The sequence below is a fragment of the Vulpes vulpes genome, chromosome 14 (genome assembly GCF_048418805.1).
Source record: "Vulpes vulpes isolate BD-2025 chromosome 14, VulVul3, whole genome shotgun sequence".
NCBI lineage: Eukaryota > Metazoa > Chordata > Mammalia > Carnivora > Canidae > Vulpes > Vulpes vulpes.
The window spans coordinates 3,720,904-3,865,082 of NC_132793.1; the positions used below are offsets into that span (position 1 = coordinate 3,720,904).

At 46.0% G+C, this 144,179-nt stretch overlaps 1 protein-coding gene across 13 annotated transcripts; it reads right to left on the reverse strand.

Annotated features, from left to right (window-relative positions):
* Nucleotides 1-1,729: 1,729 nt before the first annotated feature.
* On the reverse strand, nucleotides 1,730-110,327 carry ZNF831 (zinc finger protein 831). Of its 13 annotated transcripts, XM_072735499.1 has the most exons (12): nucleotides 109,985-110,327; nucleotides 109,276-109,418; nucleotides 104,866-104,981; nucleotides 94,324-94,378; nucleotides 93,735-93,796; nucleotides 72,019-72,222; nucleotides 68,065-71,775; nucleotides 66,855-66,991; nucleotides 49,994-50,145; nucleotides 48,161-48,280; nucleotides 7,565-7,722; nucleotides 1,730-6,847 (listed from the first exon to the last, which is right to left on the reverse strand). In XM_072735499.1, the coding sequence occupies exons 7-12, from the start codon at nucleotides 71,737-71,739 to the stop codon at nucleotides 6,008-6,010; spliced, it is 5,082 nt and encodes a 1,693-aa protein (XP_072591600.1). In that variant the 5' UTR covers nucleotides 71,740-71,775; nucleotides 72,019-72,222; nucleotides 93,735-93,796; nucleotides 94,324-94,378; nucleotides 104,866-104,981; nucleotides 109,276-109,418; nucleotides 109,985-110,327; the 3' UTR covers nucleotides 1,730-6,007. The 13 variants fall into 13 exon arrangements, with proteins under 13 accessions (XP_072591600.1, XP_072591601.1, XP_072591602.1 ...); XM_072735500.1 differs by lacking the exon at nucleotides 104,866-104,981 and having other exon boundaries at nucleotides 7,577-7,722; nucleotides 109,985-110,283; XM_072735501.1 differs by lacking the exons at nucleotides 72,019-72,222; nucleotides 104,866-104,981 and having other exon boundaries at nucleotides 7,577-7,722; nucleotides 109,985-110,285.
* Nucleotides 110,328-144,179: the final 33,852 nt, after the last annotated feature.

Sequence of the window (144,179 nt, forward strand, 5' to 3'; positions counted from 1 at the left end):
GGTACTCACCAACCAACCAACCAACCAACCAACCACCAGAACAAAAAATGTGTTTGTATCACAAGACATTTACGTGACTATTCCTTTGCAACTGAAAGATGTGATAAACCTTTGAACTTGGAATGTTAATTATTCACCTATGAAGTCTGACTGATGAAAATTATCTGATAAACCTACAATTCTACTTCTGGTCACCAGTTCTTTAGGCTTGAAGAAAAAATGGCGAGACAGTTGTGCTTACTAGAAACCAGAATAACTAAAGAAAATAACAATGCACATACCTTTCAAATTCACTCAATGCTTCTGCAAGTGTGAGGGATATACCACTGGCAGTGTGAAGATGGTATTTAACTGGTCCATGGATGAATAATCCTTAATAGTTTAATTTACTTAATGCAGATCTGAGAATAAACAAAACTATCAAATTCAGGCTGAGATTTCACAGATATTATTTAAGGCAATAATCACTTCTTTAAGACAAGGATGATAAAGAAAATATAGTACATATACACAATGGAATATTAGTCAGCCATAAAAAAAGAATGAAATCTTGCTATCCATGACAACGTGGATGTACCTAGAGTATCTACTGCAAAGTGAAATAAGCCAGACACAGAAAAACAAATACCATATGATTTCACTTACATACACAATCTAAAAAACAAAAACAGACAGATATTCTTAAATATAGAGAACAAATTGGTGGTTGCTAGAGGGGAAGTAGGTAGGGATATGGGAGAAATAAGGGGATTACGAGGTACAAACTTCCAATTATTAAAGAGTAAGTCACAGAGATGAAAGATACAGCATAGGGAATACAGTCAATAATATTGTAATAATGTTGAATGGTGACAGATGGTGACTACACTTAACATTAGGAATTATCTAAAACTGTTGCATCACCATGTTGTACACCTAAAACTAATATAACATCGCATGTCAACTGTATTTCAATAATAAAAATTTTCTTAAACAGTGTGTGGAAAACAAGAGGAGTTAAACAAAAGTATTAAGCAAATAATATACCCATATGTAGACACATATGGCAAAAAACATCAAGATGATTCTCAAATGACTGAAGTTTGGAAATACTGGTTAACTTATTAGTTTGATGAGTTAGCAAAAATGCATCTCAGATCCATCAGTAAGTATAGCTGTGCCTTCTGTATTTCCTTTCGTACTTTTTCTCCCCATGTATTGTGTCTCCATTAATTTCAAGTGCCTTCACAAGGTGTAGAGATGTAGAAGACTAATAGACTAATATTGCATTGGTATATAAAATAAGTCTACTTATTCTTATGAAGAATACATCAACTATCTTTGTGAGGAGGCATTGTTTTGAATTACAAATGTTTCCTCTGTTAATGAATAATATTAAATATCTAAGAGACATCAATTCTAAGGGGAAAAGTTTTGGATATTGCACTGTGGATAGTGCCCTCATGTGGCTTCAAAACTTAGCTACATTTAGGAATTTAAAAACACATTTTTAAGTTAAGAAGTCTAAAATATGGCAGACAAAGACACATGAGACACATGGGTCATGGAAACAGCACAAGAAAATATGGTAATTTGCCATTACCTAACTAATCCTTTTGTTGAGTGGAATGGGATACCAATATGGCAGACAGGATGTCTGATTAACTACTCTGACTAACCAGATATTGAATTCATACAGGATACTTCCTGTGATAGTTTTGGTTAAAATGTTAATAAATCACACAAGGCATTTTTCTTTTCAATTTTATTTTTATCAAAACAAAAATAATTTAATCATATAAAGAAGGAGAAAAATTTCAACAAACAATCAAGAAGCCAACAGCTTTCCTGATTATGAACAATCAAGAAAATAGTAAGTTCTGAACAGCTGACCGCATATAGATGTTGAGTCATCCTCTAGGGCTCCAAGTGACAAAGACGGACTATTTTTCCTGGCTCTTTTTTTCTTCCAGTGGTGAAGCAATATGTTCAAATGTTCCTAGACTTCTTCACATTGAATTATACATGTGCTTGCTAAGTACAAAGCATCTCTGAAGAGAACTGCACAGGTACAAATCTAGCACACAAGATTTTCTGGGTCCTGACAGACACCTATATTTAATGAGTTCTGAAAGATAAAGACGCAAAATTGTGCTTAAATGTCAAGAAATGTAGTGTTTCAAATGCCAAAGAGAACTATGGGAATCACAACTGAAGTGAGGAAAAATACACAAGTTCTGTTTGCTGCAGTTGTAGAAATCTGATCGCCATGGAGCCAGGCAGACCATTTTCTCCTCACCATATTAAATTATGTCTGGGGAGCTGAGCAGCAGCACATTCCAATAATGATGACAGTTTCCATAACTATAAAAATCTGCTGCACCAGGCAAATTTTGTGCAAAATGCAAATTTCTATGCTGGGGAAAAAATGAATAATGTGATCATTCTAAGTAATGAATGTAAATGCAAAGAAATACTTTTTGGCATAAGGCTGCAACTCGTTCATCTTTCATGCCAAGAACTGTGGTCACAATGCATTCTTGCAAGGCTACTCTTCTCATCTGAGCCTTAGAAGAGCGATTTTAGGAAGAGAAAGTGTAACTTGCCCTCAGTTACCCATCATGCTATTGGCAGGGTTTGATTAGAATCCAGAGGCACCCCTCACCCATCTTTTTTTAATCTCCTGGCAAATGAACCACAGGTTCTCTAGGGTTGTGAATCAAAGGGATACTAGCTTCATCCAGAATCTCAAAGGTTATATACATAAGGGTGAGCTGTCCTCCATCATGCCTTACAGCAAAGAGGATCCAGGTTGTTAAACACCATGTGACTTCAAAAGTCACTTAACAGTACAGGTTGCCAAGAGAGGAGGTGAAACCTCTTTCCTCCATGCATCTTTAATGAGGGATGTCTGGCCAGGTGCAGGTGCAGCTGGAGAGATAAACCAGTTGGTGAGCCTTGAGCATTACAGGTCATGGCATTTGTATACCTTGCCCTGAGAGAACAGCAAAGAATTCAAAGTGCACTTGACTTTAGTCTATGCCAGCAGCCCTGGTGGGCAAGAAACTGAGCACCAATTGGTTAAGATCTTTACCCGAAGGTACAAGAAAATTAACGGCCCAAGGGAGAGAGAGGAATCCCTGATCTGTAAACTCCAGTTTGCCTTGTTCTGAAATAAATGTTTCCCTTAACCACTACACAGTGTGCACTTGAAGAGTAAAAACTGCAGCAATTATCAATGGATAATATTGAAATTTTATTTTTAATAGCCCAAACTGGGTTATAGATTCCTGATAAATGTAGCCCTAGAACTGCATTTCTCTTTAAGAAGCCCCATATGAAAATTAGGATTTATAAAATCAGAGAGTATTTGTTGCTTTATAAAAGGATTCTCCATTTAAAAAGAATTATACTTTAGGATGATTTCCAATAGCCTACTCCCCTAGAGTCACTCAAAATACTTTTTTTTAACTTTTTTTAATCCACTGTAATATAGCTTTTCACAAATTCATGCAGATATAAAGTAAGGTGCACTTGTGAACATTGCCACCGCTAGCTAAATGGCCAGCTGATAGGATGGTTTGGCAACCTGCTCGCCTTGGGAAGAGACACAGGAAGTCAAAGAGACAGAATTAGTGTTCCACCATATTGGATCCAGGTTGCAATGTGGCAGCCAGCAACAGTGGCTCTTAGAAAGACAGAGCTTCCACCCACCATCTGGAGGTCAGTGCTATTTGGAGCTATGACTTATTGATTTAGATCAGCAATCCTGCTGACAGCTTAGCAACCAGCAAGAAAGAAGTACCTGGAAGATAGTTTTCTTCCCCTAACCAGTGCATCCCCAGACCAAGCAATCAATTCAGCCTACAGACATGTTGCTTTCCTCTCACAAGGTAGTGTTCTGCTTTTGCTTTTAATTTTTCTATTAAGAGCCAAATTTATAAACTGGATGACTATACCCCCCAAAATCTCGAACTGTGGGGGAAAAAATCATATGGAGTTTATCTGAGCTCATATTCTTCATGGCGATACTTGATGGAAGGTGTTCATGCTTTGGTTCTCTGCAGGTCCCGGCGAAATGTCTTGTGTGGGGGACGCCTCCCCATGGGGGCCACCTCCAAGCCCCTACACCTCCACAGGTAAAGAAGAGGGAGCTCATCTGACAAGGATTAGAGCCTGGACATGCATCCAGCTCTTCTGGCCCAACTCTGATTCTCAGCTAAAGAAACTGAGGTGCAGAGGGCATGTGTCTTACCCCAAAATTTCCCAGCTCAGTAAGGATAAAGTCAAGCCTTCACTCTCCCTCCAAGACTTGGCCACTTTCCTAGACCTCCTCTCTCATTACAGGGCCACTGGTCATTAAAGGGTAGATAATCACCACATCACTTTTGTTTGGTTCAGAAAATACACAACAGAGAAAAAGAAAAGTACACAAAGTAAACACCTAGCATCCTTTTACCTCCCTTCTTATGTTTTAAATGGCTGGGCCTCAAATTACTTGAATATTTATAAGCACATCTGAAATGGTCACAGACATATATGCTAAGTCACCAGAGGAAGCTGATCTTGCATTGAAGTTTCCTATGACTAACTCTAAAATTGGAAAACTCACATGACAATACTTGAAACTTGACCATCCTTGGTCCTGGGCAAGGACGTGTTAAAGTGTGTTCACGTGTGTGACATGCTGTGCACTGCTGCTGCTTCTGAAGTACAAGATGTCACATGAGCATCATCACATCAAACACTAAGCCAAAAGAGCTCAGCTATAAATTTCAAATTGTACAAAATCATACCAAAGGCAAGGATAAAGTTTTATTGAAACACAGGAGTGTAAATCTAAGTTTTTCCTCTCCCATTTAAGGAGGAGAGGAACACAGTAACTGTGAGGCTTCGCTCACCCAGTTGGCTGACGTGGCTCAGCTATTTTCTTCTGCACAGGGGCGCATTGGCGTGGAATACGGGGGAATTTGATCTGTGCTGTTCTGACTTGCACAATACAGAGGCTGATTTAATTTGACAGCAAAGTAACACCAAGCCCCCAAAATAAAATTACTGAGATGTAAAACAGCGTCAAAACTCCAATTAGGTTTGTATCCTTGAAGCTTCTGGAGGAAATCTAAAAGGCTCCCGTCACGATGAGCAGGCATCAATTTAAGCTGTAGAGATTACTAAAATGTAACCCTCTAATTGAAATTGCTCAGAGCACAATATGACAGAAAGAATCAGAGAAAAATAAGTGAATTTTTCCCCCTCAAAAAAATGACTCATTACAGAGACTGTTCTATTCACTTTTAACACAGCGTTCCTTTGCAAGAACTAAAAAACCAAGGGTTTTAGAGGCCTCAACAGAAAAGGCACGAGGCCCAAGAGCAGTACATGCTTATGTTGTTGGATCATACGTAAGCACTGACCATTTGTGTCACATTTAAAGATAATCAGCATTTTACTAGATCATAGGCATTTTGAAGTATATTTACAACTTCCACTGAAGACACAAGTTATTCTAACCAAACTGCAGTTTTTAATGAACCTGGATTTTGTTTCCAGAATGAGCAGATGCATCTTGTTGCCCCACATTCATACCCCATCTCCTCTGCAAGCTACCCCAATTACCCAAGTGTGCTTACCACCTTTGAAGCAAACCCTCAAAGGGGGTTTTGATGGAGGAAGTCGGTCCACTTGACTCTACAGGTTCACTTGCTCATAAATATGTCGATTGTGGCTGTCCTGGTTAGTGCCATCTTACGGGGTGAGGTAATGGGGACCGATGCAGAGGACGCGGCTGAGAGGCGAGCACAGTCACTGCGTGCCAAGCATCCTTAGACCAGGCTCCAAGGCTACCTTTGCCCTGCCTGGCACCTGGTATACCGTGAGGGGATCTGGGACATGGGGGTTGGAGTTGGCTGGGGATGTCTTGGAAAGATCCCCAAATGGCTTTCCTCATATGTAGGTACTTGGTGAAATCGAGTTCAGCTGTCCTGCCAGCCTGACAGTATCTGGTCTCCGACCACCAGCATCGGAAGTGTCACATCTCTATCACTAACCGGTCTTCATCATCACTGCTGGTGTCGCTGACTTCCACTCGAGTCTGTTTTCTCAGTCCTTCCAGACCCCGCCTCTTGACCGTTTTTGAAGAGGCTTCAGGGGATTCTCTGGGCTGCCCTGGGTTAGAAGGAACCACATGGTCCTTTACAGCAGTTAATCCAGAGCCTTGACATTTCCCACTGTCATTTCCTAAAGGAGGGCAGGGGATTATCATCTCCCCATACCCGTACCGTCCCCCAGGAGGAAAAAATGTCTTGAGTTCCCCTTCCTCTTGATATGAACTAGCTGAGCCTGGTCCTGATGCTGGTATTTCAAGACGAGTTTTTCCAGTTGACCCCAACAAAACCAAACCTGAAATTCTCTGCCCAGATGAAGGTCTCCCTGGAAGGACTGATGGTGACACGCCCTCTGCTCTAGCTTTTCTATCTGGGGAGCTTTGTGTCAGAGCCTCCCCTGTAGCTCTGTGGTCTTGTGGTTCTACAATGTGAATTCCCAGGGTTGCGCGACCTGCTCTCTCCCCCGGAACACAAATGGCAGCCACACAGGGAACAACATCCTGGCAGGGAGAGGTTCCTTTGGACCCAAAGGAAGAAGGCTCTTGAGCATCTGAGAAAATGTACGGTTTCAGATCTACTGAGACTTGCTCATGGGAGGGCAGTGGCTGGGTCTCCAGCAATCCCATGCTGAGACCTCTGCCTTGACACAGAAGGCTGTCATTAGCTACTGCCACGCAAGAGTCGGAGTGCTCAGACAGTTCTGACCCAGCAGCAATGCTCTGAGGGCAGCGGTCACCATGCCCACCGGCAGCTGGAAAAATCTCCTGCAAAAAAGTGCAAAGGAAAACAAACAGGGGAGAAAAGGTTAATTGGTACAAAAAAACTTGCAGTCAGAAATGTGGTCCTCAATGAAACAAGGTCTTGAGTTCTTAATGATTCTTTACCAAGCGTGAACTTCAACAGGATGCCCTCAATCAGTTCCCATTAATAACTAATTGGTGCATTAACTTGAGTAAAACTCCTTGTTGACACAAAATAGGTTGCGGATATTGTTCTGTGTTTTTATCTGGCTTTGTGAAAAACCAAATCACTCAATTATCCCCCCATTTCTGAGCATCCAATGTGAAGTTACCACTGCTCATGAGGTATATGTGCTATTTTATAGTACCTTGAACTTCACTTTTTCCAGATGAGCATTTTTCGAAGTGAGGTCTGGATTAGCATTCTTGTGCTTTTCAACCCACACCCCCCATGCCCCACACCCCCGCACCTACACCACCCGCAGTCCTGCCTGGTGGTAAAATCATGTCACAGTGATGTCTTCAGCACAGCAGCATCTCTATCCTACCCAGGTACAAATTAAAATTGGTTTCAGGATTTTTAGTGATCATCCTATCCTTTCAGAGCATGATGTCTGGAGGTGTTTGTGTACCTATTGGGCTTTGTGTGTTGGGTGGTGAAGCAAGTTCTGCAACAAGCAAAGAAGAGCCATTAATATAGACAACCAATGGACAGAGACAGCTCAGAACCACAGTTCCCACCTTCATGGTTACCTCGTCTATCCCACTGCCAGCCCTTGAACTTGTGCTGGGAGAGAAGCTTCCCGAGGTTTGTCTGGGGCCAGCCTCCTCCTCTCTCTGCCCACAACCCATAGGCAATTCTGAAGCAGCACGAGATGGCTTGTCTTGCAAATTCAGACCTAAAACAGGGAGGCACATTTATACACACTGGAAGTGGTAACATCAGCAAATGGTGGTTCCCTAGGACTTTGTTTTCATGCACATTTCTGAGCTCATTAACTCACGTCTCCCACAATGTGCATAGGAACTCCACTTACCTTGAACCACTTCACACAGTCCAATAAAACATCTCCACTATGCTAAGAAATGGTAAAACCAGTTCCCAAGGCAGAAAAAAACCTAAGTTACACACATTTAAAAAAAAAAATTCACATGGCTGTTTTTCACCAGAGCCATCTTCCTGGCCATATTTAGGCCAGGTTAGGTTCATTTTAGTTTGGCTTGAGTTTTCTGGCCAGGCAACCAGGGTCAAGGGTAGATATTTCTGTCTCTATGGCAAATGAAGTTTTGTCTCCATTGGAGCTTGGGCACCAAGAAGCAAGGTTGTTTTGGTGTTGCTGTTGTTTGGTGGTGGTTATTGTTGTGATCTGGGCAGGGAGAGGGCAACAAAGATGGAACCTTGATACCATCTACCAAACAGCAGGCCCTCTCAAGGGAGCAGTTGCTTCCCCTCAGGCCTCATCCACACTCACTTCTCCTTCTGTCCTAGTGGCCTGGGATACAGGTCAGAAGGACCACAGAATTGCACAGAGGATGGATTACATCATAGGATGAGATCAGAAAAAATTCTAGAAGGGCTGTGCCATCAGAGAAAAGCATGAGATCCACTTTCAAATTTGCTTTCATTTTGATTAAAGTTACATATGCACAGAGTCTCAAAAAGTCGAATCTTTCTACTTATTAAGAAAAATAGCATGCTTGCCCACCCACTCACCTTTTCCTGCTTTGGATTCTTTTGATATTTATCTCCTTCACTTTTAATAACCTGCTTAAAGCACTACTTCTTGATTTTTTTTTCCAGTTTGGAGGAGAGCCTATGACTTCTCATGAGGGGGGAGGAGCGTTCACCTCTTTCTCCAGCACCCCTGGATCCAGGACCTTCATCCCTCCCACCCACCACGTATGCACACTTCCCACTCCGTCTCCTCTCAACAGTTATGTGACTATGATGTCATAATTTTGTTTAGGAGCCTATTCAATGTTTACATGTTCAGGACCATGTCTCACTGCTGAGCTGCATAATGGATCGTGACTACACTGTCTTTCTGGCCAACACTATTTTCCTTGGAGTTAGTAATTACCTTGTTTTTTAATTTTGCTTGGTTGTCCGTAGACCTAGTCCTAAAACCATCCTCCCACCTCCTTCTCAATTGTCTAAGGTATCGTTTCCTTTCCTTAGAAAGATCTCTCCTGAAATTCTCTGACCTGCCCCAAGTGGCCCACTGTTCCCTGGATCCCCTTCACACCACTGTGGCACTTCTCCTCACTTCCTGGGTTCCTGGAGCCCCCCAATTCTGTTTCCTTGTTTTCCTAATGCAGTTTCCTGCAGCTTCATGAGAAAGGGTACATGAAATAAAACTGTTTAGACTTCAGTCTGCCACTTGTTGGGGTGTAACATTCTGAATCAGAATTCATTTGCTTTCAGAACCAAAGGCACAGCTCTGTTGAGTTCTAGTTGTTAAGAAGTCTGGAGCCAACATGATTTATGATTCATGATCCTTTGGGCAAAACCTTTCTGTTTTTTGTCTCTCTGGAAACACCCAGGCCCTCCTTTGTTCAGTATCTCCATGGTCCTGGGTCTCTTTTCATTCATTGTCTGGGCATTCAATGTGTCCTTTCAATCTGAATCATGTCCTTCAGTTTGGGGAAAACATAGTGCCGTTTCTTTGATATTTATTCTCCTGTTTTATCTTTTCGCTTTTCTAGAGCTGCTCTTGCTAAGTTACTGGGCTTTCTCGTCTAATCCTCTCTTTCTTATCTTTTCTCTCCTATCTCCTACTGGTCTTTTTATTTTACTTTTGGGATTTTCCTATTCTAACTCATAATTTCCTATTTCTGCTATCATGTTTTAAATTTCTAAGTGCCTATTATTATTTCCCTCTTTAGAGTATCCTGTTGTTTACTTCATGGCTCCAGTATCTTCCATTGTGTCTCTGGCAATATTAATAATGATCTGTAGCCACGTTGTTCTTGCTAAAATCTGCCTCTCCCTATGTGGTCTCTCCTTCTTCCAAGTTCCTTTCATTCTCATTTGTTTTCATCTTTCCCATTCATATTAAAGACTGTCCTGAGGTATCCTGCAGTCCTAAATATCCGCCCACATCTAGGAAACCGGCACCATACAACTGACCGGGAGCTCTTTACATGCACACTTTATCAACCAGGGCCAGCCTGCAGGGTTATCTGTTTGCCATGTTTAAGTGGGAAACCCTGAAATAATTTTCTGGGTCTTCACAATGACCGGTCAGCTTCTGTGCGAGGAGTCTTCCAATCTCCTGACTAGAAAGTACAGACCTGCTTCTTATATCTCGAGGGGTAGGTTACTAGATTAGAAAGTGCATCAATCCTGAGCAAATCAACTCTGAAAATCTATAGGAAAGTGCAACGGTTTGGGAAAGGAAGTAGTCATTTTTCCTTTAATACAATTTTCACTTGAGCATATTGACACAGAAGCAGGCTTCTGGTATTCCATTCATTTGCTCAACAAACATGTCTTGGGCCCATTCAGGGAAACAAGGCACCATGCTGCTCACTCCCAAATCACTGAGGAACAAGACAGAGGTGCCCTGGCCCTCAAGAGCTTCTTCTTCAATGGGGAAGAGAAATGAAGACCAGTCACCTGATAATTCCCAGTTGTGCCAGGGGTCAGGAAGGAAATGAACATCGGGTGAGGCTGTCACAGAGAGTAAATACCAACAGGAGGCTATGACAGAGACTCACAGTAAACAGGAAGGGAGCATGTTCCAGTCACTGTGAGCAGGGGCTCAAAAAGAGAGTCGCAGAAAATGAGGCGCACAGGACAGGGAGTGGCAGGCAGGTGACTGTTGCCCACAACTGAGTAAGACCTCTCTGAAAAAGCAACACCTGAAATGAAATTTTCAGAGCAAGAAAGAACCAGCCCCTGAATGCCATTCTGGGTGAAGGAGGAACAGATACACAGACCCTGAGGTGGGGGACTGAGGAACCAGTAGAAATCCATTGTGGAGGAAGGACGGTGAGCAGGGAGGCAGGAGACACAGCGAAGGGGAGGAAGCCAGAGCGGCTCAGATTTTGTAGTGTGCAGGCACCTGCGGAAAGGGGCTTAGATTTTATTCTGCATTCACTGGAAAGAAACCATTGTTTCAGGCAGGGGGTCCCCATCTTCTCAAGATGTATAGGGCTGCTGTCTGGACACTGGGGCTTACCAGGGTAATCTAGTGGCCAGATGAGAAGGTTAGCAAAGTCAGTGGACATCAAAACAGAGAAAATGGATGGAATCCAGCTATATTTTCATTCCCCCCACAACCACTGCCCACGAAAAAAATCACCAAAAGATAATAATGATGATAAACATTTCTATAGCCCCCTGGTTTACCAAGCACAAGCACCTCACTCTAAGTGGATTAAGCTGTGTCCTCACAGTGACAAAACAACCAGGCAATTCATTCAATTCAATGAAGAAGGAAAACCAATTAGTATAGAGAAAATAATCAGATTGGCCAAATGTCTTCTCAGCAGGTTGTTTGGATTTTGAAGCTTAACGGAAAGGCCATGTGCGCATTTGACCAATACTTTCTGACTCATCTGAGAGCATGAAGGGAGAAAATCCATTGATTTAATTTCCTTTTGACCTACAGTCTACAGAGAAAAGTGAGTTATCTTTAATAATTGTGAAAAATGCCCAAATAATGTCACTGAAGTGTGTTAAACTAATTTGGATTATTGAAGAAGGATGCTAACTCGCTTTTAAGTGAACAGCCCTTTTCAAAAAGTAAGTAGTGCCCTGGCCAAATGTTACAGCACAGAATGTGATCCTGTTTAGGGCACAGCATCACTCTGTGAATCACTTCCTGCATCTTCAGAAATTATGGACTCTGCCATCTTCACACAATCTTCAGAAATTCGACCACTCTTTCACAGTTACGTGAATCTTCTTAAGAAACTACTTCTCATCTGAGCTCCAAGTGCCATTATGTTCTCCCCGGATGAAAGTCTGTGCTTTTAATAATTTCCCTCAGAAATAATTGCCAAGCCAAGCTGAGAGGAAGAGACTGCTTAAAACATTGTAGCAAATTTAGCCATCTTGAGAAGGCTACCAGAAACTATAAAATAATTAGAAAGAAAATGGAGTGAAGCAGGCTGATGAAACTCACAGAACCGTTGACCTCTTCAGTGCTAAGCCTCCTCCCACTGTTTCAGTGCCTGGGCTTTATTGCAATGCTAATAGACATATTCCTCAAATATCATTATCAAAAAAATGTAAATGGATACATTTCCTTTGGTTGCCCCAAAACACCAAAAACTCCATGAATTTGGAAACCAAAGACTCTGAATTATATGTAAGGAAGGGGTAAAAATGAGTCTACCATGTTGGCCTTCTAAGTAAGCTACAAGCATAAACAAAAACACAAGAGTGATCTCCTAGACTATGAACTGATCGGAGATTAAATGGTTTAGAAGCATCCGTGCCATTGAAGGATGCACAATGTGTTAGTAAGAAAAACTTGTAGTTTCTTAAAACAAGCTGGGTAGAATTTATATATATATAGTTATATATAGTAGTGACTATATCGGCAGATGTTTGCTCATTTATTCAAATGTTTGTTGAACCCATTTTTCTGAGTCCCTATTTGTTGAGCCCTTTTATGAGCCCATATTTTTAAGACTGACTATTCACCGAGCCCATATTTACTGAGTACTGAGTACAGCCAATACCCTATGCCAAGAACCATGCTGAACACAGGCAATTCATTCAGTGGCAAACGAAGCAGACACCCTCATAGAAATTACAGTCTAACGGAGGAGAGATGCAGAAAATTTATCAACAAATGTGGTAAACACTAGGAGAGGAAAAGTATAAGGAGCCATGAGATAGTGAAAACAAGGCCCTGACACCACCGAGACCTGTGGCAGACAGCAGAAGCATTCACACTGCAAGAACATGTGGACATTCCACCTGTGGGGGCTGGTTCTCTCTCTACCAAGTCTCAACCATTCACTCATGTGATTATTCAGCCAAAATTTTTAAGGCTCTGCTTCATGCCAGACAGTGTGCTAAAATATTTTTGCAAGTAAATTCATCTGCTTCCTCAATCCTGCTACAAGCCTCATTAGTAAGGTCTCTGGAAGGGAGAAGACATGGCTGAGGGTGATGAAAGGCACGACTTCTCCTCTTAGGCAGAGCCTGGGGGCAGCAATCCTAATCAGAAGGTGATCACAAGCCAGCAGGCGGCAGCCCGAGACCTGAGTTCCACGGATGAGGGGATGGGAGGGAGGACCACAAGGACACCGTCATCAGGGAGAAAAGTCTCAGTACCTCTGTGCCACCCTAAGGCAGTCTGGTGAGAGTCTGCCTCTAAGGAATCACTAACAAATCTTTTATTTTTTTTTATTTTTATTTTTTTACTAACAAATCTTTTATTTCAAAAACTGCTTCTCCTTGTAGTTTTCATCTTTTTTTTTTTTTTGAAAGGGGGATGGGGCACAGGAAGGAAGCAAATCTTAAGCAGACTCCATGCCCAGCATGGAGCCCGACGTGGGGCTGGATCTCACGACCCTGAGACCATGACCTGAGCCAAAACCAAGAGTCAGCTGCTTAACCGACTGAGCCACCGAGGTGCCCCTCTTGTCTATAAATCTGATGAAAGGCAATCAGGACAAGAACCCTCCCCACATGGAAATTCTTCACCTAAACTGTTTAGTGAAAGCATGGTTTAAAAACTTGCTTTTAGTTAAAAGTTTTATCATGTCCAGGCAAGAATGTGACTTTACAACACACAGCAAAAATAGGATTATGAAATCACATAAGGAAAAAAAGATTATAAAAGAAATGCCATGTGGAACATTATTAATGCCAAAGCTGCAGCTAGCCAATCTACTTCGTGTACCATCATTCTGGAATTTTCTTGTTGCTAAATGAGAATTGTCTAATGCAAGTCTCTTCCCTAGGACATAACTGATACACCCGTAACGTCCTCTCATCTTTTCTCAAGATTTACACCACAGAATGAAGGAGAAATTATTCTGTTTCAGCAATTTTGGAGCACTAAGACTTAACTAATAGCTTTTGGGAAAGAATTAATACTTCTCTATTAATTCTAATGAGAAATGATGTAGAGAAGTCATTAGCTCCTGTCAGAGAGGAGAGGGAAGGAACCGGGGGAGAAGAGCCCTGAAGAGACCCCTCTCCAGCTCTCCTGTCTTCCTGACACACAGATGGCCTTCCGAGGGGCCCCCAGGTGAGGACAGGGAGGGGAGGGGAACCTGCAAAGGCACCACCATGAACTCACAGAAGGAAATTAGTGCCAGGCACCCAGTAAATAAAGGCTGCATCTACCTTTCTTCCAGGGACTTACTCAGCCTCTTCATACACTAGTTAGAAATTGTACCTTTTATGTGTGTGTAATTAGGTAAAGCTTTTACTTCAGAAACCACCTGTAATCATAGCATCTCTACATTTCTGTTCCTGAGATGAAAGGAATGTGTTTTGATCACTTTCTCCTCTCAGATATTTTCTCCAAACTCAGTGCATGGGGCTGGTTTGAAACATTTCAGGGACTTTAAAGCTTGGTCGTATAGAGAATTTAACAATGTACCTTCATAAAGTGAAACACAGGCCTATGGAATAAAGAAACATAATGAAAATGGCTCTGACCATGCTTTGAAAAGTTGACCTCAAAACTGGCCAAGGAAAATGGATTTTGTGATCTGTCCGAAGCAGAGGTTCTTAACTGGGGGTGATGTGCCAAGACTTTTGTGGTCTTCCTGACTTGAGTGGGGCATGCCCCTGGCATCTCATACAAGGAGAAAGAGGCCAGGGAGCCAGTGACCAGGATGGCCCCTCAGGGAGGGACCTGGCCTGCAGGTCAGCAGAGTCACAGTGCTAATGCCCTGCTTTAAATGAAGCATCACAAACTCAAATGCTGCAGGGGCCAGGCAAACAACACCAAGAGAGGAGGCTGCCTGGGGCTGGGGCCTGTGGAGAGTGGAGAGCATGCCCAGGCTTAAGGGCACAGCTGACTGACCCTAAGCTCCGCCAACTAAGACTATGAAGGATCAGTTTGCCACATCTGTCCATTTGCATTGAGAAACCCAAAATCTAGATTCCATTTGTTTATAAACACTGATAATGAAAAAATTTTCAAACAACAACTAATGTGCCCACGGCCCAAATTTGGCCAAGGAGGGGTCACTTTGTGACCCCTGCCTTGTTAGTTACAAAGTTCAAGTGCACCAACAGTGATGGTAAGACTTTAGGCCTCACCCAGGCCTCACTCTTACAGGAGCAAAGTTTCTTCTAAAAAATGAAGCTGAAAACTGTGGTAGAATAAACATGTTTTTTGAAAAGCACTTTGGTAGTATCTTATACAGTGAAATATATAATTATAAAAAATATGCTGACCCATGTTTTGGAAAATTGAGCCTGAATGTTTCCTGCAGCAATGGCTGTGGTAGAAAACCGACAGTAATCAACGGGTACATCCATGGATATGGGGGTGGGGGTTGAATAAAAAATATTATGGTACAGTTATACGGTAGGATTTTATGCCATTATTAAAATGATCAATGAATCTATAACATATAGGCCTAGAATTTTATGTAAGATAGATGAAAAAGAAAAGAATTGCAGTTCTCTACAAATGGGATGACTATTTGTGTAAAAACAAGAGACTGAAGTATCTGTTCAGATTTGTATGTACACAGAGGAAGCTGTGCAAGGAACATGAGCTGAACTCTGGCAGCCACAGGGGGCCAAGAGGCTGGGGACTGTCAAGCTCTACTCGGATATGTCGAGGTTGTTTTCTTTGTTGCAACAAGCATGGTATTGCTTTACTCATTTGAAAGAAAAATAAGAGACAAATAATGGCCCTGGCCCCAAAATTCACACTGCACATAATAAGGAAAGCCCCCAGGTGTGCCTGGCGTGTTCGGGCAAAGCTAAGGGCCAGGTCAGTTCGGTCAGAACACAAGTGCTGAGAGAGGGATCTAAAGCCTCACACTGCAGTGCGTAATCAAAGTTCTGCTTCTCAGGCAGAGAACAGGGGAGACTTACCAAAGAAGAGAAAAATACATTTTTCCATCTCTAACCAGATCTGGAGCATTTCTGCACTACCCTAATTTTTTTTTTTTAATTTCGCCTCTTCTGAGTAATCATTTTTCAATCTCTGTTTTTCAAAAATCACTTTTCTCTATGGTTCAAATTTCTCTTCTCTTTCTCTGATGAAAGGCAATCAGTTTGAGAACACTTCACTTACCATTTTCTCCAAAAAAACGTATTTAGTGGGAAAGTATGCTTAAAATCTTTTGGTAGGTTGAAACTTTAATCACACTCAGACAATAAGAGAAAGCTCTAAAATGAAGAGAGGACAGATTGTGGGGAAGAAGGAAACTAAATGGAGAACAAAAAATTGCTAATATTATTTGAATTATTTAGTGCCAAAATTGAGTCAAGAGAATCCACTTTATGGACCATTACTATCAAAGTTTCTTAACTCTAAATGAAAGTGTAGAGAAAAAAGTTCAGGCTTTGGAATATAATTGATGTGTTTAAGCAATTGTCTCATCATTTCTTAAGATTTACACCCTGGAGAAGGAGGTGTTATCCTGTTTCAGCAATTCTGTAAGCAATATTACTTAACTAATGGCTTTAGGAAAAGAATATCTCCCCATTAATTCTGACAGGAAAAATAATGGTACAGAGCCATTAGCTCTAGTCAGAGAGGCAGGGAGGGAGTTGGTGGATGAGGGAACCCTGGAGTTCAGGCTGCCATTTTGTTTCTCTTAGGAAAACACTTTGAGGTGATCTGTGACACAGAGAGCAGGGCACAACCAACACCAAGGGAGCCCCACCTCTCCCATTCCACTCATGGGAGACTAACAAAAGTTTAAAGGCTAAAAAGGAATAAAAAGGAAAAAAAAATCAAAATCTACTGAATTTCAGAGAATTACATCACCATGCTCACATAATATTTAGCTATTCTACTTCTTCAACACGATTAGGTAAACCTTTTATCTCAGAAAGTACCTGTCAGAGAAGTTCTCTTTACCTTTTCTTTTCTTTCAATCAAAGACAGCTGCTTTGATAACGTTAGCCTTGGAGGCATGTTCCCTAAACTATGTTCGTGGAAAAAAAAAATCTAGTTAAGATATTTCAGTCACTTAAAAGCTTAGTTATGTGCAGAATTCAAAGGAAGAGATTCCAGTGAGAAAGAAAGTAAATGAGACAAAGAGAAAGAATAGAGCGCTCCCTCACCCTGGAATTAAATACGAGTTTATTGTCAATGATTGAAGAAGCTCAATTCTACCTAGTTGATGCAGCATACGCGGAGCTGAAGAGAAGAAAATTAGGACATGATTACACAATGATTGGTATTGTGGTAAATGCCACAAAGGAGATGAGATATGAATCATACCACAAGGACATCTAGTTTGGCTTGAGTCTCAGGAGCAACCAGTCTAAGGACCCACTGAAATGTCACCTCACAAAACCACTGAAGGAGCCAACATGACAAAGAAGGCCCAACCTGGTTCTTCAGAGAGAACGTGGCTGTAAGGATCCATCCAAGGGACAGGCAAATACATTTACTGAAAACCTCATGATATGCCCGAGTATTTCCCTCCCCTAATGCAGTTTTTTCTGAAAGTTTGTCTCTTCCAAGTAATCATATATTTCAGAAACTAACTGTTCTTAGTGGTAACTCATGTCTTTTCTGTTTCTTTGATGAAAGGCAATCAATTTAAGATTTTCTTCTCAGAGAATTTTTCTTTCCCTGAAAGATGTTTAGTGGAAAGTCATGTTTAAAATCAATCCTTAAAAGTTTATGCCCAGACCATAATCAAGTACCTAAAATTTACAGAGCAAATGTGGACAATGAGGTGAAGGCGGGGGGATACAATTATTGGAAATACCATTTGAAATCTATAGTACCAAGATGGAAATCAAGAGTATCTACTCTTTGAATTATTATTTTCAATGCTACTCATTACTGAATAAGTCTATAAAAGACAGTCCATTTCTCGAAATATAATTGAGGTATTTGAGAGAGCTCATTTTTCCTCAAGATTTGCATCCTTAAAAAGAAGAAATTGATCCATTTCAATGATAATAGCTGGAAAGAAAGATCTTCCCTTTTCTACTTCATCAATCCTGATAAAGGGGAAAAATGGACCAATTTCAAACTAGAAACAAAGACAAGAAAGAAAATATTGGAGTTGGCCTCATCAATTTTGGTTTTCCAATCACCTTAGGAAAGAAAACATTCTCAGCCCAGTCTCTGTGAAAAGATAAATATTCAGGGAGAATCTAGCTCTTCCCTCAATCCTAAATTGTAGATGAATAAAACTTAATTTGATGAGAAAACCAGGGAAAGAGGGGGAGGGAACGCTCTTCTATTTCCATGGCATGTTTAGATATGCTACCTTGTGTGGCACTGAGGTCATTTCTTACTTCAGAACACCTGCCAGTGTGGTGCTCCTTGCTTTCTTGAGGAAAGGCAAGTGTTTGGAGAGCTGGAAACCCTCTTCCACTCAGATACTTTTTCTAAACAACACTAGTGGGAGAGCCTGTTTAAAATATTCCAATAATGTAAAGTCCTGCACACGGACAAAATTCAATAGCATTTCTTACATACTATTTGAGAGCAGGGGGACTGGGATAAAGGGAAAGGAGAGAAGTGACCCCCAAATACTGTTTAAAACTTTCATACCAAAGTTTACTCAAAAATGTGTGCTTTTCTTAATAATGTCAGAACCCCAACTGTGTGGACTATGCTAATCATTGAAATATTTGCAACCTGGCTTCATCTCTTCTCAAGATCCCCACCTCAAAAGAAGCAGAATTCCTGTAACTGCAATCCTGCAGCGATGCGGCTCTAGTAGTGTTTTTTGAGCAAAAGCCTCTGCGTGGTTTCTATGGATTCTGATACAAAAATACAGGGGGATGGTCATGAGTTCTTTCAGCCCCAAGCAGGGAAAGAAATGTCAAGAGTCACCTGTGCCCTGGCTTGAAAGACTATGGAAACTGGCACTCACAGGCTCCCTGTGCCTGGGAAGCTGAGACGGGGGCAACAAAGAGGGAAGGAGGAACAATAGGAAGACGTGGGCCAAATTCTCACAGAATTCTATGAAGCCACTCTTTTATCCTCATACCAGCTTTAGAAATCCTCTTTTGTGAGACGGAACTTGAGGTATAGGACTTTTTTTTTTTTTTTTTTTTTTTTTAACTTCAGAAACACTCTCCCAGATTCAGAGTAGCACCTTTAGCCTCCTCTGAACTTAATCAGTCTGGAAATTCAAAAGCTCAGGTACACTTGCAACCAAAAGCCTACCTGGAAATATGGGTAAGACCACCAATACAACAGGAGGAAAGAAAAAGAATACAAAAGAGAGAATACTGCCCCAGAAATTGTTTTTAACCCCAACTAATCAAGAAATGGTATTTTCAGAATTTTTTAATAGCAGTAGACAGTGGAACCATCTAGGAAGTCCAAGCTTTGAGGCATTTCAAAAATCTCTTTATAACCTTCGTGAAGACTTCTACCTTACCACCACCACCACCACCACCACCACCACCCCAACCTAAAGGCATCTGTAAAGCAATATAGGAAAGGAAATCCATGGTCTGAGAGAAAACGGGAGGTGCCCTTCGACTCTTGTCTGGCAAAGACTGTAAACAACATCGTGCACACAGAAATTCCACCAGGAGAAGGGGTAGAGAGGGGAGTGGGAGATCAATCTTGAGGTAGATTCACAGTTCTGCACAAATGACCTATAGGAGCTGAGGGGGTGCAGCAAGAACAGAATTTAATACACGTGAACCCCCCATGAGGAGAGGGTACAATCTGTGGGAACTCCTGCCTTGGAGCAACTCCCAAAATACTCCCCAGTGGCGGCCCTAGACAGGCACTGGGTGGGGGCATTGGCACCCCTCACCACACAGCTGTCCACTTGCTCATTTTCTTGAAGGAAAGACAGCTAGGTTGGTAAGATCAGCTCTCCAAAATTTCCTCCCCATAGAAGGCACAGGGTCTATTTAGAATACATGCAGAATGAGATGAAAATTCAATTAAGTACAGAAATCAATGGTCCAATGAAAGGATATTTGGGGGGGGGGGGTGGCAAATTGCAACTGTAGTCGCTGTCCCTGAAAAATCCTTCAGGAAATCCTCTTGTCTTTAAAAATATGTTATTACTAAATTCAAATCAGAGAAAGAATACATAACTTAAATTATCATGGAGTAAACTAACATAATGGTTTTGAAATAAAGTAGTTTACACTGTTTCTGTGAATGCTGACAGGAAAATAATGAGAAAATTGCATGAACATCCATCAACGAATGCGGGCTGGAAGCACCAAGAGCGGGTTCTGGTAGACTTGCTCACTCAGGCCCCTCATGAAAATTAAAAAAAAGTCAGTGAGGAGAAAACAGAAGAAAAATGGCAAGTGGGCTCCAGCCCCAAAGGACACTGGTAACACAGAGACAGAGAGCCCCCGGCTGCCTGCCAGGGAAAGAGACACACAGGATTATGATGTCCCACACACTCTCTATCACTTCAAGGAGTTTCCAACTTCTCTATGCAAGAGCAACCTTCAAAACTTCCATCTTGAGAAATTATTAGTCTATTTCACTTCAAATATTTCTCTCATGCGGAGGAAAACAAAGCTATCCATTTTCCTTGCAGAATACCCTCCAATCCTGTATTCACTGTGAGGTGCTGCCAAGTACACTTCATTATTATGAAAGTTCTCTCAGGAAGAGAAATCCATACCCAGCCTCTAATAAATACAAGGGGGAGAGGACAAAAAGAGGTGAAATAGCATGAGGTAGGTAATAAAATTTAAAATAGATTCTGGTGTAGAAATGTTACCCTGTACACAAGATTGTAGCTCGCCACCGATTACGGCTTCCCTGTACATCTTCTAAGCCAGAATAGTACAGCTTTGATGCTTTCTCCCTCACAAATTTCAACAAGAAGAGAAAATTAACCCCTTTCCTTCCATGCTTTAGCTTTTGTAAAGAAATGGAGTGAAGGTGGTGAAGAAATGGGGAAAGGCTGGGGAAGACCCCTCCACCTATCTGTCCTCTGGTCGGGATGTGTGGCTAGGAGGCCAAGGACCCAGGAGAAGACCAGCAGAGACACTCCAAGAACGAAGAAGTGGAGAGGGATCAAAATATATTGATTATGGGGGCTTCCAGAGGGTCTGGATGCCCAGGATTGGAACCAGCCTCCCACCCCTCAGAGGAGGTAATCAAGTAAGAGTTCTACTACCCCAAAATCAGCATAGCTATAAGAAAGGCTCCACGCAGAGGGGTTGGGAATGAGCAGGAACCCCCATGTGATCACAATTCAGAAGTGGAATCAAACTTGAAAGAAAGTTGAGGGTAAATTTTGAAACACATGGAGTCCCCCAAGGAGGCCTAAGCCAGAAAGAGTGTTCTGAGCATCTTAGGGAAAGGTTGCCAGAGAAAATGTGGATGCCCAGTTAAATCTGAATCTCAGTTCAGCAATGGATAATTTTTAGCCTAAGTATGTCTTATTGCCCTGTTTGGGACATACTTCTGCTGAAAAAATATACTCATTGTCTGAAATTCAAATTTATTTTTAATATTTAAATTCAACTTGCCAACATAAAGTGTAACACCCAACGCTTACCTCACCACCTGCCCTGCTTTATGCCCATCACCCAGTAATCCCATCCCACCACCCACCACCCCTCCAGAGACCCTTCATTCATTTCCCAGAGTTAGGAGTCTCTCATTGAAATTCAACTTTAGCTGGGTGCTCTGTGTTTCCATTTGCTAATTCTGGCCCCCCTACCGTAATGTGTAGGGAAAGGGGGAGCTAGTTGGGGGCTGGCTGTGCCCAGAAACTTCATCTCACTGAAGGTGCTGGGTTGGGGAGCCACCTCTTCCCCTGACCAGCTCCAGATACCGCACACTGTTAATCCAGGGGTGACTGGATTAACAGGGTCTGGACTGAGCAATTATTATCAAGCAAAACATCTCATGACAGGGCACCTCACGGATGCCCTTACAATCAGATGGCCCCAACTGCTCTTTAAAAAAAAGATTTTTATTTATTTAAAAGAGAGGGAGAGAGAGAGAGAGAGCGCGCGAGAGCATGAGCGGGGGAGGGGGAGTAGGAGGAAAGGGAGCAGGAGAAGGAGAAGCAGGCTCCCCACACTGAGCAGGAGCCCAATGTGGGGCTGGATCCCAGGATCTGGACCTGAGCCGAAGGCAGACTCTTAACTGACTGAACCCGCCCCCCCCCCTCCCCGCCCCAGGCAGCCCAGCCCCAACTACTCTTGATGGGGAAACTACTTACAGGTCTAGAACATTCAACAGCCCGGCCCAAAGGCAAAGCAAGGAGAGAGAGCCAAGCATCCTGCAGCCCTACCCCTGTTTTTAAGAATATTTTAACACCACCACAGGAAAAACACCTTCAGTCTATTTTGGAAAATTATTAGTCCATCTGATCTCATTATTTCTCCCATTCCTGTATTTCCAAGGTTCCCAAGCTATTCATCTTCCTCCCCAGAAGGTCCCCTAACCCACAGCCACTAGAAAAGCCGTCGAGTACAATGGTTATTGGGAAGATTTTTTCTGGGTGAAAAACCATGGCTGGGCTCTAACAGTCGCACGAGAAAAGGATGAGCAGAGCAGAAATGGCATGATGCAGATAACAGCATTCTGTAGAAAGGTATTCTAGAGTTCCCAGCCAGGTGGCGGCACTCCAGGACGGGCAGGTGCAGGGACACTTTCTAAATGAGAGTGAGGTCATGCTCCTAACTTCTCCCACAAGAGCTTTAACTCGAGGCGGGGCGGGGGGGGGGGGGGGGGGGGGGGAGTAACCTCCCTCCTTTATTCTCCTTTTTAAGCCAGAAGGGAAAATAGTACAAACCGGCTCTTATTGGGAAATTCACCAATGGCATCTACTTTCAGTAAAGAACAAGAGTTGGCTTTTCTCTGCCAGGAACATCTCTTTTCCCCTGAGGGCAAAGGGCTCATAAGAAAACAAGCCGCATCTAGAGGAGGGGACTCTGCCCCCAAGGAGGGCTCACTGAAGGGGCAAACCAAGCACCCCAGGAAAACGCCTGGGTATTCATTTCCCCTCCTGTGCCTGCTTGAGGAGAGAAATGGAAGCAAAAGGACATGATGAAATGTCTGATCCAAGTGTTCACTTTGGATTTGTCCCATGGTTAGGTACAGCAGAGAAAGACATGAAGCCACTGCTCGAAAACATCATGACACTTCAGGGACCCGAAGGGCAGGCCTGGAAGGAGGGATGAATTCACGAGGACTTCAAATGGACCCAGAAGGCCACAGTACACAGACAGAAAGTAAGGGGCTGATGGACAGCTAAGCTGAAAAATCTGTATCACATAGCCTTCCGGTCTGTTCCAGACATTTTAACCTCACAATGCAAAAACAGCCTTCAAAAATTCTATTTTAAAAAATTAGTCTATTTACCTCAGAAATATTTCTTCCCCAAACATGAGGACCCAAGGCGCTCCATTTTTTTCACTGAACATCGCCCTATGTGGCTGCCTAGTACTCCCTGGAACAGAATCAGGTGCATGTGCTCCGTGATCATGAAGGTCACTGAGGCTGAGAAGGCTCTGCCCACCTGCTAATAAATTCAAGGCACAGAAATGGAAGCCTATGAAATAGCACAGGGTAAATAAAATTTAAAGTAGGTTTCAGTGTAGAAATGTACTCTATGGTGATTTATTTTGTAGTTAATATCTCTCCTCTGATTATAAGTCTTGAGTATGTTTTCTCAGTGAGGATTTTAATGCAGTTCCCATTCAATATTTTCAAGGAAAATAAAAGTAATTTACTTTTCCAATACGTTTGGGTTCAGGTAAAGACTACGTGAACTTGGGTCTTTCAAGCCAGCTCTGGGTTATTTTTGTTCCAGGAATCCTAATTACATCATGCATCACAGGAGACAGAATCTGGTGAATGGGGAGACTCTTGAGGGCAGAGGGCAGAGTCGTGCCACCAAAGGAAACCCATGGAAAAATGGTGGAATGAGAGAGAGATGCCAAGTTCCTGCAAGCACACAAAGGTTGGGCATAGAGGCCAGGTGACCTTGCAGCGGAGAGCTTGACAGACCTCAGACAGATAGTCAAGGTCAACATCAGCTGCAGTGAGTCATGCCAAGAGCATGCACCCTCATAGGATGTGTCGTTCTCGACAGGCACTTTCCCCCTGGAGTCTCCCTCTCCAAACCATCCCCTCAATCTAATCATGGGAAAAACAGACACCCCAATAGAGGGACATCCTACAATATACCCAGCCAGTCCTCCTCCAAACTGCTAAGGTCATCAAATACAAAGAGGGTCTGGGAGACTCTCTTACAGCCAAAGGGAGCCTAAGGAGACATGATGATAAATGCCATGTGGTGCCTGGGTGGGATCCGGGTTCAGAAAAAGAACATGAGGAAAAAAAATAGGAAAACCTGAATAAACTATACACTTTAGTTAGTAATTCTTTACCCATAGTTATCAGATCACTAATTATCACAAATATGCCATACGTTAAAACAGGGGAAAAAAAAAAAAAAACCAGGGGAAACTGGGTGTGGGCTCTAAGGAACTCTCTGAATGATCTTTACAACTTTTCTTAAATCTGAAACTATTCTAAAATAAATGGTTTACTGGGGAAAAGAGAAAAGGTTAGTGTGCCAGATGTTATCTGAAGAACTGTGCACACATGTCTCCTGGAGGCAGAGCTTTATGGCAGAAGGGTGGTCTTTCCCTTCCATTGCTCTAGATGTCTCAAGACCTAGACAAAAGCTGAGAACCTTCTGGAAGCCCACACCTTCTCCCTCACTCTCCAGGGTTTGTACAAGTCACAAGCTCCTCTGAGATGTGACCATGAGAGCCTCCTTCCTCCAAGATGGACCCTGAAGCTCACATATGCCTTGCCCCACTCTCCTGTACAGCCACTTTCCTCAGCAGAATTCGGGCCACCGTGCTGTCCAAACTACCATATTTGCAGGCCTCGTGAAAATGAAAATGCAGGCTCTTGTTCCATAGGATTGAGCCTTTGAGCCTCACTGCAGAGCCTGGGTCCCAGCGTAGGGCCCTCTGAGTGTCCACATGGGTCACACACTGTGAGGGCTATGGGAAAACTTCTTCCTGGCTTGTTATGAAGCCGTTCTTAGCATCAGCACTGACAAAAACCCACAGAAAAGTGCCTGAAGGGCAGAAGAGCTGAAAAATCGAGTCTCATGAAGCCTGATGTGAAAGGAAGTGAGGTGCAGAAGCTGGAGGAGCCATATACCTCTGTACCCTCTAATTCCCGAGGGCCCCCGAGGCCCCTGGCTGACCTTAGGAAGGAACTGGAGAGCCCGCAGCATGGAGAGCTGCTCATGATAAGGTGACAGTGAGGGTGGGATGGTGATCTGGGTTGTCTTCTCTCTTATTCCTTTCCAGAAGGTGGGAGTGGAGTGGGGGGTTTAAGACTCATGCGTGTGTGTGTGTGTGCGCGCGCACACACACACACACACACACACACTTCCAGAGAGAGGGATTATCCCCTTAACAGCCAGCACACAAGGACAGCAGTGGTCAGTTTTGATCCTCAGGAGCATCAGAGAGGGGCTTCGGAGAATCCCTGAAGGTGTCTCCTCGACTCCTGCCACATCTTTGGGGCAGAGGAGTGACTTAGATGTGATAAATAAATCTTTCATCCAACCCCTGTCCCCACAGGGGCACATGGCACTTCAACAGTTACTGAACCAGAGGGATCAGGATCGGGAAGAGACATGGGTAGCCACTCTTCTTCCTCTGAAAGGATGGTTTTCAAGGCCTCTGCTTTAGTAGAACTGAAATTCTTGGCTATTTCCTGATTAGATTAGGTTTTTATTTGGTGTGGTTTGGTTTGGGTTTGGTTTTTGCTGTGTGGCTCTCCTGTTGTCCAGTGTATGGACAGATGCCACCTCAGGCCCCCTTAATTCTGGTGCTGGCGCCTGTGTCCTCGTTCTGCACGCGCTCCCCACCACACCAGAGGGGCTCGAAACTCAAACCATATGCTGCTTTTCCACCTCATTCCTCCAGATCACAAATATAATCCTGCACAGAGACTTTCTCCTTTGATGGGACTGCAGATCCTGGGGGAAGCTCATCAAGCATTAACGAAGTATCCGACGTCCTGGGGGGGCAGAGGGAAGGTCCTACGGCGGAGGTGGACCCCAGGGAGGACTCACAGTTGGAGAGGCTTTCCAGAAAATCTCGTCTGATTAATTCACAGCAGTTCTTCCCTCCCACCCTCACGAGTGAGATCAATAATGATCTGACTCTGCTCTACTATTCTCACTGATTATAATCATATTTAAAAACCCTGATCATTTTCTTAAACTCCATTTAGTGTCAATTTGCATTCATCAAGGGTTTTTCTTTAAAGGGGTACTGCTCTTTAACAGTTAAATCTGAATTTTGAAGGTGACAGGCCCTATGTCTGAAGGGAATCTGAAGAAGATGATGAAAGGTATCTGTGTTTTCAGCCATGTTGCCACAAGGAGCTTCACCATGAGGGGAAGCACAGCATCCTCGGTTATGAGCCAGCTCCACAGCATTTCTCTGCTCTCAGTTACACGTGATATTAATTTTCTCTTAGAGGGTATACAAGTATACCCGTGAGCTCTCCCTGGGTAATTGGTGGGGGCACCAGGAAGGAACGGTAGAATGTGTACAGATAATGGGACACTCTCATGCAGTTATGACAGGCTCACGCCTTGTTCTGTATAAATAACAGCAAGGTGTTTCCACTACTGGGAGCTACTGCTGAAGCTCACCATATAATTTGAGATTTCTTCAGTGGGCGACGGTGGGAAGCGGCAAGGACTGAATGGAACTGACAAGGATAAAACCAGCCACCATCAGGTTCGGTGCCTGGAATCTTGGGGACCAAGGAAGAAAACATGTTCCTTGTTTTACAATCAGAGGGCAAGGGGGGTGCCGGCAAAAGGGTTCAAAACAGAGGTATCCGAATGTGTATACTCAGGAAAGGAAGGCACGTCCCCAAGCTTGTAAACATGCACGTGGCTGTTTAGTAACAAGACTCTTGAAGTGGGATCCCTCACCTTCTGCAGATAAACAGATAAAAACATGCTCTCCTCTAATGAGCATTTCCAAGTTCTATCTGTAGTTCTTTTTTTGACTCATTATTGTGATAGAGAAGACTACTCACGAACAAGATTTTACTACTGCCTAAAGAGGCACATGGTCAGAGCACAGACGGAAATCCGACCATGTCAATAGAATGTGGAAAGTGACATCACTACATGAATGTTAACTGAAATTTCTCTTTAAAAGGAAAATATCTTTGGACTTTCAGCCTGTGTATCTAGCTCATGTAGCAGAGCATGTGACTTGCCTCCTTATTTCTGGTCCTTTTTCTTAGTAACAAGAACACACTTTCTAGCTGAGGCACACTGCTGCTCTCTTAAAAACTGTATTTCTATTTTTCTTGCAAACATGTATGACCAGGTAATTAAGTTCTGGCCAAAGAGATGTGAGAGGATGTGACCTATGAAATTTGCAAGGCATGCCCTTTAAAGGAGGGTAGATACCTTCTCCTTCCTCTTTTCCTTTTTCTGTTGGCTGGATGCAGACCTAATGGCAAGAGCTGCAGCAGCCATCCTACACCACAACACAAAGAAAACCTATGGTGAGGAGAACAGAGCAAGAAGACAGCAGGAATCTGGGTCTCTACCACACCACAGAGCCACCATACTAGATCAGACTACCTACACAGATGGTTGTCTGGGAGAGAAATAAGCTATGTATCTTTTAAAATAATTTTTACTTTCAATATTCATGAGAGAAGCCAAAGCTTTATTGTGTTTAATACCATGGTAATGGAAGACACTATAGTGCAAAAGTCTAAACTATTTTTTTAAAGATTTTATTTATTTATTCATGAGAGACACACACACACAGAGACAGAGACACAAGCAGAAGGAGAAGCAGGCTCCTCACAGGGAGCCCAATGCAGGACTCGAAACCAGAACTGGGATCATGCTCTGAGCCAAAGGCAGATGCTCAATCGCTGAGCCATCCAGGCGTCTCTTTTTTTTTAAGATTTTATGTACTTATTCATGAGACACAGAGAGAGAGAGAGAGAGAGAGAGAGAGAGAGAGAGAGAGATGGGCAGAGATACAGGCAGAGGGAGAGCAAAAGTCTAAACTGTGATTGCCACATAAAACCTTGGTGAATCTGCGACGTCTGCTGACTGCAGAAAGTATTAAAACTTCATTGTTTTTGCCGTATCTGCAAATTATCTGGACCAGGGGGCAGCTAAATACAGCCTGCAGTTTGGCCCTCCACTTATTTTTATAAATAAAGTTGGATCAGAACACAGCCACATCCAGGTATTGGTCTAAGGTCTAAGGCTGTTTCTGCCCTACAATGGCAAAGCTAGATAGTTGCAACAGGGCTTGTATGGCTAGCAAAATTTTTTTTTAATTACAAAAAATAATTTATTCAGCCTCTTATAGAGAAAAGTTTACAGACTCCCAATCTACACTGTTGATTACATAAAAATGTTTAGTCAACTCCCTCTTTCACTTAAACTAGATATTTTTAAAAATAAACTCTATATTACCGCCTCAGATGGAACGCTGGTATCACTTGTGGGGCAGGCACTGCCAGTTGTCTATCCACTATTATTCTCCGTTCTCTCTTACCAATGGAACCAAAAAAATGTTTAGTGCACCTCTAAAATACTTTTTCTGGACCCCCTGTAGCCAGGGATGGCCCAGTGACCCACCCAGCCGTAGACAATGAGACGGAAGTAGGGACTGTCAACAGCCCTCAAGAAAGCTTGGCAAAAGCATTTCCCCTTGGGCTTTAAAACCCTTTCCCTGCCTGTAATGCAATCCTGAGGGCTGCAGGAGTGCAGAGATCCTGCTACCAACCGAATAAAAGCACAGGGTAGGGACAGCAGGGCAGAAAAACAGAAGGATCCTGAGTCACTGGTGAATTCCCTGGCCAGCTGTACGAGCCCAGACCACCTATCCTTAGCCTATGTGTTATATGAAAAGATGAACCATTTTTTTAAAGAGCTCCTGACAAATGTGTTCTAAATTGCTACATGTGTCCTAAATATAAAGCTGATAACAAAACCAAAAAAAAAAAAAAAAAACAGCCTAATTCTTCACCATTTCCTGTATCCACACCCTTTGCAATATGATTTTAAGGTCTCTCATGGGAGCCCAAGTGGTCAATTTCCTCACCCTTGAATCTAGGTTGGTCTTGTGATTCTCCTTGGCTGGTAGGATACAAAAAAGTAATGTGCCTGTTGCAAACCTAGGCCCCCAGAGGTTGGTGTGAATCTGCTCTCTTTCTGAAATCAATGCATGTTGGAAGACATACTCTTCCCTTCACTCTCATTCCCCATGCTGACACCCAGCCAACTTCCATGCATGTGAGTGAAACCCTCCTACACAAGCCATCTCCCCAGCTAATGCCACAGATGTGTGAGCAAACTCAGCAAGGTTGGCCCAGCTGGCTCAAGTCAGCAGAATGCCCAGCTAACCCAAGGACTCACAGACAACAATAACTACTTATTGCTATGAGCCACTGAGTTTAGGGTGCTTTGTTACATAGCAATAGCTAATTTAAATCATAGGTAAACATATATTTGACCATAAGTTAGCTACTGCTGTATAGTAGATATATGCATGGTTACCTCTGATATAGGATAAAAATAGATGGGCAGTCCCAGTGGCGCAGTGGTTTGGCACCACCTGCAGCCCAGGGCGTGATCCTGGAGACCCTGGATCGAGTCCCACATCAGGCTCTCTGTATGATGCCTGCTTCTTCCTCTGCTTGTGTCTCTGCCTCTCCCTCTCTGTCTCTATGAATAAATAAAATCTTTAAAAAAAAAGGATAAAAATAGATAAAAATACCCTACAATCCAGCAATTGCACTATTAGGTATCTACCCAAAGGATACAAAAAACAGATATCGAAGGGACACATGCACCCTAATGTTTATAGCTGCATTATCTACAATAGCCAAATTATGGAGAGAGCCAAAATGTCCATTAAGTGATGAATGGATAAAGAAGTTGTAGTATATATACACAGTGGAATATTACTCAGCCATCAAAAAGAATGAGATCTTGCCATTTGCAACAACAGACGGAGCTAGAATATATTATGCTAAGTAAAATAAGTTAGTCAGAGAAAGACAAATACATATAATTTCATTTGTATGTGGAACTTAAGAAACAAAACAGACAAACATGGAGGGGGAAGAGAGATGGAAACAAATCAGAAGAGACTTTTAATGATAGAGAACAAACTGCGGGTTGATAGAGGGAAGTGGGGCAGAAGGTGGGCTAAATGGGGAATGGAGATTAAGGAGAGTACTTGTAATGAGCACTGGGTGTTGTATGTAAAGCAATGAATCATGAATTCTATTCCAAAAACCAATATTGCACCGTATGTTAACTACCTAAAAACCGAAAATTTTTTAAAAGATGCATAACTAAGTGAAAAAAATAAGATATGTGTATATATTTACAACTGATACGCATATTTTTTGATAACTAAAATTCTTTCAGAAAATTTGTTTATAAATCGGAGGTAAACATGCTATACTTTGGGGCTTTCAATGATAACTAGTGAGGTCTGGAATTAGCGGCATAGGAGTTCATGACCTGGGACAGGGGTCAGACCACCTACATTCCTGCTCCTTGTTTGATGTATGACCACCAGCCAGTCAGTCAGTTAGTTACTGACTCTGTGCCTATTTCATCCTCATCTGTGAAATGAGGATAACTATAGCACCTGTGTTTCTGTCCAGAAGTTTCCAAGAGATGATAAAATGGTTCAGAATAATACTAGTCCATGGTTAGTGCCCCAATGATACAAGCTATGATTATTCCTATGATGGTTACTAGATACCATAAGACTTTTTAAGCAAATCACCATGTGACCAAGCACTGAGCAGACCCAGAGTTTTGGAGTAGAGATGTTCACACTAGAGAAGGCTAAAGCGAGGGGCTCTTCCTAATAGTGCATGGGAAGCTAGCATTGCTGCAAACATCCCCATCCGCCTGACTCATCACTCAGATGTTGGGTCTTCTTCTGTATCTGTTTGTAGTGAGATACTGTGCTTTCAGAATGTCACATCCGAGTTAAGCAACACTCGCTGGTCCCACTTTAGCCCCTTTCCAAAGATGCAGAGGGCATGTTACGCTGAGGACTGCACAGGCCTGACTAGGAGAGGCTGCCCCCCCAGTTCATCTTTCAGAAAAGATGGAGCCGCCTAATAATCAAATCCTTATGAATTCTCCCACTGTAGGAGGAACTTGCCCAGTTACTTCATTTTGAATTACAAAATACAGTTGAGGAAGGCACACTAGCCTGACACCATGCCAGTCCATGGTGGTTTGGGTTACTGACAGAAGCACCTGATAAAATTGGTGTTGAAAAAGGCCATGGAAGTAGGGAATTTAACAAAAATCTAGTCATTATTCCTGGGCCCTTAGGACACAGTTATAAGCACTGGAAATTGTTGTAAATAAGTCTCTTGAGGACTGCCTTGAAAAGCAAAGCAGGGCCATGTTGATTTGGTGGAAACTGCAAACAGGCATCTGCCAGAGGAAATGAAAGGGGCCCTGGGTAGACTGCTGTGATGGCATCGCACCCGGATTCCAGAAGTGCCAAGTCTCAAGGTGCCCAGGTGAAAGTGCAGGTGCTGTGCTCTGGAAACTCTTGCCTGACTCAGGCAGGTGGCTCTCGTGGTGACAAAGGCCATGCAAAGACGAACACCAAAAGTCTGGCTAGAATGGCTTTGTGAAATGGGAGAAGACACAAGGTTGCTAAATAATTCACATCATGGGTGACTTAAAGGGGCATATGCCAGTTGATTTCAATTGAGTATCATAAGGGGAAATTACCTGTTTCATCTATATCTTTTCTTACTGTATCTCAGGTTGGCCCCCAAACTCCTTTTGATCTTTGTGTTGAGAAAACAGGGTAGCCTTACCTCGGGGCATTAAAGCAGTGGGGAGCTGCTATCCTGGGTTCTTGTGTTAGTCATGTATTCAGAGGGTGCTCCAAGGAGAAACCTGATAGAAGCTGGAGAGGCAGGAAGATGTTGGACAGAAATGTGATTTCTGGAGAAGCCTAGCCTCTGCCTGAACCCATAGTGTGAACTGCATCACAGAGAGTGTCCCAGCCAGGGACCAAGGGCTGGGTGGTCTGGCCCCCTCAGTCAGTGCCACGGGCTTGTTGATGGCAAGGCAGTCCCATCAGCCAAGGGCAATCCTTTGGAGAAGGGCACAGACAAGAGCGGGCAGCAGCATGTGGGGATAGGTTGGAGGGGGGCAACAGCCTGGCCTGAAAGGGGACCCGGGCAGGCCACCGACAGCCCCCGCCACAGCCTCCACAACCATTAACTTGCAGCATCCTGCATGCAAAACGAACCTGACCTCCCAGTTCTGACCTCCCACACTGAGGAAGCAAGAGAAGCTATGATGAACACCTGTCATCCTGACTTCAGCAGCCAGCCAGCCACCTTAATTCTCCTTTGGGAACATCCCATCTCAATAAATTGGCTGGCCGATGATCACCTCTCCCATCTCCAAGTACAGGCCTGTTCTACCCATCAGGCCAAACAGAAGGTTTAAGGCCAGGCATGTAACCCAAACCTCACTAAATTAGAGTCATGCCAGGACTTCAGTCTGCTCTTTTTCTAACACAAGCGCTAAGTGGGTAGGATGTCAGCTAGGGCCCCGGAGGGCCAGCAAATGGGATGAAATGGGATGAAAGCAACCCAGAGGAAAGCCAACTCAGATAGGAAGATGGAGAATCAGAGCCCTGGTGACATCACCTCAGTCCCAGCCAAGGCTACCAAGGGCTTTGCATTACATGAGCAAGCAAATTCTTCTTGATGCTTAAACCTTTCTGAGTTAGGATTTCAGTCCTTTATCACCAAGAGCTGTGACCCATACCAAAACGTCCTCCTGCCTTGTACAGACTCACCCACCATCCTTGTGCCCCTAAGAATGAGAGGGACGGGTGCCGTGAATACCTGCTGACCCTGAACACCCTCTTAACCATATTAGAAGTGGGATTACAGATTTACTTAACATTACCTAATGACAGATTTAAAATTCAAACCTTGATTGTCTGCTCTCAGCCCCTGGAAAAACATCTAATGTGTTTGCATAAGAGCCGCAATCATGACTTTGATGAAAGAAGCCAGTCTCTTTTATAAAGAGACATTTCCAACAGACATTGATTAATCTAGTTTCCCATTCTTCTAAGCAAAATAATAGAGAAATCATCATTTTCTTCCTTATCTAACTACACAGATGACTGCTTCGTGACTCCTCAAATTTATTGAGTGGCAAGACTGGAAGCAAAGAAGAAATATGTCCTGTGTCCTCAGAAGCATCAAGAGCCTCAAGGTGTCAGGACCAAAGCAAGTGGTGCTACGCCAGCTGAGGCACATCCAAGAAGAGGTGAGGACAGGCAAACACAAAATCAGAAAGAGCCTCTTCCTCCTCAAGGAGACTCTGGCACAAACCAGGCTAAGCAGGTTTTCTTAGCATTAATGTAGAATTACTTAGAACTCACTAATAATGTTCCCTGTTTCTTAAACAAACAAAAAAATATGCATTGATCTAGAATAAAATGTTACTTAAATGACTCCAAATTAGTTGAAAATAAAGACAACACAGACTTTAAAAGGCAAAGATGATTAAAATTAATAAGTGGAAATAAATCCCCCCCTCCCCTGAACAAGTGTACAGCGGTCTACAGGGTGGAAAGGGTGGGGAGCCCAGCAGATGCAGGAAGCAGTTTTAAAAGGAAAATAATTGTTTTCATATTAAAACATACAAAACCAATTTCTTTTGAACCACTAATGTGTGGATTTTTAAAAATCAATAACATATTACATTTAATCCAATTGAACGAAGATAAATGGGAATGTGTGTCCTTGGTTCTCAGTAGTGCTCACTAGAATGCTTTTTGGAAATCACTGTAGCATGCAATTTCTGTTGTTTTCTCTATTCAACTTGGGAAAGTTTGAAAGTCTCAACACTTTAGGAGACAGCGGGAATGCAGTGAAGTGTGCTCGATCTGCCCTTCAGGAAACAGTATTGGATGCACAGTAGATGCTCAGTAAACAGCCATGAGCTAATGGACGGCCGAGTGAAGGGAGCTGCCTCTGCCAGGGCCAGGCCAGGCATAGAGAGCAGCCAGACTCATCACGATGACAGGGTAACAAGAGTACATGGGTGATAGGCCCCATTACTGGGGCAGGAAGGGACAAAGGAAAGCCAGAGGTGACCACAGGCAGAAGGGGCGGCCCCCATATTCTCCTCTTATGGTGCAGGAGAGTGTTGCCCCCTGGAACTTAGGTGAAGCCAGCCTGGGAACAGATGCCACTGACGGAGGCCAAGACAAGCCTTGAAGCACCAAGATGTCTGGGGGCAAAAAACACACATCAGAAGGAAAGAGTCTCTAGGGACAAGGATAGGAGGTCATGCCATCACATGGCCATAGGCTCCTGAAGATTTCCTTGTGCTCTTGTACTTACAGTGTGTGCCCTCCATATTTTCCCCAGGGAGAGCGGAGTGGGCCCACTTCCCCAAAATCCATTCACCGCAATAGAAGCATGACCACACTAGGTTCAGCATTTGACTCAAGTGCCCTGGATGTCCAGGGTGGTAGACGGCAGCCAGCACCCTCCCTTCCTCCCTCCTCTCCCTGTTCCTCTTGGCAGCCTGTAAGGTAAAGGTCTCAAATGACCCATTGCATCTGGGGTCGAGACCACTGTGCACGTATGTGTGTCTGAATGTGAATTCATTACTATCAGATAAAAATTGGGAGATTTTCTTTAATGGAAAATTCTGTGTCTCTGGCTTCTCTATAAAGATAGACTAATAACAACGAGCTGGCATGCTCACCATACAGCTCCATTTTAAATTAGATCTGATTAAGTTATAAATTACAATTATTATATGTTAAGTTATATATATGATACAAATGGGAACTCAATGGCAAACAAACTCAAAATAGTTACTGCTATTATCAGCTTCAGGTTACAGATAGGTAAACTGAGGTGCGGAGGAGCTAAGACCCACCCCCTAGACCAGATGCCGTGTTGGGCAGGCAGTGCCACAGACATGAGCCAGGGTGTGTCAGCAGCCCCCCTCCCCGCCAGCGCAGGCTGGCCTCCTGATTCCTATGGCTCTGTGGCCCCTGCTGGCAGCCCGCCACAGCCTCTCTCCTTTCCTGCATGTCTGTTTTAGAAGGTTTGCTTTTAACATTTTTGCATGTGCTTTTAAAAACGTGGACAACAACATGAAAGAGAGCTGGTATGTTTTCTAGTTGGATAGAAACATCTCCTACTTGGCACAGAGAGCTTCGGAGGTTCTGCTCCATATACAAAGACAGGGAGCCTGAGCCCCCAACAGAATCCTGGATTCCGTATCACATGCCTCAGGATGGTCCTTGAGCCCCGACAAGGTCCTTGAGCACCCGGCGTGGTCCTTCCCATCTCTTGCTCCCATCTTCTCATGTTCCCCCTTTCCTCCCCTCTCCGACTCTCCTGCTCTCAGCTGGGGCGTCTTTCTGCCTCTTCTCGTTTGTCATCGTTCTTGTTCTTGCACACACCGACTGCATTTAAGCGCAAGCAATGGAACTGCATAGAGGAGCCCGGGTCTTCCTGCTCTGACAATAGCAGGAGTCTTTCTCCAGCAGGGATCCAGCCTGTTTCCAGAAGCACCAAGGCTCCCTGTCTCTAAACTCTCCTCTCCCTTTTGCCTTGCATGTTAGTTCAGCCACCTAAACTCCTAAGAGCATGAGACAAATTTGTGCTGAGGGTCCCCCCCTCGATTCAGAGCAGCCCCCTGTGTGCCCCCCACCCTCGTGAAGCAAGGTCCAGTCTGTGTCCAGACCCGCACCTGAGTGTGATCAGGAGCCAGGGCAGAAGCAGAACTGCAAATGTTTGCTATGTCTCCTGTTCCTCGCAGACCAGCGCTAGGGGGCTCCCTTGAAGTTTGGAAGACAGTTTAACATCAAATAAAAAAGTCGTGCTTCGCTTTTTCCGGGTAATAAATTCGCAGAGCTTGTTTTTTAACCCCCACCAGAGGTTAAAATAGTTTCATAAAAAGTTTTGGTAAATTCATGGGTAACTTTTGAGGTTATGTGAGGTTGTTGTCAAAAGAAAAAAAAGAAAGAAAAAGAAAAAGAAAAAAACAGAGCCTTTCTCTCTGCTCATGTAAGAACCCGAATCACGTAGCAGAGAGGGCGGAGAGGAGGGGGGCTTTGGGCTTTCTTGTTCCTTCTAGAAGGGTCCGCATAGGGACACAAGTGCCCTCTGCCCTCTAATGCCAATCAGTGGGGGGTCGGCCTGGGGGGGCGGCTGGGGGAGCGCAGAAGCAGGAGATTAGCTGAGCTCATCCTGCACCAGGGCTCAGACCGCGGGGAGCCCCTGCAGCCTAGAATGCCCATCCAAGGCTGCCAGTGCCGCCTCCCTGATTTTTCACTGGTCTCACCCATAGTTGGGGGCAGGGGCTGCTCGGGGGCGCTTCTGCACCCATTTCTCCCTGGCAGGTCGTCAAGAGTAAAAGCAAAAGTTCTAGTCCCTGAGTAGGGGTTAAAAAGAATAAGAACTTTATCGGATTCATAAGAAATCAAAGGAGACAAGAGGAGGCAGAAGGAAAACAGCGCAGTTAAGGGAGGGGGCGTCGCACATTAACTATGATTCAGAGACTCAAATGCTCTGAGTTCATTTTTCAATCTGCCTTTAGCTAGGGGAAAAAAAATAAGGAAATTATAGAAAATTGAGAAACAAACATCTCCGAGAGCGCTTTGCACCCGGGGGTGCTTAATGAACACTTAATAATTTCAAATGCGAGTACTTAGAGAAATGGCTTTTGTCCATTCCCGGCACGCCAGGTGCCTCGTAACAGGAAAGGGAGAGGTGATGGTGACTGAGAATGATCACTAACATCTACATGGAGGGACAATTACTTCTTCACATTTCTAGAAGTTAAGGAAATAAGCCAAAACATTAAGAGTTCTAGCAAAGGAAAAACCTTGGAGCTTAACATGCATTTCTTGTTCTCAATGTAGAACTTGGGCAGGCCTCCTAACTGGGATGGAGGACAGCCACAACGCCCCCCCACCCGACCCCACGGGGCCGTACTGAAAATGAGATGAGGAAAAACACTTGGAGGAAACTCTCCAAATGCTCAAGCAGAAAGCAATGCTTGTTGCTGGAGCAGATTTCCTGTGCTCCCTGCCAGCATCCAATGTTGGGGTGAAGGCCAGTGTGGATGCACTTCTTCAGAGGAAAGCAGCACCCCTAAGCAGAGCTGGGGGGTGGCTGTCAGGGAGATGGTGTATGGCCAGGGCACAGAGGGTTATTCTGATCCTTCTCTCTTTTCTATCTTCAAGGGTCTCACCTGGGAGTTGGGGGGAACACCTATGCAACCATGTAGCATAAAGTGCCCCCACATATCTCCCCAATACCAATGAAATTCACCATTCATTGACTCATGTGACTTGCAGAGTCTTCTCCAGACCTGGGGTAGAAATTTGGGACACAGTCCCGTCAATCGTAAGAGCCACCACACCTACAAAGTCCTTTATGGTTGATAAAGCACCTTTCTACTCACCATCTCACATAGCTTGAGCCTCTCAACAGCCCTGTGGGCAGATTCCTAGACCAGCTTTGTGGGGCTTTCAAGGGTCAGGTTAAATGAATCAGTACAGGTAAACACCTCTGATATCTATCTACACCCCCATTTTATAGATGAGGATCTGAAGCAAAGAGAAGGGATAAGTCCTTGCCTAAGAAGGACTCAAATTCTTCTGAATTCAAAACCCAAATTTCTTCCCCTGTATTACTTTTGGCCTAAAAAAGGCTAAGAGGAGGGTATTGCAATTATTGGCCTTCTAAGGTATTTTGTACAAGGCAGTTGGGTAAGATGAGATGTCTGGCATAAAAGGGTACCAGTATATATAAATATAATAAAAACAAAACCGTGTTCTCAAATTCTAGCTAGATTTGAAGCCCAACCTCTCTCTATTTAAAAGGGAGATTAGTAAAGAGTTGGTTTAGGCAGGCATTGAAGACGTATTAGCATCAAAACAAGACTTTCTCAAGAGACTTAAAGGGGAATTAAGAAAAGAATTACCTTCTCGTTTATGACTGATAACATTTTAACATTACTCTACATATCACTTAGGATTATTTCTCCTCTAGGCTCACCATTGGTGTCACCGTTCTGCCTCAACTTGCCACAAAAGCCTTAGTTAGAATTACTCCTAAGGGTCGTGTGTCTCCAAAACCAAAACCTTCTCCAAAAACCTGCCCCGCCTGAAGACCAGGTACAATGTGGAGGTGGGAAGGGAAAGATGCAACAGGGTGAGAGCTCTGAATCCTTGATAATTCGCCCCCTATCTGGGTCTGCTGAACACCATGCCATGCCAGAGACCATCACTTCTCATTCTGCCTCCATCTGGCTACTGGCTTCAGCATTTCACATGAAAAATTCTAAAACAAGACTCAGACTCCTTTTTGTGGGATCTGCTAAGAAGAGGCTCTTCCAACTCAAGGTTGAAAATGGTTTTCGGAAGATCCTTCAAAAGCAGGACAGTTTCCATTTCAAGTTTGGGACTGAAGATATCGCTTTCTCTCTCTCTCTCAATATAAACACATATTTATCTTTCAAATACCCATATTTCAACTTCTCCCTCAAGGACGCTATCATCCTGCCCTCCCAGCTCCTGGACTCAATCAGCCATGAGTGCATGAGCCACTTTTGCCTTCCCACCTTCTGTTGGCGCAGAAATCAGAATTCAGAATGTGTCGCTCCATTTCTACAGGAATCTATTAGTGACTGCCAAGGGAAACACTTAGCATTTTAGATAAATAAGTAAATAGTAGTTAAGTGCTGTGCACTTCCATTTCCAGCAGTTTAGTGTATATGGCAAAATTTCTTTATGATCCAAGGAGGAAAAAAGGGATGACAGAGAGTGCCAGCCTTTGGATCTGCTGCATGCTGCCATCACTCCCTTCTGCAGTGGGGGCCTTCAGGATGGGCGTCGGAAGTGTGGCGGCCCCTCCTCATTATGTTCCTGTTTATGCTAGCCTACTCTCCCTTCTCGCTCCAGCCGGCCTTGTCAGAGTCCCTCATTTGGAAGCTTAATCATATCAGCGAGCTTACCGCATTGCATTTGTAATGACTTGTTTACCAGTCTGTGTCGGCTCCCTCTGCCAGACTAGGCTCTCCCTAAGGACAAGGGCCGCGTCATGTTCTTATTTGCCTCTCTTCCTGCTCCCACACACTGCCTGGCACAGAGCAGGCCCCAGTAATTGCATGTGAACCTCAGGCTGTGTGACTCTAATCTATGCCACAAAGGTACCTCCGTCCACCAAATAGTCCCTAAGCTCCTTGAGAAGAAGGCACACGTCATCTTCCTCCTCTCCCCTCTCAAGGGGCATAAGGCAACTCAACTGCTCACAAGCATATGCTGAACTGCATCAAATCACGAGGAAGACATAATCTGGTTATCTGTACAGTTTACCTGCCTTGCCCCCTCTTCTTTGGGGAAACCAGCTCTCCTTGACCCTTAACTGCTGTGGCAAAGAAGGCCTCTGTCCATCCCTCTCCACAAGGTCGGGTACGTGGCTCAGACCTGGTCACTTGAATCCCCAGTGATTAGCTCAGGAGAGACACATGGCCCCAAGCAGGCCAGCAAAAATCCAGTCTGGGACTTTGGCTATGAGTCAGGCAGAGTGTGGATAGACTGGGCAAGTCCCAGAGGAGCTGCAGCTGATAACCCAAAGGAAAGAGGGGCCAGGGGGTGGAGGGAAACAACATCCGGATGGCATCACCCATACCTCAGGACTCGGCCAAGCCGGCAGCCATTGTATTACATGAGATAACAAAGGTTTTGGTTCAGGCCAGTTTCAACGGTGTCCCTTTTCCCCACACCCAGAGTCCGTCCTTCTTACCACCACATGCAGAGTGTAGAGCTCCACCTCCAGTGGCAACATTTCAGAATAAGACAACCAGGGTATCTGTTTGGGGTAATAAAAGCTTGCAAAGAGAAACATTGCTATCATATTGGCAGACATAGCTCTGTGAGCCTTCTCATTTTATCCTGGGAGTCTGGACTGTGGCCCCAAATCCCACACTAAACCAGAAAGGATGAAGAAATCCATCTCTCTGTCTTCTGTTTATAATGCAGAGCGAAGATACTGCTCGGCCTCTCACTAAAGCCTTTACATATTACTGTTTGCTCTCTTGAGCTCCCGGGTGGCCTGAGCTTTCTAGGAGGTAGCTGAATAATACGTGGGGCTCAGGAGCCTGTAAATCAATTAATCTCTTCCGCAAATTGCTAACCGGGTCTAATGAATTGGCTAGCACAGAGGAAGTCCTGCATGGCTTTGTGTCCTCTGCAGTGATGGACTCTCTCAGAGCAGACTGAGACGTCGTGCCTTGACTGAGGAAAAAATCTATTAATATGGGAAGAGAACATCAAATTGTACCCAGTGGACTTAAAGTATGGTCAAGAGAAACTCACTTCTCTGTGATTTAAAACAAAACAAAAACAAAAACAGTCTTGTCATCCCTCCATGTTTTTCCACACTGGATAAGGCCAGCCTTCCACGTGGTCTGTCTGGGCAATGGCCCCCTAGTGGGCTGTGGGGTTGGGCTGGAAGGCCATGCTGTCCACAGACGCAGGAAGTGGCATCTTCAACCCATCTGAAGGACTTTTTTTTTTTTAAGTGGGAGAAGATCAGGGAAAAGAAGACGTACTCTAAAATGCTAGAGCTGGGAATATAAACTGGGACACAATTCAGAGAGATCTATCAAAAATGTGCAACATGGCACCCAGAGACCCAATGAGCCCTCTTCTCAGGTCTCCCTGGAGAAACCCTCTGCTCAGACCAAGGAGTCTGAACAGTGGATCCCAGGAGCAGGACGCAACAGTGAAATGCTGGCAATGCCAGACTCCCCAATTAGAACAGCTCTGTAACTCAAGAGTACTCCCACCCAGAGAGGCTCTGTTTCTATCTGCAAGGTTGAGATAGGTCTCTGTATTTATGAACAGTGTGGAAAACTATGAAACATGGTTGAGTAAGGCAAGCAGCAAGTTGCACAATGAGATGCGCATGTGCCAGTCACATTAAACATGCACGCACGCACGCGTACAGATAAGCATCTGGCAGATGAATTCCCAAAGGCAGTTTTATCTGAGGGGGTACTGGGAATAGGGGTGGTGGTCAAAGAAAACATCAGCCTTATCTACTGTACTTTGATGCATTAAAGGAAGTATCATTCATGGTTACATACATAATTAAAAACTAATAATTCACTATTTTATACCTCTAGGTGGAGCATCAATTTTCCCAAGATTTTTTAAACACAAACGTACCCAGCCTGTCTCCAGGGCCTTCCAATCAGTCTCCTGATGTCTGCCCCATCTGCCACAATCTACGCGCCTGGAGTGATCTTTTTAATGCCTCCACAGAACGGTCTCCCCGCTGCCCTCCTCCTGGCACCTAAATTGTTCGGCGGGTCCCCATCTTCCTCAGAAGCAAGGTCAATCTCCTCTCGAATGTCTGCAAAGCCCTGAAGGGCACCCAGCCTCTCCCATGTCCTCTCCTGGCACCTGGCCTCCCAGGCCTTTCTTGCCACCCTCTCCCTCAGCAGACAGCGCCACAGCAGCAGGGCCACCGTGTGGAAATGTCAGAAATGCAGAGTTTGAAGCTACCTGGGAGGTCCCTGGCAGCCCCCGCCCCACACCCCCAATGAGGCAGAGAAGGGAGGGGCTTCAAGGGGGTCTGTGCAGAAGGTCATCCCATGGTCTCTGCAGCTGACTGGTGAATGCAGAGTTTAAATCTTATATAGGTCAAGGCCTTATAAAAGTTAAAGAAACACTAGATTAGGACAACACAAACAGATGGGGGTCCTTCCTTTTGTCAAGAAAAGGGTGTGGCAGCCAGCAAAGTCTCAGGGAAAGGCAATTCAAAATTTAGAGTGAAATAAATAAAACTACATCACACAGTGAAAGAGCAGTGTCCTTGTAATCCCTCTCATCAAGGAAAGAAGAAAATCTCAACTGGGTGCTAATGGACCTCTAATGCACCTCAAGACTTCCCACTCTTTCCAACAGAGGGTCTTCCTAGGGCTCCTGGCCTTCTGCCCACAGCAGACTGGAGCTAGAATTTGTTTACCATAGAACATTAGAGTGTTTTTATCCTGTGGCACTCTCTTAATGGCACGTGATGTTGGCTTTCCATTTTCCGCAGGGAGAAATAGTTTCTCTTTAAAATAAATGTATTTGCGTTTTTGGTGAGTGAGTTTAAAGGATAACATGAGCAAATATTCACACAGGTGACATGCAGACGCAACATTTCTAGAGGTGGCACATGAATTATGTGAATTTAGGGAACACTGCTGACCATCAGCTTTATTACACAGGCAGCCCTGGGCAAGTCGCTGACGCCTCTCTGGGTCTTCGTTTCTCCAGATGCAAAGGACATGAAGAGTCCCTTTATCACTAGTTTGCTGGGAGAGTTTCGAAAATCTCACTGTGAAACATGGCCCCGAACTTCACCGTGTTTACTGTTTCAAGCCATGCCAGCTGCAGGAAATTGCAAAACCATAAACACGGTATAGTTCCTATCGTTCAATAAAACATCCCCCTCAATCAATATGACTTCGGATGCGTCATCCGGGCACAGGGCCACACTCGGCTCCTCTTCAGTGTCCCAATTTTAGCCTGTGTACCGGCAGAAGTGGCACGACTGCCAATGTGCCCAGCCAAACCTGAATAATTAACCTTAACCACATCAATGTTCTCTATTCAGCTCTGCAAAAACGCATTTCTAAGGAAATATATAAGAACACTCTTTATACCATGGAATGTTTTAATGTATCCTGGTATCAGAGTAAATAGAACAGGTCTCAGTTAATGGAGCAGGTCTTTTTAATACAAAGAATTCCAGGAATAAAAAAATAAAACCTGATATGTCATCGGCCAGAGAGAAAGGGATGTGCATATAAACACAAAATTAGGGCAAACCTAATTATGAGATTCTTTTTTGCACCCCAGGGTCAGTAACTGTGATATTGGGAAAACGGTAACAGGGCTGCATTGCTCATGGGTTTTAAGCTCCCAGGGACTAGAAAGTCCCACTTGAAATGCAAACAGAATTCAATGATGTTGTGTTCATCTCCACTGTGCCCCCCATTCTGAAAAGAAAAGTATTCATTTCAGAGCAGTGACCTCATCAGGAGAAACGCATCAGGAACTGGGTAACCACAACAAGAGAATCAGTGGCTGCTTCCACTCAGGTGGTGTCATCTACTTTATATGGATGTGTGGGTTTTTCAATGGCTTTTTCTAATGGAAAAACAGCCTTCAAGTGCAAGCACATGCACACGTGTGCGCATGCATGCACACACACACCCTGCAAAATTTCTCTTCTTATATGAGACCCCAGCTTGGGAAATAAACAACAGAGAAACTGAGGTCATGACAAGGGTTAGTGGCCAGCTTCCCCTCCACTAGAAGAGATGGTCTTTTGTTGACCTACACCAGCTGGTTCAAGTTGGCATGGAGTAATTGCCAAACAGAGAAGTGCCCCCCAAGTCCTAAGCTGCCACCAGATGAGAAACACTTCCCTTGCCCCCCATTGCAGCAGGGTCCATCACACATTTCATCTACCCTCTGACCTTTGAGATGCTGCTTCCCACCCTACCCAGAAGACCCAACTGCAGTAGCTTAATCCCCACCACAACAAACCACTCCATTAAGATGTCCTAACAGTTGCATTTCAGAGGCTTAATGCTAAAACCAAATGGAGTACACTGCACGGCAAAGCATGGCCACTACAGAGTGGTTTCCCATTCCCCCTCCTTAGAGGGAGGGTTTCTTGTAGATCTTTGAACAGCCAGGATAGACAAACTGTCTCTTTTCTTTCCTTCCTTTACCTCAGTGGTCCTCAAACATCTTGTGCATGAGAATTTCTGCTCAGAACTATAGACACCAAGCACACTCTTATAATTGAGTTATAGAATTTTCAGAGACAATATTGCCCAGAGGCAAATCTCCCACTCAAGATTTGGTCCCACCATTGTGTAAGAGAGGACCCCAAGTTAAAAGATATCAAGGTGACCATCCTCAGGTTCAAAGTCTCCATGTGTAACTCTCCGGAGCTTCCATCTGTATAACCAAGGTGGCATTAGAGAGAGACCTTCCTTAAGGTCAAAGATGGTGGTGCCACCAAACTGAGTCCAGCAAAGGTAAGGGAAGATGGGTATTTCTTTTTAGATGAAAAAGTTTCTTTCATAAGGAAAATAAAGATAAAGTTTCTTTTAGGCTGCTTAGCTCACTGCCATCCAAACTAGACACCCACTGGACTCTTTATCATTGATGCCTCTCCAAAATACAATCAGAAATGAAACCTACAGGTTGCCTGCCCTTCTCCTTCATTCTCAAAGAAGCTTTAGCTCAACTAGGCTGAGCTTTAAGGTGACTTCCTTCTGTTCAGTTCTTCATTCAACAAATGCTTACTAAGAACCTGACACCATGCTATGCACAGGTCCAAAGGCAGAGATGACCCATCAGCTTGACAAATAGGGCCCTTATTAACTGTGATCACTGCCACTGGGGAAAGACACCTAAAATGAATCCATTCACCATAGGAACCAAAATTTCATAGCAAATAGTGGGGAATTAAGGACTTTGATAATTTATCTTGGAAATGAAAGCTGTGGAAGTAAGCTGATAAACCAACAAAGATAAAACAGAAATAAGCCTTCAGTGTGAGCCGTTATAATGGCAAACTATAAGCTAATTGTTGAAATCAACAAAGGTTAATCCAGTGCTGATGGGGGCAGAGTACATTTTTACACAAAACTGCAGAGCACACCAATGAGCTATTCTTCAGTTTACATTTACTTTCATAAGAAGAGGGAGAGGGATTTTCCCCCTCAAATTATTATAGGGCCTTGTCAATTTTTCCCAAGGGCTTTTCTCAACTCTCCAGCATGCACCTCGTTCTCTTGGAATTATCCTCCTCAGATCTCTCTTGTCCATTTGTCATCTAGTCAGATTCTGTCAATGAGTTTCAATCAATCCAGTCGTCACTTCCATCAACTTCATGAAATTCTATGGCCTGAGCATGATTTGTGGTTTCACTTGGCAATCAATTTACATTATATTGTGAAAATTCATCTGAATGGCAGGGGTGAAAACTAATGGTGAGGAGAGAGAGACAGAGAGAAAGTAGTATTTAAAAGGGGTCTAAATTTATAAGGAGTCAGTTTATTGGAGAATATTCTTATTCTGTGACAATCATCACACCTCCTCAGGCAACCTCTGACTGGGGTGTCCCATAAAAAAAGTTTAGATTACAAGGTCCTCCCTTAGGTAGGTGTGTGCTCTACTTGGGACATTCAATGACTTGATATCTTAGAAAGTATCTTTTGATGAATCCCTTTGATGAGGAACCTTGAGCTTCTGAGATTAAAGCCACCTAACAACCATACCTACACCGTGATCCTGAAGTCCACAGGAATGAGGAAGCAAGTTCTCCAAAACGGCAGTACTCCTGCCAACTGACAGTCACCACTGCTACTGATAATTCATTGCTACTTGATATTTTAAAAAGAGACTTCCAGCTTCCCCCACCCCCTTGCTGGAAACTTGGACGGGATAGACTACTGGATTCAGGTTTAAAAACAGACTCAGTTCTCAGGAGAGTCTCAAAGACTCCAATCACTCTACAATTTTATAAATTAGGTCTTTATCCTTCCTAACTCCTCTGGCCTTCTGCTTGCAGATGACTTCACTGCCAAGCCATCTGTTAATTGCAATGATTAGTATCAAGCTATCAGAATAGTTTAAAGAAGAGGGAAATTAAGCATCCTTTTAAAAAATATTTTTCAGAAAGATCCTCTTCCTCTCATCTTTATAAATTGTTGACAGGAAAAGTCACTAAAGCTGAAGAGGACAATGAATCGGTTATGACATCTTCTTTCACCCCCAGACACAAGTATTCTTGCCTACTTATTTGAAGAGGCTCTACTGATTCGAATTAGGGCCAAAGGTTTTCTCTACCTTTTAATTGGGAAGTTCTCCTCAATGACAATTCTCAACTTCCCTGTTGCATTTTGTCAAGTTCCTCCCCGAAGTTACAGCCCCTAGGTCACCTAAAATTCTATCATTGTCCTGCCATGGAAAACAGGTCCTCCTTCTCCTCCACGCCCTCTGAAAGAAAAACATACACAGCTGCATGCATTCACAGGCACTTGTGCGTGCGCACACGCACACACACACACACACACACACACACACACACAGACATGGCAAGGTCAGCTTCCTCACTCAGAAGCCAGCCCTGATCTCTCCATGAGGGACCTGCCAGGTCAAAGGATACAAGAAAATTGTTTGTAGATGGTGGGTGACCAACGCCCATCATTAGGTTCCTTTGAAGTAACGGCACTTTGTCTTCAAACACCCAACACTCAGAGTGCCTGTCACTCCACTGTGAAATATTGGTATGGGCAAGCAGTGGCAATAAAAATCCTCAAGCCCCTTTGATTTCCAGGAGGTATTTATTTTAATGCATTCTGCCACCCTCTGACTCGATGGTGTCCATCATGACCTGTCCACCCTGGGCTGGCTGGTTTACCCAACCAGCCATTCCTATTCCCACTCTGACACTTCAATAAGGGACAGGGGGTGATTAATACTCCCTGGGCCAATGCTTAGCCCACATCCCGCAGGCTCACACCTGCTTTTAATGGACATCCTCCACGCTTCTCCTAATTGCGGAGGGAGCCCTTTGAAAATGGGCACCAGTGACCCGGGCCTCTAGCTCAATCCACTTCTCAAATAATAAACACGAAAGCATAGACATTTGTCACCACTCCGGGCTGTTGCTGGGGCATTATAATACTTATGTGTGGGGCTACATCCCAGGGGACATTTGAACTATGGATGGCCTCTCCTTTCTTAGCTCCACAGATTGTGTTTCTGATTTTTTTGTTTCTTTGGGTCTGTTTTTATCTACCATTCATTGTGGCCCAGTTTGCTCTGAGGCTTTGCTATGAAAAGCTGATGCTGAGATAAGTAGATACAAGTGGGATTTTTCCCAACATGGAGGGAGTCTCCAGATGTCCTCCATGAGTCCATGTGGTTGGGAGCAGGACCACCCCCTGAGGCTTTGGGAAGCTCTTAAAGGGAAGAAGGGGGTGAAAAGGAAAGTGACAAGTCAGAGGCTTCTGCCTGGTGTCTCTGCTCATGCTGGGGGTTGACCCCCCAGGGTCACTGTGAGCACACGGGGCAATGTGCACAGTAGGAAGAGGCACCCACTTCACTGCTGGGCTGTAGCAGGGGAAGAGAGGAGCTGACAGCCTCAGAGTCAGAGTGCAAGACTGGGCAAACTGGGTGGTAACTGGACCACAGGCCCTGTAGGCACAATTCACACAGCCATTTGTGGAGGGCCTGCCCATGCCCTACCCAGCCTAGGGCTAGGGCTTCTCCCTAAAGAGAAACTAATGGGTCCCCTAGCCCAACACACTCATCCTGGTACTGAAGCTACTTCTAGCCACTTGGACAACTCTTTCCCCAAATGTGAACATGTCCTGCTGGTGGTGGGCTGGGTGACTCCCTTTAATGATTATGTATTGGTTTGGTTTATAATAGAACTTTCCTACCCAAACTGCACATGATAAGAGCACAAACAACGTGCACCGTTGAACACTAAATGTCCATGTGTGCCACCACTTTTCTGACTTAGAAACACATTTTTAGGTCAACTGTGGCCCCCAACATGGTATGTCCCAGTCTTAACCTGAAAAACCTGTGGCATTTGGACAAACAATCTTTGCAGACGTAATTAAGACTCTTAAAATGAGATCATCCTGGATTTAGGATCAGCTCTAAATCCAATGACAAGTATACTTATAAGGGAAACAGAGGGGGAAATCTGATTCACAGAAACACAGGGAGAAGTCTATGTACAGATGGAAGCAGAAGCCGGAGAGACGCACCCACAAGCCAGGGGCCACCCGGAGCCACGAAAAGCTAAAAGAGGCAGGAAGACTCCTTCCCTATAGCCTCTGGAGACAGTGTGAGACAACTGGCCTCCGTAACCATAAGAAAATTAATTTTTGTTGTTTTAAGCGACCAAGTTTGTGGCAAGTTCTTCAACAGCCATAGGAACTAGTACAGGTGGTGCCAGAGGAGCACTGGCTTCAGTGGCTGGCCTCTGCCTCCCACAGGGCCCAGTGCACACTGGCCCATCAGGGCTCCATTGGCATTCTTGCCCATGAGCCTCTACTTACCACTCCTCAGTCCAGAAAGCCTCTGCTGTATTCTCCCTACATGTGCATTTCCAGATGAAGCCCTACATCTCTGGAGAAAACTTCCCCTTTGGGTTTCTCCCCCAGTACTGACCTTGTCCTCTGCAAACAAGAAAAATTTATTACCACATGCCCCACACTCATTTGGCACTCAGCACCTGCCAGTTTTTACGCAGGTATGCTTATCGTGCTCAGCAGATAGTAACAATCGACATTTATCATCTGCCGTAGAGTCTGCACGGTGCCTGCTGCATATAGCAGCTCACCTGACACTCACACTGAGCCACTGGGTAGGTAAAACCTTTATCAACAGCTTAGCTGTGCAGACACAGACCCCAAGGGGGCAGCTAACTGACCTGCTGTGTCATCCCCAGTATGATTTGAGCAAAGGGTTGAACACCTAGTAAGTCCACTGGCCTGTCTTAACCCTAGACCACAGCAGGGATTGTTCCTCTCCTCTTCAATGCACAGCACAATGCTTAGGAATATAAACATGGCAGCTGACGTGAGCTTCCAGCAGTGGCCTGACTTAGCTCTCTTTAAGGCACTGGCAAGAGAGCTGGTGGGAAGGTTCTGCCATTTGGAACAATAGGCAGAGTTCCAGTTGGTTCTGTGGAGGGGGCAGGTATCACCCAAGCAACCCCCTTGGGCAGTTCCCTTGGCTGCATCTATTTGAGAAGAAGGAAAGTAACAGAGCTGAGGATGTGGCCCACAGAAGTGAACAAAGGATCAGCAGGGCTCTCTGGGGCCTTCGGCCTCCCATCCCAACCTCATCCCAGCCTCACCCACATCATCATAACCCCCCACATTCCATAGCAAAGATGATGCTTTTCCTGGCCAACCTGGGGAGCAAATACTTACCTTGATTTAAATTCTAAGAAACAGCACACAAATCCTTGTCCTAGCCTCTAGGAGAAGCTTTTGGGGATGGCAGGGATGGGAGCAAGGTAGAGCCATCTGCCTGCAGGGGGCACTGAAGCTACACAAAGGGGGAGGGGAAGTACCCCACCCCCCCCAACTGTCCCCAAGGACCAAAACCTCAGCCATCAGACACAGCCCAAGGTCAGCCCCTGAGCCAAACAGACAATAATCAGCCACAAAAGGATGGTAATTTGGTCACTGCTGGCCAGATGGGACCCTGCAGCCTTTCCACAGATGCTCTTCATTTTTCCCAGTCAACACCTTGCATAGGGGCTAAGGCTGGGCCTGCTGCTGCTGGGGAAAGGGGGAAGGTAGAGAGAGAATGGAGGTCCCGAGAATCGCAGCCATTTGCCCTGGTTGCCCAGCAATTACAGCTGAAAATAGGCCTTTTTCCTGGAAGCACTCTGCATTAGTTCATCCTTGATTTATTTCTGAGCATGACAAAGCGTGCGCCTCTGCTGGCCTCCATGTAAGCAATGTTCCCTGCAGCTCCCACGCGTACTAACTGCTCATCTTTCTCTTCCACACTGACTCTCAAGCCCCCCACTGACCCCCTGCAGCCTGAAATGGCCCTATAGAAAGAATCAAGTAAACTTCCTTTTAAAAGATAGGAGAAAGCGGAGGCACCAAGAGTTCTGACTCATGTTCCCGAGGTCCTGGAGCAAATCTGTCCCCGGCAAGGGACCCAGCACACATGGCCAGGACTGAAGAAAGTGTGCTGACTTCTCTATATTCTCACCCAGGATTCTCCCCACTAGTTTGAGGCCAAACCTGTGTCATCATTCCTTCAGGGCAAGGATGGCTGGCTTCCGCCCATCCTGCATCCCCAACCTCCATAAGGCGCCTGATGCCTCTGTGTGCCCAGTGTAGATTTGCCTCCAAGAAGAACATTACCTGTCATTTCTGAAGAAGGCTGCTTGGGAGTCCCATGTGGACCCAGCCCCCCGAGTTGGGGGAGGTGGCGGTCTTTTCTCAGCACCCTGAGTTGCCTGCGGGGTCCGCTCCCCCTCCGTTGAGTGCGGCTCTGTAAGAAACTCCCTTTGTACCTGTGGGATAGAGAAGCACGTGTGCAGTCGCCTGCCCTGGCAATATGGGCCCAGAAGCCCCCACACACAAACATTTACAAAGGCCATGCTCAATAAACCCCAAATCCCTGTGGGACGCAGCTTGTCAACTTAGAAATTCCTTATCCTTCCTTTCCTCCTTTTCCCCTCTAGGATGTGGAGACAATACTGGGACCTAACTCTATGAGGTCATTGGAGGGACTACACAAGATCATGTGGATGAAGTGCTTTCCATGCTATTCAGTACATAGCAAATGCTTACTAAAGGCCAGTGGATGTAATTAAATACTGAATCATATAGTCCTGACTACTTAAAAAACATGCTGCTCAATACAACTTCCAGCAATGACAGCAATGTTCTATAATCTGCACTGACCATGTGCAGCTATTGAGCATTTGAAATGTAGTTAGTATTTCTGAGGAACTGAATTTTACTTTATTTGATTTTAATCAATTTAAATAGCCACGTGGGGCCAATGGCTTACTGTATTGGACACTATAGGCTTGGAGGATCTACTTTGAAAAAACGGGCACCACAGACTTTCCATTGAGAGAAGCCCTTCCAGATCATCTCATCTCATCTCCAAAACAGTATTCACATCGCAGTAGGAGGGGATGGCAAGGGTTGAGAAAGAATATACTAGAGCTTTTATTTATTTTCTTCCAGACTTTCTTGTATCTATTGCTATATGCCCTTTATAATATACATAATACATTAGTAGAGTACAATGTGTGTATAATTTCTAAGTAAATAGTTATGCATCTATTGGCATATTCAACCGAAAGTACAACCAAAAACAGACAGCAAGCTGGTCTCATGCCACCATTTTGCGGCCCAAGAACCAAGACGCAGCACAGCTGCTAGGAGCCCTAAGACACACAATACTGTGTGGCCAGGTGGAGCTAGACCCTTGATCCAGCACTCCATACCACTTTGCCATAGGCCACCATCAGTAGTCAGCTCTCTGAAAAGACCTTTTCACTGCTTCTCTCTACCCAGTCAAGCCACAAGGATGCCCTTTCTTTTACAAGCCTCAGTTTACAAGAATTCTACTCCCAGATGCTCTTCAGCCTGGAGGGAAGGTGAGGCGACCTGCCTGGCCATTCTCCTTTGTCATTTGAGCTACTGCCAGCCTCCAGCTGCAGCCCCCTAATCACCACGGCTGCTCACAGAATTTTAAATAAGATCTGCAGAATGCTGTATTCTCTTAGGCACTGATTTTTATGGCATCAAAACAATGAGAAAGTGCCTTTTTTGTTCATCTTTTCTGGAGTCCATGTTTGGGAGAGGCACCACTCACATGGCACTGCTGCCTCCCTGGCCTTGGGCAGGAGCTGTCATTCCCCAGGGGTGCCTGCCTTGTTCTTTGAAGCAGTCGTCCCTGCTTGTCAAGTCCACAGGTTCCTGAAAGAGCTATCTGAGCCAGGGTAGGGAGCTAATCACAAGCCCCTGAACCAGCCAGGGCTCCTGCTGGGCCTGGGCGGAGAGTGATTTCAAAGTATAGAGACAAAGGGAGGTAGGAGGGTGGGGGGGCTGCAGGGAGAAGTCTTCTCTATGTGCTGCCGTGTCACCTTTACCCCAAGTCAGTGGGTGACTGCCACAAGCTTGCAGGTGTTAAGAATGGCACAGTTTGAACTGCAGGGAGGTTTTGCATTTTGGAAAGTGGCCTAGTGAGGGACTGCTCAATGAAAATCACTAGGAGACTGTGAAAGAGTCCCAGCCCCTGAATTCAGGTCTCAGGAAAGTGGAATCTTGGCCCTTTTGCCCTTGGGAGAGCCCAAGTGGATCTTGGTGTTGCCTTCAAAGCAGTATTTTGTTTAGTCATGGGCAGGGTCTGTTGCTCCCTCTCCTGGGTTCTCTAGAACATTCTGTATGCACCCCTCCTGGAGCATCATCCTCTGGGCATGAAGACACAGGGTGTGGCAGGGGAGGCAAGCCTGTCACCATCACCAGCCAAACAAGGCCTCCTGCAGTTTAGCAAATGCCATGAGGACCTGTCTCAACTGCCTTCACTCAGCTGCATATTGTATTCCAGATGCCAGGATGTTGGCTGCTAATGACTCATATTTACCCCCTTCTCAAGAGGGCTGCTCTTTGGCTGATGGGAGCCATCTTGCCTGAAGAGGCCTGGGGGAGCTTGCACATTCCCTAGGAAGGACCCTTAGCCACTGACTGACGGTTGCAGGGATGACAGCTCTGCCCCTTCCTCTCTGAGCAGGACCATCTCTGGTGCATCTCATACTCCAGAGCTTCCCATGGGATCAGGCAGGACTAGAGACTCAACACCAAACCTTGTTTCATCCTTCCCTTGCCCTGGTCTGCTTCCCTCACTCCTGAGAGCCCTCCCCCTGCAAATCCCCTATCCAGGAATGCTCATCTCAGGCTCTGCTTCTGGGGAGCCCAACCTCAGACACAGGAGTGGAGCATTTCCCTTCTCCTCTGACTCCCAGTGGCCTATGTCCCCCAGAGATGCTCCAAACATCCTGAGCTATGCTAGGATCCTTATAAATATGTAGTGTTGCTTTTGTGTGTGACATTGTTCCATGGAGCCATTCTTTTTCTCACCGCGGTTTTACTCAAGGTTATCTTCACAATCAACCTAGGTTTCTGTATTTATGTCTAATTCGCTGTGAGCCAACCTGCAGAGTGGTTCACAGGGTTTTGAATAAATCTGGCCATTTAGGGCCCAGATTTTAAATTTAGCTTCTACACTTGATGTGTAACCCCTGCGCTCCTGGTCTCTCTCCAGAGGTCTTCCTTTAGGAGTCTATGTTACTACTAGTTATGTAAGATCAGCACAATGTTTTTGTTGATAGGCCTCATGGAAAACTGATCAGAAAAAAGCCTTTTTACCCCACATTAGCCCCAGCAGAGATACTGGTGGCTGGCTGGCCAAGGTCAAGGACTCAGGAGACACCAGTTTTACTAGAGTTCAGTGAGTGGCTCTCAAGAGGAGGCAGGGTAAAGTTTGTGTCATGGATCTTGAGGCTGGCAGAAAGCCACTGGCCAGCCTGCCTACTCTAGCCACGCCCTCCCTCCCCACATACATTCACTGCCCCTTTGATCAGCCAAGTCTGAGGGAAGGAAGGTAGATTCAAGGAGAGGGTCAGGCCCCTTCACACAGGCTTATGGGGGGGGGGGGGGAGCGGGGAAGGGAAACGTGTGTTGTCATACTGTTCCTCTCATTTGATCCTACAGGGAATAAGGAAGCAAAAGGAAGCAGAGTGGAGCATGCAAACCTCCAGTGTCCCACTAAACAGGAGAGCCCTGGTGAATGTGACAGATGTCTCAGCCAGGGGTGATGGCAGCCACCACAGCTCTTGTGTGCATCTCCACCTCACCTCAGAGATTGTGCTGTCTCCCCTGAGAGTGCTACCTCACTGCACAAGTAAACTGTGTCACGACTGGAGTAAACAGACACGTACCTCAGACAGACAAACATCTGCTTCAGAAGGAAAGATCTAATATTCTCAGCACCTAGCTTTCTCTCCTTCTCCCATCCTCAATGATTAACACATATTTTAGGGTTCACACCGCATGCTTCTCCCATGTGACCCCCAATCTCTTCCTCACTCATTCTGATCCACTTGGGATTTCACAATTCATTGTTCCATTTGTCAGAAGCTTCCTAGAACAAGCGTTTCATGCTTCATACAGCACTGTACACAGTTACAAATTAATCAATAAAATCCAATTCCATGGTCCAGCGCTTGCTCTGGGCACAGCAGAGGCGTAGTCTGTGGGCACTCTGAATCTCTATGCCTCTAGTTAATGTCAGGGCAATTAGGCATCCAAGGATGAATTTTCTACATTTTACCAATTCCACTCTGAAAATTGATCCTGCATTTCCTAATCCCTCTCCTTTAGCTCATGTACTTTCATTAACGAAAACAGCCATTTTCATTACACTGTGGTATTTGGAGTTGGCAATAAACTAAGAGACAAATGAAATCAAATGGAGGGCTCAGAAGTAAACTCCAGGTATAAATGGGAAGTTAAAATATAGCAAATAAATGAGGAACAAAAAGTAAATTAATCCAAGGGTCTGCAAGCTTTTTGTATAAACATCCAGATAATAAATATCTTAGATTTTGCAGGCTACATACCACCTCTACCACATATTCTATATATATATATATGACCTTTTAAAATGTAAAAACCATGTCTAGCTCACAAGGGCATTTAAAAACAGGTCAAAAGTCAAATCTGACCCATTTTCATATGGACAAAAGTAAAAATAAATCCTTCCTAACATCAATATAGACAGACAGAACATAAGAGAATATGTATTTTTGTGTTTGTGACACTGGGAGACTGAAAGTAAGGAAAGATCTCTTAGGAAGACCAAAAAGTAATAATCATAAAGGAAAAGGCAGCTCCACCTGACTACATCAAAGTATTCACCTTCTTGATGATAAAAAGAAGTCCATTTCCAACAGTACAGACGACTAGATACTCTGGGCTGACCACCGCCATACTTACTCCTATATTGAAAAGAACTAAAAATGCAAATTAAAATATAAAAATGTTTAAAATTTCTATATAAATGTATTGGTGTTCTGATTAGGAAGTAAGATGTACTTAAGAATCAAATACCAAATGAAAACTGAAACCTGAAAAGGTAAGAGAGTTTTCATTTTGAGGGTATCTGCCAAACTAGGTGAGCCAAATCTTCCATTTTTATGATCTGGGGGCTAGGGAGAGCAGAATTCCAACCCAGAATCTACCCTACATGCAAATCAAGTGGAAGACCCAATCTCTACTCCTGCAAAAGCTGAGTCCTCAGAGGGTCATACCTTCAAATACAGGTGAATTAAATACACCCTTCCCAGGAAATGCTGGAAAAACTCCAATCTTATCCCTAAGTGAAGGGGGTGAAAGTCTCTTCTGTTAATTTTGTAACAATAAGACAGTCTTCAGGATCCCTGGGTGGCTCAGCGGTTTGGTGCCTGCCTTCAGCCCAGGGCATGATCCTGGGGTCCCGGGATCGAGTCTCACATCCGGCTCCCTGCGTGGAGCCTGCTTCTCCCTCTGCCTGTGTCTCTGCCTGTCTCTCTCTCTGTCTCTCTCATGAATGAATAAATAAATAAAATCTTAAAAAAAAAAAAAAAACTCTTCTCATGAGTTTACAATCTGAATTCATGTAACATATGACACAAAAAAGCCTAAAACTAAGAATTTTATTTAAAGTAGTGCCCAAAAAGACATGAAGAGAAATCTCACAGAGGAAGACATGGACATGGCCAACAAGCACATGAGAAAATGCTCTGCATCACTTGCCATCAGGGAAATACAAATCAAAACCACAATGAGATACCACCTCACACCAGTGAGAATGGGGAAAATTAACAAGGCAGGAAACCACAAATGTTGGAGAGGATGCGGAGAAAAGGGAACCCTCTTACACTGTTGGTGGGAATGTGAACTGGTGCAGCCACTCTGGAAAACTGGGTGGAGGTTCCTCAAAGAGTTAAAAATAGACCTGCCCTACGACCCAGCAATTGCACTGTTGGGGATTTACCCCAAAGATTCAGATGCAATGAAACGTCGGGACACCTGCACCCCGATGTTTCTATCAGCAATGGCCACAATAGCCAAACTGTGGAAGGAACCTCGGTGTCCATCGAAAGATGAATGGATAAAGAAGCTGTGGTCTATGTATACAATGGAATATTACTCAGCAATTAGAAACGACAAATACCCACCATTTGCTTCAACGTGGATGGAACTGGAGGGTATTATGCTGAGTGAAATAAGTCAATCGGAGAAGGACAAACAGTGTATGTTCTCATTTATTTGGGGAATATGAATAATAGTGAAAGGGAATATAAAGGAAGGGAAAAGAAATGTTGGGAAATATCAGGAAGGGAGACAGAACATAAAGACTCCTAACTCGGGGAAACGAACTAGGGGTGGTGGAAGGGGAGGAGGGCGGGTGTTGGAGGGGAATGGGTGACGGGCACTGAGGTGGACACTTGACGGGATGAGCACTGGGTGTTTTTCTGTATGTTGGTAAATTGAACACCAATAAAAGTTAATTAAAAAAAAAATAAATAAAGTAGTGCCCAAGGACACCCAGGTGGCTCAGCGGTTGAGCACCTACCTGCCTTTGGCTCAGGGCATGCTCCCGGGGTCCTGGGATTGAGTCCCACATTGGGCTCCCAGCATGGAGCCTGCTCCTCCCTTTCTGCCTCTGTATCTGCCTCTCTGTGTTTCTCATGAATAAGTAAATAAAATCTTTAAAAATTTTTAAAAAATATATAGTGCCCAGTGCATGCCCTCAGGTACCTAGCAGAAGCAAAGCATATCATTACTGGAGAAACACACCTCCAACCCAAGTCTCTTCTTCCTCTATGTCTCTGCCTCTCTATCGCTGTCTCTCATGATTAAATAAATAAAATCTTTTTTTTTTAAGAAAAAAGTCCAAAAACAAACAAGGAAAAAAGTTACAAGTGAGAGCTAATGCCTAAAACAGTCAGATGTGCCATGACTTCCTATGTTGGCATTATCAGATGTAAAATGTTAAATGTGTTTTTAGAAAAGGTTGCAAATAAAAGTAAAGATTACAGAAATTTTAAAAAACAATTCTAAAATTCATATGGAACCACAAGAGACTCCAAATAACCAAAGCAATCTTGAGCAAGAGCAACAGAGCAGGCACATCACACTTATTGATTTTAAAATATATTACAAAACCATAGTAATAAAAGTATTGTGGCACTGGCATAAAAACAGACATATCGACTAATGGGACAGAATAGAGAAATAAACCCACACATTTATCATAAACTGATTTTCAACAACGGGGGCAAGAATACACAATGAGAAAATGACAGTCTCTTCAAAAAATGACGTTGGGAAAACTGCAGAACAATGAACTTGGACCCTTATTTTATACATGCAAAACATGTATAAATAGTGCACATGCAAAACAGTGAACTTGGACCCTTATTTTATACCATATACAAAGATCAATCAAAATGGTTTAAAGACTTAAACATAAGATCTGAAATTATAAAACTTTTAAAAGAAAACACAGAGGAAAAGCTTCTAGGTATTGGCCTTGGCAATGATTTCTTGAATATGACACCAAAGGCAAGAAAAACAAAAACAGCCAGGACCACATCAAACTAAAAAGCTTCTGCACAGCAAAGGAAACCATCAACAAAATGAAAAGGCAACCTAAAAAAATGGGAGAAAATATCTGCAAATCATTTATCTGATAAGAAGATAATACCCAAAATATATAAAGAACTCACATAACTGAATAGCAAAAACAAAAAAAAACAAAAAAAACAAAAAAAAACAAAACAAAATACCCAACTTTAAAAAAAAATGGATAAGAAGACCTGAGTAGACCTTTCCCCACAGAAGTCATAGAAATGGCCAACAGACACATGAAAAGATGCTCAACACCACTGATCATCAGGAAAATGCACACCAAAACCACAATGAAATATCACCTCACACTTGTTAGGATGGCTATTATCAAAAAAAATAAAAATAAAAGATAGTAAGTTTTGACAAGGATGTGGAGAAAAAGGAATCCTTGTATTGTGTTGGTGGGAATGTACACTGGTATGTCCACTATGGAAAACAGTATGGAGATTCCTCGAAAAATTAAAAACAGAACTACCCCTATGATCCAGCAATCATGCTCTTCGGAGTACACCCAAACAAATTGAAATTAGGATCTCAAAGAGGTAACTGCACACTCACGTTCAATCCAGCATTATTTAGAACAGCCAAGATATGGAATCAAACCAAATGTCTGTCAACAGATGAATGGATAAAAAAGATGTGGTACATATACAACAGAATATTACCCAGCCTTAAAAATGTAGGAAATCTTGCTATTTGCTACAACATAAATGAACCTGGAAGTAAAATAAGCCAGATACAGAGGAACAAAGACTACATACATGATACCAATTATAGCAGAAATCCAACATAGTCAAACTCATAAAGGAGAAAGTGGTTGCCAGGGACCCCAGGAAGAGGGAATCAGGAGGTGTTAATCAAAGAGTACAAAGTTTTACTTATGCAAAGTGAATGAGTCCTAAAGAACTGCTGTATACCACAGTGCATATAGTTACCAATGCTGTACTGCATACATAAAAACTTAAGAGGGGAAATCCTATGCAAATATTCTGTCCAAAAAAAGGAGGTGGAAAGAAGCCTCTAGAAATTATAGGTAAGTTTAGAACATCATATGTGAAGATGGTCTCATGGGTGTATCCTTATCTTCAAACTCATCAAGATGTATACATTAAATATGTACAGCTTTTATGTATGTCAATCATAGTTCAATAAAGAAAAGACTGAAGATCAAGACTATAAAAATGGTCAAGCAGATCTGAAAAATAATTAAGTGTAACTTTTTGGAAATAAAGCATAATATACACTAATAGTCAAATTTAACACTCGACAGATGAGTAAAAGTTGGGGGAGGGAGACAATTAAGAGGCCATTGCAATAGTCCAGGGGCTTTTTCTCCTGACCAACGTAGTTTAACAGTAACTAGATTTATTCTCCCAAAGAAAAAACGAGGCAAATATATGAAAGAATGGTTTTCAGGACCAGAGATATCAAGTAATTAAAGCAGTGATCCCTTGAGAGTAGAGAAATAAATGAGGTAAACCTTGTAATTGCTCAGTTTACTGGTAACAAAATTTATCAGGTCCAGCACCATCTGTTGGAAAGACTATATACTTTCTTTTGAAGCTCTGGTGAAAATCAATTGACCAAATACAAGTGGCCTATTTCTGTACTGTCTCTTCTGTTCCACTGACCTATTTGTCTACTTTGATGCGAATACCATCCTGTCTTGGATATTTTAGCTTTTATAGTAAGTCTTAAGGTGAGGAGGTGTAATCAAAACGGTGTGATGCTTGCATCAAAACAAATAGATGAACAAACAGTACCAAAACAATCATATGTCCACATGTAAAAATAGGAACTTTCATCTATACATCACTTGATACAGAACAATTAAGTAAAAATAGATCATAGGCTGGAATGTTAAATCTAAAAGTATAAAACTTTAGAAGAAAACCTGGGAGAAAAACCTTTGTGGCTATGAGTTAGGCAAAAACATTGTGGTTATGACACCAAAAGCACAATCCAAAGAAAAGAATGATAATCGGACTTCACCAAAATTAGAAATATATGCTCTTTAAAAGACCCTGTTAAAGAGTGCCTGGGTGACTCAGTCGGTTAAGCATCCACCTTCAGCTCAGGTCATGATCTCAGAGTCCTGGGAAGGAATTCCATATGGAGTTCCCCGCTCAGAGGGGAGCCTACTCCTTCTTCCCACTTGTGCTCTCTCTTGTGCGCTCTCTCTCTCTCTCTAAATGAAGTCTTTAAAAATATATAAATAAAATAACCTGTTAAGAGAGTTTAAAAAAAACAAAAAACAAAACAAGGTACAGACAAGTTACAACCAGAATGTAGAAGAAATTCTCAAAATTCCGTAAGAAAACAATCCATTTTTATAATGGCCAAAAGATTCGAAAAGATACTTCACCAAAGAAGACACATGAAAGGCATATAAGCACACGAAGAGATACTCCATATCATTAGTTATGAGGGAAATGCAAATTCTAGCTTTTGGGATACCACTACACACCTATTAGAATGTCAAAAGTAAAAAGAGTGGCCACACTAGCTTGCCTTGCTGGCAAGGCTGTGGAGAAGCTGGGGCTCTCACACAGCGCTAGAGAACTGTGAAATAATACAGCCGCTTTGGGAAACAGTCTGGCATCCACCACACGATCCAGACATTGGACTCTTATTAACTCAAGAGAATTTGAAGTATATATCCATACATTTCAGAGTCTGTTCCTTTGTCTCTTCTCTGTTCATTGCAGGTGGGAGATAGGTGAAATAGGTGAAGGGAGGGAAGAGCACACTTATAGTGACCAACATTCAGAAATGTACAGAATTGTTGAATCACTGTATCATACACCTGAAACTAACATAACATTGTACATACATCATACCTGAACAACAAAAATAACCAACTCAAAACTGTAGAAAATAAAGTATATGTCTGCAAAGACTTGTGTATGGGTATTTATAGTAGTTTTTATTTGTAATAGCCCCAAACTGGAACAAACCATTAATGTCTACCAGGTGCCTAGATGGCTCAGTTAGTTAAGCATCTGACTCATGATTTTGGCTCAAGATCATGATCTCTGGGTGATAAGATCGAGCCTGGTATTGGGCTCTGTGCTCAGTGGGAAGCCTGTTTCTCTCTCTCCCTGTGACCCTCCCCTTGCTCACATGCACTCTCTCTAAAATAAATCTCTTTTTTAAAAAAAGGAATTAAAAAAAAGGAATGAATTATTGACACATGCAACATGGATGAACCTCAAAATAATCAGGCTGAGCGAAAAAGACATAGACCTCGTATCCTGAAAAAGAGCATATATTGTGATTCCATTTCTATAAAATTCTTGAAAAAAGGACTGCTGTATAGTTACAGAAAGCACACCAGTGACTACCTGGGGATGGCAGGAGAGAGGACATATGGAAATTTGAGGGATTTTTGATAATTATTGTGATCATGCTTTTGGTTTCAAAGGTGTGTACATATCATATGTCAAAACTTAAATTGCACACTTTAAATATATAAAACATTACAATTCAATACACCTTAATAGAACTTTAAAAATAGTAACTCAGGGGGTTGATAAAATTAGTAAAATTTTAAACAGCGGTCTGAAAAAAATATCCAGATTTTAGCACAGAAAGACGAAGTTATGGAAAACAGAGGTTAAGACACATATAAGAGAAGATCTAAGATACTTATTTCAGTGTTCCAGAGAGAGAAGACAGAGAATGGGATAGAGACAATGTTTGAAGAATGATGGTTCAGAATTTTCTAGGTACACATCAATCCACAAATCATAAAAGCCCATGGATTCCTAATGGAATAAATAACAGTGACATACACTTGCATACATCAAAATAAAACTATGGAACACCAAAGATTAAAAGAAGATCTTAAAAGTAGCCAGAGATAAGAGACCTTCAAAAGAGATGAGCACACTAATAGCTGACTTTTCCGCCACAAAAAAAAAAAAAAAAAAAAAAAAAAAAAAGAAGCCAAATGACAGTGCAGTAATAGCTTTGATGTGTGGAGAGAAAGTAACTGTCAGCCTAAGGTTGTATACCCAGCAAAAACATTTTTCAACACTAAGGAAGAAATACATATATTTTCAGACTAATGAGAACATAATTTTTCTTCTTTTAGAGAAGTTCTAAAAAATATGCTTCAGACAGAAGAAAACAATCCCAGAAGTAAGGCCTGATATGCAAGTAAGAATGAAGAGATAAGATATATGCAATTATATGGGTAAAAGATATAGAAATGGGCTCAAAAAAGACAAGAGAATAGACTTTAGAAAATATTTACAGTATGTATAATGGCAAAGTACAAAAAAAAATAATGGCAAAGTACATACACAAACCTAGAATACATACCAAATCCTACATATTCTGGGAGAGCACAGCATATAAATCTCCTAATAACAAACATTAGTAGGAATATGGGAGCAGGGCAAACTTTCACTCATAGCTGGAGGAAATATAGTGACACACCTCGTCCAGAAAGCAATTCAGAAATAATATGTAAAGTTGAAAATGTGATTACCTGATAACCCAGCAATTCCAGTTTCAGGTATATTTCTGAGAAAAACCTCTTGCATTGTGCCTAGGGAGGCATGTATGTATATGCATTCATTCACTGCAAAGTTAGCAAAAAAAAAAAAAAATCGGAGACAATTTAAGTGCTCATAAATAGGGGAATGGACAATAAAATGTGTTATATGCATGGGAAGGAGCACTCTACAGTACTTACAATGAATGAATTTGACCAACATGGCTAGATATTCAAAAACATGATACTGCGTTTAAAAAATCAACTGAAGAATGACTAATTCAGTATGATATTTATACATGTTTTAAAGACCCAAACAATTGTATTTATTATTAGCATATTCACTGATGCAAAGTATGAAAACACATATTGAAACAATCAGTGCCAAATACATAAAACTACATAATATTTATGTATATATACACAGAATATATGTGTATAATATAAATACACACTATATAATGTAATATTTTATTTCATTTTTTTAAAGGCTCAGAAACTATGACAAAATGTTAATATTTGCTAATTCTGGATCATTACCCAGGAGTCTGTTACATATTTTCTGAACTTTCCTGCATTTTTAAATGATTTTCAAAACAAGAGGAAAAGAGAATAGAATCTCCGCTACACGGGTTTCACCATGTGCTGGGAGCTAAGGCCTACAGAGAATCTCTGCTATAGTATTTCACTTTCTGGTGGATGTGAAGACAACTGAGAAAACAGGCCTCTTTCTCAAGGAAATGACATGTGAGTGGATAAATGAGAGAACACACATACGCACACGAGTGCATAGACAGATACATAAATTGATGCATACGTGCACATATACATCATACACATGTGGATGGAAAGGCAGTGTGGAATAATGCCCCCGCCCTCAGAGATGCCCATGTCCTAATCCCCAGGGCTGTGACTATGTGACTTCCCCTGCAAAAGGGATTTCATGAATGTGATTAAGGGCATAGACCCCAAGGTGACAAGAGTATCCTGGATTATCCAGGTAAACTCAATCTAACCACATGAGTCCTTAAAAATGAAAGAAGAGGCTAGGTCTGAAAAGTGAGACTGAACAAGAAGGAACAGAGACATGAAGTGTGCAAGGGACCCAGCCCACCTCTGCTGGGTTGGGATATGGAAGAGGGGCCACTGGCCAAGGAGCAAAATTCTGCCAATCACCCAAATGAGCAGGAAACTGATTCTTCACTGGAGCCTCCAGAAGGAACACAGCCCTGCTACACCTTGATTTTGTCAGGTGGGACCCGTACTGAATTCTGATCTACATACAGAACTATAAAATAATAAACTGGTGTTGTTCAAAACAAAATTTACACTAAGCTGGTAATTTGTTAGAACAGCAACAGAAAACTAGATCAATAGATTAAGTAGGTAGATAGATGGACAGATGAATGACAGATGATAGACCCTTCATCAAAAGTTTTCCTGTTTGGTTTTCTGAAAAGTAAATATACATTAAACAAATCCTATGTTATTATAACTTCTGTTTTAAGTTGTCCATAAGTTACTGTGTGAGAAATGGATAGATTTCAATATACTAAAAAGAAAAAGTAAGCTCTGTGCTTGGCCTCCTAGACAGTGAACTTGATGCCCCTTTAGGTGAGGTACTACCTTTCAGAATTTTCCCAACACTGGCACTTAGACTGGGCACTGAACCCCTGTTTCTGAAGATGGACCAAATATGAAAGAGAAAGGGAGAGGACACTTCTCCAAGAAGCTCTATCATCTAACTATGCTGTCCATCACCAGAAAATGAGACCTTGTGTGAGTCAAACAAACTGGTCATCTCCTTTATCAAATTTCTGCAGGCCAAATACTATCAAATCAGTGGCTTAGTAAGAAATTTGCCTTTAAAGGGAACTCTTTTCTTAAAAGCCCAGCATCATATTCCCTTCTGAACACCTCCCCAAAGATGTGTGTCCTTCATTAAAAGGGCAAGTCTTATTAGCAACCACTCATCATGGGTGGTATGATGGAAGACACTAGGTCAGAAAACTCAGAATGAAGCTCCAATTCCATTAGCCCTGGGTGAACCAGGGAAAGCCATTTCTGGCACACATACCCTTTCACCATTGTTGGTGTTGAAAAAGTAAGCTACCACGGATTCCATGCCTCAAAAAAACAAATTCTGCCAAAAAGCTGTGAAGGTAATAAAACCACATAGTGGAAGGGAAATGATGGGAGGGAGAACATTGAGGTACAGAGGTCAGGGAGGTCCCACCACAATAGTGACACCTAAGACAAGGGGGAGCCAGCTGCATGAGGAGCCAGAGGTGAGCAGTGCAGGAGGTGGTAGAGGGATCTGCAAGTGCCAAGGTCCGAAGCTTTGGGAAGCTGAAATTAACTCAAAGGACAGTCACAAGCCAATAAAGGCACAACTGACGGCTGAATCATGGTCATCCAATAAATGCTCAATGAATATAAAAATTTCAATGGCCTCATCCTCATTTCACCCAGTCGGGGGGGCTCTAGGATTCAGACCCCTCCTTGTTTTACACTGGCACCAATGCCCCCTCCTTATCTTCCCACTCACAGGCTCTTACTGACAAGCTCACCGATGGGGGAAGCAGTCTTTTGGCTCCCACAAGGCCAGAGTTAAGACCAAGATTTGCAAACTGAAATGTAACACAACAGGGAGAGGTGGGGATTGAGGCAAGCTGCAGAGCCCAGGCACTGCCCACAGGGGTGGCCACTGCTCAGCTGCTGCCATGCAAGAAGGCAAGCCCACCCTCTCCCCACAGCTTCAAAATAAGCTAGAAATTCAGATTTTTTTTTCGATTTTATTTATTTATTCATGAGAGGCACAGAGGGAGAAGCAGGCTCCATGCAGGGAGCCTGATGTGGGACTCGATCCAGGGACTCCCAGGATCATGCCCTGGGCCAAAGGCAGCACTAAACAGCTGAGCCACCCTAGGATCCCCTAGAAATTCAGATTTTTATGTGAAATCTCCTGGTATTTATTTGGCTACTAAGAGTCAAAAATTTTAAATACAGTCAGGTCTAATGAGATCCTCACCCAAGCTATGTTTGGCCCAGGAGGTGTTGCACACCTCTCCAGGCCTCCCAGAGCATCAGCCTGGTACCACCAGGCTACTTCAGGAAAGCTTCCCCTCCACATGTACACAGTGATTATCTGTTGTATTAGTTAAGCTGAAGTCTTGGAAAGGTGGGAGCAGCCAATGAGGCACACACACTTGTCCCTTACCCCACATCTCCTGGGACCATGACTGAGGCCCAGAAACAGGCTTGGCAGCTGTCACTCCATGTCAGCCCAGTGCAGGAATACTGATGGAGGACAAGGCTGCAGACTAATGTCCATATGCTCCTAGAATCTATGAGCAACTACTTACTCTTTTTCTTTAAAGATTTTATTTATTTATTCATGAGAGACACAGAGAAACAGGCAGAGACACAGGCAGAGGGAGAAGCAGGCTCCCTACAGGGAGCCCGATGTGGGACTTGATCCCAGGACCCTGGGATTATGACCTGAGCCAAAGGCAGATGTTCAACCACTGAGCCACCCAGGTGCCCCAGCTACTTACTCTTTGGTGTGGCTCACATGCAAACTTTCCCTGGGGGCACTATCCCTCCCGAACTCTGCATGGCTCAGGGGTTTGGGGTAGGGCTGGATGCCCCTGACTCATAGGCAGTGACCCTTTTTTTGTTCATCTATGAACAGCCGGGCTTCCTTTGGAAAGGATGAAATGTGGTTTGGGGCAGCACAAAGAATAGCTCCTCCAAGAGTGCTCCTGGGGCTAGCACCCCAAGCATCATCTGGGAACCTGTTAGAAATGCAGACTTTCAGGCCCTACCCCAGACCTGAGAAATGTGTCTCAGCATCACGAGGAAAGCCAGAAAACTCCAGGTGACTTTCATGCTCATTGCAGGCTGGAGAGCACAGGGCAAGCTGCTCTTTGGGACATGGGCATGATTACTGATTCAAATCTGGGTCCTTGGAGAGGCCAATCTGCGTCTCCGGGGGGGAGGGGGGCATCACTGTAGAGTGCCTGGCACATAGCAAGTCCTTGGTGATGCCAGCTCTGGACATGTGATCCCGGCAGACAACTGAAACAGAGGTAGGAACCTCGTCTCAAAGCCTGTCCAGAGGGAACATCATCTCTAGCCACAGAGGTTCTCAGCAGCTATGGGGAAGAATTAGGAATTTTCACTGCCTCTTGAAGAATATCTCAGCCTTGGGTCAAATACTGATAACTGGGGGAGAAGGAAGGGGAGGGTAAGGGGCCAAGACGTGGAGGGGGAATTTGGGAAATCATCAGGCCTCCGGGTTCAGAGTGCAAATTCGAGAATGGGAGATAGGGGGGTGGGAACCATATGAAGTCACCCTGAGCAGACAGGAGGCCATGGGAAAACCAGATCCAAGAGCCTCTGGGGCAGCACAGAGGGGCTTGGGCCTGGTGAAAGAGTGGCCTTTCCCCTCATCCCCAACGGCTAGAAGGTTCTGAAAAAGGGGCAAGACTATCAATGATGAAAAAGTGGTATTAGTAAAATCTATGCATCCCGTCTGTCGTCAAGAGATGCTGTGCATGCAAATATCACAGAGAAAAGTCTGGAAGGAAACACCCTGTGTGCTAGTGGTATTACTAGCAGCGGCAGTACCAGGATGCTTTACCATCTCCTCCTGTATTTCCTAACTTTTCTGCAAAGGATATGCACCGCTTGCATAAACAAAAAAGCAATAAAAGCTGTAAATAATTAACACGCTCTCTCCTCAGGACTTAAACGGGTGGATGTGTTTTCAACTCAGTTATTTCAAATATTTACTGGACTCCTGGCCTTGGAGAGGTGCCCCCGAAAAGCACACAGTTGGGGAAACTGCGCAGTTGCACCGATGGGGAACAAACCGATTCCTTTACCCACAAACCTCCAGACTCTCACCCTATACAGATGCCTCTGGAACCCCTGAGAAGGTTTTCCTGGGGGTTAGCAAATCACCCCTTGCAGTTTCTGACACTGGACACATGTGAGACAGACAGAGGTGGCCACATACCCTACCTTCTGGAGCGGATACTCAGCTTCTGTTTCCCGCTCCCCCGAAACATCTTTGCCTTCCTCCACGGCAGTCCTTTCTTCCATTCGGGCTCAGATACCCGCTCCTGGGACACCATCCCTGAGGCCACTGGGCAGGAGAGCTGAAAATACCAGGCATGTTGGCATCATAAAGCTCAAAGCCCTATGGTGTTAAACTGGAGGCCCAGGGACCACCACAGCCAGGTCTCCCCCACCGCCCCAACTCCCCCTCTCCAGGAACCTCCATACCCAGTACCTAACTGCCTTTGGAAGGAAGGAGGGTCAAACTGGGTCTCAGATCCCCTGTCTAGGACTTAGCATATTCTTTATTAATCATCACTCTCGGGACAAAGAACAGCCTACAAGGCTCTAGAATCCAGGCCCTACCGCTGTTGCGTACGATTATGTCAGACAAGAGGATCTGGGACCCTCTTCAGCTGCCCTGGCCCAAGACATCCCAGAGTAGGACATAATCCAGACGCATGGACTCGCTCTCCAGATGGGACCACAAACTTACCACTTAGTCACCAAGTAAGAGCTCCAGAGCATCTGGCCTTTTCCATTTTAGCCACTGCTCCCAGGAAACGTGGACGAAAGTTGCATTTGATCATAGTAATAGTTTCCTGAGTCCCTGGTATAAAAACTCATGCTCTCTTTTTTTAGTTTTAAGTAATCTCTACATCCAATGTCAGGCTCAAACTCACAACTCTGAGATCAAGGATCACATGCTCTACCATCTGACCCAGCCAGGTGCCCTAACAACTCTCACAAACATTTAAGAGATGGTGTTTCACCTGGAGTTTCTCTCTCAGTGACAATTTCTGGTTTACGATCTTATGTCACCCACAGAGCTCTCCTGGGCAGTACTTCATTTCACTTTTTGCTGCTACTGCCAGGAAGCTCAGAGTTAAATTTAGTATCTAGTGATGAGAAGCATCTCATCTAGGATCTTGAGTACAAAAATTCCTTCCTTTGAAATGTATTTTTTCATGATTTAGTTTTATGTACACTTTTGGCCTTTATCTTATCCTGCCACGTATCGAAGCCACACCTCCCTTGGGAGCAGGCTGAGAAGACATTATCACAAACAGCAGGCGTTTCAGGGGTGCCTTCAAGCCCCCTCTCCATCATTAGGAATCCTGCCTGCCAAGCACACTCCCCCAGCCCCGGGGCCCCAGGCAAAGGAGGATGTTACCTTTGATGTCTGGACCTGCCCTCCTTCTCCCAGGCCTGTCCTCGTCTGTCCTCCCACCATTGCCCTGCTCACGGGCTGGGCATCTGGACCCTTGTCCTGGGGGCTGCCACCAAGGAAGTGCAGTGCCAAGTACACAGAAGCGGCCTTTTCCTTCTGCTCTCTGGGCAGAGGCAGGCTTCGGCTCAAGCAACACCACGTGAGTCGGGGCTCAGCCCTCAATGATGGGAAAGGGCTGTGGGCCCTGAAGCTCCACCCGGTGTCTGAGTGGGTACACGAGGCCAGCTCTGGCCAGCTGGGAGGAGTGGGGGCCGAGAGGAAGGAGTGGCAGGAATTGAGCCCAGCCAGAGGCCCTGATGGAGGGTCTTCCGGGACATTCTCAGGAGATCCCCCCAAGTCCCTGCTGAGTGCACAGGGACTCAGGACACCCCCAGACAGCCTGGCCCCCACCGCAGTCCTGCCCATGCAGGGGTGTCGGGTGTCAGGGGTCCCACTCTTCCGGGTAGCACACGTTGGGGTGGGCAGGAAGGAGGTTTTCTCCCTAGGGGCTCCGGTAGATGAGCCAGGGGACTGTCCTGCTGTTGGAGTGCCAGTGTCCATGTCTCCTTTCTCCTTTCCCTGCACACCCTTATTCCTGCCCCATGGCCTGGACCAGCTGGGGTCCTCCTCAAAGCTTTGTGCCCCACCAAGGACCAAGCCCGAGGCTGGGCAGGGAGGCAGGAAGGTCCCCAGCCCTGACCCAACAAAGGATGTCTGTTCTTCGGGCCACCTTCTCCTACAGAGAGGGTCCTGGACTTGTCCTGGCCCCAGGGCCACAGAAGCTGGTGGGTGGGTCTCTCCCTGAGGCAACCTGAGGAGGTACTTGGGGGGGAAGAGGGTATCTACCAGGGCAGTGAGGGCACCAGACGCCCGAGACTGAGCAGCCAGGTGGGATGGTGCTGCAGGATGTGGCAAGATCTCTTCCCTCAGCCCCACCTGCCTCGGGGCCACAGAAGGAGCAGCAGAAGCACCGCAAACCTCCAAGGGCTTGCACGGCTGCCCAGCTCTGCCCCTCGCCACACTATCAGTGCTCTCACGTAGCCCCCCTGGCTTATCCCCAGAGTCACTGTCCTGGTTCTGAGATGGCAGAGAGGTGGCCTGCAAAGGGCCACCTGGGGCCTCCGTTTCTGTTCCTGGAGGCTCTGATTGCTCCTGGCAGCTCAGCTTCTCCACTTTCAGCTTCTTCCTCTCTGAGGGGAGCTTGTTTTCTGAGGCCTGGGGCTCCCCAGAGCTACCGCTGGGCCGCCTTAGCACAGTGTGGGTCCATGGACAGGTTTCCTTTCCCCCACCATCACAGGTGCCTCCTTCCAGCTCAGGGTCTGGCAAAACTGGTGTGGGAGCCTCTAGGTCACCTCCCTTGAGGGGACCAGGTGCTGGGGGCAGCTGACACCCCAGCCCCAGCCTTTCATCTGGAGAAAGCAAAGGGCTTTTGCTGCCCAAACAGGGGGGTTCTCTGCAGTTGAAGGTGGGGGGTGAGGTGGCCCTGTTCACCCCAGGCTGGTCACTGACTCCTGCTCTGGTGACCATCTCCCTCTGCTTGGGGGGCTCTATCACCAAGAAGCCCTCTGGGGCCAGTGAACTTCTGCAAGGTCCTGGTTTGGCCCCCACAGGTGCATCCCCATGGACAGGGTACCTCCTGTCCTGGGATGAGACTATGCCCTCATTCCCTGGTAGCTCTTCCTGGAGAGGAAAGTCCAGCTCTGTCCTACTACCCACTGTCACCTCCTTCGCCTTCTTGCCTCCGTGGCAGCTAGTTTTCATTTTCTGGTAGATTCTCCTGAATGTCTCATTCCCATACACCTGCCACTTATCCTGGGAGAACATCTTCAGCTTCCTCTGGCTGCATTTCTTATTGGCTGCTCTGCCCTTGCTGGCTGCCCCCTCCCCAGCAGCAGCTTTGTTTCCATCTGGGTCTTCTGCAGGGGCCAGGCTGTCTCCAGTGGGGGGAAAGAGAAGGTCCTCCACAGCAGCCTGTCTGACCAAGGCCCGAGGGGGACCGCTGAGGACATCCACCAGTCGGGTGGGGGCAGGCTTGGGGCTCAGAGGTTTCTGCCTCCTGAGGCAGGCGTCCCTGGGGTCCAACAGTTCCTGCCAGGTCCTGGTGCCCTCAACAAAGGGCAGTGAGTTGCTCCTGGTGACAGGCACGCACGCCACAGTAGTGGAGAGCTGAGTGGGGACGGAGTGAAAGAAGAGCGGCCTTGCCCTGTCCGGAGGGATAAAAGTGGACCGGGCCGAGCTGACAGTGGCAGGCCTCCTCCGGCTAGGCTGCAGCGCCCGAATGTCAAAGTGGAAGGAGTCCTTATAGGTGTAGGGCATGGGCAGGTCGATGCTACCTTGCTTGCACAGGACCGTCTTGCGGGGTCGCACATTGTCCAGCTGGGAATCGTCCACCACAGCCTGGTTGTGGGAGATGAGCCAGGCGATACGCTCCTCCAACTGCTTCTTCTCCAACTGCAGGCCGGGTCCCCCGGGCCCCAGGGCCACCTCCCCCTCGGACACGGTGTTGTGCTCCAGAGGGCTGCCAGGGGCCGGCGGCTGCTCTGCGCTGTCCGAGCGGGACAGGTAGCCTGAGTCAGTGCTCTCACACTTCCGCAGCCGACCCTCCGAGGCTTTGGCGTCCCAGGGCTTCTCTGAGGACATCGCCATCTGCTGCTGTTGCAGGGAGCACAGTCGGCTGGCAGTCGGGGATGTCTGCTCTGGTGGCTTAAACCTTGGCTGGCAGCCAGCCAGGGCAAGCCCAGGGGAGGCTGGATGGGCAGCAGCATCCATGGGGGTCTCTCTGTCAGCAAATGTGGACCCTGGACAGGGAACAGCTTCCAACTTCAGACCCAAGGTCTTGGTAACAGAAGGTAGACGCATGGCAGACACTGAGCACTGCCCAGCACCTTGGGCGCCTGGACAAAGGGGTCTCTCTGGTCGGGCCCCACCACCCACCCTCTGGCTGCAGCTGTCCCCCATGCCATCTGCTCTGGAGCTCTCTCCAGCCTTCTCCCCCTCCTCCAGGAGGCTGCCCCCACCTCCATCGGACTCTGAGGACAGCCGAGAGTGGTTGAGGTGGGTCTGGGTGCGTCTGTGCTTATACAGGTTGCTCTGGGTCTTAAAGGCAATGCCGCAGGTGGCACACGGGAAGGGCCTCTCACCAGTGTGGGACCGGATATGCTTCTCCAAAACACTGGGCTTCAGGCAATCCCGGCCACAGTGTGGGCAAAGGTACTTGCCGGCATTCCGTACCTTGCCAGGGCTACCCAGCGTGGGCCCCACGCCTGGTGACAGGACAGGCAGAGTGCCCACGATGTTCACGGTGAGCGCCGGGGCTGCTGGCTTCCCCACCTGAGTAGGGCCTGGTCCTTCAGGCCGCAGCAGGGGGCTGAGAATAAAGGGTACACTGCCACCGTCCAGGCTGCGTGTCACTAGAGGGGCACGTGGCTGGAGGCCCCCTGGAGGCACTGTGTGGTACAATGGAATGGGCAGGGCCTTCAGGAACACCGTAGGGGCCAGACCCTGCTCCGGTGGCAGAATGACAGGACCCAGGGTCAGGTGAGGTGAGACCTGCCCACCTGGGGCTCCTGGCTGTCCAGGAGCAGGAGCTGGCTGGTCCCTGGCAGGCGAGGCATGGCGAGTGAGTTCTGGCACCTCCATTCTGTATCATCTGGGTGGCCCAGGATGCCTGGCAACCTGTAGGCAACAACCAAACTTTACCATGGGTACCTCTCTTTTCTCATCATGCAATAAATTCTTCCCTGCCCCCACCTGGCATTTCATCATCCCACTGAAGCCTGGTAACAATCCCCTGAGAGAAGTACTGCTACCCCACACTACGAAAGGGAAGACAGAGGCTCAGAGAGAAGTACTTGACATGCAGCTAATACATGGCAAAGCAGGATCTGGACACAAGGCTGTCTGAATACTGCCTCTTACTTCACATGCCCTAAGGGAACTCTTGACTCTTGCCCTCTACACAGGTCCATGGTAGGCTTGTTGTCACTGTCAATCCCCAACACGCAGCACAGTGTAGAGGGGACACTCAGGAAATGTGCTGACTTCATGAAAAAGAAAAGTCGTGTAGCTCAGCAAGGTCCTCAAAGTCCATACTGGTTCCATGCTGGGACTTGGTTCTCAGATCTGTAAAATGGGCAGAGAAACAGCACCTCCCTAGGCTCTCTTCACTCTGGAGTTCTTAGTCTCTGCTGTTGGATGAGGACAATGAGGAAGAAAATGGAACTGAAGGGAAGCCTAACAGATTTAGCAAATGAAAATAGAAGACTCCTAGCTAAATGAATTTCAGATAAACAATGCATAGTTCTTTAGTGTAAGTATATCCCAATCTTGCATGGGTCATGCTTATACTAAAAATTATGCATTATTTACCTGAAATCCAAATGTAATGGCAGCCTGTATTTTATCTGGTTACCCACCAGGATAAGGAGCACTTCCTCAACCCCAGGACTAGGCTTGGGTTTCTGCTCAGAGGTGGGGCTTCCAAAACCCCTCCAGATCCAACTGGGGCACAATTAGCTCCCTCTCAGCCAGAGGGCTGGGAAAATATCTGGCAAGACAGCAAGAGAGATCCAGCCAGGTTCTACAAACTATGGGAGGGAAAGCCAGAAACAATGGGAAGAGGAAGGACAGGCCCATGGCTACATGAATGGGGGTCTCCAGATGCTTTTTGCTCAGACACCCATGCCCTAGGAGCTTCATAAGCACATTTCGATCACCCCCCCCCCAACTCATCTCCTTAAGAGAAACAAAAGATATATTCCAGACTTTTGCATCAAACTGGGTAAGGAAGAAGTAGTGGCATGCAGGAACTGGTTCATACTGGTTCATACCAGCTCACACTAGCTCATAAGAGCTGATTTTCAGGAATTTTGCAAGCCAGTTGTTAAATATGGCCATAATTAAGAGTTAGATTATATAAACTTATAAAAAAAACAAAGGTATATGACTGGATATTCACATGCAAAAGAATGAAGTTGAAGTTGAACTCCCTATCTCACTTCATGTACAAAAGTTAGTTCAAAATTGATCAAAGACCTAACTAAATGCAAGAGGTAAAACTACAAAACTCTGAAAAGAAAACATAGGAGTAAATCTTCATGACCTTGGATTTGGCAACGAGTTCTTAGATTTAGAATCAAAAGCATAAGCCATTTTTAAAAAACCTTTTAAAATCATGTTTTATAGGGATCCCTGGGTGGCGCAGCGGTTTGGCGCTTGCCTTTGGCCCAGGGCGTGATCCTGGAGACCCTGGATCGAGTCCCACATCGGGCTCCCGGTGCCTGGAGCCTGCTTATGTCTCTGCCTTGTCTCTGCCTCTCTCTCTCTCTCTGACTATCATAAATAAATAATAATTTAAAAAAATCATGTTTTATATAATTTTATAGTAAACTTTTAAAATTTAACTTTATACCAACTTTTTAAATTTTTTTTTTACCAAAATTAAACTTTTGTGCATCAAAGGACTGGTGAAAAGACAACTCACAGGATTAGAGAAAGTATTTGCAAATCATCTATCTGGTATGTCCAGAATACCTAAAGAATTTTCACAACAACAAAAAGGCAATTACTCACTAAAGAATGAGCAAAGAACTTGAATACACATTTCTCCAAGGAAGATATAAAGAGCCAAAAACACATGCAAAGATGCTCAATACAATCAGTCACTAGAAATATGTAAAGCAAAAACACAATGAGATACGATTTCACACGAACTAGCATGTCTACAGCAATAACAACAAGCTGGAAATGACAAGCGTTGCTGAGGATGTAAGGAAATCAGAACATGTTGAGTGCCACTTCTGGGAATGTAGATGGTGAACAACATTTTGGAGGCTCCTCAAAGAGTGACACATAGGGATCCCTGGGTGGCACAGCGGTTTAGCGCCTGCCTTTGGCCCAGGGTGCGATCCTGGAGCCCCGGGATCGAATCCCACGTCGGGCTCCCGGTGCATGGAGCCTGCTTCTCCCTCTGCCTATGTCTCTGCCTCTCTCTCTCTCTCTGTGTGTGACTATCAAAAAAAAAAAATTAAAAAAAAAAGTGACACATAGAACTATCATATGACCCAGTAATTCAACTTCTCAGTACACACCCCAAAGAACTGAAAATAAGGGTTCAAATAAAAACTTGTACATGAATGCTTCTTATAGCAGCACAATTCAACACAGCCAAAAAGTGAAAACAACCCAAGTTTCTACTGACAGATGAATGGATAAACAAGATGCATGCAATGGTGTATTTTTCAGCCATAATGAGAACGAAGTGCTGACACATGCTACCACAGGGATGAACCTTGAACATATGATGCTGAGTGAAAGAAGCCAGACCCAAGAGGTCACATATTGTAGCATTCCATTTATATGAAGAATCTAGACTAGGTAAATTCATAGGCAGAGAAAGCAGACTACAATGGTTGCCAGGGATGGACAGGTATATGCGTGGATAACCGTCTGGGTGCAAGGCTTCCTATTGCAGTGATGACAATGTTCTGGCAGTGGTATGACATTATGAATGTACTTGAATGCTGCCGAAATGTCCACTTTAAAATAGTTAAAATGGTAAGTTTAATGTTACATGATTTTACCTCAATTAAAAAAAAAGGTACTAAATACTTAAAGCTCATCACTTGCTAATTATATTTTATTATATCTTACCATTATCAGTGCTCTGGGGTTAGTTATGTTGACTGCATTGGCTTCATGGAAATGCCATGTAATGGTGCGGCACTCCATGTCACTGTATCTTCCCAACTTCAGGTTCTGTGATGTCATGTTCATAGCCTGGGACTGGCTGTGGTGGGGGTATTCACACCACAGAAGTTGGCAAATGCTACAAGCCAGTCTTCCTTTTTTTAAGATTTTATTTATTTACTCAACAGAGAGAGAGAATGTAAGTTAAAGCAGCAGGCAGAGGAAGAAGGAGAAGGAGAAACAGGTTCTCCACTGATCCCAGGACCCTGGGATCATGACCTGAGCCAAAAGCAGAAAGCAGACACTTCACCGAGTGAACCACCCAAGGGCCCCAAGCCAGTCTTTTTTTAATCCTGAAACCAACTCTTCCATCCTCCGTTCCACATAGACCTAAAGTTATGGCTCTCACGCCACCATGCCACTCGCCTCAAAACATTTGACATGTTATCATTTTCTGAAGGAAGATTTAAAGACAAAAATCTTTAGAGATCATTAGAGGGTACTGGTATTCCTCAGTGTTGATGTTGAGGGAAGACAATGGCTCACCTCAAGATGCTGTGTCCTTTCTACTAGCTTCCCAGGGGAACCATCAGACTGAGTTCCTGTCCCTGCTTCCTTGGCTTCCTGGCAGGTATCCCTGAGACCCAGATCCCTCAGTTCTGAGAACAGGTCACTCTGCCAGAGCCAAGGGAGGATCATCTGAAATAGTCTATGAGAACACTGAGTGCAGCACCAGGCAGGGAGTAAGTATTCCACTTATCCGGGTTTCTACAGATAAGCCTTGATATTGTGCACTATTAACCAGTGAGTCCTCCCCACCCTTTCTTCCCTCCTACCCCACCTCTTCCCCCATCAGCATCAGTCAGCAGGCCCCAGTCACTGCTTCTGAAAAGAAATGCTATCTCATGTGAGGTTCCTCAAAAAAAAGATGTCAGTCAGCAGGCCCCAGTCACTGCTTCTGAAAAGAAATGCTATCTCATGTGAGGTTCCTCAAAAAAAAGATGTCATCACGAGGAATCTGTTTGGGAGGTAATCCCAGGGAACACTCGTAGGGGAGAGAGAAAGATGAGATGAGGGAAGCTATAAAATGTGTGTCATGGGGCAGGTGAGCTTGATACCAAGGAGGAATGATGAGAGATCAAATATAACACACATCAGGGGCACCTGGGAGGCACAGCAGTTGAGTGTCTGCCTTTGGCTCAGGTCATGATCCCCGGGTCCTGAGATCGAGTCCTACATCAGGCTCCCTGAACAGAGAGCCTGCTTCTCCCTCTGCCTGTGTCTCTGCCTCTCTCTGTGTGTCTCTCGTGAACAAATAAAATATAAACACACACTCACACACACACACACAGCGAGAGAGCTGTCATACACCTGAGGTCCTCCTGACAGCAGTGAGGTGCTGGCTATGCAGATGGCCAAGTGCACACACTGGGCAGGTCTGGGGGCCCTAGAAAGCTGTCAGGCCCACAGTGCTACCCAAAGCTGGCTCCAACAAGTGCAGGAGGAGATGGGTAGGCAGGGCTCTCCCTGGAGTTGCTATGATACAAACAGAATAAAGTCTTCTGGATTCCAGAGCCTAAAGCCTAAGGAGGAAATCCATTTCCCAATCCTCTTTTATGATGGCCCCTGAATTGGGAGGAGGTGGGAGGAAGAAGTAGTGAAAGGAAAAAAAGCCTTCCAAAGTTGGCTTCAGGAAGAGCTGAATAGGGGGGTGACCTGAACCCCACTTCCTGGGGCAATCAGGTGAGGGCCCAGGACAGAGCAAAAACAGCCCATGATGCATGTCCAGGCAAGCAAGATGGAGGAAGCCTACATGGTTCCCACACTGCAGAGTGAATACCTGAGCCCCACAGAGGGGCCCCAGAGCAACCAGGAAAACTTAACTTGGGTCCTGGGGGTCCCTGAGGGCTGAGCACCATGTGCCTCCTGAAATCAGCCCATCCTTGGGGGAAGGAGAAAAGAAGTCCAGACTGCCGCGGACAAGTGTAGGGCTTCAAAATAGAAATTCCAGAAAAAGAGAGTTACGTTTCTGACACACGTGCCACAATGATTATTTTGCTCTCTCTGCAGCCTGTTCTGTGATCACAGCAAAATTGACGCCTTTTAGGAGCAGCTGATCCCTGCCGGCAAGATAATGAGCCAACTGACACCTTCCTCCAGGGAGATGGCACATTTCTCAGAGAAACCTCAAAGGGCCACTACTAATTTTTCTTACTTTGAATCAAGGCAGTAGCAGGTCGTATTATCCCCGCTGGGCTAATGGGGAAACTGAGGCACAAGGTTGAGAAAGCAGGCATGTCAGGGGAGGCTCTGGGAAGACCACCTGATTGGCAAGCCTCATTGCCAAGTGCTCACCTCCTTGCCATTCTGAGGGTTTGCTATGCGGAGAGCTTAAAGGACCCCTCGCCTCCTCCATCTTGCCACATATGCTGCCCCCACCTCCTCAGAGCCCCCCAGGCTAGTAATACTCTTAGGTACGAGTGTGCAGCTTACAGGAAAGTGAACAGGGAGGCGGGAGAAAGTTGCAGGAAGAAAGTGATTATTTCCAAAGCCTCCCTTTTAAAAAACAACCCATAAAGGGGCCTGGGCAAAGAAAGAGCATGGAAATGCCACAGATAGGTTCTAAAAATGAATGTTTGGGGCCCTGAAAGAGAAGGCTGTGGAGATATGTACCCAACATGTTAAACACATTGAACTTTTCAGGAACAATCTAGTGCTGAATCCACTGTTTCAGCTAAAAGTTTCCCAAACAACAGTCTGTCACCTGCTGTGCCGTGGGGACCTCTCAGAGCCCTACTTCCTCTTTGGCCCTCCAGCAAACTGGGGTTTGCTGGAATATGGTTACTTCATTCTTTTCAAGTTTTTCTTCTTTTTTAAGTTTGTTTATTTTTTTTTTTATTTTTTTTTTTAATTTTTTATTTATTTATGATAGTCACAGAGAGAGAGAGAGAGGCAGAGACACAGGCGGAGGGAGAAGCAGGCTCCATGCACCGGGAGCCTGATGTGGGATTCGATCCCGGGTCTCCAGGATCACGCCCTGGGCCAAAGGCAGGCGCCAAACTGCTGCGCCACCCAGGGATCCCAAGTTTGTTTATTTATTTGAGTAATCTCTACACCCAGCATAGAGCTTAAACTCACAACCCAGAGATTAAGAGTTGCATGCTCTTCCAGCTGAGCCAGCCAGGAGCCCTGGAACATAGTAACTTTAAAAGAGAGCTGGGTGTACAATAATGTGAATGTACTCAGTGCCACTATATTGCACACTTAAGAGTGGTTGAAAGGATATATTGTATGTTATGTGTATCTTACAACTTTTAAAATGTAAAAACTAATAATAATAATAACAACAGCATAGGGGATGGCTAAATCATTACCCAATAAGCCAAAACCTTACATTCAAACAAAAACCTACCCATGGATGTCTATAGCAGCCTTCATCATAATGGCTAAAACTTGGAAGCAACCAAAATGTCCTTCAGTAGGCAAATGGATAAACTGTGGTCCATCCAGACAATGGAGTATCATCCAGCACTAAAACAAAATGAGCTATCATGCCATGAAAAAACATGGAGGAACCTTCAACATATAGTACTAAGTGGAAGAAGCAAGCCAGAAAAGGCTACATCCTATATGATTCCAACTATCTGACTTTCTGGAAAAGGCAAAACTATGGAGATAGTTTAAAAATCAGTAGTTGGGACTCCCAGGTGGCTCAGTAGTTGAGTGTCTGCCTTTGGCTCAGGTCATGATGCCAGGATCCTGGGATCAAGTCCCGCATCAGGCTCCCCATATGGCCGCAGCAAGTTCCTCTCACTATAGGATCCTCATTTGTAAAATGGGGATAAACAAGGAGGGTAAAAGAGATACTACCAACAGGCTCTTATCATAAGCGCAAAAGGGGAACAATCCACTACAGTCATTGATGTTTCTCTCTTGTTTCCTTTTCCAAGTTCATCAGTTTCCCTTTGGTCAGCCTGAGTCATCTATCAGCCTAAAGAGATGAGAATTTTTACAGGTTTGCAGTGGCATCACTGAGCCTTATTTAGCCTTATTTAGAGCTGTGTCTGCCCCGTGGCAGATTTAGTGACCCATCCAGTGACTGCCCACCCTGTCCCCCAAGAAAGAAGTCAACCATAAGCAGGGACCAATGAAAGCGAGGACACCCCCTAGCTCCTGTGTCCCTACACTGTCAGGTATGAGGAGCAGGTGAGACTCATGTCCACAGAACTCCAGGGTAAAGAGACTCCTCACTTGACACAGACCACACTGTGCTGCTCCAGTCTTTCATCTCTCAGAAACCCCAAATTTTATACAGCAGAGCCACAACATGTGGTGAGGTTGAACAAAAATGAAAATAATCATTTCAGGGATGCCTGGGTGGCTCAGCAGTTGAGCATCTGCCTTTGGCTCAGGGCAAGATTGCAGTCCTGGGATCAAGTCCCATATCAGCCTCCGTGCAAGGAGCCTGCTTCTCCCTCTATGTCTCTGCCTCTCTCTCTCTCTCTCTCTCTCTCTCTCTCTCTCTCTCATGAATAAATAAACATTAAAAAGAAAGAAAGAAAATAATCATTTAAATCTCTCAGCAATGCCCCAGACGTCAACTCCATAAGCAAAAAGCAGAGTAAAATGAGCAAACCTGAAGCCCACTTAGTTCTCACACAATGAGCACCTCACTGCTGAGCATAATCCCAGTGCTAGCAGGATTTTTCGTGCACCATGCACTGAACAGACAAGTCCCCTATTGCATGTGTTGACCAAGCAAGGAAATAAGATAAGCTTCAATACCCAAAGAAAAACCAACTGAGTCTGAGGTACTGAGAGACACTGTTAGCAGGCTGTAAACACCAGCCTCAATCCTTCATACCTCCATGTTTCCAGCAGCCTTTGCAATGGACTTGGCTGCTCTTCCCATTAAGATCTGGAGACATTTTTTATCTGCCCCTCAACTCTGGGTGACAGAGTGGCATTGGTGATAGTGAGCTGGTTCCAAGCCTAGCACTCAAGAACTTCATATGTTTCTGCTCCACCCCAGCCATGAGAACAAGTCCAAGCTAGCCACCTGGAGGACAAGAGACCATGTGGAGCCAAGACAAGCCCTCTAGGGACAGCACCTTAGTTCAGCCAGTCCCCACAGATACATGAATAAGCCCAGCCAAGACGAGACCCTCTCAACTGAGCCCAGCCTAAAATACTGACCCATAGCATCCTAAGCCTAAATAGATGGTTGTCATTTTAAGCCACCATGTTTGGGGTTGTTTGTTAGGTGGTAAGAGCTAATTGAATAGTATAATAGCAACATGGTGCCCACCTGAGGAATTTTAAGGGTAATTTTGACTAGTGGTGATTTCTACCTTACTGTATCTCTCATAGGCTGTGACTCCACGATAATCCACCTTTCCTGGGACACACTGCTGGGATAGACAACTGCATCAGCACTGAAAAGGGTCAGAATTGATTAGTTCCTCTGGCAGTGGCACTGTAATTTGTTTTCTTCAAATACTGAAAGGTCTTGATGTAGAGTTTCTTCAGCTCCCCTTTTCTCACCGCTGGTCACCCCCTCCAGGCTAACACAGTGTCGATGATGGCCTCTGTACCTGATCTTTGCCCTGTTCTCTCGCCCATTTCTTTGAAGGGCCTACAGAGCTCATAAATTAGCATTTTAAGATATAGCAAGATTATCTTCCACTGGTTCTTAAGACAATACAGCTCAAGTACTAGCATGCTTTTTCACATTCATTTGAGATCAAAACTGTTGGAATGCAAAAGAAACAGCTAGAAGAGAGGCCACAGGACACACCGGAGAGCTCTCGCTGGCCAAGAAAGTTGGCAGCATGCATCTCCCGCTCTCCCTGGCTTAGAAAATACTGTACATTCTGGCACACTTGAGTCTCATCAGCTGTCAGGATATCACCATTAACTCGGTTTATTCAGTAAAATATTTCAAACAAAAGGTGGTAGAACAGGGACGCCTGGGCGGCTCAGCGGCTGAACACCTGCCTTCAGCTCGGGATGTGATCCTGGAATCCCGGGATCGAGTCCCGCATCGGGCTCCCTGCAGGGAACCTGCTTCTCCCTCTGCCTGTGTCTCTGCCTCTCTCTCTCTGTATCTCTAATGAATAAATACATAAAATCTAAAAGAAAAAAAAAGTGGTAGATTTAGCACTGCTCAGGATGACATTAAATAGAGGATTCCAGTTTAGTTTCCACCTATTGAAAAACTCATTTTTTCATTCATTCAAATGTTTATAGAGCATCTATTCTGTGTCGGGTGCTATTTCATGTGCTGATTTCTCTTACAATACACCAGTACACAGGTGAGAGAGTTTTTTTTAAAATAAAATACAGGGATCCCTGGGTGGCGCAGCGGTTTGGCGCCTGCCTTTGGCCCAGGGCGCGATCCTGGAGACCCGGGATCGAGTCCCACGTCAGGCTCCCGGTGCATGGAGCCTGCTTCTCCCTCTGCCTGTGTCTCTGCCTCTCTCTCTCTCTCTCTCTGTGACTATCATAAATAAATAAAAATTTAAAAAAAAATTTTAAAAAAAATAAAATAAAATAAAATAAATTACATAATGCATCCGAAAATAAGTGTTATGGTAAGGAAGGGCGGGAGGGAGGTGAGATAGGTGTGGGGGGAGGCAGAGGCAGGGAGGGAGGGTTACCCCTTTCAATGGGATAGGTCAGGTGAGCATCGCCTAGAAGGTGATGTTAAACACAGGAAGCTCCTGATGGCGTGAGCCATAGTGGCATTTGGCAAAAGATGGTTTTCAGGCAGCAGAACAGCAACACCAAAGCCCTGAGGTGGGAATGTGTCTGGCATGCTTGACACATAATACACTAAATGGAAAGGAAATAAATACATTCATAGATACCAACCTACCCGACTATATATTTTGCGGTTCTTTCAGGGAAAAATCTATTTCCCTGGGTCTTTGTTTCCTCACCTGCAAAGCGGGGAGAAAAACGTCTAGGTACAAAACGACCAAAAATTATAGCTACAGAGGCACCCTTCTCAGTTAAATGACAAGAGGCCTGCCCTTCTCATCGTTGTCACTATGACTCTCCTCTCTGGCAGATGGAAAAAGCTCAGTTTAAAGCTCTCTTTTTGGCCAAGCTATGGGGATAACCCAAAAGGGAGAACCATCCACCAGGACCACCTCCCTTTATGCATGGAACACAACTTCAAAGGTCACCTTTGCTAGCTGTCATGCATCCCAACACCAGTTCTCCCCAGCACAGGCCTGACCACACTGGAGGCTTATCATGACCCCTTGCAGCTCAGAAGACATAAAATAAAATGGTACATAACACCACAATTCATGATCGCCTGGTAGGTTATAAATAGACTTGGGTGTTTTACAGTATGAAATAACATTTCAGAATATGTTACTGGTGATGGTTACTGTTTTATATAAATACATTAGGCAGGAAAACAGCAAACAGATGTGCTGAATTCAAAGCAGAGTAGGACAGAGGGTCCTTAATATTCATGGAATTCAGAGAATTACAAGTTAACCCTTACCTATTCAACTGCCCACTCTGGGAATGCCACATTTGGGTAGGCATTCTTTGAGCATATGCACCCTGTGTGCACTAAATGCAACGCACAGATCCATATAACGGGCCGGTGGGCTCTACTCATTAAAGATATGTCGATTGGCACCCATTAAGATGACCCCTGATACTCCTCAAACCTCCATCTTTCAGCAGTACTAGCCTACAGTGAGTTTTATTTTTTCAATTAAGCTACAATTTACATACACTACTATTTACCTTTTAAGTATATGGCTCTATGAATTTTGATAAACAGACACAATTGTGTAGCCACCAAGAGAACAGAGATACAGAAGAATGCCCCCTCCTCCCAGCTGCCCCACACCTCTTCTGATTAGCCCCTTCCCCTCCCCTAGCCTAGCAACCACAGATCTACTTTTATCCCTCTTGTTTTGCCTTTTCCAGATGTCATATACATGAAATTATATACTATGTAACTTTTCTAGTCTGACTTCTTTCACTCATCATAATGCCTCTGAGAGGCATCCATGTTGTTGCATGTTTCATTAGTTCATCCTTGTTATTGCTGGGTACACCACCATTATGTGTGAGTGTGCCATAGTTTATTTACTTTCCCTACCTGCTGGGTGATGTCTGAGGAAGCCTTCGGGAAGAGTTGGGACATTCACCACTGCCTGACAGCAAGGAGGCCACCCTTGCCCATGGTGGCAGTGGAAGCCATGAGAACAGTAACAAGGCATCCTATCTATCCCAGGCACTGCTATCTCTTAAGGAGATAGCAGTGATGGCCTAGTGGGGATCCCAATTATCACCCTTCCCAAGGACTAATGAAAAGCTCCCCCTTTGAGGTCAAGACAGAGTAAGCAACCTGGCCTTCTATCTACCCACTTCCCCTGCTGAGCAGTATCAAAGAAACCCAATTAAAACAGGTTTAATCAACCCAGGCTCTCATAACAGACCCTAAAAAGTTCACATTTCAATCAAAACTCATTTGTCATACCAAGAAATAGGAAGATCTCAAACTGAAAATAAAATCATAGATGCCAACCAAGATGCAAAAAAAATGTTGGAATTATGGGGGTTTTTTAAAGATTTTATTTATTTATTCATGAAAGACACAGAGAAAGAAGCAGAGACATAGGCAGAGGGAGAGGCAGGACTCGATCCCAGAACTCCGGGATCAAAACCTGAGCCAAAAGGCAGACACTCACCACCGAGGCACTCAGGTGCCTCTTGGATTATCTGACAAAGATTTTAGAGCAGCCATCATAAAACTGTTTCAATGAACACTTATGATATGCTTGAAACAAATAAAAAATTCAGGGGAAAAAAGAACCACCAAATGGAAATTTTTTTTAAAAGATTTTATTATTTATTCGAGACAGAGGATGAGCAGGAGGGGAGGCACAGAGGAAGAGAGAGAAGCAGACTTCCCACTGAGGAGGGAGCCCGATGCACAGCTCAATCCCAGAACCCTGAGATCATCACCTGAACCGACGGCAGACACTCAACAGACTGAGCTACGAAGGAGCTCCCCAAATGGAAATTTCGGAACTGAAAAATGCTATAACCAAAATTTTCAAAACTCAATGGATGGGCTCAAGAGCAGGATGAAGGGACAGAAAAAAGAATCAATCAATCTGAAGATAAAATAACTGAAATTCCCAGTCTGAACTACAGAGAGAAAACAGGCTGAAAAAATGAACAGAGCCTCAGAAACCTGTGGGACTAACAAAGTATAACATTCATGTCATCAGAGTCCTGGCAAGAGAAGTAAAAGGGGACTAATAAGCTCAAACAGTACTTCAATAATGGCTGAAAACTTCAATCTGGCAAAAGACACAAAACCTACAGATTCAGAGAGCTAGTGAACCCCAAACGAGATAAAACCAAAGAAACTCTCACCAAAATACATCAAACTTCTGAACTCTGAAAACAAAGAAAAAAATCTTGAAAACAATGAGAAGTGACACCTTACTTCAAGGGTAAAAACCATTCTAATGACAGCAAATTCCTCCTCAGAAACTTGAGGCCAGGAGGAGTAAATGGTATATTCTGAAAGGCCTGAAATAAAAGAACTGTCAACCCAAATTCTAGAGCCAGAAAAAAAAAAAAATCCTCCTTGAATGAAGGGGAAATAGAGACATTCTCAAACAAAAGAGAACCAAGAGAATTTGTCACCAGCAGACCTATCCTAGAGGAATAAGCTAAAGGAAGTTCTCTGAAGAAAAAGGAAATAATAAAAGAAGGAAACTTAGAACATCAAGAAGAAAAAAGAGTAACAGAGTAAAAGTATAGGTAATATAGTATTTCCTTTAGAACATTTTAAATGATGTTTGATGGTTGAAACAAAAAATAACAGTCTGGGGGCGCCAGAAATGGAGGAAGGTAAAAGGAGGTAAAGTTCATACACTTCACTCCAAATGGTAAAATAGTGACACCCGTGGACTCCAATGAACTATGTGTCTATGATGTCATCTGGGTCTATGATGTCATACAGAGAGCAACCACATACTCAATATGGGGATAGCCGATGGAGTCTGCCTAAACCACAGGCCACAAATGTGGTCTCTCTGCAACAGTACAGCCTGAGACTGGAGATGCTGTATCCGCAGCCTTCTTGACAGAGAAACTAGGGCCCCAGCAGACCAAGCACAGCATCTCTGTAGCTTGGGGGTGAGGGGCCCTACACAAAGTGGCTGCTCCTTCAGCAAGACCTATTTCCCTCCACATAGCCCATGAGCTCTGAACACCTCTGTTCCCACTGGTATCCAAATTTCCAGTGCACACCCACATCTCCTGCTTCTTGCCTACAGTCCAGGGTATTACCTACTGTTCACCCAGCAACTCCAGACAAGTTCCTGTCTGGCTAAACTTCTCTGCTGTTCCACGGCAAAACCACAGCTGCTCCGATGAGGTCTTGAATGCCAAGTATGCCCTTTCTTGAGTACTCTCTCTCTCACCCCAGGTTATCACACAGAGTTGCTTTATATCTTATAGTTGGTCTTTTATTATAGTTCATTGTTCCTATGTTTAACTTCCAGAGTGTCACCTACTGTAGTTTCTGTCTCCTGATTAGGCACTAACTACTACAGAATTCTAGGAGTGGTCCCAAGAGACAGAGTCCTGAAGATGGGATCTGGGAACTGATGTGGTCATGTCCCTAGACTGGAGTGTCATGCTGAGCTCCTTGCCAATGAGAAATGTGCTGCTTGTAACCCATGACATGCAGTACCACCACAATTAATCAAGCTATCATCTGTGGTTGACTGTGATGAAGTGCCAACTGGAGCACGTGCCTTGCGAGCTCAAGTGGCTTCCGCTCTTGTTGCGTGTCAGTAATGATGACTACAAGGGCTATGGTGTGGGATGAATGTTTCTGAGTGCCCTTGAGTGCTTACAGAGAGAAAATGACAAGCTCAGGTCTGTTAACTTCCACCTCAAGTCATGGTCTAAGAAGCAGACAGCCTCCATGACAGCCCTAAAAGAATCTCTTCTTTCTTATAACCTCAGGGCTGACGTTGCTGAAAATCAAACACAAAATGTAATAGTGCAAGTTGCTGATTAAAATGGTAGCTGAATTCACAGTCTTGCCAAGTTTCTCTTATGAAAATAAGGTCATTAATAGGGGAAAAATGAGATCCTTGAAACATGAAATAAAAACATCTTATTGGACCTCAAGAAATTGACAATGTTAAAGTCTGAGTCATCCTGAGCCTCTCTTAGTAGCAGCAGTAGATTCCCTTCCACTGTCCAAGAAGACCTGTCTCTGTCAGCTTAAAAGCCCTGTGATACCCTCATTTGGGGCAGACACCTTGAAAGGGGCTGCTCCTTCTCCCAACCCACCCTAACCACTCCCTGTTGCCAGGAGACCCCTAACTAGAATCAAGTCTCAGCATGATGGAGGTGGGGAGGACATCAGGTATACAGTGTGACCCAGGAGGAAATAGCTTAATCACCAAAACAGCTAAAGGCCTTTGCTAATACATAGTAGCAGAAATGTGGAGAACACCTACATGGGAATGGATTCCAAGGACTTTGATAAATACATTAGTGAGGGGCCATTGGCATCTCTGAAAACCTTTTTGGTTGCTGTTTTTTCAGGCCAAGTATGACTATAGGGGATGTCACCCTTGGGACAGGCTCCTTGATTTCAATGTGATGCCTGAATCTCAGTATAGCAGAGGCCAAGTGGCAGCACTTAGTTGTCAAAGGCAAAGTAGGTATGTCAACCACACAGCAGTAGGGACGTGTCAATAATCAGAATTCTCTGGGACGCAGAGATCTTTAGGAGTGGATGATTGATCATGGTGTACCTAAGAGTGAAAAAGGTAGTCAGCCTGCTAGGACACTGCTTGATCTATATAGCAAGAAACACTCTCTAAGTGTGGTAGTAAACAACTTACTTGAGTCACCAAATGGAGAACCAAGGCCTTTCATCCAGTTTTCAGACCTAAGTCAGTTCACAGACCAGAGGCCCCTGAATGACAGAGCTACTAGATCTCCTGGAAAATGGACCCCACGCTATTGCCATGAGACACACTGTTGATCTTCCTTCTAGCCTTTTCCAGAAGGACCTTTGGCCACATACTAGAGTGACTATAGTTGGAATAAAAGGTAAATACTGAACTTTTCAAGGAATACTAGATACTCCAAGGGTAAAGAACTGAGAGCAGCTGAGGTCATACCCTGAGAGCAAGGAATCTGTGGAACAGATCACCAAAGAAAGTCATAGATCTGGATCACATCTTCATGGCCACCTGCAAAAATGAAGGTTGGAAAAGCTTTGTGTGTGATCTCTATGCATGCTATATCAATGAGTCTATTTACATATACTAATCATCCCTACTTCTTTCTCCTTCTTCACACTTTTAAATTTTATGCATGAGTTATTGGGAGGTTAACTTTACAACCCATTCTTCAGGGAAGAGAATATTCAGGAAGCCCTTGACTGAATTTGAAGAGTAATTAATATAGCCCATGACAGATATAATGATTGTTTGTTCTCATTTTGAAAGAGTTAAAATTTCTTTACTTGTAAGAAGGAAAGATGTGTTTTGTTAGGCAGAAATACAGAGTTGTTTTATTGTTTTAAGGAAGTCCCAATATGCATATGGAAACTGAGTGACCACAGGGACAGACCATGTCAGTTTAATAATTTATTGCCTCTTAGTGCCAAACTCACCCTTTGACATATGCTGTATGATAAACAATGCAATTTCTTTAAGTTTTTAAAGGCACAATGTTAAGGAACATTCCAGGAAGAAGAGGCTTCCTGTAATTTTCAGCAGGGGCCAAGGAGAGGGTCAGTGGTGTGGGTACAAAGACATCTGCTGGAGCCTACCCTTGCCAAAGTCCCCAGATGCATTCCCCCTGCAATCTTGCAGCCTCAGCCTGGCACTAAGCTGTCTGCAACCCCACACATGGAAACCAAAGCTCCTGCTCAGCCTGCATGTAGCCTGTGCCTGTGGCCAGAGAGTCACATGGCTGTGTAGCTCCTTCTACATCCTGTGCACAGACCACCCATGGCTGGGGCATCCAAGAGAACCACTCCACCTCCTACCCATGCAGCCCATTAGCTCCAAAGGCCTTTGAAGCCACTGGTGCCCAGATTACCAATATACATCCATGTCTCCTATTGTCCATCACCTGCTTACTTCCTACATTCTAGAATGTGGCTTATCATTTACTCAGCAAGTGTAGGCAAGCTCTAGTCTGGCTAAACCAGCAAGCTTCTCTGTTATTCGAGAGCCAAGCCACAGCCTCTCCAATGAGGCAGGAACCTCTCCCAAGCATGCCTTTCCTCTCAATACTAAAGTATCCTATAGATTTTCCTTACATCTTATAGTCACTGTCTACAAAGGTATTACTTCTTGTCTTAACCTTCACTTACTTAGCCTACTGTGTAATATTTACTTCCTGCCAGGATCCAGAATGTCACATTAAGAGAGACCATCTTCCAGGCCATAACACAAACCTCAGCAATAAGTGAAATCATACAGAATGTGTTCTCTGCCCAGGGTAAAACCAAACTGAACATCAATAACAAAAAGGCTAGCAGGAAAATCTCCAAACACTTGGAATGAATCAGCATACTACTACGTAACCCCACGTGTTCAAAGAGGAAGTGTCAAGGGTAACAAATTAAAAACAAAACAAAAAACTGAGTGAGTGACAATGAAAATACAGCATCTCAGAATTTGTGGGGTGCAGCTAATGCAGTGCACAGAGGGAAATGTAGAGCAGTAAAGGCTTGTATTAGATGAGAGAGAGCCACAAAGCAATAATCTAAGTTACTTCAAGAATCTAGTAAAAGAAAAACATCAGAAGCCCAAAGCAGGCAGAAGAAAGGAGGTAGTAAGAAAAAGGGAAGAAATCAATAAAATTGGAAAAGAAAAAAAAACAAAGTCAATGAAAAGAAAAGCTTGTTCTTCCAGAAGATCAATAATATTGATCTTCAGAATCCCTACAAATATTGAGAAAGGAAAAAAGAGAGAAGATATGAATTAGCAGTATCAGGAAAGAAGCGGGGATATCACTACAAACCCTGTGGCTATCAAATGGATAAAAAGGGAATTAGGGGAATAAATGTGAAACTCAGATAAGTTTGAAAATTTAGGGGCACCTGGGTGGCTCAGTGGTTGAGCATCTGCCTTTGGCTCAGGTCGTGATCCCAGGGTCTTGGGATCAAGTCCCATATCGGGCTCCCCACAGGGAGCCTGCTTCTCCCTCTGCCTGTGTCTCTGCCTCTCTCTCATGAATAAATAAAATCTTTTTTTAAAAAAAGATAACCTAGATAAAATGGACAAATTCCTCAAAAAGCACAAACTACCACAATTTGCCAAATATGAAAGATCATTTGTATAGCACTCTATTAAGCAGACTGAATCTGTAATTTTGAAACTTCCAAAAGAGAATTCTCCAAGCCTTGATGGTTTCATGGAAGAATTCTATGTAACATTTTAAAAAGAATTAACATCAATTCTACATAACCCCAGAAAAGAGAAGAGGAGGGAAGACTTCCTAATTTTATGAATCTACGCATTACCCTGACACCAAAACCAAAAACAGCACAAAACAGAAAACTAGGAGCAACACGCCTCATGGACATAGAGGCAGAATCCTTCACAAAAATATTAGCAAACGACTTTGCAATATAGAAAGAACCATACACCAGGGTTCCAGGGATAGATCAGTGGGATCCACCATATTAACGAGTAAAGGAGGAAAACTGCACAATCACACCAACTGATGTAGGAAAAACTTGTGATGAAAGTCAAAACCTACATGTGATTAAAATCTCTCAGAACACAGAAATAGAGGGAAAGTTTCTCAACTGGATGAGGAACATCTACAAAACATCTATAGCTGACATTACACTTAAGGGCAAAAAACTGAAATACTTAAGATCGGGAACAAGACAAAGATGCCTCCCATCACTCTGATTCAACAGAGTACTGCAAGTTCCAGCCAGTGCGATAAAGCAAGAAAGGAAATGAAAGACATATGGATAGGAAAGGAAGAAATAAAACTGTCCCTTTTTGCAGATGGCATGATGGTCTATGTAGAAAATTCCAAGAAATCTACCCCCCAAAAAAAATTCCTAGAACTAATAAATTCATCAAAGTCATATGATACGAACTAGGGGTGGTGGAAGGGGAGGAGGGTGGAGGGTGGAGGGGAATGGGTGACGGGCACTGAGGCGGACACTTGACGGGATGAGCACTGGGTGTTTTTCTGTATGTTGGTAAATTAAACACCAATAAAAATTAATTTAAAAAAAAGTCATATGATACAAGTTCAACATACAAAAGTCAATTCAACTTTTATAACTAGCGATGAACAACTGGAAACCAAACTTAAAAGACAATGCCATTTATAATCACTCAAAAAAATGACATACTTCTGTATAAATCTAATGAAATCTGTACATGACCTATATGCTGAAAAGTGCAAAGCACTGATGAAAGAACTCAAAGTAAGTCTAAATAAAGAAAGACACTATGTCCACAGATTGGAAAATTGACCTTAGTAAAGATGTCCATTCTCCCCAGACTGCCACACAGGCTTAAGCTGGTCCTATCAAAATCCCAGTAAGACTTTTTATGGGCAAAGACACAAGTACTCTAAAATTTATTTAGAAAGGTAAACAACTGCAATAACTCAGTTTTGAAAAAGGATAATAAAATGTGGGACGCCTGGGTGGCTCAGTGATGGAGTGTCTCTGCCTTTGGCTCAGGGCATGATCCTGGGGTCCTGGGATAGAGTCCTGCATCGGGCTCCCCGCAGGCAGCCTGCTTCTCCCTCTGCCTATGTCTCTGCCTCTCTCTCTCTGTGTCCCTCATGAATAAATAAAAAAATTTTTAAAGAATTTAAATTGTTTCAACCTATTAAAAAAAAGAATAATAAAATGGAAAGAATCAAATCCGTGAACCTGATTTGAAAATGTATTAACAGCTACAGTGATCGAGACTGTGTCCCTATTAATAGAGGAACAGACATACAGATCAACAGAATTTTCTTTAAAAACAGAATTAGAAGGCAGCCGGGTGGCTCGGTGGTTTAGCGCTGCCTTCAGCCCAGGGCATGATCCTGGAGACTCGGGATCAAGTCCCACATCAGGCCCCCTGCATGGAGCCTGCTTCTCCCTCTGCCTGTGTCTCTGCCCCTCTCTCTCTCTCTCTCTCTGTGTGTGTGTGTGTGTCTCTCATGAATAAATAAATTCTTCAAAAAAAAAAAAAACAGAATTAGACCCACACAAATATGCCCAGCTGATTTTGAACAAGGGTTAAAATGCAATTCAGGGGAGGGAGTATGTAACTTTTTCAAACAAATTATATTGCAGTAGCTGACATCCAGAGGTACAAAAAAAAATAAAAGTCAACCTCAACCTCACAACTCACGTAGACAAAAATTAACTTAAAATGTGAAACCAACTGGAGTGTAAACTCTAACGCCATAAAGCTATAGAAGAAAATACTGGAGAAAATCTTTAGGATCTAGGGCATAGGAAGGAGTTTTCTGACTTGACACTAAGAGCATGAACCATAAAAGGAAAACTGATAAACTGGACCTCACTGAGATGAAGAATCTTTGCTCTGTGAAAGCCCCTACTTATAAGACAGTGAAAACAATACTCAGAGACTCACAACCTCATGAGAAGGTGTTCAACATTTTTAGCCATCAGAGAAATGCAAATTAAAACCACACTAAGATACCACTGCATGCCTATCAGAATGGCAAAAACAAAAAATAGTGACACCACCAAACATAGGTGGTGTGGAGCCACTAGATACACTGGTGGTGTGAGTGTCTAGTGGTCCAGCCATTCCAGAAAAGAGTTGGGCAGTTTCAATCCAGGAATTGTACTCCTGGGCATTTATCCCAGAGAAAGGAAAAGTTCTGTCCACATAAAGCCTGTACACAAATGTTCATAACAGCTTTATTTATAAGAGCAAAAAACTGGAATCAGCCCAGACGAATGTTTAAACCAACTGTGATACAACCATATCATAGAATACTACTTGACAATAAGAAGTGGCAAACTATTAATATACAGAACAATTGGGATGACTCTCCAGGGAATTATGCTGAGCAAAGAAAGTTAACGTGCTGTGTGATTCTACTCATTTAACATTCTTGAAATGACAAATTCTAGAACAGGAGGACAGATTGGTCCTTTACTAGGAGTTAAGAAGAGGAGGGCAAGAAAAAAATGAGCATGACCATCAGGGAGGGATACCTGTGATGATGGAAATGGTCTGCATCTTGACTGTACCTACATCAATATCCTCGTTGATATTGGGGAACGAAACTGGGGGAAACTGGATAAAAAGTACATGGGATCTTTCTGGATTATTTCTTTCAACCACAAACAAATCTACAATTATCTCGAAACAAATGGCTAACTTATTAAATTATCTCAAAACAAATGGCTAACTAATAAAATAATAAATAGTACTTACTTACTAAAAAGAGAACTGAAATAGGAACTACCTTCCAGTGTGTGAGTCAGTGTATTAAGTGCAGCACCTGCAGTTTCCCTAAAGCCATGTCCCTGACCCAGATTGCCACAAGGCTCCCCTTCAAGAAACAGACTTAACGGGTGGGGGTGACTGGGTAACGGGCACTGAGGGGTGCACTTGATAGGATGAGCACTGGGTGTTATTCCATATGTTGGCAAATTGAACACCAATAAAAAATAAATTTATATTAAAAAAAAAAGAAACGGGGATCCCTGGGTGGCGCAGCGGTTTGGCGCCTGCCTTTGGCCCAGGGCGCGATCCTGGAGACCCAGGATCGAATCCCACGTCAGGCTCCCGGTGCATGGAGCCTGCTTCTCCCTCTGCCTGTATCTCTGCCTCTCTCTCTCTCTCTGTGTGACTATCATAAATAAATAAAAATTAAAAAAAAAAAAAAAGAAACGAACTTAACATGCACCATTTTTCTTGACATGGTCCTCTTTGTACCAATCCCTCTGCCTTATGTATCCTTATATTCAAACGACATAGTACATCACCACCATATGCAGAAAAGCTCCGCCATGGCTATGAATACCAAGTGGTCACCACAGCTAAAGCAATGGGAGTCTGAAAAGAGCCTCACTTGGTTGCAAGCCAAAGCAGAGAAAAGGCTCCCTCCCTATGCCCCAAACAGGCTCTGCACAAATTCCCCAGAGTGGCCACTCCAGGGCCACTCAGCCACCAGTGCAGCACCACACCCAGAAGGGCCGAGTGGGTGCCAGGACTCCCAGAATGACACCTGTCTCCAAGTCTGCTGCTGACAAACTCCATGACTTTGAGTAAGTCATTCAACTTCTCCAAGCCAAGTACTCTTGATCTAAGAAGTGGGGCTCATGTCCACTTTTTCAAAAAACGGTAGATGTGACTGGCGTTGTACACAGCAGGTACTCCATGTGCTAGTATTTTCCCCCTTAATCAAACAGAACTCCCCCACCTCCCTTCTGCAAGCTTAGTTCCCTGCATACATGTTTACCACGTCTACCAGGAGAAAATCTCTGCCCCATACCTGTTGGCCTCTTATAGTGGCCTCATTTCCCACAGGCCACCACGCAGTGACCATTTAGGCTCCTGTGGCTCTCCTCCTCCTTAACTGTACCCCTCCCCCAACTTCTCTGTCTAAGTGCCACTGACAAAGCCCATCTTCATCCTTTGGCTTCTCAGGATCTTCCCACAGCCCCCAAGACGGCTGCAGAACCTAAACATTTGCTCTGCCCTAAATGCCTGTTCTTATCTGGGACAGAAGAATCAGGCACATTATTTTAAACTGGCCCTGACGCTGATTTTGCTTTTCCCAGCCAGCCGACGCTATCATTTTTCTAGCTTGCATCCTGTCCCTCACTGAATTTTGGCAGATAACATCTCTGGTTTCATTCTTACAGAAAGATTTGCTACGGGAACAGAGAAACACGTTACCTCTCAGAGCATGGCTCCATGGCTTATCTGACAGACCCTCCAGCTCTCAGCTATTTTGGACACTGGAAAGCCAAATATGTGTGTAAATACGTCGTCCAAGGTCCATGCTCCCTTGTAAATCTCATTGAAAAATGCTACCCTTGGGTGATCAGTACAAGTGCTATAAATAGGATCTGTATCAAATACCTTTTTAGAATCTACTGTACATTTAGTTTTACAAACTCTCGGGCTAACATAATATTTCTAAACAATTCACACCTTCATTTTAATTAGGTCTATCATTGGAAAAAAATGCTTACAAAGCCACAAATTTCCTATAGGTTGTTTTTATGTTTAGTCAAACATGGACTGCAGACCTGGTTTCTGACAGCCATTATGAATTGCAACAAATATTTTGACAAAAGCAACAGTGTTGTTAAGCACACAAGAGAATTACTGAACTGGGTCAGACCCAGTTTTATGTAGTATTTCTTTTTAACTACGTGCTTAAAGACAAATATATCATTAAGAACACAGAGTAAAAAAAAAGTTTGGTTTTTTTTTAGGCTGACATCGTCTATATCCTTATCTCATGGGACATGTTACATACCTTTATGAAGAGTGATGATTTGCAGCCAATGATACTCCAACTCAAACACAATGACCTGGCCAGAAACAGAGAAGACATCCACAGTTAAAGAAGAGATCTGTGGGCTGCACCACCACCACCACCACCACCACCCACACCCCTAGTAAAGAAGGGCTCACATACCCTCCCATTCCATGTAGGGAGTTTGATCTCTGCTGAGAAGGTGTCTGAGGCATCTTCCACCATCCCCACTCTGCAGGAAGCATCTCAAACCACAGAGAGATGCTCCCTGCATCTTAGAAAATAAAGCAAAAGAGGATGGCTCCCCCATTGCTTGGCCTTTGAGTCAACTCTGTGTTTAACTGAGAAAAGCACCATTTTGAGCAGCATGGAGGAGACTCAAGCAGAGATGAAACCTGGGCTGGCTCCAAAATAGGAAGTACATTATTATCTATATATGACTTAATGTCACAGTAGCAGCCCTTAGAAAACAGGAAGAGATAGACACTGACAGGGGAAAAAACAGAGCCAGAGTTCACATCTAATAATTCTGACTATTGATCTAACAACCCATAAACAGAGACTGCTCCCTGGAAATGATGGTGTACAGCCCCCTGCATTATAGGAGAGGTTTTTCAGGACAGGCTGGTAAGAATTGGAGCCAGTGTGGTCCTTTTCCTGGATGTGGAGGTGGAAAGAGTGTCTGCACAGCCTCCACCTGCACTCCTGGAGCTTCCCGAGGGCCCAGAACAAGCATTTCCCCCACAAGTGACGATGGCGGGAGACCTCACAAGGATCTCTGTGATGCTCTCCCTACTTACAACTTTGATACTTTGTTCCACATGGAATTGTTTGCATTTGTTTTTATTTTTGACACACTGCAATCAACTATTAAACTGACGACTCCATCCTAGGTGCCTCTTAAGTTGTGTGCCCATGGTGAGTCCCCCCTCTCCCCACAACTTTGGAAGGCACAAACGTGACAGTGATGGAGGATGAAAAATACAGTTGTTCTAAGTAGTGAAGGCTGGGAGGCAAAATGGGGTACGCTAATGGAAAGAAGTACATTCAAGAGAGAGACGAGGCGAACCAAATGCAACACTGGCAACACAGACCAGGTGCTACTAACTCCTTTAGGCCGGTGTCCCATTGCCCTGAACGTGCCACTTTTTCACTGGGAGAGGGAGGTGTCCATGTCCCCCACTTTGCCATCAGTAATGTCCAGCTGGTTACGTGTCTAAGACTCGTGTTCAGCTAGGTTGGTTTGGGGGCTGAGTGATCTAGGCTTTGGAAGAACCAAATGATGCAGATGCACATGGCTTCCACTCCCTGTCTCCCTGGCATCAGTGAGTAGGCACCTCACTGGCTCTGCCTGAGCCACAGGGAGCATGCAGTTGAAAACAGGAAAGTGACTGATGCAGAGCCAACTTTGATGCAACTGGTCCACACAAGCAAGATAGAACTAAGCTGGCATGTGCGGCATGGCCACGCCTCAGTGTCTCCTCCCCTCCCCAAGACCCCTGGAATCTCCAGAACCCAGCAGCCACGAGTAAATACCTGCCTGGCACTGACATGACCTGCTCTGATTTGTTGGTACTTGTACCTCTTCTGTTGTTAAATATTATAAGAAACACTCCTGGCCACAAGAGACATACAAATGAAACCTTGCCAAAGCCCAGAGGAAGGCGGCTTCAGGAGCCTTCCTAGAGGAAAGGACAGATGAACTGAACTGGGCACTGCAGGATGTCTAAGAATCTGATGGGCAGAAGTGGCACTAAAAAGCAAGGTGGGACGGCTGGGAAACTCACAGGGGCCAAAGATGATATCTGCATGCTCCACTGCCCCTGCAGGGAGAGGGCTCCAGGCAGCTGTGGATCAGGGGGGTGTGGAGGATACTGGAAACATAAGCTGGCACGAGCCCACAAGACACCCGAGCTCTCATGGTGAAGATACGGGCCTTGCCTGCAGCCGGGGAGGGCCCCCAGCAGCCTGAGTGCTGCGGGAACGAAGGGCCAAAGCAGAAAGGTGTGAGGCTCCCCAGGGCACTGCCACCCCCCCCCCACCATTCTGTGAGGGGCCTGGCCCAGATGTGTCCCCCCACTTGGCTAAGGAGGCCCTCAAAGACAAATCTGTCTCTATATCCTAAGAGGACTTTGATTTGCCTTTTTTCTCCAAAGTCAGTCTGAACACACTTCATTAAGATAAATTAACAGAGAAGTTTCCTGTATAAGAGCTAAAACATTGATTAAAATACAATTAACAACAAAAAAACCTTTGGAGTTGACTGAAAATAAATACATTGACAATGAATGATAAACAAAAGGTGGTACAGCCATACAATGGACTATCATTAGGCAACAGAAAGGAAATGAAGTCCTGACACTGCTATCACGCAGATGACCCTTGAAAATGTTAGGCTAGGTAGGAGAAGGCAGCCACACAAGACCACATGTTGTAGGCTTCCATCTATAGGAAATGTCCAGAACAGGAAACCCCACAGCGAGAGAAAGTGGGTCTGTGGTTGCCATGGGCTGGGAGAGTGGGGGGAATGACTGCTAATGGGTACACGGTTTATTTTGGGAGTGCTGAAAAATGTTCTGGGATCATAGTGGTGACTGCACAACTGTGTGAATATATTAAAAATCACTCAACTGTACACTTTCGAAGGATGGATTTCACAGTATGCGACTCACACCTCAATGTAACAATAATCACTCGCCAGCCAGGCTCTTGAGCACAGAACTCTCCAGAGTGGGTGCATCAGACAGCCAACGAGCTCGGCATGGGCAATTGTCACCAAAAAAAAGAAAAAGAATATAATTTCCAAAGAATGGTGAACTTACTTTCTCCAGCCTTTTTTCCCCAAGAAACAAACAGAAAAGATCTATCACTCCCTTGCCAGAGACAAGTTTCATTCGGCAACACTGCAGTCTTCCATGACAATTCTTGAAACAAAGCTAATACGTGCAGCTACAAGCAGCGGCAGCAGCAGCACCAGGAGGAGACGCCCGACACCCTGGGCGGCCCTGTGAGAACAAGCGGGAACAATCACACACACACATTCCTGCTGAGAAGCTGTGGCCAGGAGTAGAATGATGCCCCGACTTTGGGATTCGGTCTCGGGACTTCCCCCAGTCCCTGAGTGTGCCATCCCATGGTAGAGAGAGGAAGGGAGAGGCCTTGGCTGCAGCTGGCCCCCTGCCACCCCAGACTGCCCCGGGGACTGGCCAGCCTCCCCCGGCAAACAGGGCACAAGGGAATCATTCCCACCGCCTCCTGAGTCAAGTCAGTAGCAGCTACCAGACTGCTCCCCACATCCTGCCCCCTGCTTTTCTTGCCCCCCCCTCTGGTGGCTGTCTTCAAAGCACTGAGTGGACCCAGCACAGCACCTAGCACAGTGTCACAGCCAAAAGTATGCATTAAAGAAATGAATGTTTGTCTGTTTCAACACAGTATGTGAAGAACCAAGGCCACACGAGGCCAAGCAAGACAGATGCCATCCCTTCTTCTCTGCACTCTCCCAAGATGGACACTCTTAGCAGAGCTCCTCTTCTGCAAGTGCACCCCCTTTTCAGGTCATGTCCCCCATGTGTCACTTCTTCTCTGCCAGCCTTCGAGCACACCCTTTTGCACACCCAGTGCAGCAGCGTTGGGCACAGAGTAAGCCTTCAGTCAACATCCACTGAGGGACAAGCTCTATCAAATCCCTCGCTCCCTGGGCCAAACCCAGACCTTGCACCAACTTACAAACTCACAAACCAGGCGGGACCTGCCTGACACAAAAAAGCCTGAGGCTTCCAGCCACAATCTCTCCGCAAAGGCAGTGCTGTCGCTGCAGGCCTCTCTGGGAGTAGGAGCCAGGGGGCAGGGGGCGGTGGGACAGGTAGCTCTGGGGCTCCATTGCAGGGTGCCTTGGGGACATGTGCACTCAGGATTCACATTCAACCCCGGTCCTCTGTGGGTTTGGCTCCCCTCAGAGTCCTCCCCATGCCATTCACTGTCGGAAGAGGTTTGCAATCATAATCCGTGTGTGCTGGGAAATGAGGTGTACCTGTCGAGCCCCTTCAGAAAGGAGCACTCCACAGATGTGTGACCTCGTGCTGACGGCTGCTGTTCTCATTTCTGTGCAGATAGAAAAGGCCCCCCCCCCGAAGGGTAATTGTGCGAGTGCCCCATGCAATTATCTGTCTGCACGTCCTCCGGGCCACTTAAACAATGTTTTTATTTAAAACATGATGCATCCAGCCAGTTTTTGATTATCCATGGTAATGGGGGTCAAGGATCAGCTGAATAATTGAAATGGAAACTTGATTCCCACTGAGAGCTTCCCTCTCCCCCACCTCCTTCCTTCCTTCCGCAGAGGAGAGAGGCGCTGTGGGCCCGTGGAAGGGGGCCCTGGGCTGGCGGGACCAGGACTCTGTGGCTGGCTTTCTGGGGGACAGGAACAACGCCCTTCCCTTCAGAGGGGCTGTGCCGGGAAGGGGCTGGACCACAGCGTCCCCTCAGCACCAAGCTGCATGGCACCTTTATTTATAGTTACAACAGATTTCATCAAATTGACTTGCTTTTATCATTTAATGTATCCCAAACAGCATCATTATAATAGTAACAATGGATTGTGTCCTCATATATTTTTGTGACGTCCATTAAAATAATTCCCTAAGAGTTATGCCTTTTTAAAAGGGCCTGTCGAAAGACACCAGCCAGAACTTCAAGATGATGTCCTGGTGACTCACAAGACAGTTTCCCCCAAACTGTCCTGCTTCCCCTCCCCGTGCAGTGGAAGCTATTTGGGAATAAATGCCCCCCTTCCCTGACCCTTTCCGGAACAGCTCCCATCACGCTGATGGTGATGGCTCCATCAAGCTGGCTCCCGCCTCGCACCGGCTGTGATTGCGGGCGTTGGGGGAAAGGTACAAAGCCTCCCAGGGCCCATTACACCCGATGTTCTCCCGCGGTAATTGCCAGCTGCCGTTCACATCCCCAAACCATCGCCCCTGGCTGCCTGAGTGACAGTCGAAAAGCGAGGGGAAGGCAGGGTGTTTTGTTTCCCTACAAATTGTATCCCTATTTAGGAAGACGTGATGTGGCTCTTGAGCACTTGGCTATCAGACTTTTAATCACAGAGTGTAAAAATGAAATCATTTCCAGCACCTGAAGTGATTTTGCTGGCGTCACCCACTGTTTTTGTAGATTAATTTTTTAGAGCAGAAAGAAAAAGCCTTACATTTCAGCTGTAACAAGAAAATCTGGTTTCTCCTCTCCCCAACACTTCCAGAAGTTTCTTATGTAAGGACTTTGTTTTTTATTTTTATTGTTTTAAAGGGAAGAGTTCACTGGTCCAGATGGGGAACAAAATGGCAAGGTTAAGACCCCACCACACCCCATTACTTGGGAGACTGGCTAATCAGTGTCTTTTGGATGTATTTACAAAAACAATATGTTTAAACATTTCAATAAACAGATTAAAACACAGATTTGTATATTAGCCTCTGCCAGATGCTTCTCCAAGCCAAGAATCCTTTTGTCCTTATGAAACAAAATGATGATTGTTCCTCGAATCCAAGGCCTGGCCTGAGAGACCCTGAGCCTTCCTGGAGATTTGGTTTTCTCTTCCTCTTGGTGGCCTCTGATCTCACGTTCTGGCTTTGTTTCTCACTGTCCTAACCTCTGGGTGTGTTCTTACTGTAAGTTCCCCCAAAGCCTTTTTGGAAGGAAGTAGAGCTTGAGTTGTAAGTCACCAATTTCCCGCCAAAGCCAGAGTCCACAGTCCCATCCACATCCAGAGGGAAGAGTTGGCATGACCTCAATATCATGCTTCCAGCAGCACAGGGACTTACAGCTCCCAACAGGACTTGCATTTAAGTGCTAGGAATTTCAGGGACTTTGGTTTAAGCACTAGTAAAAACACATAACTTATCCATAATACCTTCCTCAGATTGCCCATCAATTCCTACCCTCCAGGAGAATCTGTTTAGCACACCTCTTAAGACCAGGCTTTAAAGATGAAGTCTTCCAATGTGGGAGAATTTGCCCACTCACTCAGGGTCCCTAACCCCTCTCCTACCATTCCCAATGGATGAGGGCTCCTGGAATTTAGAGATAAAGCTACTTCAGCAATCATGTAACCCAACAACGTCAAGTTCAGGTACATATGCCTTCTGCCTGCCCGCCCCCCCCCCCCCCCCCCCCCCGGCTACTTGGCCATGGCACGCTTCCCACAGAGCAAGGCCTCAAAAGCCTCTTTATTTGGACCTCTCGAAAATCATCCCCAGCAAGCTTCTGTACTTGAGATAAAACCAAGCGGCGAGGCAGCCCGAGTGGCTCAGTGGTTTAGCACTGCCTTCAGCCCAGGGCCTGGTCCTGGAGACCTGGGACTGAGTCCCGCGTCAGGCTCCCTGTGTGGAGCCCGCTTCTCCCTCTGCCTGTGTCTCTGCCTCTCTCTCTGTCTCTCATGAATAAATAAATAATCTTTAAAAAAAAAAAAAAAAAAAAACAAGTGGCGATCTCCGCATTTTAAAGATCAAAGGGGAACCAGAACCCACCTCTCACCAGAGTGCACACCATTCACCACAACACCAAACCCTGGTTGCCACTATTTTTGTCATGGTGTTACCTGCACTTATATGTAGATACCAACACCTGCCCAGGTACTGTGCCTAGCCCTGTTTTTCTGACCACTAAAAGGTGTTCTGGCTTTGTCCAGTCCATCCCTTCACTTCCCACTGCCTCAAGAGGGTTTTGTCTTCACTAAACAACTCTTTAATCTTTTATGTGATGTATAATCAAGACAACTAGGGAGAAAATAAGCACAAGTCCAAACAAGCAGAAACTAACTCCAAAAAAGCAATGAAAAAAAAAGAGACATTATTCCTCCCAGGTGCCTAGGAATTTGCATTCAACAGGTACATGCTCACCACATAGGTTCCAAATTCTGTTCTAGGTCAAAGGATTGGGAGAGAATAAAACAGGTAAGGTTCTTGCCCTCATGAGGCTGACATTCCAGTGAGAGACATCATTATAACTATGAAAACATATCAATGAGATGATCTCAGACAGAGATGAGTGTGATGAAGACAGACAACTGAAGTGGTCTGATGAGAGGGTGAGGAAAAGGGAAGGAGGAGCATCTTTGGGAAGAGACCTGAAATATAAGATTCAGCCATGAGGAAACAGGAGGGCACCGGCTTCCAGACAGAGGGAGTACTAGGTACAAAGGCCCTGGGGCAAGCACTCCCTTGGCAGGTACCAGCAGAAGGCTAAGGGCATGCAGAGTAATAGCAAAGAGGAGAGAGATGGGAAGACAGGCCAGTGGGTAGGCAGACGACAGATGATGCAGAGCTTTTTAGGCCACAGGACAAATTTTATTCTAAGAAGCATCAGACAAGGTATGGAGGTGGGGAAAGCAATTGAGAGAAATAGTAGGGTCAGAACAGGGGAAGGAACTTAACAGTCTCCATGGGAGAAACTGAATAGGAAAAGAAAGAAGAAATTTTACAAGTGCTACTGTGGATCACACTCCTACCTCCCAGGGCTGAAAAACTCCCAAGCAAAAGACATGCATTCTCAAATCACTCACTGTTTTCTGCACTGGATCTGCTGCTCATAAAGCTGCTCTGAGACTAGACCATATAGGTGCCCATTCTAAAGGGGTTAGATATGCATCCTATAGGATTTACCAATAGGTATGACCATGCATGTGGGCATCCTTGGACAAGTCCCAGCTCTGGATGCATGTTTCCTTGTCCCTGAATGGGAAGAACAGACCTAGACTGTTTAAATGTTCTCTCCTCTATGAGGCATGACCCAACTCACTCAAGCAGTGGGGACCTCCTCCACTTTCAGGGTCCCATGGCAATGTGCACATCCTTCCTCACACGCTCAGCAGAGTGTGCTGTAATGACCAGTTTACACATCACTTTCTCTCACTAGACTATGCCCTTCTTGAAAATATGGACAAAAATTTAACTTTCTTAGCCCAGCCCCAAGTGGATGGCTCGGTAAGCAATTGTTGACCAAGGCCTCCCAGCTGTGTGGGGAGCTTTTTCACGAGAGTCCACTGCAACACGAAGAAACAGGGCAGTACGTCCCTATCTGAAGCTATGCTGGCCCACGCATTTTCCCACAGAGTCCCTGTCCCTCTCTAGCTCAGCAAAGTGGGGACACCCCACCTCTGACCTGCCCTTCACAGGGTGTGTTGGGGGGCCCTTGGGACAGTCAAACACGTCCATCCAGCCTCCCAATCAGGTCTTGGCAGCTGGGAGACCCAAGCTGTCTGGGCAGCGTCCAGCACAATTAAGCTCTTCACCTTGTGGGCCTCTCTCAGTGAAGCAATCTGCTCCTCTTGCCAAGCCTTCTGCTCCCCGGGAAGTCCAGCCTGTGCAGATGTGCCTGGACTAGTGAGGAAAGCCAAGCAGAAATCAGCCCTGACCTTCTCCAAAGTCAGCCAGTAGGTCTTGAGCATGCTTAACATCTTGTTGACTCCTTCCTGTTCTCCTTGGGTCCAGTTGCAGAGAATGTGGCTCAGAGGGGAAGAACTGAGAATGTGTGGGCCAGCAGCCAACGCACATGTTCTCCCAAGGAAGGTGCTAGGGAGGCAAGGACCAGGGGCTTAAACTCAGGGTCAGGGTCTGCATGAAACCCTGCTCCAGGGGCTAAGCTGTGAGCCACTCAGCAGGCTGGAGATGACAATGGCAGCCCAGCAGAATTCTGGACAGATTGTACCATCACAATTGGTGAAAGCCATTACGTGCCTTCACCCTGGCCTACTCAAGGATCCACTCCCCACTCCACAGCCAGGGGGGATGGCTCCCAAACACACAATCACGTCCTCCACCTCATGCTGATGACACTTCTTGGTGGTCCTTCGCTCCTGGAACCAGGCGATCTGCTCGGCCTTCACTGGCCTCTGCACATCCCTAGTACCTCCCCACACCTCTCATCCAGTGTCTACATCTCAGCCACATGGGCCATGCAGCTACTCATACTCCAGCCCATGCCACAGTACCCCCCAAACCTTCAGCTCTCAGCCAGTTCCCAGCTCCTGGGGGGAGCCTGCTGGCACACTCACACTCTGACCAAGTCAAACCTCCGTACTCACCACAGTTGTAACAAAACGTTACATGTGTCATGACTTGCTAAATGGTGCAAACCCTAAAGGCCAGGGACCCTTCTACCCTGTCACCAGATGAGGTGGTTTCCCGACATGAGCGAGTAAACGGACGAATCCTCCACCCAAACCGAACAGCTCAAACCTCCACCTACTCCCCACACCTGCTTACACTGCTCCCTCAGCCTGGAATCCTCAAAGCTTACCGCTCATCTAAATCCAAATGTTACCTCCCCGACAGTGGCCTTTGGGGTCCTCCCAGCAGGAAGCGATGCCCTCAGCAGCACCTTCTCTGTAGCATTTCTAGAGGCCTATCTTTACCCACCTCACACTAATGAATTTAGCTTGGTTTTCTGAATCCTAGGACTCTCAAATGTGAGAGCCTCATGTTTCATACTGCTGTGCCTCTTGTAGCACCTGAGGTGGCACCCCACACACAGCAATGACTAGTAATAGCCAAAACACATTGGGCAGTGGGCCAGCCACACCCTGGAGCCACGATGTCAGGTCAGCCATCATTGTGCACACCATTTTACAGATGAGGAAAAGGAGGCTCACACAGGAGGCAACCTGACCCAAATACTCAGCCAGTCATCAACAAAGACACCACTCGGACCAAGGCCACGGGCCCCACTAGCATGCTTACTCATGAGACCAAGCTCCCTCCCTCACCTAACAAGACAGGCAAGAGACAACCTGCTACCCACCAAAACCCCTGTGCTCAGAGCCCATCTTGGAGAACAGCTCCCAGCACAAGGGGTTCAGCTGACACCAATCTTGAAGGCCAACCCTACTGACCCTGAGAGCACAAATCCCAGACTATCCCTGTTTTACTGGTGTACACCTCCACAAAGAACTTCTCAAGACAGTGCTCCCTCTTCAGAAAGTTTGTGCCTGGGATCAAGGTTTAGATACTGTCTATATTTAGTAGGCAGTGATTCATCTGGCCAGGTGGCAGAAGGTGGGAGTTGGTGACATGCAGGGGTGAGTGAACCTGGCTGGCTATCTGTCTCACTGCTAGGCAGGTTCCTTTACCTTCCAAAGGCTCTGTGTATCCACCTGTCCGTCAAGCTGGGACAATCACCACACAGGCACCTTCAGGGGGTGCTCATCAGAGGACAGGCTAAGACCTCACACCCAGCAATGTCAACAGTAGCATTACTGTTAGGACTATTCTCATCAGTAATCTCTGGGGCTGGACATCTCAGTAGGAGGATGCCCAGGGAAAGGGGCTGCCTCCTGCCTCAGGAGAGGTCATCCCAGGAGACAGGAGCCATGTAGCTTGCTGGGTGTGCACAGCTCAAGGTGGCAAATCACGCACATGTCAACATGCTCCTCCAGCCTCACGCGTCCACCTCCACACCAGCCCCCTCGCATCCTCATCCGCACTGAGAGAGCACGTGTGTGCACTCACTCACGCACACACACGCCTCCTTGTCCCAGCCCACATGCACCTCGGGAACGTGGGCTTCACCGGGGGGCCAGCAGAGCTCAGCCAGGTACACCTGCCCTCCTGGAAACCCAGGGCAGCAGGGTCTGTGTTCACAGGGGTCCCATCAGGTAGGTGAGCCTGTGAGGGGGCCAAGTGTATTTGCATATAATTTGCATGTGTTGACACAGCCTTCCCATCTCTGCACAGAGCACTTCCAAGCTAACCTGTTATTACTGCTCCTCCTAAGCCCGGTTTTTCTCAGCATTCGTGCTGCTTACCACCCACTGCCAGAAAGTACTATGCAGTGAGACGGGCCAAGAGCTGACTGTGAGTACCCGGCAAGTCACACAAGCCACCCTGGGCCTCAGTTTCTCCCCTGAACAACAAATAGCAGCACACCTTCATTGGGCAGACTCAAGGAGATCTTCCTGCACATAAAACGTTGGCGTATGCCTGCAGCTTAACACCCCCAGAGTGCAGAAGGTTGCTTTACTGTTATCAGAGGGCCAGGAAGCAAGTCTGGATGGAGAAGTTGGCCCAACACTGCCCAGATGCAGTTCCTGAGCCTCAGTGATGGGTTCCCTGTGCTATGGTTAGTTACCAGTTGCAGCAAATATATAAAAATTCAGGATACCTCGTTAAATCTCAATAAAATGTTAGTATAAGCAGTTAGTATAAGCATGTCCTGTGCAACATTTGGGATACATTCATACCAAAAATATATCTGTTGCATACCTGGAATTCAAATTTTAACTGAGGGGGCCTGTATTTTATCTGACAACACTACCTGGGACTTGAGGCTAACCACCTTCCGTTGTTACTAATATTATGTTTTCTCACCACTTTTACCTATACCCGGAGAACTCAGACTTTGTTTCCTCAGAGTCCAGTTTCCCAGTGTAGGGCAGGGAGAGCAGAGGTTACATGTGAGGTGAACTGAGAGCTGCTGAGGGGGAGGAAGGGGGAAGAAAGGGACATGTGTTTCCTAATTTAGTTAAAAATCTAAAATCTGTTCCTCTTTGGTTTCTGTGAGGAGCCCGGTGGTTATCACTGCAAACGTGAGGCCACGTTTCCTGTGGCGAAGGGTACGTGTGTTTGCATCAACAGGGCCCGTTTCTAGGGCTCCTCTCAGGATGTGAGGCCCATGGCAGGTCGCAGAGGAAGAGGGAGGGCATATGAGCAGGGGTTGCATGGGAGGGAGGCTCTCTCTCCAGAGAGCCCCCAACCCCCATAGGATAAAAGCCTACTCCCCATAGCCCTTTGCCTAGCTTCCCCATCACATGCCACTTGACTGAGGCCCTTTGCAGAGCATAGAGATGATCATATGTCCAATTCCTGATTTCTGCTCCAGGGTTGGCCTCAGCAGGAAAGGCCAGAGCTCAGGGAGTCACCATCAAATGCAGGAAGCTCAGGTACAAAATGTGCATGGAGTGTGTGTGCTCTGTCTGCAGGGCTTCACAGTCTGACCCTCCAATGGCCTAAGCTCAAGCTTTTCCAGCTGGGGCATGTGTTCTTCTGGAATGTAGAGAGGGCCACAGAAGTACCACCTACTGACACTACAAGTAGGCATGTGCCACATCTGGGGATGACAATTTTCTTTCAAGAATTTTTTAGAGGCCAATGTTATTTTACAGAAAGATCAATGGATATACCATGGAGTGCCGTGCAAAGTTTTCATATTTTTAGATAAAATGCAAAAAATAAAATGTCAAAGTTTTGGTTTCCTCCTCCATAAAGTAGTGATGGGGTGCACACCAGCCTCACAGAGCCACTGCAAGGACTGAAAAAAGAAATGCAGGTAAACCCTTTCCCTAGCAGAGCATCAGGGAAGAGTAGGATCTTCTCTAATTGGGACTCTGATTACCACTGAAATAGGACTCAATGGTTAAGATCTCTTCATCTGATCATGTATATAAGACTCACTGTGCATAAAGGAATCATGAGGCAATCAAAGAACTCAAAGGCTTGAGGCACCAGATGAAAATTTCATTCGATTTTCTAATGGTATCCTCTGGTCAGGTCTCAAACAGGGCAAAAGTCTGAAATCCATCTGCCTTGTCTGCTATACTAAGATGGGCACTTATCTTGCACATCTGTGGCCACAGATATGGCTGGCCTATATGGGGCCAGAGATTGTTATTACCAATAGAGCGACCATTCACTGGTTCCCCCTTCTTGACCTCTTGCCTTAGCTGAATGCAAGTGTGTCCAGCCCAGAACAATCCAACCATGCCTGCTGAGGATACCAGGCCAAAGATGCCTGGGTGAAGGATGTGGTCAGCAGTGTTCAAGGAGCATACTGTAGTCAGGAGGGCAGACACACACAACTAGATTGGTGAGCTCAGGACCCTTAAACCAGCCGAGTGGATGGAATGGTGGGGCCTCTTGGCATGATACCCAGGTCAGTGCCCTGCTTACTCTGCCCTCTGACCCTTCTTCTCAAGAAGTTCAGAAACTCAGTGGTGGCACTGCTTCTTCAGGACTGAAAACAGATTTGGCCAATGCTCATCCACACTGTTTCTCCACTCAATAGAGGCCAACCACGTGCCCTGGGAACTCTCTAAGCCTGCTCTGAGGAGACTGCCCATGCTCCTGTCTTGAATGGCTCAACCAAAAGTAATCTGTAAACTAAACAAAGACTACGCATCAGCCTTGACAAATGACACTGAACAATAAGTACTGACTTGGTCTGACTCTAGGATAGCAGGAAAATATTCTGAATAATATAAGAGTATTTAAGGCATGTGTCTTCTCATTAGGTCCCATGATGTATTCACACTTCCTGACTGATCTAATCATTGTTGCAAACGTACACAAACAGTTGTCCCAACAGCTCAAGTACCATTTGGCCTTCCATTTCTCATTCCCGCCTCTTGCTCAAGCTGGCTGCTATCCTGTTACCACCGCATAAAGCAAGGTGCCATGCTCACGGTAACTCCTACATTTAAACCGCTCTTCAGATTTACAGCCTCGGTTCTGAAACATGAACAGGCTTTTTCAGGGTAATTAGCCTCACACACTATTTCAGCCAACATGTGATCAACCTAGCCCCATAATTAGTTCCTACTAAAATATTACACTTTGTGTAAACTACACTGGAAGATATTCCTCTACTTTGTCAAAATCAGTCTCATCAGAAGATCAGGGGGCCTCACTCTTCTTTCTGGTGGTAGAGTTGCCCCCAGAGCCATTTTTGTTTATCCAAGCCATGATCCAACATCTTTTTTTTTTTTTTCCAATTTCAGCTTGTACAGCCTTTCCTTTTTGAAAAACAAAACATAGCAATCACAATTCTTCCTTGGCCAGTGGCCAGACATCCAAGGGCTGGAGCCAGGAGATTAACGGATACACCCAGAAAGGACAAGGTCAGAGAGCAGAACACTGTGGACACGTTTGTGTAGGAGACAGCCTCAGGAGGATGGGAGAGCACCCATATATGAGGATCGGCACCTCCCAGTTTGAATGACATGCTAAGGCCCTTCCAAACCAGTGGATGAAACATGCTTGTGACACTAATTAATGCCAGGCAAAATGTTAACAGCAGATCTTGGAAACTAAAAATAGACCTATTCCAACTGATTCATCCCCTGACTGCACAGATTTCGGAGGTTTTGTATCTGTCTCTCTTCTACATGTACGTTAGATTATGGCCTCTTTTTTCTCCCTCCATCTTTGTTGTTCTCCTCTCCTTCCTGTTGAGGGGTTTAAACCTTCCAGAAGAGATGTCCCCACTTGGCTACCCTCCGACCCACAAACATGCTTAATAAGCAAGGAAATCATTTCTTTTCCTGGCTCACATGGTCGGGAGCTATGTAATTTGTACTTAATATTTTCCATGCGGATGTTTCTGCCTGTTGCATCACACACACACAACTCTATAGCTTCGTTTCCGATTACGGTCCCTTCTATTTTAAACTTTGTTGATTTCTACTGGGAAGGAAGCCTATTTCATACAGATTAGCTGGACAGCTGGGTCTGATTGCTTCTGATGACTGGGCTTGGGGCCACTGGGGAAGCAGGTTTCCCAAAGCCCCTTGGATGGAGCCCCATTCCATACGGCCCCAAAAGAATCGGGTCAGTGCTCACTTCAGGGAGGAAGGGTCAGCAGCCCCGGGTGGAAATCAACAGGTCAAGCCCAATGCAGGATCAGACCTTATTCCACATCTCAGGCTTAGGAGGCTGTGCTGGAAGGTGGAGGAGGAGGGGGGAGGGGGACCAGAAGCCCCCTGGTTCAAGAGCTCTCACAGGGACCTGGGGAGGGGGGGGCTTGTGTCAGAGATAACGACGTGTGCTTGGAAGGAAGCATCCATCATGCTTGCCTGATAGAATCACTCGGGAGGCAACAGACAAGGCTCAATGATTAAGGTCCCTTCATCTGGCCTTGCATCCCAGACCTCCAGGTGCATAAAGAAATCACAAAGACCTCTCTCACCTTCACGTGCTCAGTCCACAGGCAGGTGGGGGCTGCCGCGCTCTCCCGAACACCGGTGGCTCCGATGAGGCAGGAGTATTCTCCCTGCTAGTCCCATCTCTGCCTTTGCTTCTCTTTATGCCTTCTCTAGAGAAAACCGAGTGCTGGAAATGTAAAAAAAAAAAAAAAAAAAAAAAAAAAAAAATGTGTGTGTAGGGTGGTGGGTGTCGGGGAGGCGGGGGCGCGGCGGGGGGACGCCGGGGGGTAGGTGTGCAGCCTGCCCTGGTGTGGGTTCGGGTGTAATGGCCGACGCTGGTGAGATGGTTTGCCTGCTGAAGCTCAGTGCCACTGCAGCTCTGTGTGTGGGCGGCGGCAGCTACACGGCTGGGTTTCAAACCATTACACTGAACATTTGCAAACAGATAAAAAAACAAAACCATCCGGTACAAATGGAAACTTCTGTTTTCCCTGCTCTCCCCGCGCCGTCCCCTCGAGCGTCGGGGGAGCAGCGGGCGCGGGTGGGCGCACGGCCCTGGGCGCTTGGGCCCGTCCCTGCTCCGCCCCCCCACGCACGCACGCACGCACGCACGCACGCCCGCCCGCGGCCGCCGACCCTCAAGCGCCCCGAAGGTCCCGGATGAGCACGCGCCGCCCCGGGGTCCCGCTCGGAAGCCAGCACCGGAAACCGGAAGGGGGGTGGGGGCGTCCCCACCTGGCCCCCCCACGCTACCTGAGAACGGTGGCCGCGGGGCCGAGGCGCGTGCCCATGGCCGGGACACCCCGTCCTCGAGGAACGGCCCGGGACGCTCCATGCGAAGACGGTCGCCCCACTCCGGTCAAGGTACTTCGGCGACCGCTGTATCCGGTACCGCTCCGCTTCAGTCGCAGTGCACGTTAGCAGGCGCAGGCGCTGAGATGCGCGATGCCCGGGAACTAGGCATCGCTCGCTTAAGCCGGCACTTCCAAAGCCGGCGACGCCTCAGCCCACAGGTCGCCATGGGCCGGAGGAGAGTCGCCACCCAGCACACCGCGCAGGCGCACGCACGCACGCACGTACGTACGCAGATACGCACGCCGCACGTGCGCACTCGCGGCCGCACGCTCCCGCCGTGGAGCCTTCGCCGTGAAGGCAGCTGGGTGAGGAGATGCTGAGGGAGGCCGAGGCGGTGAGGCTGAGGCTGCGGTTCCAGGGGGACGGGAAACCAGGAGCGGGAAGGGGGGGGTCCCTTCCTGGCTCCTCCCGCATCCCCCTCGCGGGGCGCCATGGCGAGCTCCCCTCCCGCAGACCTCAGCCGGGCGGTGCAGAAAGGAGACGGGCCTGTTGGCTGCTCAAGAGCATGGCGCTTAGGACGCAGAAACGCAGCATGAAGGCGTCAACTCCTAGAGGTGATTTTGCAGGATGGAGGCTTCCGTGTTGCACGTGGCCGACGGGACGGGCAGGAGGGGAGAAGAGAAGATGGCGCGCTCTGCTGGACTCGGGGACGCTTGGCCCGTCGGTGCCGGGAGGCACCAGCCCCACGGCCCCCCATGAATGGGCGTCGGTCGGGTAAGCCCTTTGAGCCCCAGCCCCCTCATCTCAAAACCGCTTTTAGCCGAGGACGTTTCTGACCCCCGGGAAGTCCTCTTTGGTAGTCACGACGGGGCCATATCTTGGCGTCCGATAGGTAGCACCCGGGGATGCCGCTGAACATCCTAAGATGCGCAGGGAGGCCCTAGAAGAGAATGACCCGGGTCAGCAGTGCAGCAGAAGCTGAGGCCCCAGACCAGGTATGTGGACCCTCCAGCCCCCCTCCATGGGGCTCGAATGAGACACCGCATGGGCTTCTGACTAAAGCAGAAGGCAATTGCAGCATGTTTGATAAGAAGGAGACTTCCATATCATTTAGGTGGCATTTAATTTCTTATTGGGCAACAAGATGGAAACAGATGGAAAGTAGAGTAAAAGCTCTCTGCTTCAGACCAAGATGAGAGAAAGCCTGACTGCCTGGTAAACATTCCAAATTACACGATTTTTAGGGGAAAAAAAAAAGAATAATAAGAAATGCCTCCCCTTGCTTAAGTACATCAGAGAACTTGAACTCTGTGTGAACAGAGTGAAATAAGTGTAGAAAGGCTTTAAAAAGCTTGCAAGCACTTCGACGGATAATCATTGGTAATTAGAGCATTTTATAGAATCCATTAAAGAGGCTTTAAACAAAGCCGAAATTATTTGTTGACCTTTCTTCTGAAGGAGGGTAATGGTCATGCTGACAACACTAATGTGTCCAGCCTGGTTGGAGGTTTTCTTTTAAAGAAATCTTCAGCCAAGCTTGCGCTACAGTCTTTGGTACGTGGCAAATTATTAGAGACCCACAAAAAGAGAAAGTGAAATTAAAGTTCAAACTCCTGTTCCAGCTGATTTCCCAGCATCAAGAAGAAAAGCTGACCGTGCCTCATTCCGCGCCGCCACTCAGTGGGACCCTGAAGTAGGACTCAGAGTCCAGGCCCTGGAAATGACTTTCTTTTGACCAGCAGTGAAGTCCTAGGTGGCTGTGAACTCAGAAGAGGCAGGTAGGGCCAGGCCTGCTGTGTTGGGAGCGAAGGAAGAAAGGGTGTGTGCAAGGCAATCGGTGCAGAGACCAGCGCTCTTGCAAAGAGGCTTTCGAGGAAGGAATGACAAGCCAAGTTTCTGACGTGGACAGTGCACTGGGCCCACATTACCAGTTACATCAGCTTCCTCCAGGAGCCAAAACAGAGAGGAAGGCCAGGCTGTTAGTTTTGACTTTCCTGTGCCTTCCTCGTTCACCTATCCACTCACGAACCAGGACAAGCAATAGTCATACATCTGAGAACTTCCTGTACCAGCAATTTGTTTGGCCCTAGGAACAAATGGTGAAGGAAAAGCAAAGCATAGTCTGTTGCCTTCATAGAGCTAATAGTCAGATGGAGTAAAGAGACAAAAATCAAAGAATTGTGAAAAAAACACATCCAGTTCATTCAGTTAGTCATTGGCTGAGAATTTGAATCCCTTCTTTATACTAGGCACTATTCAAGGGAAAAAAAAATGTGTAAGCAAATTACTGTCAAGAATCACGATGAAAACAATAATTTCATGAAACCCTACCTGAAGAGTATCAGAAGCTCTAAAGCTGAGGCCACCTCTCTTTGTTAAAAGAGGATGGGAGGGGCCAAGTGTTAAGGACCTACCCACCAAGGCTGGGTTAGTCAGGAGAGTAGCTTCTCATTTCGTGATGCATCGTTATACAACTCCAGGTTCTATGCTACCCAAGGTCATCTTGCACTCCACAATTTCAGTGAACCCCAGCTTTGGAAACATACCCTTAAACATGGAGGTATTGTTGAAGAAAAAGAGGACCCAAACCATCCCAGCCATGGACTCGAGGCCTTACGAAGGGAAGAGGGCTCTTCAGAACCTAGGACAGTTCTGGAATGCCTCGTTGTCTAGTTCCCCACTCTTCCCTGCATGCTGCCAGGACAGAGGAGACACACCAATGCTTCCTACCATGGGGAAAGGGTTACTCTGCACATCAATGTCTGCTGCTTTCTGTATGCCTTGCTCCCACATGTCTCTGCTTTTTCATAGCTTTCAGCCTATTCCCACTGCCAACTCTTTGACTCTTTTCCACTCTTTCCACCTGTGCCAAGAAAGAAACTGGTTCACTTAGTCTGTACAAGGCCTCACAGTTGCTGAGAGTTTGCCCGTTAGGTTTACCCAGAAGCCACAAGCCATCTTACAGATGACTACTGTAGAGTCAGCCAGCCACCACTGAGCCAGCTCTAGACAATGGACTGAGTTTCTCCAAAGGGTACAGCCAGCATTCTATGGAGAGTCTCCCTCCCAATACAGTGGTCTGTAGGAGATGAGGGTCTGGACCAATCTGGTGGTCCCTGAGGTCATTCCACATGACCTACAGATGAATATTTTAAATTGTCATAGTTATATTTTTATTCTAATGTGACTTAGTACAACTGCAGCTAAAAGATCAAACTCATGTGTTTCCCTTTTCAGTAGATTTTAATAACTAATTTTTTAAATATCCATTTTATTGAAGGACTTATATGTAAACATAAATGAACTAGAATAGTTAAATGATTTTGAAAAAGAAAGAGGAATCACACTAATTTTAAGACATGTATCTACAGTAATCAAGACTGTGTATTGACGGAGATAAACACATAGATCAATAGAACAGGATAAAGAACCCTGAAATAGACCTACACAAATATGCTTGACTGATTCTGGCAGAGGTGCAAAAGCAATTTAATGAAGGAAGGATAATCTTTTCAACAAATGATGCTGGAGCAATTGGATGTCTTAGGCAAAAAGAAAAGAGAAAAACTATCCTAAATCTCACACCTTACATGAAAAGTAACTTGGAATGGATCATAGATTTAAATGTCAAATATAAAACCATAAAACTTTTAGAAGAAAACATGGTACAGAAACTCAGGACCTAAGGTTAAAGCAAAAAGTTCTTAGATATGACACCAAAAATACAGTTCATAAAAGAAAAAAATTATATTTTATTAAAATTAGATCTGCTCTGCAGAAGACTCTGAAGAGAATGAAAAAGAAGCTTTATCGAACAAATGGTGTTGGAACAACTGGACATCCACATGCAAGAAAGAAGGGAGGGAGGGAGGAAGGAAGAAAAAGAAAGGAAGAAAGAAAGAAAAGAAAAAAGAAAGAGGGACACCTGGGTGGCTCAGTGGTTGAGCATCTGCCTTTGGCTCAGGGCATGATCCCAGGTCCCGGGATGGAGTCCCACATCAGGCTCACTGTGAGGAGCCTGCTTCTTCCTCTGCCTATGTCTCTGCCCCTCTCTTTGTGTTTCTCATGAATAAATAAATAAAATACTTTTTAAGAAGAAAGAAAAAAATCTAGACACAGACCTTACGCTCTTCACAAAAATTAACTCAAGAAAAATCACTGATCTAAGTGCAAAATACAAAAATATAAAACTCCAGCAAGAGAACATAAGAGAATCCCTAGATGACCTTGGGTTTGGTGATAACCATGTAGATACAACACCAAAGGCACTATCCATGACAGAAATAACCAGTCAGCTAGACTTCATTAAAATTAGAAACTTTTTTTTTTAATTAAAAACTTTTGCTCTGAGAAAGACAATGTCAAGGGAATGAGGAAATAAGCTACAGATAGGGAGAAAATATTTGTGAAAGAATCTGATAAAGACTTACCCAAAACATACAAAGAGTTCTTAAAACTCAACAGTAAGAAAACAACCCAGGTGCCTGAGTGGCTCAGTCAGTTAGGTATCCGACTCGATCTCAGCTCAGGTATTGATTTCAGGATTGTTCATTCAAGCCCCGGGTTAGACTCCACGCTAAGCAAGGAACTTAATTTAAGAAAATAAAGAAAACAACCTAGTTAAAAAATGAATTAAAGACCTTAATACACACCTTACCAAAGAAGATCTACGAGTGGCAAGTAGGCATATTAAAACTTGCTAAATCTCCTATGTCAATAGGTAATTGCAAGTTAAAACAAGATGCTACTACTTATGTATCAGAATGGCCAAAACCTGGAACACTGACAATACCAAGTGCTGTTGAGGTTGTGGAGCAACAAGAACTCTCATTCATTACTGGTGGGAATGCAAAATGGTACAGCTACTCTACAAGGCAGTTTGGCAGTTTTCTCTTTTTTAAAGATTTATTTATTTATTTATGATAGAGGCAGAGACACAGGAGGAGGGAGAAGCAGGCTCCATGCCGAGAGCCCGACGTGGGACTCGATCCCGGGACTCCAGGGTCACTGCCCTGGGCCAAAGGCAGGCGCTAAGCTGCTGAGCCACCCAGGGATCCCCAGCTTGGCAGTTTCTTATGAAGTTAAACATATTCTGACGGATAACCCAGTAATTACACTTCTTGGTACCCAACAGAAAACTTATGAAACTTATACCCACAAAAAAAAAAAACCTGTACACGTATTTATAGCAGCTTTATTCATAATTGCTAAAATTTGGAAGCAACCAAAATGTCCCTCAGTAAGTGAATGAATAAGTAAATGATGGTATATCCAAACAATATAATATTATTTAGTGCTAACAAGAAATGAGCTTCAAGCCATGAAAAGACTACCCACTGTATGATTCCAACTATATGACATTCTAGAAATGGCAAAACTATAGAGACAGTAAAAAACAATAGAGGTTGCCAAGGGTTAGAGGGGAAGGGTGAATAGGTCGAGCACAGTGGATTTTAAGGCATTGAAAATACTCGTTATAACACTATATTGATGGATGCATGTTCTTCTACATTTGTCCAAGCCAGTAGAATACACAACACCAAGAGTGACCATATTATTAACTATAGACTTTAAGTGATAATGATCTATCAAAGTGGCTTCATCAGAACCTTAAACTGGTCTGAAAAATTGTCTTTATTTTTAAAACCTGTAAAAACTAAATGGTAAAAAAAAAAAATCCAATTAAAAACTGGGCATCAGACATGAACTGACACTCCACCCAGAGGACAAACAGATGGTCAAAAAGCACATGAGAAGATGCCCAACACCATCAGGGAATGCAAACTAAAACCATCACTGCACACCTATCAGAATAGCTAAAATAAAAAATACCAACAATACCAAATACTGGCAAAGAAGTAGATAAACTAGATCATCCACATGTGATCACCTGCATGAGAAATTGGACAATGAACATTTTGGCAGTTTCTTATGAAATCAAATGCACACTTATTAGACCACTTGGCAGTTGCACGTTTGAATATCTCTCCCTGAGAAATGAAAACTCATTTTCACACACCTGTCTATGCATGTTTATAGATTCTTTATTTGTAATATCAACAACTGGGAACTACCCAGATGCCCTTCAATAAACTTATATGTACACCACAAAATACTGTTAAAAAAAAAAAAAAAGAACTGATACACACAACAACTTGGATGAATCTCAAGAGCATTGTGCTGAGGAGGGGAAGCCAATCATATGCACTGTGTGATTAATTTATGTAATACAAATGACAGAATCATAGAGATGAAAAATGTATCAGTGGTTGCTGGGGGGTTAGGGACAGACAGTGAAATGAGATTGTGAAAGGGCAACACAGGCAGCTGTATCTTGATAGTCTCGACACAGGATAAAATTGCACAGGCATAGACACAAACACACGAATGCATGTGAACACTAGTGAAGTCTGAATGAGGTCTACTCTACAGCATAATTAATTGCATTGTAAATGTCACTTTCCTACTTTTGATATTGTACCAGAGTTATTAAGATGTTGCCATTGAAACGATGGAAAGTCAATAGCACTTCTCTATTATTTTTTAGTCTGTAATAATTGGAAAAGGGTTTCAAAAGAGAAAATATTAATTACATAATAATTATACGTAATTCATGAATTCAAAAAAACTGGGGTAGCAACACAGACCCACCCAAGGTTCAGGAACAGATGTTGCTCTGGTGCCAACGGGCCTGGTCCCGCCCAGGGGCAGACAACCAGTGGAGGTCAGAGGCAAGACTAGCTCTTCTCCCCTAAGTAAGGGCTGGGCAAATTTAAAATCACAGTGGCCTCTGAGTCCAAATGAGCCAAATTTCTAAATGGCCAGAGGCCTTCTTTAAACTCAACTAAAATTGAATTGAATGACACAGCAGATGTCTTTGTGATAAGAGCAGCCTCAGACAGAAATACCACATTTCATCAACTCTAAGACACACAATTGCAAGAAGCACCATTATTTTTTGTTCCGCTATGAAAGAAAAATAAGCTGCCAATTAAACCATGACACAATGCTTTCTTATCGCTTAGAATTTTTAATTTTACTTATTGAAAGAGTTCTTTGAGACTTAATTAGACAGATTTTTATCACATATTACTATTGTGCATACATAAAAATGAAAATACAAGGGAAATAAATTGGTTGTTATTCCTCAAACTTCTTTATACTGAGTCCAACTCTTCTGAATCACTTTTCAACTCAGACTCATCAATGTCTGGGTTTTTTCCACATTCTCTCATCCTCTGTGCATTCATCCATAGCACTGATGATGTAGCATTTCTTTAAAGAACCCATAAAAGGATTAAAAGTCATAAACACGGGGCTCTCAGCAGACTTTAAAGTTATATACTGTTTTTCTGCCTCGGTTCCCACTTCAGCAGTGTCACCAAACAGAAATGATTTGCTCAGACCCTTCACTCCATCCCTGCAGCCATGACATTCATAGAGGTTACAAGAGGGCTCACCATCCAATCCAAGATCTTCCAGGATGCTGACATTGGTCAGCTCTGTATCTGCAGAAGGGAATGTCAGGCTTGGATGCTGGGCTTTTTCAGGTCCGTACAAAGCACAGACAATTCAACTGTGTCACGGCCTTCAAGACACTCTGTGGACCATAAGATCATTCTCATTTCAGAAATACTGTCCATGTGAAAATGTTCATCTTAGAAATAATGAAATGCAATAAGTGGATAAATAAAATAATGTCAGATGGCCTTAAGTGCTATGAAGGAAATAAAATTTAAAAATATCAAGAATGGCTGTGAGGGAGGTAGACAGAACCCTTCTGAGGACAGGATATTTGAAAATAGTCTGAAAAATAAGCCATCAACCAAAGTAAAATGAGGAAGAAGTGTCCCAGACTGTATCTGCATGAGAAGTTAGATTATGCCACAAAACAAAACAACCCTGAAGTCTTGGTTACATAAAGCAATAAAGTATAAGTTTCTAACTTATACTTCATATGCATACATACAGGGTAGACCAAAGTATCTTTCTCATATTAAGACCCAAGGTTGATGGAGAAGCCGCTGTCTAGAAATCTCCAGTTGCCATGGCAAAAAGAAAGGAAGGGGGTAAATTCCACACAGGTTGTGAAATCTGCTACCCACAAATGACACATGTCCATCTGCCCATGTTACTTTAGTCAAAGCAAATTACTTGGGCTGCCTAACTTCCAGGGGACAGGAAGTGAAGCACAATCTACCATGTGCCTGTGAGAAGAACCAATCAAATTTAAGGAACAGCAATAATGATGGCCACATAGGCAGAGAGAAGAGCAAGCATAGATGCAGTGAGGTGCAAAGAAGCATGGGGATGGGGATGGAGAAGAGAGGAAGAAGGTCAGTATGACTGGAGAAGGGTGGCAAGGGGGACAAGTGGCAGCAGAAGACAGCACCCTGGAAAGTGCATAAACCTGTCCTACAGCCCAACCATGCTCTAGTAACCACAACTTCATCCTATGACCTCAGATGCCTGTAGACAGAATTAAGCAACTAATTGTATAATGAGGTGGTTCAATTACACCTAATTTCCACAAATGCTTTTGTTGAGCAAACAGTGTAATGCCAGAATGTGGTTTTCAATCATTTAATTAGTCTTCCAAAATGCTCCAAAATCGGTGTTAATCACAGTTTTAAAATAATACATGTAATGTATCCTTAAATACTTTACTGTATCTCAGCATTAATCCTCCAATTAAATACATTGAGTAATTGATACATATTTAACACCTGGCACTTGGAATTTTGAAAATAATGCACTTCTAAAAGCAGGTAGCCAATGGGTAAAGTGCAAAATATAGGCCCTAGCAATTTTGTTTGGGATGGCTAAGGACAGAGGGGCCTGGCTCTCAGTACTGGGGAGAGGGGGTGTGCAGAGATGAGGCAAGCCTTAAAACAAAGGGCTTGGGGCTTGGTGCAGTGTCAGAGAGATCCTATCCTAGAATAACACAGCTGCACCCAGGGGAACTTACAGGCACTGCCAGGCCCCTCCACCTGGCACTGGGTGACTGCAAATGTTCTATGAGCACTCCTCCTATCTGCCTGGAGACTGCCAGGATGTGACCGTGTTGGTGATGCTGCTGAAAACAAAAGGTTGCAAGCCACAGGTGGACTGTATCCTCACAACCCCACTCAGCACAAGAATGCTTTCCTGGCCTCTGCCTGACTGCTGGGAGCTAAAGGAAATGTCAGGGGGGTGGGGAGCGGTTGGGGACAGCAGCTTTGCAAAGTCTGAGCCACTAAAAGAATCTGAAAAAGCTGAGTTTGAGGTTGACCTCCCTTTACAGCCCAGAGATATCAAGTAACATCTCTGCCCTCTCAGTTCTTCATCCCAACTTCACCAGCAAACAGAAATAGTTAATTATCACATCTAATAGAAAAAAGTAGTGGAAAACACAAGATATTTTTATCTTGTATACTATGCTTCATTGATTCACTCCAAAGAAGGGTTTATTGGGAACATATGAAAGGCATATTAGCGTGTATGACATGTCAACAATCTGGATACTGCTGTCTTGGGGTGGAAGTTTGCACTTTTATAATAGACATCCAAAAATTACAGAGGCATAAGCAAGATGGATGTTTAGTTTTCTGCTATGTAACAGTCCCAACACTGGCAGTCCAGGGATGAATGGCAGATGCACAGTCAAAAACCCAGGCTGCTTTTAACTGGTTGGTCTGCCTCCCTGGCAGATGCCCCGCCCACACAATCCAAGATGATGCACCACCTCTTTTCATGGTGGACCTAGGGACAGGAGGTGGTCACACCCTTCCCCGTAAGGGCTTGACATGGAGAGTGTATAAACTCATTTGCTTTCACAGCTCTTTGTCCAGAAGTTAGTCATAAGGCCATTTCTAGCTCCAAGAGAAGATAGGAAGTTTCGCTTTTATAGAGGTGACCAGGTGTTCAGCTATGAGACCGGAAAAGTGACATAGAGGTACAGCTTGCAAGCCTTGGCATGTTGCCCTCTGGGAGTTTGGAGTCGGCTGGAATAAGAGAAGCAGATGGTCGAATTCCAACATGTCATTCTAGAATGGGCCACACACATCTTAGAATGGAAGCTCATGGGAGTGGGTAGTTTGGGGACCAAACTCAAGAGGGAGCTACAGTATCTACCGCAAAGGACAGTCACAGGTATAGCACCAACTCAAGTGCAAGACACACAGGGTGGGAGAAGGTAGCATGGGTTCCAGGGTTACAGAACACAGCTTGAGTCTCTCCCCACCGCTTAGTTTCTGGGAGACCATGAAGGCAGAATTCCAAAGCTCTCCCCCAAGATTCCCGGCCCCCATTACCAATCAAACAGGAGTCTACGCACCGTTGCAGACAGCCTTGAAGATTACCAAATTGGCTGAGACTTCAAAAAATTCTGGGACACCTGGGTGGCTCAGTCAGGTAAGTGTCTGACTCTGGACTTTAGCTCAGGTCATGATCTCAGGGTCCTGGGGTCCAGCCTCATGCTGGGCTCCCCACTCAGCCAGGAGTCTGCTTCTCTCCCTCTGCTCCTCCCCCTGCTCGTGCTCTCGCTTACAGGCTCTCTCTCTTTCTAAAGTAAATTATTCCTTTAAAAAATGTATAGTTTTATTAACACATATAACACACACATAAGCTGTCTATTCATTTTCTCTGCTGTGCAGCCTGGCATTGGAATTGGTGACTCTGATGACCAGCTGGGCTGCTCTTTCCACAATGGCTTTGCCTCTTGGAGAATAAGTTGTGAGCAGTCTCTGCATGGTAAGATCTGTTGCACATCAGCAGCACTCTAAGCTCCTTGACTTTGTGGACTTCCAGAAGCCACTGGGCAGCATGTGCTTTGTTTTCTTATTGCTCCCATAACCAGTGTTGGGCATCAAGATCTGGCCCTTGAATCTGCACACCCTATTGTCAGTGCCCCTGGGTTTCTTCCAGTTGCACTTTTGCACATAATTTTGACACATCGATCTGACTGGTGCTGGATGAACTTCTTGGTCCTCTTTTTAACAATCTTGGGCTTCACCAGCGGTCTGAAGGCAGCCATGATGCGCAGTAATAGATGGCTGCTACCTCTAAAAAATTTTTTTAATTAAAAAAGTATTCTGGATTATCTAGGTGAGGCGAATGTAATCACTGGATCCCTTCAAAGCAGAAGAGGAAGGCCAAGGTGCAGAGGAAGAAGTCAGGAGATAAAGCAGCAGGGAGGGAAAAGAGGTTTGAAGCATGAGAAAGATGTAAGCACCAATGCTGGCATGAAGGGGGCCAGGAGCCAAAGGGTGTGGGTGGCCTCCAGAAGCTGAGGATGTCCCCAACCCCCGCCCCTGTCAATAAGAACGGGACTTCAGTCCTACATCCATGTGGAACTAAATTCTGCCAACAATCTGAGTGAACTTAAGAGTGGGATCTTCCCCAGGACCCCCAGACAAGAACACAGCCCTGCCAACCCCTGGATTTCAGCAACCTGACACTGAGAGCAGAGGACCAGCTGAGCCCAATGGACTGTGAGCAATAACTGGTTGCAGCTTTAAGCTGACAAATAGATGGTCATTTGCTAATGGCAGCAATTGAAAACAAGGCCAGTGACCTTGGGCAAGTCTCTGCAGCTTGTTTTCCTCATGGGTCAGCAAGAAGACAACTAGTAGTCACTCCTGAGGGCTTGTAGGCCGAAAGAAGGCAGTCCAGATGGTTGGTGTACGGGAAACAGCCAATAAATGCTTCTGGGAGCAAACACGGGACGATTGTTATTCCCACCTCAGAGATCCCAAGGCATGGAGACACAAATTTCGGAAGTGGGCACTTTCCATGCAGTCTTATTCAATGCTTGCCACAACCCTATGAAGCAGTGACTCTTTTTTGTCCCATTTGCAGAAGAGGAAACAAGCACAAAGCATCAAAGTATCAAGGTGATACACCTAATAAGAAAGCTGAGATTCCACCCAAGCCGTGGGGCTCTAGAGCTCTGAGAGCAGGGAGCCAGAGGCTCCCCCCCAGCCCCATTGTACAGATGAGCAGAGAGAGGCTGGGAGTCAGTCTTTAGGGAGCCAAGCTCCACAAGAACAGCAGGTCTTGGGTTGAAACATGGATGACCACCTGCCTTCCAGGCATGGCCCACAGTAAAATTAGAGGTTTTCTCTCCTGCTTGCTGGGTTGCAGGGAAGCCTAGTGTCTTGCTGTTCAGGTTCCAAGAGCAGGCCGCCTGAAGACAAAAGTCACAAATTCTATCCATTTAAAGGCCAAAAGAGTAGACAAAAAGTCCAATAGAGTTCCTCCATTATTCAGCAATCATTGGGCTCCTTCTGGATGCCAGCACCAGTTATTGGTACTGGATTACATCACTCACTGAGCAAGCTGGGCACACTCCCTCTAAGGAGGTTAGGCAAGAAACAAGTAGATAACCAAGTGAGCAAATCTGATCATTGTGGATTAAGGGAGCACTTCAGGCCTGGGTCTGTTGGCTATTGGTGCCACTACCCTCCAGGTATCACTGTCCATGTTGAAGGAGTCGGGGGTTCCCCAAAACCACTGAGAAGTTGGCATAGAGCTAACCCCAAGACATGCCCAAGGCATCTGTGGAAACTAGCGAGAAGAGTCTGGACTGCCGTCTGTCCCCATATCAGGGCCCCGATCTTCCTGCTGATTGTGAGCCACAATTCATTGCAGTAACCGTGTAAACTCTGGAACCCAAGGACAAGCACAATGGAAGTCAGGCAGAGCCTAAGGGAAGAGAAGGAGATGTAAGGTCTCTGCCAGCATGGGCTCTGGGCACTAGCCTGCCTCCTCTCTCAGCCCCATTTTCCAAACTTTCAATGAAAGAACAAAGGGAGATAAGCTCTCAAGTCTCCTCCAGCTCCCAGCCTCTGACACGTGCTCACCCCTCACTCACCCAGCCTTGGTCTACCCTGCTGTGCACCCAGCCCTGCATTCATAGCTATAAACTGATGTTTTCGGTTCTCTCTTCCTGCTTGGCAACTGTCAAACCGAGCCACACATAGGGCCACCTGGACCGCCCGTGGGCAGGGCTGTCTGGTTCTACATGGAGGTGCCTGTGTGCAGATCTGCGTTAGCATACATTACTTTAAATCATCTTAAAAATTGACTTTGGGCAAGAGCTTGACAGGTGAGGTATGTTTTCCTACTGGAAAGACAAACAGAGCAACAACCCAAGGTGACCCCACAGAAGTCGTGTGGGAAGAGAGGTTGAATAGGCCCTAACAGATCAGTTGAGAAGCTTCCAGCTGCGGTTAGGAGCATAAGGGGCCCCTGTCAGGCCCTGGGGACCTCAGCAGAGCAGAACCTCCAAGCACCAGGGTTTTTTGCCTGGTTCACTGGGGCCTGCAAGGCGTGTCACCCTAACTGGCTCACCTTCTCCCAGTCAAGGCATACTTGAGATGGAGTGGAGGATTTGCAGAGGGTTTGAGGGAATTCACCAGTTTAGCCATCCAGTGGTTTACAAATAAGTATGAAAGGAACAATGAGCCTGAAGTTGGCAAAAATATTTCCAGAAAATATGCAAATATCCAAGGAATGGATGAAAAGATTCTTCACCTGGAGAAGAACATTAAGAGAAGATCTAGTGAAAAAAATAAAGAAAGAAAAATTTAAAAAAAGATCTAGTGAAAATGAACTCACAACATGGTAAAGTATTAGCAACGCTTGAGTTGCCAAAGGTGATGGAGACAGATATTCTCCTATCCCGCTGATGGGCACATACAACAGTCAAATTCTTGTGGAGTCCAGCTTGGCACAATTGGCATAGTGGTTAATCATCTAGGAATTTTTTTGCCCAACAACGTAATCAAACAGATTCACAATATGTGTATACAAGGTGGTTTGTCGAAACAAGAAAATGCCCCCCAACAACAACAAAAAAAATACTTAAATCCCCAACAAAAGACATCAGCCAGCTAAATTAAGGGACACACAATGAAATTCAGTGCAGTCATTTAAAATGCTGATGTAACTTTACATTTTTGTTTTTTTGTTTTTTTTTTAACTTTACATTTTTTACTTAGATGTCTCTATCGCATTATTGGGTGGAAAAATAGCAAGTTAGAGAAAAGCACACTATGATCTTCCCATTTATGCTAAATTGCTCGTACGATGGGGCGTTTGTGTGTGTAGCGCAGTGAGATGCCACAGAAGACCGACCACAATGTTACCACTCCATGGAGGGAACTGGAGGGATTTTAATTTTCATCTTCCTGCCTTCCTGTGTGGTTTGAATTCTTTACAATGATCATGTATCACTTTTATAATCAGAAAAAAGTACAATAAAAATGGTTTCCATTTTAAAAAGAGCAAATTCAATGAGGCACGAAGAATGCAGGCGTTCTGAAGGCCCCTGCCATGCCTGAGTGGGAGATAAATCTGCCTCATGCCCCAGAGAGCAAGGAGTCTGCAAGGCCGTCCCTGCCCACAGCAACACGTGCGGCCTCACACCTCCTGCTGCTGCACACACAGCCCCCTCACCCTCACCCCACTGGCAAAGTCCCACCCGTGCCACGGAGCACACCTCCCTTCTTTGCTCCGATGCCCAGAGGAGTACATGCACAGGGCTGGGAAGTGGACGGCCAGCAGGGGGGGGCCACCACTAGGGACGCTGTGCAGGGTGTAGAGCAGAGTGGGCAGCAGGAAGCCCGGGGCGGTGGGGCTGGGGGCGTCAAGGCTTCGGGATCCAGATAAACGGGCCGGCCGTGTGTCAGAGAGCAATGGGCTCCACCTCCCCTTCTGTCCAGTGAGATATGACGGTGCTTGCCTCATGCCGAGCTGATGCATGTGGGGGCTGAGCACAGCATCCGATGGCATGGACTTCACAGAGGGAATAAGCAGCATGAATCATCCTTGTTATGGGAACTGTGCTTCCTGCCTTCCGAAGAAACCAAGGCTCTGGCTAGAGGTGAACATTAAGTATCTGGTGACCTTGAGCCTCAATGATCAGATTGCTAAGCATGAGGAGGGAGCCTCCGCCACTGACCCCAGACTGGGAAGCACCCCAAGCTGCTGCCAGGTGGGCCCTGGGAATGTAGCATTTCTTTACCCTCTCTCCTGCAGAAAAGAGCATTTTAAAAGGAAGCCCATTCAGAAGCTCATGTTTCCTGAGCACCTACTGTGCGCTACACACTTTCACACTCACTTCTTATGGGCTCCACAACAACCAGATGAGTGTTTCCAGTCCTCATGGCAGACAAGGAAGCTGTGGCACCCAGAGCTTAGTAACAGCCTCTGTCACACCAGGAGTAAATGTCAGACACAGGACACTGGGTCCCGAGTCTCAAAAGCAGAGATTTGGAAAACCACCCGTGAAACCCTGGACCTCCTGCTAAGAACCAACCGTAACCCATAAAACCCCAAAGTTGGGATCCCTGGGTGGCGCAGCGGTTTGGCGCCTGCCTTTGGCCCAGGGCATGATCCTGGAGACCCGGGATCGAATCCCACATCGGGCTCCCGGTGCATGGAGCCTGCTTCTCCCTCTGCCTGTGTCTCTGCCTCTCTCTCTCTCTCTCTCTCTGTGACTATCATAAATAAAAAAAAATTTTTAAAAAAATAAAAATAAAAATAAAACCCCAAAGTCATGGATGTTCCCCCACCCATAGTGAATCTGAAGCATTTATTATTTCTGGATTAATCCTGCTACCAGTGGCTTCCAACACCATCGACAAGTCCACGTGAAAGCACCTTGCATTTCAAAGATGCTCTTGTACATTCGGTGAGGCTCAAGTACAGAAACGTCCACAGGGCACGTTTATGAAGCCTGTCTCATGCATTAGCAGAGGAAAGGAGCCAAAGGCCCCAAACTTATTTCCTGGCACTCACCCACTGATGAGTAGGATGGAAGGCGATGCATCAGGTGACTGCCCAGAGTGCCAGGGCCAAAACAGTTCAGCAGTTCAGGGCATCCTGGAAACTGAGGGGGCCTTTCACACTTCAAAACCCACACATCGTCCAACAGCTATAATGGTTCACATCCTGTCGGAAAAATACAAGGAGGGAACGAGCTCACGAAGCTGCCTGGCATTCTAACAGCCCTCCGTCTTCAATCGCAGCAATTGCTGGGCAGGACAGGGAGGTAGTGTTAGAATCACATGAATCCACATGTGATGAAATGAGGTAGAACTACACACGCATGCACAAGTGCGTGCAAACACAGGCAATACCTCAGTGAGGCTGCAGCCTGTTGATGGCCTTGCTCAAAGGTCAGTCTCCTGGTTTTGATGAATGCTATCATAGGCTCCACAAGTTGCCATCGGGAGGAGCAGGGTGAAGGGGCCACAGGAACTCTCTTTACTATCTTCATACCTTCTTGTGAGCCTAAAATTCTTTCAAAATAAAAATTGTTGAAAATACATCCAGAATCTGACCACTTCTTACTCCTTCACAGTTTGAGCTGCATCACTGCTTACCTGGTCACCCTGCTTCTGCCTTTGCAGGACACCCCAGGGGCCACCAACCTCTCAGGTGGACTGAAGGCCAGGTGCATCAGTAGCCACAGGCCTTATGTGGTCTCCTTGCTCTCGCTTCAGTTCATCTGCTCCCCAACAGCCACATGGCCCCCTTGGTTTCCCAACATCAGGACAGCCTGGCTCTCCTGTGGCGACTGCCTTCTCCTTCTCAGGATCTCAGAGGCCACCTCTTCAGAGAAGCCTCTTCTGACCCTTTATCTACAAGACTACTTCCAGGCCTGACAGAGGAAGGACACAGGACTTTCTAGAGTGGTGAAAGTGTCTTCTGGTAGGGGTGTCGGTGATACGGCTGCGTACACTGACCAAAGTGAACATGTTCAATCTGTGCAGTTCAGATCTGTACATAGTTTGACCTGTGCCTTATGTAATTACACCTAATTAAAAAGTGCAATTGCAGTGTTGAAGACTACTGCCTATTATAACTGTTCTATCACCCTATTTTCTTCGTGGCACTTGTCCCTCTCTCCATCTTTTCATGGAGCTGTTTACTTGCTTATCATCTATTTCCTGACACACAGATGTACACAGGCACACCCTATGCACACACACGTAGCCAGCAGGCCTCCAGGACAGCAGAAGACACGTCTGGCCTATTCATACTGCATGCCCAGCATCTAGCTCAGGCTGGATACAATGAACAAACGTCTCCCATGCTTATGTCGCTGTGGGTGCACAGCACAGTGCACTCACCGGGAGGGAGATGTCAACACCAGAGACCAGATGAGAAGAATCCAACAGAGAAGACTGAGAGCCACCAGTGTGGTCGGTAGACCACTAAGAAAGAGCTGACCCTAGAAGACAAAGGAAAGATTTCCAGAAAGAGGGGGAACTAGACCACGTCCTGCTGCTGGCTGAGGGTGGACCATGGAGTTGGCCCACATGAAGCTCCCAGGGAGCATGAAAGGAGCCATGTCTTCAGGGTGTGCAATGAAGGCTGAACTTCACTGAAGGAAGATGGAGGACCAGGTGCAAAGGGGAACAGTTGGCTCTTTGAAGACGTCGCGGCTTCAAGGAGAACAGGGAAATGGGGTGGCAGTGAAAGAAGATATGGGGTCAAATTTCACCCCTGTTTTTCAAGATGATAGGAGTAACATCAGGTTATAAACAGCTTGTGGGGAAGGAGGATCGACGTGGCTGGAGAGTGTACACAGGCAGCAGCCAAGTGCGCACGCCCACGTGGGGTAGGTGGCTAGAGATGGGAACACAGACCGCTTAAGAAATTGCATTTCCTAAAGAAATCCATTACTTTTCAGCATAGGTAATGATTAGAAGTAACTTCTAACAAAGTGTGTTATGCCAGCCAGGGACATGTGCATCAGGGACACTCAATAAATATTTGTTGATGGATTGATTTTCAAGTACGGTTCCTGCTGAACTTGAACACACAAGGTTCATTTGTAATTGGAAGCATCTTGTTGCATCCACCTAGTGAGCCAAAAGTCCTTAAAAACAGTTTGCTCTCCATCTTGCTCCCACTCCAGCCAACCCTCAGCCTGGCCTCAATTTAAATTATCACTTCAAAATTGGTGAGGCCTGAATTAATGAGATTTTACTGCACTCATGGCTTTAGATTAAAATCAATGTGGTACCCAAATGCGAGTCGATGAAAAATGGTTAGGGAAAGCAGAAACTAATAAACAGCTCACTCACATTTTTTTCCGGGAGATGATGGCCACGGCCCTCCATCTTCCTGACCGTCCCCCCAGCTCTTTGGCATACCTGGGATGGCACATCAGAACCCTCACACCAATACCTCTTACTTTGTCTTGGGGGGCAAATGCAAAGGGCTCCTCAGATTCTGGGGTGGTGAGCACGAATCACCTGCAGCCCCTCTCACAAAACCAGGACATTTACAATGCACCAATTTGCAATAAAGAGCAGCAGTCAAGCCCTGCATGATGGCTGAAACATTAGTGTTGGGGTTATCTTGAGTCCCAAGAGGCCCTACAGCAGGCCAGGACCAAGGATGGCAAATCCAGGGTCCTGAGTGGGACCTGAGTTCTTTCCCTCCCTCTGATCTTGCATCCCTGGAGCACTAGCTTCGTCCTCGGGCTGTAACTGTCAAGAGATGGCAGGTGCCATCTCAGGCATCACATCCAGTCCCAACAATCTCCAGTCAAAGAAAAGAGTCATGTCTGCCTGCATCTGTTTTTGAGAGGAGCCTTTTCCAGAAGCCCCCAGCAGACATCATCTAGTGCCTCAGCAGGCAGGCCCGGGACGCTTGCTCCCCCAAAAGCTAGCCCTGGCCAGAGGACTGGGATCTGCCAAGGCTGAAGGACTCTGCTCAGAGTTTAACCCCTGCCTGGGGATGGGAACACATCCCCCACCCAGCAGAGCTTCTGCCAGCAAGGGAGCAAGGGTGAGGAGCAGTCGAGAGCAGTGTGAGCTATGGGGACAGCCATTACACACCAGACTGAGCCTCACAAGAGGACCATCCCCTTCTACGGGGGGAAGCTGACGTTCGGAGGGAGGTGACTTCACCTGAGCCTCATCTTCTCTAAGTCTAAGCTCCATGTCACCCTGTGTAAGCTCCTTGGTCAGATGGGAGGCCCAGTGGAAGAAGAGGGTGCCCCCAGACATGCTGTGCCCAAAGAGGTCTCTGACCACAGGGCAGCACTGGCTGAGCTGCATCTAATCCCCAGCTGTGGGTTTAGAGTCAATAAAAGCCAGATCAAGTACCAATCATGGCTGTAGAGCCTGAATTATCACAGAAGTTGGATTGCTAACCCTGAGACAGATGGCGAGCCGGGTACACAAAAACAACCCTACATGGCATTGGGGGATGTTGCCAAGGGACAAAGAGGCGACAATTTTATTCAAAATCAGAATCTGTACCCAGCTGTGCTTCCAGCCCGCCTGTATGAACTCGAGGCCAGACAAGGCCACCGACACAGAAACCATTTTTCTTTGCCGATGGGGCCTGAGCGATGACCTGGAGGCTGACGTTATAGAACACAAACAGACAGCCCTGGGTCTGCCTCCCCCTCGGGGCCTTAGCAAAAGGCACAGCTATGGGAGGAAAGCTTATTTTTCCTGAGCTGTTGGATGACCTCCTGACGTTGCCACCAACACAGATTATTTTGCAGCAGACTCGTTCCCCTTCCTCACTCCCCACACCTGAGCCAACGCCGCTGACCTTCGTGGGGAGTGGACGGCACGCGCTCCTGGCACAAGGGAGGTCTGTGTTGCCGGCTCTTGCGTGTCCTGCCTAAGCTGGTTAGAAGTCAGCCTTCAATATCCTTTCAACTGGCACCCACTTCAAAGATGCTCTGCAGAGCCTCTTAATCTGGTTTATGTTCTGTGAGTGAGAAGCCTGATCAGAACCCAGAAGTGCTCTGGTGAGCGAATGCCCAGGTCAGAGACACTTGTTGGAGAGCGAGATCTCTCTGCTGCTTGCTGCTTACTGACCCCAGCACTTATGGGGAGCCCACTGCCCTCCCAGGCATTACTGGGGAGCCCACTCCCTCCCATGTCCACCCTGTCTTTGACTCCCCATGTGCCACCACTGCCTTCTAGCCCCTCCCTCCACGCTGAGGTGCTGCACACGGGCTGTTGATACGATCTGCAAACCCACCCTCCACACAAACACCGCACACCAGGCGAGCCCCGCTTCCACAGCAGCTCAGCCTGCCCACCGCCCAGTGGCGATCTCCTTAGACCTCTGAGGGTCCCTCCTGTCCATGATCACACCAGGCCATACAGAGAGATCCTTCTCATCCCTTAACAAGCTCTTACTTAGCTGGGATTGCTTAGGTTGGACAGGATGTGCCTCTGAATATGTAAGTGGTATTTGCCCACCATTTATTTGCCATACATAAGATTTCCATGCATGGTGATTTTCTCTCATTAACAGATGCCCCAAACTGCCTTCCTCTTGTTCTGTGTTAAACCCCACATCTGGGCCATCTGTGTGGCTGCTCCGTTCTGCAGGGCAGCTGCATATGGGAGGATGGAGATGTGCCAGGAGAGCTGGGCTTCAGCCCTCAGGCACACAGAAGCTTCCTGGGGACTTCAGGTGATGTCCTCCTTGACACAGTGAGACAATGAAGCTGTGTCATCCTCCCGCCTGCCTGTGAGGAGGACATGGAAGCTGCTTGGAAGATTACCAGCTGTGACATCCAGCTGCAAGAGACAGATGACGACAGTGGGCATCATAACACGCACCATCAAGCCTTCCGGGGGAAGAGTTGGGGTCCTGGTGGGCCTCCCCGGTGTTCCTTCCATGACTCGGAAAAGTAGAGACAGGGTAACATGATTATAGTAAAAATAAGAGCAAGCCGCTTATTGCAAACTCATCGCAGGCTGGACGCTGTGCTTTTCATGCATGAGCTCACTGGTTACCCCCACCTTTGAGGCTGACCTCTCATAGAAAGGGTCTAGGAGGTCACCGGTTTGCGTGGCATCACAAAGCTAGTAAACAGTGTCACAAGGACATGTACCCAGAGCTGACTGGCTCCTGGGCTGGAGCAGTCACCCCCTGCACCAGGACCAAAATCCCAGCATTATGTGTAACCTGGAGCAGGCGTTTACCCTCTGTGAGCCTCAGTTTCCCTCTCTGCAGGAAGAGAGAATGAGCAAGGGAGCAGATGCTCTAAGACCCCTTCCAGCTTGGGCAAACTCTAATTCCTGGAATGAAACTTGGTTGAGAGCAAATTGCAAGCTCTTGAAGGCAGCACTTACTGACGGTGCTGCATGCTGCTCCTTGGCTGTGCAATTTCCTCCCGCTGCAGGGATGGGCCGTGAAAAGAGAAGAGCCTCCTGTTGCTCACTTTATAGCCCCCATTCAGCAGTGCTTGCTTCTAATAGACTGACAACTACATGGAGGCAAGTTGTGGTTTGGGGGAAAGCTTTGCCACCCTAATTTGCCCCCTTTCCTGCTTCTTCCTATTTTCTCTCATTTCTCCCCCTAGTCTTTGCCTTACCAGACTCCAATTTTCAAACCTGTTGTCAAGGCAACACTAGGTTTCTCTCTTTGCACTCTGATGTCTCAATGGGGGTATCCATAGCAACAAGAATACCTTGCATTTTCAAAGTCAGTGACCTCCCAAAGCTTCGTGGGACTTGTGGAGATAAATTATGGTTAGACCACTTTTTACCACAGCAACCAGTTTAGTGCCTAGCAAACTTAACCAATGACATCTGTAGCAGTTAGTGTTTGCTGCGTAACAAACAACCCTACAACTTGGTGGCTTGAAGCATCAGGCATTTGTCATTGCTCTAAAGGTCAGTTGAGGGTTGTTCCTGTCTCAGCCAGGCTCCCTCTCACGTCTGCAGGAAGCTGCAGTGGGGGAGGGGTGGTACACAGCCTACTTGTCTTGGCTGACCTCTCGAACTTATCTAGGGGTCATCTGGCCATAGACTGTTTAAGGATAGCCTCAGATAGGACAGCCAGGCTCTCTTCTTCAGGGTTCCCATCCTTCAAGAACCTAGGCTTTTTCACAAGGACACAGCAGGCTTTTGAGGTGGAAGGAGATACAGAGGGAGAGACCAGAAGCCTACTACAAAAACTCCTGAGGCCTAGGTTTGGAACTGGCTCAAGATCACTTCCATCACACTCCATTGGCCAAAGCAAGACTTAATCCAGGCCAGACTCAAGGGGTAAAGCAATAGACTTTACCTTTTGATGGGAGGGGCTGAAAAACCACATCACAAAGAATGTGGGTGGGTGGAGGGGAGAGGTGGAGAATTGTGACCATTTTTGTGAACAATCTACCACACATCCCTCCACGTTTCTTGTGGAGAGATTCAGACACCACCTCGTGGCATTGATAGCCAAGAATCAGGCTCGGCACAGAGGAAGTGGATTTCTTGGAATGCCCAAGTCTGCCAGCCCCCCTAGAAACAGCCCTGGACTCCCTCCCCACAGGCATCTTAGCTGTAGCGTGGCTTCCATCTGTGCACATTATCAGTTTGCTTGATCCACACGGGCAAAGAATAGTATGTCCCAGCAGAAAAGAGAGATCCCACCCTCAAAAAACAGACGTGAGTGCCGAACAGCCAAAATCAACAGGTGACTGTGGCAGACCCCAACCAGCCACCCGCAGCCAAGAGGTAGGAACCCATGCTGGGTCAACAGTCAGCAAATTAGCAAGAGCAACAGAGTGGTTTCTCATTGGGTAAAACCTTTTCCCCTGTGAACCCCTGGCAGCCTTCAGAGCTCTATCAAAACTATTTTAAAAAGCAAATTCTAGAAATCTCAGCTTGCCCAATCTTAGCCCAGGAAAGCAAAAGCAGCTTTCCACTTTGCTGCAGGATTCTGCGTCTCACCTGGGGCTGGTGAAGGAAGCTGTGCTCCAGAGTGGTCCAGAATGAAGGATCACGACACACGTGGGGTTCACCAACAGCCCAACAGGTGGTGAAAATCCCCTTCTAATGAGCGCTCACCATGCACCTAGGGCTGCCCTGACAACAAACATTAGCCTCCCGTGCCTCAAGATTCTCTGGGTAGTAAGTGACCAAAGGCTCCCCAGACTAGGCTTACTTCAAAAGGGATTCATCAAGTCAGGGCTTAAGGTCAGGCTCAAGCAGGTGAGCTCAGATGTAGTGGGGATGGGGCTTCAAGGGACATCGGCAGCCTCATCTCTGTCCCTCCGATCAAGGACAAGATCCTTCCAAATACCACTTGATTCGTGAGACGTCTTGGCCCCAATGTAGGAACCCCAACATCTTTCACTGTACCTAGCAAGTACTTAGAAATGGAGCTAGTGACCAAAAGATTGTGAGAAATCAATCTCTCTTCTCAACTTGAAGACTATCTATCCTGTCGGCTCCGGCAGAGGAGACACTGGGCAGGGCCACACCGGAGGTGAGATGGCTTCTCCCGAGAGCCCCTCAGAGGCCAGGAGAGAGCTAACTCCCTTCTCAGAGCAGGGATCCGCCGGCTCAGTCACCCATCACCCATCTCCCTCTCCCTGCTCCCTATGAGTCACTGAAATAAGTTTTTCTCCACCATTTGGCCTTCAAAAAGCAGCCGCGCAGCGTCGCGTTTCAGAATAAGCCATGCGCTGCAGCTTGAATCCCCTGGTGATTCATCCACTTTAAAATTCCCGCTTTCCTCCCACTCCATGAAATGTCAGGAGCACCATGTCACCACATAATCAATTCCCTAATCCCCGGTTTGAAAACCTGTTCTTTACAAGGTGGTTGCTTTAAACAGAAGTGAAAAAGAATGTCATAGTGTGGAGTTGTGACAGTGTGCGGAGGGAAAAATTCGAAGATAGATGATTGATGGGGCTTTCGGGACACTTTCTTTTTATTATTTTTTTTAAGGGAACTTGCACAATGCATCCAGGGGCAGTGACGATTAATTTACATTTTTTCACTCGTGTGGAAAGCAGCGGCTGGAAATTGTCACCCAAAATAACCCCTGCCCGGCTTCGACTCTTATCCCAGACGTAATAAGAGAAATCGTAGTCTGATCTTTATAAATAAAGCAGCTTCTTATGAAATGTACTTCAGCTCAGCAAGTTCAACGGCTACGAAGTCAACCAAAAAGTGAGGTGTCAAAATTGATTTATCTCCTGTGTTTTTAACACTTTCAGATCATTTTATAATTCACAAATGTGCTGATTTTCCATGACGATGTCCTATTTTTGTCTAAATTTAATATGAGGAAATTGGGCTGATAAGGGAAAGTCTGAGGCTCGGGGGCCTCCAGGGTCAGAGAGGGTATTATTGGCTATTTCAGCAAGTTGTTGCTTTTAACCCGGTTTAAAGCCTTTCCACCCCGGGGGATTTACTGGTTTGTTTCTGCGTGTTTGTTTGTTTGGTTGGTTGGTGCCACAGGTATACTTCACGTTTTATAATAACAGTTGTGAAGTCTCCGCATTTGTGAATGACGTTGTGACTGTAGAACAGCCAGGATACTGATCTCCCAAGTTCCTACGTTGGCCCTGACCACATCCCCAGCAAAGTGTTTCCTGCACAGAACAGGCTGTCGACAGCAGCCAGATGAATGAAATCTACTTAAAAATGCTCCTTTACCTTTCTAACAGGTGGTCCTTGAACGGGTAACTCTGGGTAATCCGGGTTCCCCACACTGAGTTTCCTTGAAGCGCCCCAAGAGTGGGCAGTCCACTTCTCAGGCTACAGGGAGAAAGCCTGAGCCCCAAGACCGACCTTCGGCCCATAAAAGTGCTGCCGTTAATCACCTTCTCGGTATTTCTCAACATACTGTTCTCTACGTACCAACACGTTGGGTTAAAATCATCGTTGAAAGGCATCGCTGTCAGAGACCAGGCTGGGATCAGGGCTGGCCGGATGGGAAGCCTCTCCAAGCCCCCTTCTCATCACCCATGTCATAAATATTTTAGTGTGTGCTTTTTGTTTTACTCAATGTCCTCTAGACTGAAGAGGGGTCCAAATCCCGCACTTGGCAACGTAATGACTTTCAACAAGCCCGTGATCCACTTCCCCTTTCATCCGTCGGTGGCATCTGCCCCCATAGAGAACTGGCACTCCAGCATCGAGAAGATCCAACATGACTGTTCTTCCGGCTAGAGCAGAAAGCCTCTTATCAGTCCCCTGAAGTTGGCTTGAGGACCCTCTTCATGCAGATTGCATCTGAGCACCAACTCGGAAAGCCTCGTGCCACATGGATGTCCAACATCCTCCGAGGATGTTCCAGAAGGAAAGTAACTTCTCTGGAACATGGCCCAGAGCTATGCCCACTTACGGGCACTTAGCGGCTGGCTCAGGATGATCTCTCCTGGGTTGCAGAAGCCCTGGGATGACCTCAGAGGGGCTCATGTCGCAGGAAGTAGCATATCTTGACATTTCACACCCTTTCTTACAAGGGCAGGACTTCAGAGGGAGAACGGGCCCTTGAGTGTGCCGATAACAATGAGATCTCTGCTCCTGGCAAGAAGTCAGGTCCCCTCCGCGTCCTCTGGGAGGTGGAGAACAGAACAGGAGCGGAGGTCATCCACTGTAATAACCCCCAGAGTGAAGACCGGCGGGGGCCCGGGGGTGGTGTTAGGGCAAGAGGACAAGAGGACGCTAAGCCCTTTGTGCAGACTCTCGCAAACCTCTCAGCCATTCGTAAGAAAGATCTTGACCCCCTGCCACTCAGCAGAGGAAACCTTGAAAAGATGCCCCCTCCCCAGTCAAGACTTTCACCAATCATCTGCTTCTGGAAGGCACTCAAGCCTACTCTAGCTTTTTTTCCCCACAAGTAAATGAATTTAAAAGATTGCAGGTGCATTATCTCTACTAACAACAAAGACTTGGGTTTTTATCTGTTGTCAAGGCAACACTAGCAGTTTTCCCCCCTGGCTTCTTCATGCCTAGATTTATGTTTCCATAGTTACAAGAAACCCCTAGGTCTTCAAGGTAACATGAACTGGTCTACTAAAACTTTCAGGGGTGGGATTGCAGCTAATGGCAAAAACCGTGCCCGTAGGTGCATCTGTGTCTACGTGCTCAGCCTCACCAAGGGGCTGGGCCTCAGCACCTCTCTCTGTTCTTCCTTGTCCTGTGCATCTCGGAGTGGCTCCCTTCTTGACCTGTGGGGTCAGCGAAGGAATCTGAAAAGTTAAAAGTTCATGTGGACCCCAGAAATGGAGATCCCTCAAACCACCAGACTGAATTTGTTAGACCCACTGCTGCCAAACCCACCGTGAAGAGCTCTGCAAAGTAAGAGTTACCCTTTGGGCTGGACACAACAGTGGCCTGAGGACAGGGCAATTGGAGAAGCTCGGAGTGTCTGGAGCTGCAGAGGCACCTCGCCCCAAGATCTATAACATCATTTTCTAGGACCCACGATTTACCGTTTCCTCAGGATTAACTCACATGGAACTGACCTTCCGGATGTTTGTACAACTGGGCCCACGGTGTCTTGTTTAAGCCACTGGATTGATAAATCATTTCTTTACATCACTCTGTGGCATTGTTGGCCTTTCCCAAGGTTTTATTCCCCCGGGAATATTCTGGCGAATAGTTGGGGACTGTTGATCAGAGTATTAGAAGTAAAATGGTGTGTGGGTGTGGGTGTGCACATGCGTGTGTGTGTGTGTGTGTGTGTGTGTGGTAGGGAGTGGGAACCCACTGTGATGAATCAGTCATATTGCCAGAGAAAGAGGGATATGGCCAAGCTGAGAAGGCGAGACAGGGACCCTGAATAGAGGAAACGTAGCCCAGTTAGGAAGCACTTCCTTGTCAACATCAACATCCTTACCAATGGCTGGTTGCCTCCTGGCCATCTGAAGAAGGTACCGGGCAGGTGATACACGGGACACAGAGACAGGACGCCCACCTGTATTAGTTTCTCAGGGCAGCCATAATGGATACCACAGCTGAGGGCCCGACCCAGCTGACCCGCATTCCCTCACAGCTCTGGAGGCTGCAAGTCCAAAACCAACGTGCCCAGGGGACCCGGCTCCCTCTGAGGGCTCTGGGCCAGGATGGGTTCCACGCCCACCTCTGACCTTCAGGGGGTGGCCGGCACCCTTGGCACTCCTTGGCTCGTGGCACCCTCACCCCCATCTCTGCCTCCACTGTCACAGGGCCTCCTTACCCGCCCCCCCCCCCCCCCCCCCCCGTCTCCACGTCTCCGTGTCTCTTCCCCTCTTCCTGAGGGAACACCAGACGCATTGCATTCAGGGCCTGGCCTGCTCCAGTGTGACCCCGTCTTAACTCTGCATCTGCAGTGACCCCACTGCCCAGCAAGGTCACATTCGAAGGTTCAGGGAAGGACATGAAGTTTGGAGGGACACCATCCAACCCAGGACAGGGATCAAGGCTTCGGCTAGGGAATCATCAGCCATCTCCCCACAAGGTCTCAGCTGAGTGACCCTTCCTCCAGGAAACCTCCTCTGACCTCCCCAGAGCCGAGGTAGCTGCCCCTCTGTGAGCTCTCGGAGCGCACCGTTCTTCCCAGCATGGTGGCTGGGTGATGACTGTCCATCTGCTGCTCTAAAGGCCCCCTCGTGTCAGAGGCCCCCTCGTGTCAGAGGCCCCCTCGTGTCAGAGGCCAGGGGGCTCCATTTGGCCCTCTCCCTGACCCCCACTGCTTGGGGTTAGGCCTCAGTGAATGTTGCCTGCCTCTGACTTTAAGTGGCAGAAAAGCCAGACTCCTAAGTCGGCTCACACCTAAGGGGATTTATCTTCTCACTCGCCTGACAGGAAGTCCAAATTATAACACTTTAGTGGTTAAAAACTGGTGTAGGCTCAGGAAGTCAGGGCTTTGGCTCTGCTTGTGCCCTCCTCCTGGCTTAGCTTCAGTTTTAGGTGAGGAGCAAGATGGCGGCCTCGGTGCTAGACGACCACTTGTCCAGAAGGATATTTCCTAGACTCTCCTGCTGTGCCAGGATGGGTCACATGTCCTTTGCTTAACCAGTTGCTGCCAAAGCCTGGTTCGATTCCTTCTAGGCTGTGAAGGAAAGATCTGTTCCAGGCCTCTGTCCTGGGCTTGCAGACAGCCATTTTCAGCTCATAGGGCGTTCTCCCCATATACCTATCGGGGTCCAGATTTCTTCCCTTTATAAAGATGCCAGTCGTATGGATTGGGGGCCCCCCTACTCCAGCATACCTTACCTAATGACATCTTAACTAATGGCAGCTACAATGACCCTATTTCCAAACGAGGTCACATTCTAAGGTACTGAGGGTTAGGACTTCAACACATGAATATGTGGAACACAATTCAGTCCATGACACCAACTTTGATACTTTGGAGGAGAGGATGCCTGTTCCTCATTGAGCTCTAACCATGTGCCAGGCATAGGGCCAACATCCCAATTGCATGTCCTTGACAACATCCACTATCCCATGTCCTTTTACAGAGGAAACAACTGCCCCCGAGTAAGTTCCCTAATGTCACATATGGAATGAGTAGCCAGGTGTGAACGCTAAGGCTGTTAAGTCCTGACTTCAGGACATGAAAAGCTAGCTGAGGGCACCAGATAACACTGGATACATGACAGCATGATATAAGGACCAAAATGTTCTTGGAGCTTCACTGGAGGGAGATTATTTCAAGAGAAGGTAGTCGAGGAAGGCCTCACAGAGGAGGTGAGATCTGGGTTGGGCCTTAGAGAAAAGCAAAGCAAAGTTTTTTGTGCACTGGAACCCAATCAAGGAAATACAAAAATGAGCTGCCAGTTCTTTAATTATAAAAAAAAAAAAAAAAAAGATTTTATTTTTTAATTTTTACGTTGGAAATGATCAAGCATATACCAAAGTTGAGACAATAATATAACAAATCCCCATGTACCCACCCCCCAGATTCTGTAATTTTCGATACTGTGTCAATCTGTTTTTATCTACTCCTCTTTTGTCTGGACTCTTTGAGGCAAATCCCAGATAGGATATTATTTTACCTATCAATACTGTTAGATTATATCTTCATCAGTTGAAGACACTTTTTACGTAACCAACCAACGCAATTCTGCTCTCACAGCCAAGGACATTAACGAGATTATCATCTAATATCCAGGCAGATACATTTCTCTCATTATCTCAAGCATTTCTTTCCACAGCTCATTTACTGGATGAGGTTGCAGACACAGGGTACATTAGGGCATCTGACTGGTGTGCCTTTTACATTTCTCTTCATCAAAAAATCTCTCCTCCCCTCTCCCCCTGCCTTGTTTATTGGTGGGTTTTTGTTTTTGTTTTGGGGGGGCGAGGTTGGCAGGTGGGGAGGGGTTGGGTTTTTGTTTTTGCTATTTCTTTGTTACCAGAAATTAGGCCATTTGTTCTGTAGAAAATCACACATTCTGGGCTTAGCAGTCACTTCCTGGAGATGGTACCTCACTGTTCCCTTGCTCCTCATGCTCCTGAAAACTGGTTGTCAGCCCTGGAGGCTTGATTAACTTAAAAAAAAAAAAAAAGGGAAAACAACTATGAGCTTCTACTGTTATTTCCAATTCCAATTTTAAGGCGACAAAGCTTTCCTTTGGGTTGTATATCTCTTTACTTTTAAACTGGAAATCTTGGTTCCTATAGATACTAACACAACCACCCCTTGCTTTAACCCACGTTATCCTTATAATAGCTTCAAAATAGCAATACCAATATTGTTACTGAAAATAAGACTTTTGAAAATGAGTTAAGATTTACTTATAGTTCCTTTTATCCTTAGGACATATTCCACTAGGGACAGAGGTCCAAAGGCTGTGTTTTAAAATCATTTGAAATAGGGCAGCCCAGGTGGCTCAGCGGTTTAGTTAGTGCTGCCTCCGGCCCACGGTGTGATCCTGGAGACCTGGGATGGAGTCTCACGTCGGGCTCGCTGCATGGAGCCTGCTTCTCCCTCTGCCCGTGTCTCTGTCTCTCATGAATAAATAAACAAAATCTTTAAAAAATAAAAAAAATCATTTGAAATAATTCTTTTTTGTGTGTATGGTTGGGCACCGGTTTGATATTCCCTTAGAATCATTTATTCAGTTTGCCATCAATTTTTAGTGGTTTGTTTCTGATTTTTATTTTTAATTACTGTAAAATAAATGTAAGGTTCAAAAATCAATTCTGTAAAATCAAGCAGGTCCCCACAAGCCTCATGTCCATTCCTGCCCCCCGCCCCTCCAGTTCCTCCCTTCTCACCCAGGCTCCCATATCGAGTAGTTTTTGGCTTATTGTTCCATTCTTTCTTTTTTTTTTTTTTTTCTGAAAATGTAAGCATATATGTATCTGTTCTCCCCTTTCCTACACAAAAAGCAAAATACTATCCATGTTCCTCTGAATCTTACGGGTTTTTTCCACTTAATATATACTGGAAGTCACTCCACATCAGTATGTAGAGATATTCGAGATAGATAGATAGATAGACAGGTAGATAGACAGACAGGTGGACACACAGATATCTCACACTCTACCGTTTGGGTTTACCAGGGTTTGTTCTGCAAGTCCCCTATTGGTGTCCATTACTACCTTTTTGCTCTTACAAATAGCACATCAAAAATTGCGTCTTGTGAAAAAAACACACATTTTCATTGCTAGTTTATGGTTAAACTGAAGGATGCTAGCAGGGAGAACTACACCAGTTTTTAACCACTAAAATGTTATAATTTGGACAAATTTGACAGTTGGTCAATGAGAGGCTGCTTGGTTTCGGGCAGCAGAACAGGTGGTGGTCTGGCTCAGAGCCTGCACGTGCCACGACCCAGCCACGGGGCTCCGAGCGTGTGCCTCGCCTTCGTGAGCTTCCAGTCCAGCACACGTAGTTCGGGATCAGAGTCCTGTCCCCCTCCTATGGGTAGTGCATCTTGTCCCAAGATTACATGAGATGTCCCACATGTAGCCCTGACGGCCCACTGCGTGCCTGGCAAACCTACATATTACGACCATCTTTTCTCCTGAACTTTCCAATGTTTCATCACAACTAGGAGATTGCAAATGAAGGAGGCTGTTCCAAGCAGAGGAACACCTGGGGTGCCATCAGGTCAGCAGCTCACGCCCTTCGCCCTTCGGCTGGCTGAAAGGGCTCGGGTAGGGGAGTGGTACAAGACTGGTGGATCTGTGCTCCCTGAAGGGGACTTCAACTGCTCCCCCTTGGGAAGCAGAAACACTAACACTGGTTCATTTGGCAGGAGCACGTCTAAATAAAGACTGACCTTGCCCTGTGATGATTTAGCTTTCAGAAGTCACCAGGCACCTCCATTCCCCCCTCGCCTTCTTTTGCTGACCAGTCAGAGCCAAAATGCTGAGTTAAGGAGGGCAGCTGTCTGTCCCCTGACCAGCTTCCAGGCCAAGCCACACTCATTCAGACCCTCACTGGAGCCTGTTCACCCACAGCCCTGACCTCAGAGCAGCCGAGGAGCTCTGGCTCAGGAGCACATAACTTGCCAAGAGAGAAGCTGATTCCTGCCAAGAAGGAACATCAAGTCATCACCTCGGCTGACCTCCATGAGAGCTGGCCTAAAGGAGGAGTCATCAGGAGAGGCTGGCCCAAGTCAGAGCAAACAGGTTTCAGCTGGTTCTCTCGATCCTGCAACATACCTCTTGGGTTTTGAGCTGGGTCTTTGCAGTTTTTGAAGCTCCATGAGACCAAAAGGCCACTGCAAGCAGAGCACAGTCCCAGGCCCAAAGCAAAGGCAACAAAGCAACAAGAAAGAGTGTATTCATTAACACCAACAAGTCGTCCTCATGGTTGAATCCCCAATATCTGCCCATCCTTATATGACTAGTCCAAGCCAGGCCTTGGCAGCAACTGGTTAAGCAAAGGACATGTGACCCATCCTGGCACAGCAGGAGAGTCTAGGAAATATCCTTCTGGACAAGTGGTCGTCTAGCACCGAGGCCGCCATCTTGCTCCTCACCTAAAACTGAAGCTAAGCCAGGAGGAGGGCACAAGCAGAGCCAAAGCCCTGACTTCCTGAGCCTACACCAGTTTTTAACCACTAAAGTGTTATAATTTGGACTTCCTGTCAGGCGAGTGAGAAGATAAATCCCCTTAGGTGTGAGCCGACTTAGGAGTCTGGCTTTTCTGCCACTTAAAGTCAGAGGCAGGCAACATTCACTGAGGCCTAACCCCAAGCAGTGGGGGTCAGGGAGAGGGCCAAATGGAGCCCCCTGGCCTCTGACACGAGGGGGCCTCTGACACGAGGGGGCCTCTGACACGAGGGGGCCTCTGACACGAGGGGGCCTTTAGAGCAGCAGGTGGACAGTCATCACCCAGCCACCATGCTGGGAAGAACGGTGCGCTCCGAGAGCTCACAGAGGGGCAGCTACCTCGGCTCTGGGGAGGTCAGAGGAGGTTTCCTGGAGGAAGGGTCACTCAGCTGAGACCTTGTGGGGAGATGGCTGATGATTCCCTAGCCGAAGCCTTGATCCCTGTCCTGGGTTGGATGGTGTCCCTCCAAACTTCATGTCCTTCCCTGAACCTTCGAATGTGACCTTGCTGGGCAGTGGGGTCACTGCAGATGCAGAGTTAAGACGGGGTCACACTGGAGCAGGCCAGGCCCTGAATGCAATGCGTCTGGTGTTCCCCCAGGAAGAGGGGAAGAGACACGGAGACGTGGAGACGGGGGGGGGGGGGGGGGGGGGGGGAGGTAAGGAGGCCCTGTGACAGTGGAGGCAGAGATGGGGGTGAGGGTGCCACGAGCCAAGGAGCGCCAAGGGTGCCGGCCACCCCCTGAAGGTCAGAGGTGGGCGTGGAACCCATCCTGGCCCAGAGCCCTCAGAGGGAGCCGGGTCCCCTGGGCACGTTGGTTGTAGACTTGCAGCCTCCAGAGCCGTGAGGGAATGCGGGTCAGCTGGTCGGGCCCTGAGCTGTGGCGTCTTATGGCCGCCCAGTCCCCCTCCACGTCACACAGTATTTAGGCAGAGGAGGGAGGAAAGGCGGCGTGTCCGTCTGAAAAACAAACGTTTCCCAGATTTCCCTCGGAGAGAGGCAGGCCCCGGCCGGGCTCTGGCCGAGGCGCAGGAGCCGTCCGGGGCAGAGCTCCAGAAGCCTGTGCTTGGGCTCCCTTCCCCCGCGGCCTGAAGCAAACGCTCCTCAGGGCAGCTGACACCCTGGGGACACCCTGGGAGCAAAGGTCACGGTGTGCCCTAACCTTGGGCCTCAGGGCCCTGAGGGCGCGGCGTCCTGAGCCGTCCCCCCTGGGTCTTCCCGCCCGAGAAGGCAGGCCCGGCGCCAGGCTGCTCCTGGGACCCGGGGACCCGAGGGCAGCCCCATCGCCGCCTGCTTCCAGGAGCGCAGACCCTTCGGCTCAGGGCGGGACCCCGGGGTCCCGGGATCGAGTCCCGCATCGGCCTCCCCGTGGGGAGCTGCTTCTCCCTCGGCCTGTGTCTCTGCCTCTCTGTGTGTCTCGGGAATAAATAAAAACTAAAAAAAAAAAGAAAAAATTAAAAAAAAAAAAAAAAAAAAAAGAAGACCTTGGGCGGCCGGCACCTGAGGGGCGGGCTGGGGGCCAGGACCCGGATTCACACGCAGCCCCGGGGGGGCTCTGGCCACCAGCTTGGGCCCCAGGCCCCAGAGCACCCACGCCCCTCGGGATGGCGGCTGGGGCCCGGGGCAGGCTGCTCGGAGGGCCTGACCCCCACCCCGACCCCCACCCGCAGCCTAAGGCCACAGCCCACCCCCTGCGTGGTCCGGGGCTCCCCCCACCCAAGTCTCCGCAGGTGGGTGACTTGGCACCGCAGCCACCTCCTGTCTCCGGGCTCTTGGAGGACAGAAGCGCGAGGCAGGGCGCCCCCAGAAGGCCCTCAGGGAGGCCCCGCCTGGCCCCCCGACCTTCTGGAAGGTGCTCCTCGGCTCCATCTCTCCAGTCTCTGCCTCTGTGGTCACACGGCCTTCTGCCCGCCATCCTCATGTGTCAAATCCCCCCTTCGCACCTCTTGTAAGGACACCTGCCGCTGGACTGGGGCCCTCTCTAAACCCAGAACATCTCATCTAGAGATCCCTCGCTTAGTTACATCAACGGTTAAGTTAATTAATTAGGAAATAAGGTCACACTCACAGGAACTGGGGATTGGGATGTGAGTATATCCTTTTAGGGGACGTAATTCAACCCCCTTCACTCCCTCCTGCCCCCAGAAGTACTTCCCTCACCTCCCAAATAGGCTACTTACACCCCAGTCCACATCTTAGGCCTAACCTCAGGGTGAAGCCCAAACCTGGATGAGAAGCCGGACGTCTCGGAGGTGGTGGAGAATTCCGATGTTTGTTCAGAGGAAGGATGCGTCCACGAGATGACAAGACCGGCTGAGGACCACAAATTAAAACTGATGAAAACCGAGTGTGTCCCATGTATGAGATTCACAAGGCCTTTCCCTGCCATCTT

What these genes read in the sequence shown, in the direction of transcription:
- ZNF831 (XM_072735499.1), bottom strand. Translation starts at nt 71,739, where the DNA reads ATGGAGGTGCCAGAACTCACTCGCCATGCCTCGCCTGCCAGGGACCAG. An exon ending in GCTTTCTGGACTGAGGAGTG is followed by an intron (nt 7,723 to 48,160) that starts GTAAGTAGAGGC and finishes TCCCTGTTTTAG; the next exon opens with GTCTGAATTTGCAAGACAAG. An exon ending in TAGACGAGGTAACCATGAAG is followed by an intron (nt 6,848 to 7,564) that starts GTGGGAACTGTG and finishes ACTTTTTTGCAG; the next exon opens with GAGATTTTTCCAGCTGCCGG.